This window comes from Stegostoma tigrinum, chromosome 6, assembly GCF_030684315.1.
Source record: "Stegostoma tigrinum isolate sSteTig4 chromosome 6, sSteTig4.hap1, whole genome shotgun sequence".
In the NCBI taxonomy this organism is placed as follows: domain Eukaryota; kingdom Metazoa; phylum Chordata; class Chondrichthyes; order Orectolobiformes; family Stegostomatidae; genus Stegostoma; species Stegostoma tigrinum.
In genome coordinates, this window is record NC_081359.1 from 106,316,294 (window position 1) to 106,460,472 (window position 144,179).

The 144,179-nt window shown below is 45.5% G+C and overlaps 1 protein-coding gene across 2 annotated transcripts; it reads right to left on the minus strand.

Moving 5' to 3' along the window:
* Positions 1-6,100: 6,100 nt before the first annotated feature.
* Positions 6,101-106,311, minus strand: capn5a (calpain 5a). Of its 2 annotated transcripts, none has more exons than XM_048533535.2 (13): positions 106,153-106,311; positions 66,414-66,587; positions 37,385-37,516; positions 34,203-34,411; positions 27,736-27,928; positions 25,939-26,132; positions 24,337-24,414; positions 23,073-23,268; positions 20,002-20,124; positions 15,117-15,313; positions 11,955-12,076; positions 10,405-10,541; positions 6,101-9,014 (listed from the first exon to the last, which is right to left on the minus strand). In XM_048533535.2, the coding sequence occupies exons 2-13, from the start codon at positions 66,576-66,578 to the stop codon at positions 8,832-8,834; spliced, it is 1,929 nt and encodes a 642-aa protein (XP_048389492.1). In that variant the 5' UTR covers positions 66,579-66,587; positions 106,153-106,311; the 3' UTR covers positions 6,101-8,831. The 2 variants fall into 2 exon arrangements, with proteins under 2 accessions (XP_048389492.1, XP_048389493.1); XM_048533536.2 differs by lacking the exon at positions 106,153-106,311 and adding an exon at positions 99,967-100,076.
* Positions 106,312-144,179: the final 37,868 nt, after the last annotated feature.

A 144,179-nucleotide genomic window follows, 5' to 3' on the forward strand; every position in this document is an offset into this window, starting at 1 on the left:
ACACATCCCACAGGATGGATAGGTCCCAATGAAAGGATAGGTCCCAATGAAAGGATAGGTCCCATCGGAAAGTCAGGTCTCATTGAAAGGACAGGTTCCATTGGATGGATAGGTTCCATTGGATGGGCAGGTCCCATTGGATGGGCAGGTCCCATTGGATGGATAGGTTCCATTGGATGGGCAGGTCCCGTTGGATGGATAGGTCCCAATGAAAGGGTGGTCCCATTGGATGGATAGGTCCCAATGAAAGGGCAGATCCCTTTGGACAGACAAGTATTATTGAAAGGGCATAGCCCATTGGATGGATAGGCTCCAATGGAATGAAAACAATTTGAAGACAGGCCTTAGGTGTCTGGACACTGGGCTATACTTCCTCACCCAACACTCGGGCAGAAAGGATTGGGGGAGGGGCGCGGGGGACAGATCAATTCAAAGTCAATTTCCCAAACATTTCGGGATAACTGAGGTTTAATATCAATGACATGCACTGTTCCAACCCATCTTGAACGCTGCTAAACGGGGGACCTTCATTTGCAAATTTGACAATTTATTGACTGATTTTGACATCGCTGGGTGAGAGGAAATGTTGGGCCAGCAAGAGGTGCCCAGCTCACGCTGAGTAGATATTGCTGGGGTCAGTCTTTTTGGATTCTCAAGCAGTCCCCCACCCTCATTGTGGTTCCACCCAATGGATTACCAAACAAATACGAACATTATTATTCGACATGCAATACATCAAACAATACACCAAAACAGTTTCCCGTACAGCCAGGAATACACTTTACAACAAATAAAATTTCAGCCATTACGACTGGTGAGCAAGAGGCACGAAACTCAGAGTTTGACCTGTCTGACCAACCTGTAAAGGGGAATCAAATGGGCATCTGCAGTACTGCCACAGTGCCACCAGGTGTCAGCAATGTCCACCCTTAAGGCTGTCAGCCCTTTGGGCAGGATGCTCCCTGAAGGGTTGCATTGCCATTGGCCCTAGAAATCAGGATCAACTCCCGAAGGCATTCCTGGTCTTTCTGTGTTTGAGTGGAGGTGAGGATGGCATCATCGTCCCGCAACAGTCTGCCCAAAGCCCCCATTTTATTGTCATGTTGAAATGCAGTCCCAAGTAACTGTGGTAATTGCAAACTTTACAAATGCAAGAGCGCGAAGGCAGGGCAGAGCTCAGAGCCAGAGCGAACAAGAAACCAAAACATCTTACTCGTGTCCCTGTGTCTTAAAATATACAGACACGGGCCAAAAGATTTTATTGTCTTTTCAGGCTGTCTTATATCAACCTCAAAACTGAAGCATTCACCACGCCCAGGTCCAACCCATGTGGTGGTACCTGCGAATCCATTTCTCTCACAAGAAATCTTCTGTTTATTCCAGAGCCATGAAGCAAATGTTATCCAAACTTTTTCATCCAATTAAATTTGAGTGTTTTTGCCTGGCACCATCTGAACCTCGACAACTATCATCTGGGGCAAGGGCAGTAGGACCCCAGAGAAACCTTGCGATGATGTCATGAAGTTACCCATCGCTCGGTTTAAATACCACAGTGTGGGTGGAGTTAGGACAAATTAAAAGGAACAATCTGGAAGACACACTAGAGTGTGGAAGGTACACAGAGAGCACATGGACATGAACACATGTAGAAGATAGATAAGTCATTACTTATACAATTATAAATTAGGGTGTAGAATATATATGTCAGATTACCATGCACAATAATATTTAGTATTAATGTGTAACAAATAGTGTTACTTTGAAGGCTAAACCTGAAGACAGTCCTTAAATTAGCCTTAACTCAAGCTCTGACCCCCAGCTCCACCATCCAATTCACTCATTCGGTGCCTACTACTGGAAAGAATGAGATATCATCCCAAGTGTGGCTCCCCCTTCAGGTGGGAGGTGTCTCTATTCTACTTTGCCTTAACAACTAAAAAAAACTCGACAAAATGATGAGACATTAGACTGAGGATCAATCAGGATTTTAAAAATCTGCAGGATATTGCTGTGAACAAAATCATTGGAAGCTATGGGGAGGCAATTTACAAAGAAAAAGTATAATTATTACTTACAAAATCATCGGATGGGGGTGAATGTTATTCGTCCATAACAATAAACCATTCAATTGGCTAATGAAATATTAGGGTGTTTTCCAATAGGCTGTGGGAAGGCGAGTTGCCATGAGGATGATCATCTTGGACAACCAATAGCAGGAGAGTAGTAGCAGTTGGAGGCAGGTTGCAAGGCCGTTCATATGTCCATTTCAGACTTGGTAACCCTTATCGAGGCAAGTGGGCTCTATGGACTACTGATGGGATCCCTGCCTGCAGGCCAAGAGACCTGGATTCAAGTCTCACCTGCTACAATGATGTGTCATAACATGGACAGACCAGGCTGTTGAGAAAAGATCCTCACTGAGGACAGATAGGCCGAGCCCCTACTTGACAGAGGGTTTTGTCCTGCAGTGATAATGTCATAGGCCTAAAAGAGAGTTCCTGGAGAATCTCTAACCATAAAAAGATACGTTCCTCACTCTTGATCAATAATGTGAAAAGGAAGGGCAGATAATTGAGAACATCTAGCACTGTACATGCTGGAAAACTGGGCAGTCATCAGAAATCCAGCACACAACATTATAAAACATAATTGCTCCCAAGTGACACTTGCCATGATTGGTGAATCAGTGTTCCAAGGTCATCAGATATAGGAGCAGAAGGAGGCCATTCAACCCACTGAGTTCACTCCACCATTCAATGAGATCATGGCTGATCTTTCCATCCCAAAGATGGGCTAAAACCCAACTCACAGTGGCACCTGCAGCAATTGGTCAGTTGGAAGAATATTTCCAAAGTGACACATTCTTTTCACTTGACTGAGAACTTGATTTCTTTGTGGTACATTAACAAATGTACAGTTACTAGTTGGAAAAAAGAACAATAAAAGTTGCAAATGGCGTATACTAGTCCAAATGCATACTTCAGAACAACTCTCCAGTGTGACCAGTACATTCATTTCCAAGTATATACTGGCATTTTCCCTCAGGGACATAATGTAGATAGTTGTATATAGGGGGCTGGAAATGCAAATGGACACTGAGAATATTTCTTACTTTTTTGTCAGCTGAAATTTGGATTTTATTTTCTGAATTGGCATCTTACTGGGCATCCAGATTATTCTAAATTGTGTGGGATTCAGCCTTTAAGCCATTTAAACATCAGTCACTAGATGTGGCTTCCCAGTGACCTCCTGTAAGGGCTCCCTCTACTGCTTGGCATTCCTGACTCAATTCGTTGGGTGAGGAGTTGTCAGCAAGCCTGAGGTTGAGCAGAAAGCCACATTTTTCATGGGATGTGGGCATCAAATGGCATGCTTGGGATTGACTGCCCGATCTCCACAGGTGTTTAGCATAACACTCTAAAACAAGGACGTGTGCGGATTCTGGAGATCCGAAATGAAAATGGAAATTGCTGGAGAAGCTCAGCAGGTCTGGCAGCATCTGCAGAGAGGGAAAGCAGCGATAACGTTTCAAGTCCTTCTTCAGAACTGACAGTAGCTTGGAAAAAGTGGTACATACGTTGAAAACAAGGGGTGGAGATGGAGTCCCAAGAGACAGAAAACAACACGATCTCCATTAGAGATACCAAGGTGTGGAGCTGGATGAACACAGCCGGCCAAGCAGCATCAGAGTAGCAGGAAAGCTGAAATTTTGGGTCTAGAGAAGAGTCCAGACCCGAAACGCCTGCTTTCCTGCTCCTCTGATGCTGCTTGGCCGGCTGTGTTCATTCAGCTCCACACCTTGTTATCTCAGATTCTCCAGCATCGGCAGTTTCTACCACCATGGTCTCCATTGGCTTCTTTGCTTTCTCCTTGCCACACTGCCGTCCATCCCTTTCTTTGCCTTACTGTCATTCTCTATCTCTTTGTGCTCCATATCTTCTCATACCTTGCCTCTCACCCCCTTTGCACTCCATCTTCAGATATATACCACCTCATCCAAGCTGCTATCAGTTCTGAAAAATAGTCACTGGATCTGAGACATTGACTCGGCTTTTCTCTCTCCACTGACGCTGCCAGAGCTGCTGAGTTTCTCGAGCAATTTTTGCTTCTGTAAGAATCCTTCGGTAACTTGACGTAACACTGAGTTGCTTGCGATGTACACCCTTTCAAAAAAGATGAGAGGAGATCTAATTGAGAAGATCAAATGAATTTAATTTAAGATGCAAAAGGGGATTGATGAGGAGAGGATGTTTGCTCATGTGGGTAAATCTGGAATAAGAGTTTTAGGATGAGGGACGGCAGATTTGAAGCAGAGATGAGGAGAAATTGCTTCCCTCAAAGGGTCACGAACCCGTGGGAAGTCATTAGCCCAGAGTGCAGTGGATGCTGGGTCACAAAATTCATTTAAGGAGGAGATAAACAGGCTTTTAATTAGTGAAGGGTGAAAGGATTATTGAGAGCAGGGAGGAAAGTGGAGTTGAAGCCGAGATGAGATCAGACATGATCGTATTCAATGGTAGAGCAGGTTCGAGGGGCTGAATGGCCCACTCTTGCTCTTAGATCTTAGGATTAATCTTACTAGTATCTGGGACCAGACTCTACTGCACAGGATAGGTTATTTTTCCCTTCAAGAATTATTGTCAATTTCAAATTCTCCAACAGAACTGGATGGGGTAAAGACAGGAAGGATGTTCCCAATGACTGGGGAATCCAGAACCAGGGGAGTGACACTCTCAGGATACACGGCAGGCCATTTAGGACTGAGATGAGAACATAGAACATAGAAAAGTACAGCACAGTACAGGCCCTTCGGCCCACGATGTTGTGCCTTGGAATAATCCTAATCCAGAAATAAAATAACCTAACCTACATTCCCCTCAATTCACTGCCGTCCATGTGCATGTCCAGCAGTCGCTTAAATGTCACTAATGACTCTGCTTCCACGACTACCGCTGGTAAACTATTCCATGCGCTCACAACTCACTGGGTGAAGAACCTCCCTCTGACGTCTCCTCTATATCTTCCTCCTAACACCTTAAAACTATGACCCCTCATGGCAGTCAATCCTGCCCTGGGGAAAAGTCTCTGGCTATCGAATTATCCATGCGTCCCATTACCTTGTACACCTCGATCAGGTCACCTCTCTTCCTCCCTCGCTCCAGAGAGAAAAGTCGGAGCTCAGTCAACCTCTCCTCGTAAGACAAGCCCAAATGTCTTCACCTGAAGAGTGGTGAGCCTGTGGAATTCTCTGCCACAGTTGAGGCCAAAACATTGAATGTTTTCAAGAAGGATACAGTTCCTCGGGCTAAAGGGATCAGAGGGTATGGGGGAGTAAGCAGGAACAAGGGACTGCCTTGGATGATCAGCCATGATCATGTCGAATGGTGGAGCAGATCTGAAGGGTTGAATGGCCTCCTCCTACTCCTAGTTTCTCTGTTTCTGTCAGACATGTGGAGCTAAAGGGATTAAGTGGAAGCTGAGGTATAGATCATTTGTTTTATACACTTATGGGACATTGATGTGGTTGGCTGGACCAGCATTTATTGTCACTTTTGAGTTGCATTTGAGAAGAGGTGGTGGTGAGCTGCCTTCTTGAACTACTCCCTTGCAATCCAGATCAAGACTCAAGGGTCTACGGCTTTTTCCTCCCAGGCACTGTCCCAACACGGGGAGTAAGCCTCTGTATTGGGCCTGGATCAGAGCAATCTCAACACTTTACACCTGATGTACTGGGCTAGAGGTGGACTACCTGTGCTGCAGTGGGTATTGTCCCTGCCTCTGAGACAGAAGTTCTGGCTCTGAGCCCCACTGGAGGACAGTCATGGAAGTTCATAACATGTCCCACAGGTCAAGCTCATGTGTTCTCATAGCAACCTGAACTCCCTCCACACTATCACCTGACCAGGAAGGCTAGATGCTGCCAATGGACGCAAACAAAGTTAGAAAAACAGTGGTATATAGCAAGAACTGCAGATGCTGGAGTTAGTGATAACAAATTGTGGAGCTGGAGGAACACAGCAGGCCAGGCAGCATCACAGGAGCAGGAAAGCTGACATTTTGGGTCGGGACTTTTCTTCAGAAATGAGGAAGAAGGGTCCCGACCCAAGACATCGACTTTCCTGCTCCTCTGATGCTGCCTGGCCTGCTGTGTTCCCCCAGCTCCACACTGTGTTATAGAAAACAGTGGTGTGGCTCACTGCTTGGGACAGACAACCCAGCTTTGCAAACACGCAGAAAGAAAGATTGGCTTGCAAACTCAAAAGGGGCCTGAATTAAAACGATTTATTGCCATATATCATCATTTTGACACTAAAAATATGTGATGAAAAGATCTTAATCATTGAGATTAGTAGCTCCACATCTAACAGTCTCAAAGTTTAGGGTTGATTTAAATCATTTTCATGAACATTAATGACTTTTTTTTGCAGTTCTTACTGGGATGATCCCTGCAAGTGATAAACAGCACCCAGGTCCCTAACTTTCACAGGTACCTTCTCCTATCATCGAAGACAGTCCTAACTCTTCACAGTTGCTCAGAACTTGTCTTGCACTGTATCAGTGTCTCACCAACACATCACGCACCCAACCCATGCCCTCCTCCACAACAACAACCCTTCACTCCCCCACTCCACTAAGCTCCCCCACCCCTTTTATAAACGGAATGCGTGTGCAGACTCTCCTGTGCTCCTGGATTCCCTTCTGAAGCACTCCCTGCTGATGGCTGCTGGTCATGGGTTGTGGGGATTTGGCCAATCATCATTCTGTCAGCCAAGACTCAGAATGGCAAGCTGTTCAGACTGGGAGCACAGAGCCAAGGCCCCGATTATTCTCAGGGATGGTTTAGAAATAACCCAGCAGCTTCCTCTGGAGATTTTCTGTGGGGATGGAGGAAGAGGAGCTTGTGTGCAGGAACTACAAGTTCACAAGATGTCAAATTTTGAACACTTATTTGGAATATTCCTCCATATATATACACACATTCTTTGCACCAAACCTTTACACCACTGTTTGCTATGAACACAAGCCCATCAATAAGGACATTCCATCATTTCTAAATTGGCACAAAAAAAACTTCCGCGTTTGTAAAAAAAGTTCTTTTTTGAGAAAAAGGTACTAAAAAGATAAGGCAATTTTTTGATTAAAAAGTGTCCTAAAATATTTCTTTCATAAAACAGATTTAAGAAATGCTACAGTATAAATTGCGATCATGTGCTCAAAATGCGCATTCTCAGAGAAGGCCCGTAGGTCACAAAATGGCTTCCCCCTCATCTACTGCCCCAACAAACAGCCCTACCCCAGGGGTTGCTGACATGGTGTCAGGTAGGAGTGTGAGAGTCAAAGCATTGACTCAAGACACCACCAAGCTTGAGAAGAGGGCAAATGGGAACCAATCACCATTTGGCAGTAAGGTCAGCAGGCAGTAGGGTTTATGAAAGCCCAAAGGGATAGTCGGAGTGCCACAGGGAAGGTGGGAGGGAGCGAGGGTGACAGGAATTGATGCCGGGAAGTGCATCATGAAGTGTCCTGAAACTCTGAGGGAAAATAAAATGAAAGAGCAGCTGATGCTCAGAGAGAGAGTTTAATGATTGGTCATCATAGAATTTGAATATTGCTGAAAGGAGACATACTGTTCATCTTGCACTCATCTGGATAAATGCAGGAATGCGAAATTTCAAAAGGTCACCGCAATTTATACTGTAGGAGGAAAGGACGCTGATTGCTTGGGGAGTCAGCAGCGAGTCAATTCCTGACAGAGCAATATCCTTCCCAGCATCCTTTTCTCCTGTGATACAAATTGTTGTGATTGTTTGAAACTTGGCATTCTTGCACATGTCCTGATGAGAGGATGATGAAACTCTTTGTAAACTTGTCCCTCAGCAATGCTACAAAATTAGTATTACAGAACGATAACTAACAAAACCGATCAAATGTTAATCATCTTTACCCCTGATGACCTAGTCATCAGTATAAGTCTCTGGACAGTGATAATTTGCAGGTTAGAAAACTTGTTGCTTGGAGGACGGTGGTGCTGAATGATGCTTAAATAGGAGTAAGAACTGAGCCATACCCTAACTCCAAGAAAGGGAGTCAAGCTATGAACAGTCCACTAGGAGAGAGGGAGTGATACTGGATATTGATGGTGATCAGCTGCTTATGCTCATCAGGATTGAATGCAAGAATGCCAAACTTTCCAGCAGTCACAACTACCGCAGCAGTTTTCTTCCTTCTTGCCCATTCCTTTTGGCCAAGTTGTGCGTGTTGGGGGGGGTGGGTGGTGGGAGGTGGGAGGGGTGCGATGTATCAGGGAGTGGGCAGGAGGAAAAGGTTGGAAGTGTGTGCATCAGGGATGAGACTAATCGTGGAATCCCTGCTTTGTTCCCTTGCTGGGATTGGCACAAAGTGGAGCTTGAGTCTGAAGTGTCAGTTAAGCCCTGCCAATGAGCAAGCAGGTTGGTCTTTGGGAGCGTCCGTTGGGTAGGGCAACGCCGGGGCGCATGGTCTGAGCGGTAACCTTTGTGCGTTGGGAAAGGGTGCTAAGCGAGAAGGGACATCACGCGGAAATTTACCAGAGAAAAGCCTACTGGGGCAGCCCCACTTTATACCCCAGCCCTACACTCCCGAAAGGTTCCTCGCACTGAGAAGCAACTATACAAGGCTCCGTAACAGCGATGGGGCTGAAGGGGGCATTGGTTTTAGGGACAGACCTAGATCCCGAGAGCCTTTTCCTGTTCCTAAAATTTCTTATCCATGGATCCTAGATGACCCCGGTCGAACCCTGACTTGATCGATTGTTCCATTTTTCCGATGGTGATGATTTTTTTTTGCAGCGTTTAGATACCGGCCAGCTCATGGCTGCTACTGATGTTCAGGCTGATAGTCCCAGGGAACTCACTGTCCTGTCGGTTACTCTTGTCCTTCAGGTGAAGGACATGATGTGGCTGGAGGTCACTAGGATCCGTGATCACAGTTACTTGACCAAGGAACTGGTCACTCAGGACGTTGTTATTCCAGACCTGGACAGAAAGTGAAGAAAATAAGCAAATCGGCTGGAATTCCGTGGAAAGCCGTTCCGTTCCATCTCACGGATGTCAGGATTAAATGCAAGAACACTAAATTTCCAATAGTCTCAACGAATTTTGCTACAGGAGAAGAGATCTGAATTGGTCGGCAAGTCTTTATTGATTGGCTAAGACATTACCATGGAGAAAGAACCACGCTCGTGGGCAATTCAGAAAAAAAATAGCAAGGCTTGAATGGGTTCCTTTTCATAGAAACCCTACATTGCGGAAAGATGCCATTTGGCCCAAGAGGTTCAGAGTGCCCCTGTGAAGAGCATCCCACCCAGTCCCATTCCCCCAGCCTTGCATTTCCCTTGTCTATCCCACCTAATCTAAACATCCCTGGGCACTGTGGGTAATTTAGCATGGCCAATCCACCTACCCTAAACATCTTTAGACTGTGGGAGGAAACTGGAGCACCCTGAAGAAGCCCACACAGTCACAGGGAGAATGTGCAGTCACAGACAGTCACCTGAGGGGGGAATCGAACTTGGGTCTCTGGCATTGTGAGGCAGTGATGCTAACCACTGAGCCACCGTGCCACTCCATTAAGTGGCTTTTGGCCTTTACCCCAACCTTTCATCAAGCGTGAGAGAAAATTTCTAAACCTTATGAAAAGTTATTTAAGTCTGCGTCATATTTGAATTAATAATCGGAGCAAAACCCATCCCCTTGTCCAAAATAGTGACATGGATCTTTTACAATGACCTCAGAGGGTGGGACAGGCCTTGATTTAATGTCATCAGAGAGTTGGCACCTCCAGCACAACGGCACTCCCTCAGTACCAGCCCAGGTCTTTGTGCAGAAATCTCTGCAGTGCGACATGCCCACGAAGTTCTGACTCAAGGGCGAGAAAGCTACTTGCCCCAGAACCACACGTGACATGTTGGCAATGGGCACTACACACGGGCATCTCTCTTCTCACACCCACTGTCTAAAGCCCCTGAGCTACGGATGGATCCTGGACATGCCAACCAACACGAAAGAAGATCGTACCTAAACTTTTTCCTTTCTTCCATAATGGAATGTATGGGAAGCTTGGCCAGAGTGAGGTAATGTTCTATGGGTCTCATGGGAGAGGAGTCCCAAGGCTGTCAGCGAGGAATCACCAATCAGGCTGACACAGTGGGTGGCAAGGTGGGTGGGAGGAATTAATCATTTCATCCTTTCAGGGGGCTAGTACAAGCGATGGGCCAAGTGGGCTCTTCATGTGCTATTTGGATTCTGCATAGACCAAAGCCTCAGCTTGGCACGAGATGCCTGTGGCATTCTCAAAGTGATATCTGAAAGAAGAAGAAGAAAGAGAGCATCCTGGACAAAGACTTCACACAGTAGATTCCCTCACCTCAATGCGGATGGGCTGTTTGGGATCTTTCCTGTAGAAGATTCCCTTTACGTCAAATTCCGGATTCACCGTGTTCTTATGGATAGGCGACCGGACCTTCTCTCTTCCGCACCGGATAATGACATATGGATCGGCTCCTGAGTAACAACAGAGTTCTACATCATTCCGAGGGTTCCCAAGCAGGCAATGGAGAGCTGACCATTTTTGAGTAATGGGACTCGTATGAGCCCTTGAACTGGAACCGAGTCCTGTTCACCCACCGTCCTCAGTACCTGCTGATGATTCAACATCAGCACCAATAACATTTACAATTCCCAGGTCCTTTGTGCTGATGTAGCTACTTGTGCATGAACTGGGAGAACAACATGCATAGCACCATTAAACAGGGACTGTTTTTATTAATTGTTCAAGGTGCTGCTTGTCCCTAGTTACCCCTTGAGAAAGTGATGGTGAGCTGCCTTCTTGAATCACTGTAGGTTGACCCACAATGCCCCTACGGAGGAGGCAATGGCCTTGTGGTATCATGGCTGGGCTATTAATCCAGAGACCCAGATAACGTTCTGGGGACCCGGGTTCAAATCCTGCCACGGCAGATGGTGGAATTTGAATTCAATAAATATCTGGAATTAAAAATCTAATGATGACCGTGAATTCATTGCTGGTTGTTAGGGGGGGAGAAAAGAACCCTTCTGGTTCACTAATGCCCTTTAGGGAAAGGAAACTACCATCCCTACCTGGTCTGGCCTACATGTGACTCCAGGCCCGCAGCAATGTGGTTGACACAATGAGCAATTAGGAATGGGCAAATAAATGCTGCCTAGCCAGTGGTGCCCTGAACCAGTTAAAAAAACTGCCCTGGGTGGGGGGGGTATTCCAGGATTTTGGCCCAATAACAGTGAATGGCTTAGAGGGCAACATGCAGGGGCATAGTGTTGCCATGATTTCACTGCCCTTGTCCTTCAAGACGGTTGAGGTCATAGGTTTGGGATGGTGAATTGCTTTTGCAAACCTTGCAGATGGTAAACAATGCTGCAACTGAGCATCAATGATGAGTGTTTAAGGTACCATTCATTGGGGGTGGTGTTTCAGCTTCTTGAGTGCCATCTAAGCCTCCCTGATAGAGTCATGCAACTCATCCAGGAAAGCAGAGAATATTCCATCGCATTATGCTTCATAAATGATGGACAGGATTTGGGGAGTCACAGAATCAACACAGCACAGCCAGGATGACTGTCAGCCCATCATGTCTATATTGGCTTTCCAGCTGAGCATCTCACCTTCAGCAATGTCCACTCTCCCTCCGCCCCCAAACACTGCACAGCGTTCCCTTCCAAACAGCAAATGCCCTTTCAAGTGCCTCCATCAAATCTGTCCCCCAGCACACCCTCAGCCAGGAACTGAGCCCAGAGCAGGCGGGTGGGCTGCAGGCCTGGGTTGTGGTCAGGATAGATAAAGATCTGGTCTCTCTCTCTCTCTCTCTCTCTCTCTCTCTCTCTCTCTCTCTCTATCTGTCTCTCTCTGTCCTTCTCTCTCACATGTGTGCACAGTACCTGTCGCACCATCCTGTTGGGCCAATCCGCTTGCAGCAACAACGTGAACTTGAGTCACCATCTTGGGGTGCCCGCACAGTCCAGACCAGCAGGTCCGAGGTGGCTCATTGAGAGTGAGTTCCCTGTGAAGACGACCACAAAGAGAAAAAGAAAAACACAACAAGGAGCACAGGTTTGTAAGGACGTCAAGTTACGGAACTGACGGCAGCCATCTTGCCAAGCGTCCCTTTAAAAGTCACGTGACTGTCCCTGCGGTCTTGTTTCCAATGTTACCAGGCCACACCAGGGAACTCAATCAGTGGGACTTCACAAAGTGTAACTGGCCAACGTTCTGTCTTCTGAGACCTCACTGTTTCCCTCTTGGCCAAAATAAAATGATTTCAAATGTGTCACCACGAGCAGATGGAATGTTGCACCGATCTTGATCAGAATCAATCAATATTTCAAACTTGCTACCATGTTAGGTTTCCACAGATTAGTGTTTTTGGGGAGTTGGGCTGCAGCACAGTGCACTGAACTGTGACTCCAGACTGACAGAGCAATTGACACAGATACAGGAAAAGAACAAACAAAGGCATTATGGTGGACACAAGGAGAGAGGAAGATGGGAAAAAGAGACCCACGGAGGGTGGAGGGAGACACAGTGAGTGAGAGAGGGGTATGGAGTCAAACACTCAGAGTGCGAGCAGTGAGTTACAAAAAAGACAGAGAGAGACTGAGAGACCAAGATGCACAATTCAGAAACAGTAAGATGCAGTGAGAAAGCAAGGGGAGAGAGAAAATGAGAGGAAAAAGGTGCAGAAAGAGACACAGAAAGATAGAAAAAGGAGTGAGAACAGACAGTTACACACACACACTCACACACACAGACACACACACACACACAGACACACACACACAGACACACACACACACACACACACAGACACACACACTCACACACACTCACACACACTCACACACACACACACAGAGAAACAGAGTGACCTGAATTTTACAAGGCTGAGGCTGGGGAAGAATACTGGGCACCTACATCCTTACCCTGGGCACGAAAATCATTCACAAATGGGCCAAGTCTTCAAAAGTCTGTGCCCACAGCCAACTGCCAGCCAGTGATAATACCCCCCACTCAGTCCACTGCTGAGGAAATGGGAGGGGGATGGCATTGGGCAGAGTTTGTTTTCCTTGAATGGCCATAGCCAGCCATTGGAGACAGGACCACTACATCGCCATCAGCACAGGGTCACCAGCAACACCATGGCACCATCACATTCACCACCATCAATGTCACCATGATACCCATAGCCAGCCTTCACCTCATGCAGGTTAAAATGTGTGATGACAACAGCACAAGTAGCATCCAACACCAAGCAAAGCAGATTCCATAGAATATACAATGCAGGAATGAGTCATTCAGCCTACCAACTAGTCTCTTTCCTCCCTGTTACCTCCTCCGCACTCCTCACTTCGTCCGATACTCCACCCCACTCCTCTGCTTCCGTCTCCTTAACTTCATTCGAGCATCCAGACTCTCCTTAAATACATCATCACTACCGACGTCAAATAATTCCAATGGAAACAAATTCCCTTTCTCCTCATGCTCTTTTTCTGAAAAAAATTCTTTTGAGTCTGTTTAAACTCATTGCAATTGTTGAATGAATTGTCTTCACTGTCTGTGAACAAGAAAGCAAGAAACATGGGCCATTCAGCCCATCGAGCCTGCTACAGCATCCAGTATGGCTGTGGCTGGTCTTAGCCATTGGATTTCCTGACCACTCACCCAGACTTGATTCTGAGAGCATACAACTCAATCCATCACAACCTGTAGCATTTTCAATTATGGAGATTCCATAGTCCTCTGCGGTAGGGAATTCCAAAGATTCCCCACTTTTGAGTGAAGTCATCTCTGCCCTAGATGTTCGGTCCCTTATTCCGAGACTGTATCACTGCTTTTCAGATTCCCCAAACAGTGGAAACACCTCTCTCTCTCAGGCTATAGTCTGTCCAACCCTTCTACAATCTTAAAATCTTTTAAAAGAGATCTCCTCTCATTCTTTTAAACATACTGTCCTAATTTACTCAGCTTCTCATCACAAGACAACCCATATCCTTTCCCAGGAACCAATCTGATGAACCTTCACTGCACCATCTTCATCCTGTGTTTTCTTTGTAATTTGCCCATGGGACATGGGCATCATGGGTCAGCCAAGGATTAATTGCCCATCCCCTAGTTGCCTTAAGATGGCGGTGAGATGCCAATGGAGTGTGTACTCTTCTTTAAATAATTAGACCAAAATGTCACACAGTATTCCAGATGTGTTCCAGCAAAGCCTTCTGCTATTTTAAAAGAATTTGTCTCACACACCCTTAATCGTTTCTGATGCAGAGTCAAGAACCTCAGGCTGTGGAATATATATACCTCCTCAATTCTGACAAAATCCTTATCACAGAAATATAGAAACTAGGAGCAGAAGGACGCCATTTGGCCCTTCAAGTCTGTTCTGCCATTCAACATGATCACAGCTGACCATCTGACTCAGTCCCCTATTCCTGCTTTCTCCCACATATCCTTTGCACCCTCGGAATTAAAATCCAACAACAACCCCTTCTTGAAAACATTCCATGTTTTTGCCTCAATCACTTTCTGTGGCAGAGAATTCCAGAGGCTCACTACTGTCTGGGTGAAGACATTTCTCCTCATCTCAGTCCTCAATGGCCCACCCCGTATATTTAAGCTGTCACCTTGGTACTGGGCTCCCAGGTCACTGGGAACATCCTTCCTGTGTTTACACTAGCTAATCCTTTTAGGATCTTATATGCTTCGATGGGATCTCCCACCTTGTTCTTCTGAACTCTGGAGAATCAATGTTTTCCTCACTTTCTGCAGTACTTCCAAAAGCCTGGTGAATGAACTCAGCAGAGGAGTTAATGGGAGAGAGGAGCAGAGGAGACAGGCTGAGGAGGGAAGGGAGAATGTGATAGTGTGCAGGACCTTTGAGCATGAATGGATGGGCAGAGGGAACGTGGGTGTGCGACATGCAGGGAGCCAGAGGAGAGGACGGTGGCTTCTGCTCCCCAAAAAAAGCTGCATTCTAGCCCTCACCTCCTCCATCACCTCTCGCTCTGCTATTGACAGCTGCTCATTCCCACTCCAGGTCTTACCTGAAGTTTGATGGCACATCGGTGAAGATCCTCAGTAAGAACTCGCCCTGTACGCCCGGCTCGAAGGTGGTCGGGATGATGACATAGCGTCCCTGAGGGAGCTGTTCCCGCAAGAAGATGGTCTTGGAGTTGATGTAGACAGAGCTGGCCACTCTCTGCTGAATGGTGTGCATCCTATAATTACGGTTCAGCTCCACCTGCCAAAGCCAAATCACTTCAAAAGTTAACAGAGTGGTGGGATAAACAGACCGAGAGCAGCAGTTAGCATCATCATCAGCTCCTGCCCTGTGACCCCAAGGTCCTGAGGGCAAGAAACTTGGCTGATGCACCTACTGCAGCACCAAGAGAGTGTAGTGTGTCTTTCAGATGCTATCCCCATTGGTCTCCATTTTGATCATCTCCAGTGTCCTGGGCCAATACCCTCCCTTAATCAATAACCAATGTTCACATTGTTGGGAGGGTTGGAACTAATTTGGGAGGGGAATGGGACACAGCGTAGAAATAAAATCAGGAACAAGGTCCAATCAGGTATAGAAGGAATTCTGGGGCAGTCTGAGGCGTGGATAGGATAAGGCACATGGATAGTCTAGGAAACTAAACTGAATCTATTTTAAACGCAAGGAGCTTGACTGGGAAGGCAGATGAACTTAGAGCATCGATCAGCGCATGGGAATATGATATTGTTACAATTACTAAGACATGGTAAAAAGGCTGGCAGGACTGGCAACTCAATGTTCCAGGGTATAGAAGTTTCAGGCGTCATAGTGGTTGGGATGTAAGAAAGATGGGGACGTTGCACTGTTGATGACGAAGTCATCATTGCTGAAATCAGGGAGGACTCCCTAGAACAGTTTTCAAAGGAGGCCCTCTGGGTACAGCTTAGAAAGGGAGCAATTACTTTTCAGGCCTCCCAACAGTCAGAGGGAAGTACAGGAGCAGATATTATAGAATCCCTACATTGTGGAAACAGGCCCTTCAGCCCAACAAGTACTGCCCCTCAGAGCATGCCATTCAGACCCATCCCTCTACCCTTTCCCTGTGACCCACTTAATCTGCATATCCCTGGACACTATGGGCTATTTAGCACGTCCAATCCGCCCTAACCTGCACATCCCTGTACACTATGGGTTATTTCCTGTGGTCAACCACCCTAACCTGCACACCTCTGGATTCTGGGAGGAAACTGGAGCACCCGGAGGAAACCCACGCAGACACGGGGAGAATGTGCAAACTCCACACAGACAGTTGCCCGAAAGTGGGATCAAACCCAGGTCCCCAGGTCTATGAAACAACAGCATTCCAGATATTTATGTTAGAACAGCTAAAACTCACTGATGGCTTGTGCCGTCTATTATTTAACTGTTTCTTCAGCACAATGTATCTCTTTGCTTCAAGGACATATTTCACTTCAAACATCCAACCTTGCAAATTGGCATCAGCCAACCTCATCACATCATCATTGGTGCTCTGGAACCAAGTCAGACATCAATTAACCAGCATTTACTGCCTGTCTCAAGTAGCAACTGGTATAACTGAGTGCTTGCTAGGCTATTTCAGAGGGCAGCCGGGTCTGGTGTCTCGTGTGGGCCAGACCGGGTGAGGATGGCTGATTTCCTTTCCAGAGGGACATTTGTCGGCCAGATGGGGTTTTACGATGGTCGACAATAGGTTCATGGTCATCAGTAGATTTTGCTTTGTTGAAATTGGATTCCACCATCTGCCTTGGCGGAGTTTGAACCCTGGTCCCCAGGACATTGGCTGACTTTCTGGATTGATAGTCAGATGATAACACAACAAGGTCATTACCCCCACTAACTTGGAAGGGAGCCTCCTATACTTGGAGGCTTCCAGTCTGTGGCTACGTCACATTCATTTATGTGCACATTTTCAGACTTCAGTACTGACTAACAGGCTGCCAGCCCTTGTGTTTTGCACTTCTTTTTAATGCAGGGGGTAACATGACTTCATTGGGAACAGTGCACTTTTTACATTCTTGGGCAGCACGGTGGCTCAGTGGTTAGCACTGCAGCCTCACAGCGCCAAGGCCCCGGGTTCGAATCCAGCCTCGGACGACTGTCTGTGTGGAGTTTGCACATTCTCCCTGTGTCTGCGTGGGTCCCCTCTAGGTGCACCGCTTTCTTCCCACAGTTCAAAGATGTACAGGTTAGGTGGCTTGGCCATGCTAAATTGCCCATAGTGTTCAAGGAGGTGTAGACTCGGTGGGTTATAGGGGGGATGGGTCTGGGTGGGATGCTCTGAGGTTCGGTGTGGACTTGTCGGGCTGAAGGGCCTGTTTCCACACTGTAGGGATTCTATGATCCTATGATTCACTAACCACTGTGCCATTGTGCTGCCATGTAAGCAAGTCACAAAAATGGTGTGAGACAGAGGGTTGCATCTGTAGGGGACTAAAGCTTTGTTAACATTAACTCAGTCCAGCCCACACGAGACACCAGACCCAGCTGCCCTCTGAAATAGCCTAGCAAGCACTCAGTTATACCAGTTGCTACTTGAGACAGGCAGTAAATGCTGGTTAATGATGTCTGACTTGGTTCCAGAGCACCAATGATGATGTGATGAGGTTGGCTGATGCCAATTTGCAAGGTCGGATGGTTGAAGTGAAATATGTCCTTGAAGCAAAGAGATACATTGTGCTGAAGAAACAGTTAAATAATAGTCAGCACAAGCCATCAGTGAGTTTTAGCTGTTCTAACGTAAATATCTGGAATGCTGTTGTTTCATAGACCTGGGGACCTGGGTTTGATCCCAATTTCGGGCGACTGTTAAGGGTGGAATAGTTAAAGTGCATTCAGGAGGGCTTTTTGTGCCATTCCATAGGTATTCCTACTAAAGATGGGCCAGTGCTGGTCCTAATCCTATGGAATGAAGTCTCTCCAGTGGTTTCAGTGAGCGAGCATTTTGGGAATAGTGATCATAACTCCACAAGCTTAAAAGTCATTATGGAAAGGGATAAAAACAACGCAGAAGTTAAGTGTCTAAATAGGAAGAAGCTCAATTTCAATATTATTTCATAGGATCTGGCAAACTGGCAGCATGTAAACCTACATTTGGAAAGTGGGAGTCTTTTAAAAGTAGTATCGTAACAATTCGGGGCCAGAATGTTCCTCTAACAGCGAAGGGCAAGAGCTGCAAGTCCAGGGAACCCTGGATGACAAGGGATATTGAGAGTTTGATGAAGGTAACGATGGAAGCATACGTCAGGGACAGTGCATTACAAACAGGGGTGACCCTTCGAAAGTATAGAGTGTGCAGGAGGTTGCCTAGAAAGGAAATTAGAAAGGCAAAGAGGGTCACAAAGTATCCTTCACAGATGAGATCGAGGAGAGCTCCAAGGCTTTTTGTAAGTGTATTAAGAGTGAGAGGATTACCAGGGAAAGAGTGAGAACTATTATGGACCAAAGGGACAATTTGTACATGGAGACAATTGATGTGGGTGAGGACTGAAATGAATATTTTTCAACTGCATTTGCACAGGAACAACATTGCAGCCAAGGGTTTCAGTCGGGATGGTAAGGTTCTGGAGCGTGTTTAGATGAATAAGGAGGAGGTATTAGATGTTTTAGTGAGCATAAACATGCATAAATCCCAGGGTCTGATAAGATGTGGAGACAAGGGAGGAGATTGCTGGGGACCCGGTGAACATATTTAACTCTTTACTGGCCACAGGCAAAGTGCCAGATTGCTGGAGGATGGCTAAAGTGGCTCCTTTGTTCAAGAAAGGCAACAGCGATAGGCCAGGGAATTATAGACCAGTTCCACTGACATCAGTGGGAGGGAAGATATTGGAAAAAACCTGAAGGTCAGGATTCAACAACACTTGGAAAGCCAGGGATTTATCAGGGATAATCAGCGCAGAATTGTTAAAGGAGATCCTGACTAACTGAATTTTTTGAAGTTGATGTGCTGATTTACTTCAATAAGACCTTTGACAAAGTCCCACGTGGAAGTCTAGAAATGCCAGAAATGCTTACCCCAATTCAAAGGTGACTCTTGTGCGCGAATTTCTTTAGGAGTGTGTTTTTTCTCTCATCACCACTGAACTAACTCCACAGAGCCTGGTATTCCCTCACCAAGACCCACTTTATTTACACAGGGAGAGCCCTTGACACTGATCCAACTCCTTCACAGCCAGCTCTCAGAGTGAACAGAATCCCTGACACTCTTGTTTATTTCTGTCAGCCAGGGCTTTCTAATTGGACCAGGTTAACAGCCCCAATCAGGGAACTCATATTCTATGAGGTCCACCAGGCTGATCTCATTACAATCACTACAGATGACAGATTTCTTTCCCTAAGAGACATGAGTGAACCAGATGGGTTTTTACAACAATTGATTATAGTTTTGTGACTACCATAATTAAGAGTAGCTTTCATTTTCAGATTTGTCTTAATTTAAATTAAATCTGGCACAAACTGATTGAACGGTGGAGCAGAGCCAATGGGCTGAATGGCCTACCTCTCCTCCTACACTTTATGATCTTCTATTCTCTGTCATGGGGGGGATTTGAGCTCCTGGCCCTCAGATCTTTAGTCCAACCTCTGGATTGCTGGTTCAGAATTAACATTTGACTGGTGCCATCACAGAAGTGCCTGTTCAGCCTCCGCAGCTGGCATTTTATGGGTGCTGGTATCTACATTAGGAATAATGCCACATGGCAACTTGACACCACTTAGGGAAGAGCGATGGAGACGTTTCAACACTGAATTTAATCTCTACAGAGAGAGACTGGCTGCTTATTTACATACAACACAACAGAAGTTGCTGGAGAAGCTCAGCAGGTTTGGCAGCACCTGTGAAGGAAAAACTCAGAATTAACGTTTCGGGTCCAGTGACCCTTCCTCAGAACTTGTTTAAATGTTCTTACCTTATAGACCTCAAACCCCATTGAGAGCTTTTCCCCTCTGCCCTGCTTTCGAGTGTAACGAATGTCTTTCTGTTGAAGGCAAATTAACACTTCGTCTGTTTCCTTTTTGACATCGAACACATACTGTGGAGGGAAACCAGAGAGAACGTTGTAAAGCACAAAGCGAGAGGTAAGCAACACTCCACAATCAGTTGGAGTCACACTATTAGAGGTAAGAAACCCTTACAGCTCATACAAGTTGCACATAGTGCAAGGTAACTGCCTATTATAATAATGGCTGGCCATCATCATGGGCATCATGGTGGTTCAGTGGTTGGCACTGCTGCCTTACAGTGCCAGGGACCACCCTTGGATGATGACTGTCTGTGTGGAGTTTGCATGTTCACCCTGTGTCTACATGAGGTTCCTCCTACAATCCAAAATTGTGCAGATTAAGGTGGATTGGCCATGCTAAATTGCTCCATAGTGTCCAGGGATGTGTGGGCTAGGTGGGTTAGCCATAGGCATTACAGGGTTACAGGGATAGAGTAGGGGGAAGGGTCTGGGTGGGATATGTTCAGAGGGTCAGTGTGGACTTGTTGGGCTGAATGGCTTGTTTCCACACTGTAGGGATTCTATGTTAATGTCATTGTGAAGGTTTAAAGGAAATGGCTGGTGAATATTAATCATCTTTGAGCACATCCAAACAACAAGCTATGATATTCAGCTGTGGGGTGAGAGCAATGAAACTGATCAAGCCAATAAACTTGCTCCACAAAGGAATGGTCTGTTTCTTAAGTTCTATCAGAGGAGATCCGATGGATTCTATGTCCATAATGCCAGTCCTTAGGCACCTATCTCCAGATGTCCTCAGGATGATGATTCACCACGGCCTTGAGCTGCTAAAGACAGTATGGTCAGATTGCTTCCAGCCAAGTGTGCAACAGTTTGGTGCAGGAACAGGAATGGGCCATACATCCCCTTGAGTCAGTCCCATCAGTCCAGATTAAGGCTTTCTAGGCCACATTCCCTTCCCTAAATAGCCAAATGGATTCTTAATGACAATCAAACAACTTCATGGCCTGTCTTACTAAAAACTGATCTAGCAACGAAACAACCCTTTGGTCCAAATAATCCATGCCAACCATGTTCCCAAACTAAACCACTTCCACTTGCCTGCATTTGGCCTATATCCCTCCAAACCTTTCCTATTCATCTACTTATCCAAATGTCTATTAAATGTCGTAACTGTATCTGCGTTAACCACTTCTCTGGAAACTCATTCCACATATTAACCACTCCTTCTGTTAAAAAGTTGCCCCTCTTTTAAATCTTCCTCCTCTCACCTTAAAAATATGCCCCCTAGTCATGAAACCTGCCAGCCTAAGGAAAAGGCCTTTGCCACTCACCTTACCTATAACCCTCATGATTTTATAAGCTTCTATAAGGTCACCCCTCCACCTCCTATGCTCCAGTGAACAAAGTCCCATCCTATCCAGCCTCTCCTTATAACTGAAGCCCTTCATTCAATGCAACACACTGGTAAGTCTTTTCTGAACCCTCTCCAGTTTAATAATATCTTTCCTATAACAGGGCGACCAGAACTGCATGTAGTACTCCAGAAGAGGCCTCACCAATGTTCAGTACAACCTCAACATGAGGTCCCAACTCCTACACTCAGGTCTGAGCAATGAAGGCAAGCATGCTAAATGCCTTCTTAACCACCCTATCTACCTGTGACATAAATTTCAAAGAATTATGTATCTGAACCCCTTTCTGTTCTACAACATTACCCAGGTCCTTACTTTTAATTGTATAAGTCCTGTCCTCGTTTGTTTTACCAAAATGCCACACTCACATTTATCTGAATTGAACTCCACCTGCCATTCTTCAGCCCATTGAACCAATTGATCAATATCCCTTTGTAATCTTAGATAACCTTCATTGTCGACAATACCGCCAATTTGGGTATGATCCACAGACTTACTAACCATGCCTTCCATATTCTCATCTAAATCATTTATGTATTAATGTCAGCAACTTCCCAATGTTCATAAATTACCATCTGTACTCACCTTGGAACTTTGCATTGTCATTTCTGATAGCATTCAACGACTGAGACTCCAAAAATACAGCAATGTGGTTGGCTCTTAACTGCCCTCTGGGCAATTCGGGATCGGCCAAAAGGGCTAGCCTGGCTGGTGAACATACATATCCCACAAATGAATAAAAAAATTGCTGTGGATCTGATGATCACATACAGGCCAGACTGGTAAAGACAGCAGATTTCCTGAATGAACCAGACAGGGTGTTACAACGGCGATGAGTTCAGGTCACTATCAATGAAACTAACCCTATTTTATTGACTTGTTGATATGAATTTAAACTCCACTAGTCACGTTCTTTATTTGATTCATTCGCGGGATGAGGGCATCATTGGCTAGGACAGTATTTATTGTCCCCTCCCTAATTGCCCAGAGGGCAGTTAACAGTCACATACATTGCTGTGGATCTGGAGTCACATGCAGGCCAGACCAGGTAAGGATGGCAGTTTCCTTCCCTAAAGGACATTAGTGAACCAGATGTTTTTTCCCTGACAACTGACAATGGTCTTTAGACTCTTAATTTCAAAGTTTTACTGAATTCATTTTCCACCATATGCCATGGCAGGATTCAAAGCTGGCTCCCCAGAGAATCATATGAGTCACTGGATTAACAGTCCAGTGATAACATTACTGGGCCATCATCTCCCTCTGCTGTGGTGGGATTTGAGCATCAGCCATCTGAACATCAGCTTTGGCCTCTAGATTAAGCGTGCAGTGTCATTTCCAATACCCGACTCAGGCAAGCTGAACATAAAGCCTTATGGAGGCCTTCGAGGTGAGCTTAGTCATTCACAGATCCTTTGAAATAGTGATAGCAAATCAATAGATTATATTGTCTCCATTAAGGTTAGTATCATCACATTGCCTCTTGTTCCACCTCACACTGATTCGCCTCACCTTCCCACCTCCTGTTCTCAACCCTCGGAGCTTCGTCCACATCAGAAAGATACCTGAAATATCGAAGAGCTCAACGTCAATAGTCCTTACCTGTGGGTTCTGCAGAAAGGTGTCGCGGTTATTGATGCAGCCTCCAGCACGATTTTTCAGAGGGTCCTCGTGCCTGGTCCATGAGCCCTTTATCATGGCTTCCTCCCAGGTCTTGTGGAAGCTGAAGAAGGAGGTGTTGATGATACGGCAGACAACGAGGTCTGTGAAGTTCGCACAGAAATCGTCAAACGACATCCTGGAATCCAAACAAGCACTGTGCTCAGGCAGAGATAGTAAGAATCACCAATGCTTGAGAATCTGAGATAACGAGGTGTAGAGCTGGATGAACACAGCAGGCCAAGCAGCATCAGAGGAGCAGGAAGGCTGACATTTCGGATTGGGACCCGTCTTCAGAAATGGGGGAGGAGGGAGGGAGCACTGAGGTAAATAGAGAGAGAGGAGGGGTAGAGCTGAGGAAGGTAGGTGGGACGGTGATAGGCCAGGCAGCACTGCAGGTGAATACACACAACTCTTTACTGAACGCAGGTTAGGGGAGTCTATCTACAGGGAGCTAGTTATTACTGAAGTTTCCACCAACATCACCAAAAAACAACTGGCCATTGCTGTCTATGGGATCTTGTTGTGTACAGTTTCTTGCAATGGCTATACTTCACTGGATGAACAGAGCGTTCGGTTGCCCTGGGGCTGCTCGAAAGCAAAATCTTTATTAACATTTTTGGCGCATGTTATTCCCAACAAAATGACACCTAACAAAACCCTTTTTCTTTATTTCGCCTCCCAGGGCCTGGACATTGGTGGCTTAACTGTCCACCTTGAGTGCCCTGCAGTAAGTGGTGGTGAGCCACCTCCTTAAGCTTTTAGCCCTAAGAACTATGTCCAATTCAGTATTTTGGCCTCGACTACTTTCTGTGGCAAAGAATTCCACAGGCTCCTCACTCTCTGGGTGAAGACATTTCTCCTCATCTCAGTCCTAAATGGCTTAGCCAATATGCATAGACTATGACCTCTGGTTCTGGGCTTCCCAGCATCAGGGACATCCTTCCTGCATCTACCCTGATAAGGGAGGGTCATGGCCCATTCTTGTACTCATTAGCCCTCCCAGCAAACGCAAAACTTTCTGTCCCTTCAATGTTTTCCTAAATTCTTCTCCATTCGAGGTGTATACTCAAGGTTAGGAGTCCTTGACTGCAGGAACTCAGAAGCCAGCATTGTTTAACTCTGGAACAATCCAGATTCCTAAAAGCTAGACCGTCTGAAATATCTGATCCATCATCAAAGAAAAAAGACTGTCTGGAAGACTTACCAGAATTCCCCATCATCCCGCACGGTGACACCCATAGACTCGCGCTCTCCTTTGCTGACCTTCTGCCACTCCTGGGAGCTGTGAAGACAGTTATTCCAGTCTCAATTGACACTGTGTGGAAGAAGTCCAATAACACTGTACTGAAACAGGGTAAACAGTGAGACAATGTGTAGCCAACGAAGGTGATTCACTTTGGAAGTGTTGACCATTTCTGGTCAATAAAAAAAATAGTTAAAAATAAAGCTAAAGAGGAAAGTCAAGCAGAATGTTTTCACTCGCAGACGTGAAAATCTTAAGTTTTGTTTGTCATTTAAGAACACTGAAGGACAATTGGCGTAAATGGTTATGCCACTGTTTAAGCCTGACACCTTCAACATATCCATCTTTTCCCTTCTCTCCCATGTGCTTAGCTAGATTTCCCTTAGCCAGATCCATTCTATTTTCTCCACGGCAGTGATTTCCACATTCTGATATTCAGCTGATGACCGTCATGGTTTAATTGAATGGTGCAGTGAGGGCCAACTGGCCTCCTTCTATACAGCCATACCAGTTAGGAGCAGGACACTCAGCCCCTCAAGAACCCCTCCAGGAAAGATCTTGTTACATCATCCTCCCAACAAAAGTTGGCAAACCCTGTTGCAGCGATATAAAACCCTTGCTAGGCTACATTTGGAGTATAGTCTGCAGTTGATTGTCATGTTACCAGAAGATTGTGGAAGCTTTGGAGAGAGTGCAGAGAAGGTTCACCAGGATGGTGCCTGGTCTCCAGGGCATTGACTATGATGAAAGGTTAAAAAGACTAGGATTGTTTCCACAGATGAGAGGAGACCTGATAGAGGTCTACAAAATAATGAGAGGCATAGATGGGGTGGATAGTCAGAGGTTTTTTCCCAGGATTGAAGTTTCAGTTACAAGGGGGAACAGGTTCAAGGTGAGAGGGGGCGAGTTTAAGGGAGATGTGCGAGGGAAGTTTTTCACACAGAGAGTGGTAGCAGCCTGGAATGCACAACTGGAAGAGGTGGTGGAAGTGGGCACATTGAAGACATGTAAGGGGCACTTGGATGGGTACATGAATAGGGAAGGAATAAAGGGATATAGATCGAAAAATGGCAGGTTTCTTTTTAGGTTAATTAGGGCATGATGGTCAGCACAGGCTTGGAGGGCCGAAGGGCCTGTTTGTGCATTGTATTTTTTCTATTGTTCAATACCACTAGGCGTCAACTCCCCATAAGACTAGGTGGGTCTTGGAGGTATGGGGGGATATAGAAACAAAGAGGAATAGAAAAGATGAGCACGTGTAGGCCATTCAACGTGATCATGGAAGATCATCTAATTCTGGACCCTGTTTACACTTTCTCCATTTGATTCCTTTGGCCCAAAGAACTACTTCCTAAAAACATTCACAGTGTTTTTGCTTCAGTTGTTTTCCGTGGTAGAGAATTCGACAGGGTTTCGACTCTCTGGTTGAAGACATCTCTCTTCATTGTCCCAATGACCACCTCACCCAAAGCCAACATGGTGAAGCTGAGTGCTGTATGGCAGACCTCCCAGCATGAAGCTGCCCCTCTAACAAGCTATGGAAGTGGGGGGAGGGGGGCTCACCTGTCACTCCATGGCCCGTTCCATTCCTTCTGACCCCACGGATTCCTCATCCTGATCATGAAGAGCTTTTCTGCCTTGAAGAAAGCTAAGAGGCCATGGCCCAGCCGTACCTTCCGGACATCAGTCACAGCGTACGCATGGCCTTTCACCAGGCCAGTGGTCAGGCGAGTTTCCATCTCAGCAGCTGATGATACCTGCAGCAAGCAAAACAAGCCCGGGATTAGCTCAACATCGCCTGGAGGTCATGGGACTACAGCCCCGGGGAAAAGGGACAGGCTCGGACTGAGCAGAGCTGTTCAGGGAAGATTCAAATGACCAAATGGGTGAGATGGTTTGGGGAGGAAGGGTCAGCGGGGCAGCCACTACTGATCCCATCTGTGGGCTCAGCCTTGGATTTGCTGGTCAGCAACTGACCTTGCTCAGAGAACCCACAGACCCCCCGCTCAAACATGAAGACTGGCTCTGACTGGGCATCTAGTCTTGTGGCCTCCAGCTGGAGAATCATAGCTAGACTAATGGGAGGCTGGAAGAATACAGCAGGCAAAGCAGCATCTGGAGGAAAGGAGCAGTCAACATTTAAGGTATGCTGAAGCAGGGTAATACCCGAAACATTGACTGCTTCTCTCCTCCAAACGCGGCCTGGCTTGCCGCATTCTTCCAGCACCCTGTCAGTCTACCATGGAGAATTATAGAGATGGCCATTCGGCCCCTCAAATCAGCTGTAACATTCAGCAAGACCCTCTACCTCCACCTCCAAATATCCCTTATTTCCCTCAGAGCTAACAAACATTGACATCAATTTTGAATGCAATCAATGACTGAGATGAGTAGAGATACCATACAATGATACCTATTCTGACACTGTGACCCACTCTGCTCTATCAGGTCAGAGTGTGGAGCTGGAAGAGCTGACTATCCTTAAAGAGTTCTTTCACTGGTTATAAAACCTTCCAGAGGCAGTAAAAAGGTTCATACAAGCCTTTCCCAGTTTAGCAAGTCAACTGAAAGACAGCACTCCTGACGCTGCTGCACTGGCTCAGGGCTGCACTGGCTCAGGGCTGCACTGGGGACCTGCAGAGATCTTGCACTAGTGTAGTTGAGTTCACAACATAATGACAGGCTAATGTCCCAGGGTCATGGGTTCAAACCCCACCATGGCAGATGGTGAAATCCAAACTCAATTTAAAAAAGTATTCAATGAACAGCGAGCCTAGTGTTGATCATGTAAACACCTTCAATTGTTGGAAAAGCTCATCTGGTTCACTCAAGCCCTTCAAAGGGAGGGAAAGCTGCTGTCCTTACGTAGACTGACCTACATGTGACTACAGACCCATAAAAATGGGGTTGACTCTTAACTGCCCTCTGAGCCATCAGGGATGAGCAAGGAATGCTGGTCTAGCCAGCAAAGGCAAAGAGATCCCTGGGGTGAAATGTGAACCCACAAGAGAGGAGATTATCGCCCACTGAGTCCTGGTTGTGACTACCATAGGAAATAGGAGCAGGAGGCGGCCATTCGGCCCTTCAGGCCTGCTCCACCATTCAGTATGATGATGGCTGATCATCCAACTCAGTCTCCTGTCCCCACTTTCTCCCTATACTCTTCAATCCCTTTGGTTCCAAGAATTATATCTAACTCCTTCTGGAAATCATTTAGTATTTTGCCCTCGTCCGCCTTCTGTGACAGCGAGTTTGAAACTTTCTGGGTGAAGAAATTTCTCTGCCTTCATCAAGTGCAACTTTCTGTTGTTTATTATTAGCTCCTGGGTCAACTGCACCGAGTGGTGAGGTGAAGGTTACCCTGATCGAGCAGCTGATGAGGCCCTCACGGCTGAACACCTTCAGGAGCTTCTCAAACAGTTGCAGCCTCTGATCCTCCAAGGTGCTGAAGTTCCCCTGAACCAGGTCGATCGGTTCTGAGACCCCACCAGTAAAATCCACCAAGGCATCTGCAGTGTTCCCTCCATCCAGAGATTCATAGCAGCCAGCTAGCCTGAAAGAGAAGCAGTGAGATGATTTCTACAGCAGTAACATGTATTCAAATAAGATAACAAAGTGTGAAGCTGGATGAACACAGCAGGCCAAGCAGCATCTTAGGAGCACAAAAGCTGATGTTTTGGGCCTTGACCCTTTATCAGAAAAGGGGGGTGGGGACAGGATTCTGAAATAAATAGGGAGAGAGGGGGAGGCAGACTGAAGATGGATAGAGGAGAAGATAGGTGCAGAGGAGAGGATGGGTGGAGAGGTAGGGAGGTGATAGGTCAGTCCAGGGAGGACGGACAGGTCAAGGAGGCGGGATGAGGTTGGTAGGTAGGAAATGGAGGTGTGGCTTGAGGTGGGAGGAGGGGATAGGTGAGAGGAAGAACAGGTTAGGGAGGCGGGGACAAGCTGGGCTGGTTTAGGGATGTGGTGGAAGAAGGGGAGATTTTGAAGCTGGCGAAATCCACATTGATACCATTGGGCTGCAAGTTTCCCAAGCGGAATATGAGTTGCTGTTCCTGCTACCTACGGGTGGCACCATCATGGCACTGTGGGAGGCCCAGAATGAACATGTCATCGAAGGAATGAGAGGGGCAGTTGAAATGGCTCATGACTGGGTGGTGCAGTTGTTACTGCGAACCGAGCATAGGTGTTCTGCAAAGCGGTCCCCAAGCCTCCGCTTGGTTTTCACATCGTGTCTTTAACTCAGCAAGATTCACCAGAATATTACCAGACAATCAAAACACAAGGAAATACAGAACCTTTAAAATATTTTTAAGGCAGAAATAGATTCTTGATGACCAAGGGGCTGAACAGACTGTCTGGGGATATATAGGAAAGCACAGCTGAGGTTAAAATCATGATGTTACTGAATGGTGTAGCAGAATGGACTTTGTCTTACATGTTCTTTTTTTAAAACTTCTTTTTCTTTATTATGTCACGGTGGAAGCACTGTTGCTTTGGGCATTTTATTTCTTTACTGAATTCGTGAACAAAATACTCAGCCATAATGGGTGAATCTTTAGGGGAGTGGCTTTATGAACTAGAGTGCTAGGGAGGAGGAGGAGAGGGGAGTAGTGAGGGATTCCCAGAGTTTAAGTTCAAGGGGCCTAAGGAATTGTGCAGAGGTGCAGCAATTAAAATGGTGCATGGTTGACAGCTCAGAATTGGAGCAGTACAGATACTCTCACAGGAAATGTGGAACTGGAAGGGGTTTCAAAGGTGGGGAGCTCCACATTGGGATTTGAGAACAAGGATGGGAATTCTTAAAACAGAAGAATTCCAGATCAAGCATCAACATAGTTAGTGATCGGGGTTTGCTGTGACTAAGGGATTGTGATGCAGAACTTTGAACAACGTTGAGTTTTATGGAGGGTGTGAGATTAGTCAGAAGTGTTTTAGAATAGTTGAGTCTAGTGGCATTGAAGACAGGAGTGAAACAAGAAGGTGAGACAGGGCGAAAGTCAGACTCTAAAGAATGAAAACAAAATACTATGGAAACCTGAAAGAAAAAACAGAAAGTGCTGGGGAAACTCAGCAGGTCAGAGAGAAACAGAGTTAAAGCTTCGGATTTCTGAAGGGCAGACATGCCAGGCTCAGAACGTGAATGTTTCGGCCAGCTCATCCCTAATTGCTCTTAAACTGAGAGGCTTGCTTGGGTCGTTGCACAGGAAAGTTAAGAATCAACTGTATTGCTGTGGGTCTGGAGTCACAGGGACATGAGATCGAGTCAGGTATTCCTCGATGTGCCTTGTTGCCTCCACAGGTTAATTTCTATTTTTGATCCCTTCTGTATCCTGTCCATCCCTTTAAATCCCAGTGTAATGCTTATAACTGGGAATTTAATTAAATCAATTACCGTGACCATTGTTACAAGGTTGTTTTATAACTGGTGCCATTATCAGCCAAAAATTTTACTCAGTATTGGAGTCAAATGCCTAATTTTTGTTTAGCTTGAAACAAACAATTACTTTTGTATCATTCCCTCACAGGATATGGGCCGGGTCAGAATTTATTGCCCATCCCTGACTTTCCTCAATGTGGTGGGCGTTCAGCTGCCACGTTTATGCGATCCCTTTTTTATTGAAGACGGCTATTGCAGAATTATTCCAAATTTTGCACGAAATAAGGTCAATAATACCAGCTGAACATGATAGTATCGCAGTCGCTTTCCTTCTGAAGGAGAGTTGTGCTGGGCTTGAAACGTGAGCTCTGTTTTCTCTCTCCACAGATACAGCCAGGCCTGCTGAGTTTCTCCAGCACTTTATCTGTCTTTCAGATCTGCAGCACCTGCAGTTTCTCACTGCACTTTCTTTCCACAGCCCTCGTCTCTCGAATCATCCTGTAACTTTTTACAAACTTGCAATAGGTAAAACAAACAGAATCTCTCGGAATCTGAAAAGGGTTTAAGTGGACTTTGTCTTAAGTTCTCTTCTTGTAAATTCCTTTTTCTTTACTATATCGTGGCAGAAGTACTGTTACTTTGAACATTTTATTTCTTTACTTATCTAATTTTTTTTCCTATGAATTTGGGCTCAAGATCCTGCACCTAGGTACCTTTACAAGTAAACTTTTTACTGCGCTCATGTGAGTACCTGTGACAATAAAAAGTTAATTCAATTCAATTCAATTTAATCCCCTGCGCTTCATTACAATTTAACCAGTTAAAAAGAACTGAGCTCTCAGAACTGGTGCAACTAGAGTGAGGGTAAATGCTCTGAAATGTAAGCACTGATGTCACTCTTATCCCTAATTCCCAAATACCTTTGTACTTGTTCACCTCAGCACCTTTTTCTTACGGAGTCCCTTGGGATCATGGATGGCACCTAAGCACCACACCACATTTTTCTCTCTCTCTCCCTTCACATCATCCAGCCTCAAAACTCCATCTCTGGCCACACTCCAACAAAGATGCAGAAATCTGAGATAACACGGTGTGGAGCTGGATGAACACAGCAGGCCAGGCAGCATCATAGGAGCAGGAGAGCTGACGTTTCGGGCCTAGACCCTTCATCAGATTTTGTTTTTCCTCTTTATTCATTCATGGGATGAAGGCATTGCTGGCCAGGCAGCATTTATTGCCCCATCCCTAATTGCCCAGAGGGCAGTTCAGAGCCAACCACATTGCTGTCGGCCTGGAGTCACATGTCGGCCAGACTGGTTAAGGATGGCAGTTTTTTTCCCCCTCAAGGGCATTGGTGAACCAGGTGGGTTTTCCCGATAATCGGCAATGGATTCACAGTCATCATCAGACTCTTAAGTCCAGATATTGCATTGAATTCAAATTCTACCATCTGCCATGGTGGGATTCGAAACCAGGTCCCCAGAACATTATCTGGGCCTCTGGATTAACAGCCCAGCGATAATACCATGAGGCCATTGCCTCCCCCTTGCACAAAAGAAAATAGAAAGCCATTTGGGCATAGTTGGAAATTGTATCCCCTTAGTGCCTGGACCCCCTCCAGAGTCCCAGTCTAATGCTCTTGGGGACATGCTCTCAAATCACATCACGGTGAAAAATTCAAACTAAGTTAATAATTTGGAGAGATAAAACATATGACTGTGGCCATAACACAGTTGTTAATGCTCATAAAAATTCATCTGGTTCGCTAATGTCCTCTGGGGAAGGAAATCTGCCATCCTTACCTGGCCCGGCCTACGTGTGACTCCAGAGGCATCGTAATGTGGCTGACTCTTACCCACCAAGGAGGCCTATCAGTTCAGGGGCAGTTAGAGTTGAACAAAGAAGGTTGGCTTTGCCAGCAATTCCTACATTCCCATGAACAAATAATGTTGTCTAAAAAAAGATTGTTCCTATTCACCTCAGCAACTGCTCAAACATACTTTAATATTTACTCTGGCTCCAGATACATAACTCAACTGTTGTGAGTCATCATTGTGTCATCGGTGCCGCTGGTGTGAATTCCATTCAAACTCGTTTCTCTGGGCAGTGTTCAATGCTCCCTCTAAGTTATGAGGCTGCGTATGTGTGTAATTGCTCTGATGTTGTGCACACGGTGATTATGAACCAGTACGTTGCTTGTGGCAACGACCTCCAGTTCCAGAGGTTTTTACATTGCATGAGCCTCAGAGGGCCCCAAGAAAACTAAAGGGAATGTGAAGACTGATCCCTATGACATTATCACTTTCTGACTTGGGTTACCCACTTTTATGTGATTTAGAAACATAGAAGCATTGAAAATGGGAGCAGGAGGAGGCCATTCAGCCCTTTGTGTCTTTCCCACCATTCAACAGGATCATGGCTGATCATCCAACTCAGTCCCTTGTTCCCACTTTCTTCCCCATACTGTTTCATCCCTTCGGCCGTAAGAACTGTGTCTAGCTCCTTCTTGAAGCCATTGAATGTTTTGGTCTCAAACATTTTCTGTGGCAGAGAATTTCACAGGCTCACCTCACACCAAGGGCGACCAATACTTCCTTCCTCAGCAAGACTCCTGCCTACTGATCCGGTTCGTTTCCAATCTCAGTGGGCTATATGTCACTGAACTGCTCATCTGCCTCCACAGGATTGTTGCATCTCTGCTTCAGCTCTATGGCTACAGAAGCCCTCACCCAGGCCTCTCTCACATCCTTCTGTCCCCTATGCCTTCAGCAAGCATGTCTGGAAAACCCTGTGCCTCTCCATCCTTCCCTCATCTCGCGCTTTCTTCAAAACTCAATTCAGGGGCCACAACTTCGTTTCATCCTCTGAGTCTTGCTCCTGGAACAACACTTGAAGTACTGGAAGACCTATTTCTATGCTGGAAGGGGATGTTATAAAATTGTTATTGTAAGCACCATTTCTTCACTTCTGCTTGTCACCACTTATTAAAACTCAATCACAGAAAAATAAAGTTACCCCATTAGGTATTTTTTCAGGGCTTAAGGGGAGGTTCGGGTATGTATTTCACTAACTTTCCCTCATGCTATGCCAAAATTGTAAGATTGAGAGGAGGATTTCAGTGTAGAATTGGTTTACTAATTCGTGGGATGAGGGCATCACTGGCCAGGCCAGCATTTATTGCCCATCCTTTAATGCCCAGGGAGCAGTTAAGAGTCAGCCACAGTGAAGGTCTGGAGTCACGCGTAGGCCAGACCAGGTAAGGATGAGTTTCCTTTCCTCAAGGGAATTAGTGAACCAGATAGGTTTTTCTCCAACAATCGATAATGGATTCATGGTCATCATTAGATTCTTAATTCCAGATTTTTTTTATTGAATTTATATTCCACCATCTGCCATGGCAGGATTTGAACCTAGGGCCTTAGGACATGATCTGGGTCTCTGTATTAACAGACCACCAAGCCATCGTCACCTGCTATATTTTGTATTCTGCTTGCAGCGCTTGAAGGTGCCACACCAGGACCCCAATATTCTCCTCAACTGAGACCAAGGATGAACACATTCAATGACGTGGAGGGAGTGTGACCTTGTACTGTCTAGGCAGAGGAGGTTAAGAGGAGATTAATGGCATGATACAGTGGATACTGGAAATCAGAAACGAACACCCGGAAATGCTGGAGAAATGTCTGACAGCATCTGTGGAAAGTAATCAGTTACAGTTTCTCGTGTGACAATGGCTCTAGGAGGAAAACCTTCTTAAAACGCATAAAGGACTTGCGAGGGTAGATGTGGAAACGTGGCTTCCCCTTGTGGGAGAGTCTAGGACTAGAGGCCATCATCTCAGAGCAAGGGGGTTGTACATTTAAGACAGAATTGAAGAGGAATTTCTTCCCTCAGTGGGTCGTGAATCAGTGAAATTCTTTGCTGCAGAGAGCTGACGAGGCTGGGTCATTCGGGATAATCTTAAGAGTTATGCGGACAAGGCAGGAAAGTGGAGTTGAGGATAATCAGATTCGATAGGACTCACGCAAAGGCGGAGCAGACATGATGGGCCAAATGCTTCTTCGGCTAATGTTAATAGAGAGGAGTACAATTAAGAGGCGTGGGTAAAAAGGAACTGTTTCTTTTGGCAGCAGCGTCATTAGCTGTAGGGTTTAATGTAACCTGCCAAAATCACCAGCAGGATTGTCGAAACAAAAATGAAACACAGTGCCTGAAAGGGCTTTGGAAGCAGATTCGATGGGAATTTTCAGGAGGGAATTGCACTATTAAGTGTTAAAGAGGAAGAATGTCAGGGTGGGGTCTGGGGGAGAGCAGGGACTAATTGGATAGCTCCTCCAGAGAGGTATGATGGGCTGAATGGCCTCTGCCCGCGCTGCAAGATTGTAGGTCCACACAATTGAACGGCGCAGTAACACAGTGAAATTCTGGTCCATGGTCTACTCACTTGGCATAAGCTTTCTCCACCAGCGCGCTCCAGAATTCATTCTTGGAATTGGAGTGACAGTAGATCAGCTGACCATTGACTGTAGGCAGGCGATCATCAACCACAACATCAATCCATTCTCCGAAACGCCAGAAGCGGAAGTGAAAAATCCCAGCATAGTTGTTGGGTCTGTCCACTGCCCATTCCTGTTCCTTCCAGTTCGGGATGACCTGTTCCCCACAAGGAGAGACAATGAAAAGGGGTTGGCAGATCAGCTCTTCCCAAAGCTTTGCCTGCTGACCATGCAAGTGATTTGTATGACATCATATCCTTGCTGTTCCCGCTTCTCGCCAGGTGCCACCGGTGCCCATTGACACCGTGGAGACCTCTGGCAGACATTGGCAACCACCTCCTCCCCCCACCCCTCCAGCAACACAGGCAAACTCATTCAATGCAAGGGAACTGAGCTCATTTAGTCAAGTTTGTGGATGGCGCAGAAATAGGTGGGAAGGCAAGTGATGAGGATGACTCAGAGTCAAGCAAGTGGGCAAAAAACTTGGCAGATGGTATATAATGTAGGTAATTGAGAGATTCTGCACTTTAACAATAAAGGCTAGAAAGATGAATGGTGCTTCAAAGGAGAAAGCGACAGTACAGAGGGGTTTGTGGGTCTGGTTGCATAAACCACAAGAGAGGGGAAAAATATAAAAGGGACCCAAGGGGAAGCTTTTTCATGCACAGGGTGGAATGAGCTGCCAGTGGGGATGGTGGGGCCTGGCTCAATTACAACACTTAAAAGACATCTGGTACATAATAGAATTATTGAATCCTACACTGTGGAACCAGGCTATTCAGCCCATTAAGCCCACTGAGCCCACATCAACACTCTGAAGAGCATCCCACCACTCCCTACCCCCATCCCCATCCCTGTAACCCTGCTTTCCACAGCTAACCCTCTGACCTGCACATCTCTGGACACTATGGGGTTTATAGCAAGGCCAATGCACCTAACCTGCACACCTTTGGACTGTGGGAGGAAACAGGAGCACTCAGAGGAAACCCACACAGACACAGGGACAATGTGCAAACTGAGAGTGGAATTGAACCTGTGTCCCTGGGGCTGTGAAGTAGCAGTGCTAACCACTGAGCCACTGTGCTGCCCATAATAAGAAAGGTTTAGAAGGATATGGGCCAAATTCTGGAAAATCAGACTTGATTAAGTTAGGATATCTGGTCAGCATGGACGTGTTAGACAATAATGTCTGTTTCTGTGCTGTGTACAACTCTATGACTGTATGCTTTAGATTAGATTAGATTCCCTACAGTGTGGAAACAGGCCCTTTGGCCCAACAAGTCCACACCACCCCTTGGAGCATCCCACCCAGACCCATCCCCCCATAACCCACACACCCCTGAACACTATGGGTAATTTCACATGGCCGACCCATCTAGCCTGCACATCTTTGGACTGTGGGAGGAAACCAGAGCACCCGGAGAAAACCCACGCAGACACGGGGAAAATGTGAAAACTCCACACAGACAGTCACCCGAGGCAGGAATCGAACCTGGGTCCCTGGCGCTGTGAGGCTGCAGTGCTAACCACTGAGCCACCGTGCCGCCCAATAGCATACATGTTTAGCAGGCAAATAGGAAAGGAAAATGTTGGCCTTCAAGCGGCATGGAATATGAAATAAGGAGGTCATGTCAAAACTATACAGTATATAAAACTATACTATACGAGTCAGACCACATAAGGAATGCTGTTAATAGTTTGTGAGCCCTTGTCCAATGAAAGATATGCTGGCATTGAAGGCAGTCCAGAAAAGATTCCCAGGGTTGATCCCAAGTTTGGAGGGACTGCCCTATGAGGACAGGCTGAGTAAATTGGGCCAGTCTTGATTTTTAAGTGCTCTAGATACTTAATTAAATAACGCTTCACCAGTGCATCTTAGCCAAATAATTCAGATGCTACTGCTGGTAGCACTGTTGGGTAACAAAAAAACTTATCAATCTCAGTCTTCAACATTTCAGTTAACTACAGGCCTTTAGGAAGGGGGATGGTATGACATCATATCCTTGTTGATCTAAAAGTTATAGCCATAGAGTCGTAAAGCAGAGAAACAGACCCTTCGGTCCAACCAATCCATGCTGACCATAATCCCAAGATAAACTAGTTCCACCTGCCTGTGCTTGGCCTGTATCCCTCCAAACATTACTTATCTAAATATCTTTTAAATGTTGCAACTGTGCCCACATCCACCACTTCCTCTGACAGTTTATTCCACATACGAACCACTCTGTGTAAAAAATTGCCCCCATGTCCTTTTTAAATCTTTCGTTTCTCACCTTAAAAATATCCTCTGCCCGGGGAAAAGACACCTACTGATCGCCTTATCTATGGCCCTCATGATTTCATAAATCTTTATAACGTCACCCCTCCACCTCCTACGCTCCAGAGAAAAAAGTCCCAGCTTATTCGGCCTATCTTTATAACTCAAACCCTCCATTCCCAACAACATCCTGGTAAATCTCTTCTGAACTCTTCCCAGTTAGTAATATCCTTTCTATAGCAGACTGACCAGAACGGGACACAGTATTCCAGAAAAGGCCTCGCGAATGTCCTGTACACCATGAACGTGACGCTCCAACTCCTGTGTGCAAAGGCCTGAACAATGAAGGCGAGCATTAATCTTGCTAACAAGTCCTGATGAAGGGTCCAGGCCCGAAACGTCAGCTTTTGTGCTCCTGAGATGCTGCTTGGCCTGCTGTGTTCATCCAGCCTCACATTTTATTATCTTGGAATCTCCAGCATCTGCAGTTCCCATTATCTCTGTTGCTAACAAGTCCGTTCTCTTAAGAGATTGTAGGAAGTGCTGATGCTGGAGAATCTGAGATAACAAGATGTAGAGCTGGATGAACACAGCATCACAGGAGCAGGAAAGCTTTGCCAAGCAGCCCCTGTGATGCTGCTTCGCCTGCTGTGTTCATCCAGCTCTACACCTGGTTATCTCCCTTCTCTTAAGCTCAGTTCCTTTCACTATCAACTTCTTTGTTTTGCTATGTGCAGAGGTGGTAGCCCATGAGAGGAATGCTGCAATACAGGAAAGGTAGGCCTCATTGTGAGCTGTTCAAAGCTTTGAGCTCGTTGCACAATCACTGCTGTTGTATTAAGGAGGCCCGGGGAGATTTAAAGAGCCAATTACCTTCTGCCACAAAGCGTCTCTGGAGGCTAAGCAGGAACAAGCAGCAACAAACCAGCAGTTACCCAACTGGCCCTGGTTCAGGTCATGGGCACTCATCCCATCCACAAAGAGGTGAGGGCTGTTGCAGATTTCCTGTAGAGAAAAGAGAGAGAAAGTAAAACATCACCTCAAGGAGATGCACAAGGAGAGTCTCCATTTTAGCACCCTAATTCGTTAAAATTACAGGGTATTCCTCCGTGACTTGTAATTCTTGTCTTCGAGGCCATATTTTCCATTTCCTTACCTGACGAGGAATGGACTTGAAGTGCAAGTTATTCAGAAAAAAATTCCCCAGTTGCGTTCTCAGCATGAAGGAGCGTGCCTGACGAGGAAAGGCTGAGCTCATACTCAGAGGTTTAACAGAGGGAGTTTGTCGTGATTGGAATGAGGTCAACCAGGTGGACCTCATAGAATAAGACTTCCATGGTTAAATCTGGTCCAAGGTCGTGAACAGACGGCAGAGTGAGATAAATGGAGGACTCACCAAAAACTCTTAACTTATTCCTTTATTTTTCTAGCTTAAACTATGAAAGACATCAAATGTAAACTATTACCAATTTCCTTATTTTTCTACTATTCTATGAAGTAATACGAAACTTTTAACTCATTTCTGTTACTACTTTGTACTGAGGTGCCATGGTACCTAAAATGGCGCTATGTGTGGAGATGTACACTGTACTCATGTACATCTACACTTGAGTAATCGTGACAATAAAATGTAAACTCTAAAACCTAATAAGGGAGCCCTGGCTGACAGATATAAACAGGAGAGTCAGAGGTTCTGTTCAGTCTAGATGCCCACTCTGTGCTGGTTGGACCAGAGCCAAGTACTATGCATTTGTAAATAAGGGGCGATTTGGTGATGGGATACTGGTCTCTGTGGAGTTATTCCAGAGGAGATCTTATTGGTTGATATTAGAGTTGCAGGGAGCTTGACAAGGTGGATGCAAAGATCACACTTCCTTGTTGTGGGAAAGTCTGGATCTAGGAGGCGCTGTTGAAAGATAAATGGTGTCCTATTTGAAATGGAGAGAAGAAGGAGGAATCTCTACTCTCTGAGGGGTATTGTCATTGACTATATTGAAGGCTGAGTTAGGCAATATTTAGATCAGGAAGAGTAAACCCAATGGAGGAAAAGCAAGAAAATGGATTTCAAGCCACAGCTGTGGTTGTATTGAGGGGAAGAGCAGGCTCGATGGGCTCAATAGCCTACTCCTGTCCCTACTTCCTACAATCAGTATTTTTGTCGCTGTATCACTCACATACAGCTGATGGGCGAGTGTTACGTTGGAAGGATGGACTCCAGAAAATCCATGCAGCACTTGTAATCAACAGTGAGAATTATTTTCAAAACAACCTGTTCGGTTCAGGCTAAATAAAAACCGAAAGAACTGCGGATGCTGTAAATCAGGAACAATAACAAATTTGCTGGAAAAGCTTAGCAGGTGTGGCAGCATCTGTGAAGGAAGAAACAGTTAACATTTTGGGCCTAGTGGCCCTTCCTCAGAAGATACCGGTTCAGTTCTGAGGAAGGGTCACTGGACCCGAAACGTTAACTCTGTTTTTTAATTCGTAGATGCTGTCAGACCGTCTGAGCTTTTCCAGCAACTTTGTTTTTGTTCAGTTCAGAGATGGTACGACACACCTCTACAGCAGGTAGGACTGCTGTCCCATAGATAGGGACACTACCACTATGTTGCAATGAGACTGAAGTGCAGTTAATTTATTTCTCCTGCATTTAATTCATTTCCATAATCACAATTTCCAGAAGTTCATTTCAACCAGGTAATCTCTGCAGTCAATTATCAGAGAATCATAGGAACATACAGCATGGAAGCAGGCCCTTTGGTCCAACTTGTCAATACCAACCAAACATCTTAAATAAACCGAACCCCATTTGCTAGCATTTGGCCCATATCCCTCTAAACCCTTTTCTATTCATGTACCCATCCAGATGCCTTTTAAATGTTGTAATTGTACCAGCCTCCACCACTTCCCTCTGGCAGCTCATTCCATACCCACACCAAACTCTACGTGAAAAAGTTGCCTGTTAGGTCACTTTTAAATCTTTCCGCTCTCACATTAAACTTATGGTTTCCAGTTTTGAACCCTCCCACTCTGGGGAAAAGACCTTGTCCATTTATACTATCCATGCTCCTCATGATTTTACAATCTGCTATAAGGTCACCCCTCAGCCTCTGACGGTCCAGGGAAAATAGCCCCAGCCTATTCAGTCTTTCACTGAAGCTCAAACCCTCTAGCCCTGGCAACATCCTTGTAAATCTTTTCTGAATCCTTTCAAGCTTCACAACATCTTTCCTATAGCAGGGAGACCAGAATTTCATGAAGTCTTCCAAAAGTGGCCCTAACCAATGTCCTGTACAGCTGCAACATTATCTCCTAAGTCCTACACTCAGTGCACTGACCTTGAACAATAAAGGGTAACCCAGTGAGCTGTAACAAAAGAATAAGTGAATCCCCAACCAGTTGACAGAGACTAAGTCTATTGTCAATTAACTATCAGTTACTCATTAAGTTTCATTTCAAAACTCAGACCCAACTGCCCCACACCTCAGGAAGGACATACTAGTCCTGGAGTGTGTCCAGCAGAGATTCACACAGATGATCCCTGGAATGGTAGGTTTAACGTATGATGAATGGCTAAGGATCCTGGGATTGTACTCATTAGAGTTTAGAAGGTTGAGGGGAGATCTAATAGACACTTAGAAGATAATGTATGGTTTAGAAGGGGGGTGGACGCTGGGCAGTTGTTTCCGTTAGGCAGGGAGACTAGGACACATGGGCACAGCCTTAGAATTAGAGGGGGTAAACTTACAACGGAAATGAGGAGATATTTCTTCAGCCAGAGAGTGGTGGGCTTGTGGAATTCATTGCCACGGAGTGCAGTGGAGGCTGGGACATTGGATGCCTTCAAGGCAGAGATCGACAAATTCTTGATCCCACAAGGAATCAAGGGCTACGGGGAGAGTGCAGGGAAGTGGAGTTGAAATGCCCATCAGCCATGATTTAAATGGTGGAGTGGCCTTGATAGGCCGAATGGCCCTACTTCCACTCCTACGTCTTATGGTCTTATGGTCTCCCTGCGCCATGGAAAAACAATGCGTACAAGAACAGGATATGCTGAAAGGACACAGTACGCAGGGTGGCACGGTGGCTCAGTGGTTTGCACTGCTGCCTCACAGCACCAGGGACCCAGGTTTGATTCCACCTTCTGGCGACTGTCTGTGTGGAGTTTGAACATTCTCCCCGTGTCTGTGTGGGTTTCCTCCAGGTGCTCTACTTTCCTCCCATGATCCAAAGGCGTGCAGGGTAGGTGGATTGGCCATGCTAAATTGCCCATTGTGTTCAGGGATGTGTAGAATAGGTGGGTTAGAGGGATGGGTCTGGGTGGGATGCTTTGAGGTTCAGTGTGGGCTTGTTGGGCCGAAGGGCCTGTTTCTACACTATAGGGATTCTATGACTCTAAGCCAAAGCAGCTAACAACTGTAATGAGGGGGGTGGGGGGAAATTAATTACAAGGTGTGCACATTATCTGAGCAACAGACAGAGGAAAGAAACAGAGAGAGAATTCAAAGTACTGCAGATGCTGAAATTCTGAAGGAAAGCAAATAAAAATAGATCAGAGCAAATTACTGCAGATGCTGGAATCTGTACTGAAAACAAAAAATGCTGTAAATCACAGCAGTCAGGCAGTATCCATGGAGCGGGAGAGCAAGACAACATTTCAAGTCTGTCTCCTCTCCACCTATCTTCTCCTCTATCCATCTTCGAACAGCCTTCCCCTCTCTCCCAATTTATTTCAGAACTGTCTCCCCATCCCCTTTTCTGATGAAGGGTCAGGGTTGGAACGTCAGCTTTTGTGCTCCTGAGATGCTGCTTGGCCTGCTGTGTTCATCCAGCCCCACGCTTTGTTATCTCGGATTCTCCAGCGTCTGCTGTTCCCGTTATCTCAGCCTATCTAGTCTCTCTTCATAGCTGAGACACACCAGCCCAGGCAACATCCTGGTGAACAAAAACAGAAGTTACTGGTAAAGCTGAGCAGATCCGGCAACATCTGTGGAGAGCAAGCAAAGTTAATATTTTAGGTTTGGCCACCCTTCTTCAGAATGGGTGGTTGTCTTCTACGCCCTCTTTGGTTCAATCACACCCTTCCTACAGCGTGGTGACCAAAATTGCACACAATACTCCAGCTGTGACCTAACTAACATTACAGACAGCTCCTTCAGAACCTCCTTGTTCTTGTATTCGATGCCTTGACTAATTAGACTAGATTCCCTATAGTTTGAAACAGGCCCTTTGGCCCAACAAGTTCACACTACCCCTTGGAGAATCCCACCCAGACCCATCCCCCTATAACCCACACACCCCTGAACACTACGGGCAATTTAGCATGGCCAATCCACCTAACCTGCACATCTTTGGACTGTGGGAGGAAACCGGAGCACCCGGAGGAATCCCATGGGGAGAATGTGCAAACTCCACACAGACAGTCGCCCAAGGCTGGAATTGAACCTGGGTCCCTGGCACTGTGCGGCTGCAGTGCTAACCACTGAGCCACCGTGCCGTATGTCTTCTTAACCACCTTCATCTGCCTGTTCCACTGCCTTTACAGATCCATGGCATGCACATCAAGAGCCCCTGATCCTGTTCAATTCCCGGGATCCTACCATTCAATGTGTACTCTCTTGCTTTGTTCATCCTCCCAATGTGCATCACCTCATACTCATTCAGGATTAAATTCCAATTACCACTACTCAGCCCCTCTGACCAGTCTGTCTATGTTGTCCTGTAGTCTACAGCTTTCACCCTCATTATTTACACAGAATTATTGTGTTGTCTGTGAACTTACTGGCCATTCCATGTATACTCATGTCTAGATCATTATTATACACATACAACAAACAAGGACCCAGCACTGAAGCCTGTGGCATACACTGAGTACAATCTTTCAGTCACAGAAAAACACCCTTCAATCATCTACCTCTGCTTCCTGCTATGAAGTCAGTTTTGGAGCCAAATTGCTGTGGATCTCATTGACTCTTAACCACCTAGCCAAGCTGCTATGCAAGACTTTGTCAAAGGCCTCACTAAAGTCCACGTAGACTGCATCAGCTGCGTTACTATTGTATCTGCACCTAATCACCTCCTCAAAAAATTCAATCAACTTTGTTGGACCTAAGCTATTTTTATTTGAGGACAAAAAATGCTGGAAATCATATATCAGGCAATTTACAATGTACTGGACTTGATATTGAGTTCAACACCTTTCAGACTGCAAACTCTCTCCCATTTCTTCCCTATCTTTTAGTTTTACCTGTTACATTCTCTGTCACCATGTCCTCTCTCCCCTCTCCCCACTCCAGTATGGCTATCCAAGATTACAAAGTGTGGGGCTGGAGGAACACAGCAGGCCAAGCAGTATCTTAGGGGCACAAAAGCTGATGTTTCAGGCCTAGACCCTTCATCAGAAAAGGGGGTTGGGGAAAGGATTCTGAAATTCCCATTATCTCTGACCAGTGTGGCTATCTGTTCATTCCAGTCTGGTAGTTAGACATACCATTCCAAGATCGTAAGAACTGCATATGCTGGAGTCAGTGGGAACACAGTGTGGAGCTGGAGGAACACAGGAGGCCAGGCAGCATCAGAGGAGGAGGAAAGTTGACATTTCGGGTCGGGACCCTTCTTTAGAAGAAACGTCAACTCTCCTGCTCCTCTGATGCTGTCTGGCCTGCTGTGTTCCTCCAAACACACCATTCTGATCACTTAATCTTTCTCCCCCAGCACTCCAACCCCTACCAATGCATAAATATTGCCCCCTGCACACTTCATGTCTGCTCCGATGAAAAGTCATCTCGACTTGAAAAGATGTATCAGAGATAATGGGAACTGCAGATGCTGGAGAATCCAAGATAACAAAGTATGGAGTTGGATGAACACAGTAGGCCAAGCAGCTACTCAGGAGCACAAAAGCTAAAGGCCGTGGGCTGAGAGCTAAAATATGGGTATATAATAACTTGATGTTGGACGACTGGCACGGGCGCAATGGGCTGAAGGGCCTCTTTCCATGCTGTAAAAGCTCTATTATTATGGAAGAGTTGGAGAAATTCAGCAGGTCAGACAGATTCTATGGAGAGAGAAACAGAGTTAACAATTCACAGTTAAATATTATTCAATTTGGAACTTGAAGAAACGGGGAGGACGCGCGCACACACACACACACACGCGCACGCGCACACAAAAACGCATACACACACACAAACACACACGCACACATTCACATACACACACATATTCACACACACACACACACACACAAACAAACACACAAACACACGCACACATTCACATACACACACATATTCACACACACACACAAACACACACGCACACATTCACATACACACACATATTCACACACACACAAACACACACGCACACATTCACATACACACACGTATTCACACACACATGCACACACACACACACACCCACCACCCACAGTAAAACAGATTCCATGGAAGGCAACAAGCTAATCAGTTTCAGTCATATGTTTTGTGATAACAAGCAGCCAGGCCAACAGAGAGAACAATGCCCTCCTCAAAGAGTGGCAAAGGATTCTCTTTGAAATAAACCTTCCTCAAGAAGAGTCTGAGCACAGAATTAGCTCAGTATTATGGAATGGAAGAGATGCCCAGGTCAGTCAGTATCTGGAAACAGAGACAACAGTGCGGAGCTGGATGAACACAGCACAGCAGGCCAGGTAGCTGTGTTGCTCCAGCTCCACACTTTGTTATTGCTGACTCCGGCATTGGCAACACTTGCTACATCAGAAAACAGAGGATATGCTTTGGTGGTGATGTCATGTCAGAACAATGCCATGCGGGATAGTTTGAACTGCCTTGAGGTTGTGGCTTAGCTTTCTATTCTGCATATTGAAGAGATGACCACCTCGCTCAATGCCAGAAGCTATTGTAAAAGACTGTATGACGGGGCCCTTCAAGATAATCAGCCAGATACAATATGGTTTTGTGAAAGAGAAATTAGGTTTATTCAACTTTCTGATGTCCTTTGATCAAGCACCGTAAAACTATAAGATGTAGCTGCAGAAATAGACCATTCAGCCCATGGAGTCTGCTTTGCCTATCAGATCATGGTTGACCTGATAATCCTTAGCTCAACTTTCCTGCCTTTGCCCAATAGCCCTTGATTCTCCTTCCTGATTAAAACTCTATCTCAGGCTTGAATGACTCAGTATCAACAGCCCTGTGCATTCAAGAATTCCACAGATTCACCACCCTCGTAAAGAAGAATTTTTGCTTCATCTTTGTGTTAAATGTCGCATCCCTTATTGTGAGTTGTTACTCTCTGGTCCTAGACGCTCCCACAAAGGGAAATAACCTCTCCACATCTACGCTGTCATGTCCCAAACCACTCAACCTTTTCTCATTAGACAGTCCCTCCATACCCTGTATCTGTCTTGTGAACCTTCTCTGGATTGTCTCTAACGTTATTACACCTTTCCTTCACTAAAGGGCCAGGAACTGTTCACAGTACTCCAGCTATGGTCCCATTAGTACCTTGTACAGTTTTAGCAAAACCTCCCCAACCTTTATACTTCATTCCCTTTGTAATAAAGGTCGACATTCCATTTGCCTTCCCTGTTGCCCGCTAAGGAGGATTAGATAGGGTGGTCAGTGAGAGTCTTTTTCTGAGGATGATGATGTCAGCTTGCACGAGGGGGCCTAGCTACAAATTGAGGGGTGATAGATTTAAGACAGATGTCAGAGGCAGGTTCTTTACTCAGAGAGCGGTATGGGCATGGAACACCCTGCCTGCCAATGTCGTGAACACAGCCACATTAGGGGTATTTAAACAGTCCTTGGATAAGCATATGGAAGATGATTGGATAGTGTAGGGGGATGGGCTTAGATTAGTTCACAGGCTGGTGCAACATCGAGGGCCGAAGGGCCTGTTCTGTGCTGTATTGTTCTATGTTCTATGTTCTATAAACGTGGATGCTAGCTTTTTGGAATTCATGCACCAGGACTCCCAGATCCATCTGTTCTGTAGCTCCCTGCAGCTCCCTTCTCCATTTAAACAATATTTGGCTCCTCTATTCTTCCTGCCAAGGTACATAACCTCAGACTATTCCATCCTTTACCCACAGTCTCTTGAACACAATTACTGATATAACAGTTACATTATGTTAAAGATCACCACCTTCCTATCATATCCATTAACATTGAACTACACAACAGACTGAAATTACCAGATCAGTTATCCTGCCTGCCTTAATGCCCTGCAAACTCACTGTATCTCTCCCACGTCTCCTGGTTAAACATTAGATTCTACCACCTCTGACAAACTCTTGAGAGTCAGGTGAAAGCTGGAACCTTTACACGCTTCAGTTTGAAAGAGACACCCATTACACATCAAGCACTGCTGACCTCTCAATCTATTCTCAACAGAGGTAAATCCCAGCTTAATGTTCACTTCCTGAAAATAATTAACACCCAATGAAGAAGATGCAATTTGGACATGTTGGACCCCATGTGATACAGTGGTAGTGTCCCAGCCTCTAAGCCAAAAGCCTGGGTTCAAGTCCAATTTGCCCCAGAGGTGTGTAACAAGATGTTTGAACAAGTTGATTAAAAATATCTACACGATTTAGGGATTGTCGTGATTGCAATGAGGTTGGCCAGGTGAATCTTGTAGAGTATGAGTTCCCTGATTGGGGCTGTTAACCTGGGCCAATCAGGGAGCCCTGGCTGGCATGGTGGTTCAGTGGCTAACACTGCTGTCTCACAGTGCCAGGAACCCGGTTCGATTCCACCCTCTAGTGACTGTCTGTGTGGAGTTTGCACATTCTCCCCGTGTCTGGACTGTGGGAGGAAACTGGAGCACCCAGAGAAAACCAATGCAACGTTGTGCAGGCCAGGTGTATTGCCCTCATGTTCAGGCATGTGTAGCTTAGGTGGATAATAAGGGAAGGATCTGAGTGGGATTCTCTGAGGGTCAGTGTGGTGTTGTTGGGCTGTAGGGCCTGTTTCCATACTGTAGGGATTCTATGATATAAACAGGGGGTGTAGAGAATCATCCTCAATCTAAGGACTGGCTATGAACTGATTTGTCAGAGTCCACATACTGTGCACCCACAAATTGGTGAGGGGATACTGGCCCCTGTGGAGTTATTACAAGAATTTTAGGCCCTAGTGGTGCAGTGGCAGTGTCCCTACCTCTGGGACAGTAGGTCCGGGTTCAAACTCCATCCACTCCCAAAGTGTGTAAAATCATCTCTGAATGGGTTAATTTGAAAATATACAATTAACACCGTCCTCTTTCAAATAGCACCTTTGAATCATTGCTCTATATCCACAATAGTTGCATTCACAAAATTCACAAAATGAGGCCACTTGGCTCATCATGTCTGCACCATCTGAAAATGGATTCCCCACATTCCAACATTTGCTCCAGCGGTCTGGCACTGGAGAGACTCTTCTACACACCTATGAGTGTAGCGTTTCAGGTGATGAGTCCCAATCACCAACTACCTTCCTTTCTAATCCCTCCACTGGTCACTGTAACTTTTAGTCCACCTCTTCCCAGTCACAGATCTCTCTGCTAAGATGAATGGGCCCTTCCCTTCCATTCTAACCAGGCCCCTCACATTATTGCCCCATGCAACCAAACCTCCCATCAGCCTCCTCTTTTCTAAGCAAAGCAACTTCAGCCTCTCCAATCCCTCCTCAGTTTTCCAGTCCTTTACAAAACAACGGTTTTGAAAAACATCTCATTCGATCACATAAACTGACAAAATAAAGATAAAAGGCTCCAACTCAAGGTGGCTGTAGCTATGATAATAAAATGTGAGGCTGGATGAACACAGCAGGCCCAGCAGCATCTCAGGAGCACAAAAGCTGTAGCTATGTTTTGTTTTATTTAACCTATCTTTCCCAATCAACCTGTGCAGAGATGTTTTCACACTTCTCTGGAGCAGGTGGGACCTGAAGCTGGGTCTGTCTGTCCAGGGGATAGAGACAATACCACTGCACCACAGGAGGACTCCCAGAAGCACTTTATTTAAGTCTCAGCTAGAAGCCAGCAAGCTCGTTAGAATGGGGATCTGAATGCGTGACTTGGCATTATGAGCACAACGCTCTGCCCATTTCAGGCGACACAGTGGCTCAGTGGTTAGTAGGTACTCCAGCATTCTGCACTATATAATTTCCACTTTGGTTTAAATACACCAATTAGGCAACACAGGGGTCCATGGAGGCACAAGAAAAATGAGGGGGAAATAGGGCTTGAGCCCTAGCATTCCTTTATCTGATGAGAGCTTTACTTATCTGAACTAGCATTGTGCAGCTATGCTTATTGATATCTCAGGAATCCCCAGGTTAGTGGGGTTTAATTCTGTGTAACTTTCATCAGCAATTTCACATTGTTGGGAAGGGAGTAGTTGGTGTCATGCTTGGTCATTTATTTATTCAAAGCCACTTCTCAGTAAATTTCTTGTATCCACCCTAAACATTTCAGCCCTTCCCGTCATGTTCATTTTCTAAATTAAATTAATTTTAATTTTAAATTCAAGTTCTTCCACTTTGCCCAGAGTGTGCAGAATCACAGAATTGTTACAGCGCAGGAAAAGGCCATTCAGCCCATCATGCCTGTACTGGATCTTCATATGAGCATCTTTACGTGGTGCCAATACCCAACCTTTCTCCCCACACCCTGGATATTATTGCTTTCCAAATAATTATTCAACGCCCTCTTGAATGCCTCATTTGAACCTGCCTGCACCACATTTCCAGGCAGTGCATTCCAGATCCTGGCCACCCGCTGCGTGGAGATGTTTTCTCTCTTGTTCCCCTTTGCTTCTTTTGCTGATTGCTTTAAATCAAATGAAGTCACTGTCAGCTCGCTGTGACAGCTAAAACTCTCAGTCGATGTTGGCACTTTCCTTCAACCCTATGTGCAATCGTTTTTACCCAGATCATTTCGGCTCCGTCTCCCCTTCATGGTTCTCCATTTATCCCCAACTGTTTATTGCCTGTTTCCTGCAATACAGTTAACACTGTAAACACTGGGAGTATGGGCACCGCATTCAGTACCAACAGAGCCGGGGACGGGGTGTTGGGGGGGGGTCATGTGGTGCAGTGGGAGGTGCTCCTACAGTTTAACAACTTGTTCATAATAGAAGGACTGTTCATGTCACCGAATGAAGGGACAATGGGACCATGCCTTTTTTATTTTATGTTTTTAAAAACTGGTGTCCAAAATTAAAGAGAGTTGTTTCCAACGCAGTGTTTGAAAAGTGGCTACAGTTTTGATGCCTGATACCTACTGTGGGCATCATGTAAAACAATTGTTTGAATGAGTATAATTGCGGACAATTTGTTGCTAAGGCGGTATACAGATGCAGCTTTTACTGGCAACAAGAAATTGACTGATCTATGGACTACTAACCAGTTATCAATGACACAGATCTTTTTTCCTGCCAGAAATTGCATGATTCGTTCTCAGGTAACTGAACAGTTTGAAGCTGGAAATAAATCACAGAGAAGGAGAGTGATAAGTCAAATAAGGGGAAGTGAAAAGCGGGGGAAGAGAAAGAGGTGTTCATTTCGTCATCAGCTCAGCAGCAGCCTTGCTATTCTCTTCAGTCAAAACTCACTCTACACCTGAAGGAAACCAATTTATCTTTACTGCTATATGCTGTGACTTTTTAAACTGCTAAGTCAGAGAACTTTTATGGGGGAACCAGTCACCTTGTGTCTCTCAGGAACCAGTGGAAGCATCTGGAGGAAGACAACTGAGCAACATTCTGGCCAGCAGGAGGGTCATAAGGATCATCTCAACAACGCAACCTGGGAACAAAGCCCACTGAACCATCTTTCCAGTTTATCCCCTCTGTGACTAACCTAGTCTCCACACACCCCCACAACCCCTCACCAACACCCCCCCCACTACCACCCCCGCCCCTCCACCGTTTCTGTGAGACTGTGTGTAAGGGGACTATATAGAAATATAGGAAATAAGAGCAGGATTTGGCCATTCAGACCCTTGAACCTGCTCCACCATTTAATATGATCATGGCTTATCATCTAATTCAATACCCCGTTCCCCCTTCTCCTTACACCCTTAAATTCCTTTAGACCTAAGAACTATATCTAACTCCTTGCAAACATCAAATGTTGTTTTCAGAGATAGGAGGAACTGCAGATGCTGGAGAATCAAAGATAACAAGGTGTAGAGCTGGATAAACACAGCAGGCCAAGCAGCATTAGAAGAGCAAGAAAGCTGACATTTTGGGCCAAGACCCTTCTCCAGAAATAACTCTTCTGTGGCAGAGAATTCCAAAGGCTCACCACTCTCTGGGTGAAGACATTTCTCCTCACCTCAGTCCCAAATGGCCCACCCTGTATCCTTAGACTGTGAGCCCTGGTCTTAGACTCCCCAGGCATGAAGAACATCACTCTTGTGTTTGCCCGGTGTAGTCCTGTCAGGGGTTTATAGGTTTCTCTGAAATTTCCCCTCTTAAACAAACAAGGGGATTAGAGTTTTAACTAGTATTAGAAGCCATTTACTTGTAGCTACAGGCTAATTACTTGCAATAAGTATTTATTCCTACTCAGTATAGAAACTCAGTTAATGCTTTGTGTCAACTGAGATGTGAAACTCAGGCTAATTGGAGAGCATTTGAGTACTTTTAAAATTTTCAACTTTTGTGGTGACTCTAGGATTAACTTGCTCCCATTAGGTTGAAGCTACAGTTCTGCAGTGAGTTCTGATCCCGCACTTTAGGAAGGATGAAAGTGTCAGGAAGAAATTAGGATGGTGCCATGGATGAGGGATTTGGGTTCCCAGGTTGGGTTGAAGAATTTGGGCTTGTATTCCTTGGAACAAAACAGATGACGGAGCTGAACAAGATGCTGATAGGTTTAGAAGAGACAAACAAGGAGATACTGTTCCCATTAATAGATGATACAAAGCCAGGACCTCAGGGTAACAAAGTGCAGGGCTGGATGAGCACAGCAGACCAAGCAGCATCTTAGGAGCACAAAAGATGACATTTTGGGCCTAGACCCTTCATGAGAGACGGGGATGGGGAGAGGATTCTGAAATAAATAGGGAGAGAGGGGAAGGCAGACTGAAGATAGATAGAGGAGAAGATAGGTGCAGAGGAGAGTATGGGTGGGGAGGTAGCAGTTCGGGGAGGATGGACAGGTCAAGGGGGCGGGATGAGGTTAGTAAGTAGGAAATGGAGGTGCGGCTTGAGGTGGGAGGAGGAGATAGGTGAGAGGAAGAACAGGTTAGGCAGGCTGGGACGAGCTGGACTGGTTTTGGGATGCAGTGGGGGAGGGGAAATTTTGAAGCTTGTGAAATCCACATTGGTACCATTGGGCTGCAGGGTTCCCAAGCGGAATATGAGTTGCTGTTCCTGCAACCTACGGGTGGCATCATTATGGCACTGCAGGAGGCCCAGGATAGACATGACATCTAAGGAATGGGAGGGGGAGTGGAAATGGTTTGCGACTGGGAGGTGCAGTTGTTTATTGCGAACTGAGCGGAGGTGTTCTGCAAAGCAGTCCCCAAGCCTCGACTTGGTTTCCCCAATGTAGAGGAAGCCACACCGGGTACAGTGGATACAGTATACCACATTGGTAGATGTGCAGGTGAACATCTGCTTGATGTGGAAAGTCATCTTGGGGCCTGGGATAGGGGTGAGGGAGGAGGTGTGGGGACAGGTGTAGCTCTTCCTGCGGTTGCAGGGGAAGGTGCCGGGTGTGGTCGGGTTGGAGGGCAGTGTGGACTGGACAAGGGAGTCATGGAGAGAGTGGTCTCTCCGGAAGGCAGACAAGGGTGGGGGATGGAAAAATGCCTTTAGTGGTGGGGTTGGATTGTAGATGGTGGAAGTGTCAGAGTATGATGCGTTGTATCCGGAGGTTTGTGGGGTGGTAGGTGAGGACGAGGGGTATTCTCTTTTGGCGGTTATTGCGGGGGTGGGGTGTGAGGGATGAGTTGCAGGAAGTGTAGGAGACACGGTCGAGGGTGTACTCGACCACTGTGGCAGGGGGAAGTTGCGGCACTTGAAGAATGGGGACATGTGGGATGTAGGGGAGTGAATTGCCTCATCCTGGGAGCAGATGCGGCGGAGGCGAAGGAATTGGGAATAGGGGATGGAATTTTTGCGGGAAGGTGGGTGGTAAGGGGTGTATTCCAGGTAGCTGTGGGAGTCGGTGGGCTTGAAATGGTCATCGGTTTGTAGGTGGTTGTCTGAGATGGAGACAGAAAGGTCCAGGAAGACGAGGGATGTGTTGGAGACGGTCCAGGTGAACTGAAGGTTGGGGTGGAAGGTGTTGGTGAAATGGATGAACTGTTTACGTTCCTCTTGGGAGCATGAGGTGGTGCCAATACAGTCATCAACGTAACGGAGGAAGAGGTGGGGTTTTGGGCCAGTGTTTTCGTGCAGTTCATCCCTCACACCCTGCCCCCACAATAACCGCCAAAAGAGAATCCCCCTAGTCGTCACAAACCACCCTACCAACCTCTGGATACAACGCATCATCCTCCGACACTTCCGACATCTACAATCCGACCCCACCACCAAAGACATTTTTCCATCCCACCCTTGTCTGCCTTCCAGAGAGACCACTCTCTCCGTGACTCCCTTGTCCGCTCCACACTCCCCTCCAAACCCACTACACCCGGCACTTTCCCCTGCAACTGCAGGAAGTGCTACACCTGCCCCCACACCTCCTCCCTCACCCCATCCCAGGCCCCAAGATGACTTTCCACATCAAGCAGATGTTCACCTGCACATCTGCCAATGTGGTATACTGTATCCGCTGTACACGGTGTGGCTTCCTCTACATTGGGAAAACCAAGCGAAGGCTTGGGGACGGCTTTGCAGAACACCTCCGCTCGGTTCGCAATAAACAACTGCACCTCCCAGTTGTGAACCATTTCAACCCCACCGCCAGCATTCCTTAGACAACATGTCCATCCTGGGCCTCGTGCAGTGCCACAATGATGCCACCAGTAGGTTGCAGGAACAGCAACTCATATTCCGCTTGGGAACCCTGCAGCCCAATGGTATCGATGTGGATTTCACAAGCTTCAAAATCTCCCCTTCCCCACTGCATCCCAAAACCAGCCCAGCTCGTCCCTGCCTGCCTAACCTGTTCTTCCTCTCACCTATCCCCTCCTCCCACCTCAAGCCGCACCTCCATTTCCTACTTACGAACCTCATCCCGCCCCCTTGACCTGTCCGTCCTCCCCGGACTGACCTATCCCCTCCTTACCTGCCCACTCATACTCTCCTCTGCACCTATTTTCTTCTCTATCTACCTTCAGTCCGCCTCCCCCATCCGCCTTTTCTGATGTAGGGTCTAGGCCCGAAACGTCAGCTTTTGTGCTCCTAAGATGCTGCTTGGCCTGCTGTGTTCATCCAGCTCCACACTTCGTTATCTTGGATTCTCCAGCATCTGCAGTTCCCATTATCCCAGGACCTCAGGGATTGAGTGGTGGAGTTGGACTCACTGGATTACTGTATGGAGATTCAAAATGGACTGATATAGACTGAATAGCCTCTGTCTGTGCTGTAAATGACTTGGTATGTCATCTTTGATGTAGCATAATATCTCGAGGGCTGCTACTCTGTAAAATTTGAATCAGCCCATTCTCCCCAAATACTTTCAATCACCACAGCCCTTCAAACCATCCAGTCCAAGTGATCTAATTGCTCACAGATACATCCAATAACATATCTTGCTCCTATTAGATAGTGACTTTTATCCTAAGTCACATAAGAAGATATTAGGTCCGGTGACCATACCTTAATCTTAAAGGCATATTTTAAGGAGTGTGTTAAAGGGGAAGAGCAACGCGGCAGAGACTTAAAGGGATTAGTTTCAAGTGGGAGGCCTGCTATTGGAATGGTCAAGTCCTAAGGTGACAAAGGCCCCGATAACTATTTCAGCAATGGACGAGGTATGGAAGGGAGATGGGAAGCGCCAATAGTAGACATTGAGGATCTTTGTGACTGCGATCAGTAGCTTACGTTCATTATCAAATGGAAAGATGTGGGGAAACCTTGGGCAAGCTCGGCAGTGTTTCAGGGACAAGCTCAGATTCAATGGCTGCTTAAGAGAATTTGTTGCCTTATGGTCAAGGGACAGCAGGGCATTCACAAATGTTAGCAGGACAGAGGGGTTAGAAATAAACCCATTTGGATGAATACATGGACTGGAAAATTTTAGAAGGATATGGGCCAAGTGCAGGGAAATGGGATTAGCTTGGCTGGACACTTTGATCAGCACTGACCCATTTGGGACGAAGAACCTGTCTCCTTGCTGTAGGACACAATGACTCCATGGGAACAAATCTATAATTAGGAAAGAAGGCATTGGCAAGTATTTGTACAAGGGGCCCAGAAAAGCAGTGAATAAAGATCACCACTTGAACCTTTTGTATGTCCATTAACAGCAACACAGAGTACCCAATTCCATGATGAGAACCATTACCAATTGGTCCCCGTTGGCAAGGTTGCACACATTTTATTTACTAATCTACTCTGCTTGCACTTATTCTTGTTCACTTGTTGCCCATCCCTCTCTTTTACTTTTATTCATTTGTGAAACATGGCTGTCTCTGACTGGCTAGCACTTATTGCCCATCCCTAGTTGCCCTTTGAGAAAGCAGTGGTAAGCTGCCTTCTTGAACCGCTGCAGTTCATATGCTGTAGGTTGACCCACAATGTGGCTAGGGAAGGAATTCATGAAACTGACTGATTTGCAAGGGCCATTTCAAAGGACAGTTAAGAATCAGTCACATTGCTGTGGGTCTGGAGTCACACGTAGTCAAGACCCAGCAAGAATGGCAGATTTCCCTGAAGCGAATGGCTGAACCAAATTGTTTTAATTTGTTTATATTATTTAACCTATTTTTCTGATCAGCCTGTTTAGGGATGTTATTACACACCTGTGGAGGACCTGGGACTTTAACCCAGGTGTTCCAGTCCATGGGTAGGGACACTGCCACAGAGACACTGAAGTCTATAGCATTGAAACAGGCCCTTCGGCCCAAACTATCCATACTGCCCAGTTTTCACAAACCACCACTGTGTCACAGGAGGGCCCAGATTTTTTAATACACCTATGTGTGTGTATATCCAATCAATGGTAATTTAAAGGTCACCATTATTGTCAATCCAATTATTAATTGATTTCAAATTCCACCAGACCCCTTGGCTGGGTTTGAACCCACACATCTCAGGCATCAGCCTGAAGTCTCTGGATTACTGATCCAGTAGCAGTACACTACACCACCACAATCTTAGAGAACAAGGGAGGGAGTGGGAAAGGAGGAATAATGGAGGAAAGAAAAGCGGGAAATGACCTTTTAACGGAAGTAAAGTGAAGGATTTATGTTACAGACAGCTTACGCTGTTAAGTTGGAATCTGTGACTGTGCTATGGGAGTGCCATAGTTTACCATATATTCTTGGGTATACATTGCAGCTCAGATTCTTATCCGTCTGATTTTGAAAAAAATATGCTGCTTTGTTTCAGAGAATGCCTACAGTGTGGAAGCAGGTCCTTTGGCCCAACAACTCCACACTGACTCTCAGAGCATCCCACCCAGACCCATCCTCTTATAAACTCAACTAATCTACACTCCCCTCAACACTACAGGCAACCCACCTAGCCTGCATGTCTATGGACTGTGGGAGGAAACTCATGCAGACACAGGGAGAATGTGCAAACTCCACACAGATAGTTGCCCGAGGCTGGAATTGAACCCAGGAACCTGGTGCTGTGAGGCTGCAGTGCTAACCACTGAGCTGCCGTGCCATGTTTGATTAGATACCGTATTTGATTTTTAAGTCTGGAGGATCCACAGCAAAGTGGGTGACTCTTAACTACCCTGCTGGGGTAATTAGGAATGGTCAATAAATGCTGCTGTTAACAAGCGGCACCCATATTCCATGAAGAAAAATAACAAAACGAACTGCTGTTTGGCATGAGTTTATCGAGGGAATATCAGCACAAGCTTTGGCATGTTCAATATTGTGTGTGTATCTGCTCCTATTGGCAGTCGTTTTCTCTCTAAAACTCAGTAGTCAACATGAAGTGTACAAGATATGAATTTTTCTTTAGGCCAAAACAAGGGTTGACTTTTACATGAGGTCGAATGCTACTTGAGTAATTACGGCATTTTTTCTTCCTTGAATGTGTTCTCAAAGCTTCAGTTGCTTTGGTTAAAAGATATGACATCAAAACTACCATGAGGTTACCACATCAATAAGATATAGGAACAGAATCGGGCCATTCAGCCCATTGGGTCTGCTCTGCCATTCGATCATGGTTGATAGGTTTCTCAACCCCATTCTCCTGCCTTCTCCCGATACCCTTGATCCCCTTACTCATCAAGACCCTATCCATCTCCGTCTTAAATACACTCAGTGACTTGGCATACAATCGGTTAAGCAAGACTTTGAAACGCTCATATTTTCCAACAATTGTTTTCCACTAAATCACTAAAATGTGAAGGCTCCTCCCTCCAGCTTTCACCAGATGTTGGCAGGCACACGCTACAGTGAATGTTAAGTGATGTGAGAACAGGTCCTCCTACTCCGTGGAGGAGCGCAGCAGTCCAGTTCCTGCTTCGAATTTCACTCCCCCACGCCCATGCCCCCACAATCCAAGGTCACTGACAGGGTTATGTTTATTCTTGAAATCAACAGAACACAGACACCAGCAAAAACAGAGAGACAGCGATACAAGAAACGACATTGTGACCAACAGACAGGGAGAGGGGAAAGAAGAGAGAGAAAGAGAGAGAGAAACATGAGAGAGAGAGAGAAAGAATAATATGTATAGGCGACATGTTGTGGCTCATAGCATCAGGAGTCCAGATTCGATTCCAGCTGTGGGTGACTGGGTGGAGTTTACATGTTCTCCCCATGTCTGTGTGGGTTTTCTCCAGTTTCCTCCTGCACTCCAAAGATATGCAGGTTAGGGTGGATTGGCCATGGGCTAAATTGCTCATAGTGTGCAGGCATGTGCAGGCTAGGTGGGTTATCCATGGAAGATGCAGGGTCACAGGGATAGAGTAGGCGGGAGTGGGTCTGGGTGGGACACTCTTCAGAGGGTCAGTGTGGACTCGATGCACCGAATGGCTTGCTTCCACACTGTAGGGATTCTATGTTCCCAATATATCGTGTACAGGGGGAAATAAGCAGGCAGGGAACAAAGACGAGAGAGGGACATGAATGCAGCCAATAAATAAATGTAAAGAGTTTGCATTTTTGGAGCACCTTTCATGACCTTTTGGCTCCAAAGCCCTCGGTGCTATAAAGCGTATGATTGGAATTTAACAAAGAGATGGGTGAAGTGAGATGTAAAATCGAGTTCTAGGTTAAGAGGCCAAGGTGAAATGAAGAAGGGACAGATCCTTCACTTGTTGCTTATAAATATATCACACCATTTAAAAAGTATTTAGATGTGCAGCTGCAATGCCAAGGCATGCAAGGAAAGTGCTGGAAATCGGGATTAGAATAGTTACAAAAATAGAAGCTACCGGAAAAACTCAGCAGGTCTGGCAGCATCTGCGAAGAGAAAATCAAAGTTAAAGTTTCGGGTCCGGTGACCCTTCCTCACAACCCGAATCCAAATGTTAATAGTCACTGGACACAAAAAGGGTGGAGGTTGGTCCCCATCCACTCGGTTTTAAAGGAGTGAGTAAAGGCTGAGCAAAGCTTTAAGATAGTCAGTGAGATGAATCTCTCTTTCCTGGCTGGATGCCAATCACTGAGCAGTACAGAACAGCAATGTGAGATCGGCCCATCATCAGGGATTTGTCCATTTTGGCTTAGACAGGGCAGCTCAAAGGAGTTTCACTCAAATCTGCTTGGGTCTGAAACTTTAACTCCGATTTTTTTCTTCACAGATGCTGCCAGGCCTACTGAGCTATTCCAGCAACTTCTGTTTTTGATCCTGATTTACAGCATCCGCAGTACTTTTGGTTTTTATTTAGAATTGTTAGGTGGCTTTGTTTTTTACCAGCGCAGAGACCTGGGCTGAAGGGCCTATTTCTGTGCTGTAGATCTGTATGACCCTATGAAATGGGCCAGTGGGCAAACTTGTTTGAATCAGAATCAGCTGCGTCAAAGAAATTAACGCCTCAGTCCCCAGTGACTGTCTTCAATTTACAAAACACAGTCAGGAGTGTCCAAGATAATAAAATGTGAGGCTGGATGAACACAGCAGGCCCAGCAGCATCTCAGGAGCACAAAAGCTGACGTTTCGGGCCTAGACCCTGATGAAGGGTCTAGGCCCGAAACGTCAGCTTTTGTGCTCCTGAGATGCTGCTGGGCCTGCTGTGTTCATCCAGCCTCACATTTTATTATCTTGGATTTTCCAGCATCTGCAGTTCCCATTATCAATCAGGAGTGTGATGGAATACTCCCCATTTGCCTGGATGAATGCAGCTCCAACAACAGTCAAAAAACTTGACACCATCCAGCTCAGTGCAGCCCGTTTGATTGGCATGACAATCACAAGCATCCACTCCCTCTATCACTGACACTCAGTAGCGGCAGTGTGTACTGTCTACAAGATGCACTGCAGAAATTCACCAAAGATCCTCAGACGGTACCTTCCAAACCCACAACCATTTCCATCTGGAAGGACAAGGGCAGCAAATACATGGGAATACCATCCCCTGTAAATTCACCTTCAAGCCACTCACCATCCTGTCTTGGAAACGTACCGCTGTTCCTTCACTGTCGCTGGGTCAGAATCCTGGAATTCCCTTCCTCAGGGCATTGTGGGTCATCCTACAGTACATGGGAGTGCAGTGGTTCAAGAAGGCAGCTCCCCACCACCTTCTCCAGGGGCAACTAGGGACGGGCAACAAATGCTGGGCCAGCCAACGATGCCCATGCCTCATGAACGGGTTTTGTTAAAAATTAGCATTTAATGAAGAGGCTGCAGGATCCACGGCTGGAAGTGAAATGGCAGGGCTCTGCAATGACAGACATGTCAGGATGGACCCTCCGGCAACCCACAATGCTAAATGCTTGACCTGACTGATCCCCAAGGAAAAGGGGCACATTTAAACTCTGCTCCCTGGCAAAACTTTAGCAATGTTATTATCATTGCAGCAACTCTGTTGGAAGGATTTGTACCCCAACGGCTTTATGGATCTCCCTTACAGACATTTGGCTATATCTTTTATACTTTGCTCAGGGATGAATTAAAGCCAAAGAATATTTTGCCTGGTTACTTGGCAGCAATGCAATGAGGCACTTGTGGGTCAGGTTTGCTTTGTAAACGTGTCACAAAAAAGCCAACTTCTTTCCCTTTCACACCCCCTCCTCTCTGAAGCTGATGATTTCTTGGGGAGGCTGTCTTCCTCAGCACTCCTTCCTGATACCAAGGGAGTCTCCTCCATGACGTGGACGATGGTCAACAGCGAGGGGCAACGGCCTATTGGTTGCTCAAGGCACCTAGGCGGGGTTTGCCCCTGTTCACCATTAAGAAAGTGACTTACATTTTTATAGCACCTTCCACCACTGCAGAGCACTCGGTAACCAGCCAAGTGTTTGTGAAGAATGGTCGCTGTTATCCCAGAGAGATGGTGCTGCCCCATTTTTATTCAGCAATGGCAGGGTGACAAACACGGCAACTGTATCCCCATTGGCTTCACTTGGAAGAGTATGGTGATCCCCAGATGTAACAGAGGAGGGCGGGGAGGGGTTATGCTGATCAGGGGGTTCCCAAAATTTCTGACCTTATGTCCAAGCAGCAAAATAAACAAACAATAGGTTTCAAACAGTGCCACGTCCAGGGACTGCTACTACTGAGCAAAACCCCCACAGGACCTTCTCCTTCACATCCAGCCTTTTAGATTGACCCTGTTGGGCGTCTCCTTCAATTTATTATTCTGAAAACTGCTTGTGGTTGTGTTACCATGGACATACCACAATACTTCTTTGGTGTTTGACTGTGGGCAAAGTCACAAGGACTGGCATCTGGTCTGGTCATTACTGCTGCTAGTTTCTGGATTTAGACCATTCCCTGAACAGAAAGAACACATCACATCACCCTCGAATGGAAACTGTCAAGAAAACACCCAAGAGTGGAGTGTGAAAAAGCAAAACAATTCCGTTTCCGGGCCCCCCATATGAATTGGCCCATCCCCGTGCAGGAGTCCATCACTGGGAAAGCTGAGAAAAAGCAACAAGACTAATCAATACTGTCTTTCCATAGGCAATTCCTTACTTTCCTCCTCCTTGGTAAAAAAAAATCCACATCTAAGATCAGCCAGTGGGGTAGGATTTCACTCCGTACAGGGATTTAGTGGGGTACTTGGCATGACAATGTTGTGAGCTGAAGTCTCAATCCAAAATATTGAGCACATAGTCTAGTTGACATAACAGTACTGACTGACCGATACAAAAAACATTCGAATTGTTAACAGGAGGAGGTCATTCGGCCCCTTAAGCCGAGACTACGGTTTTTTATTCACTCATGGGGCATGGGTGGGCCAGCCTTTATTACCTGTCCCAAGTTGCCCCTTCACAAGGTGGGGGTGAGCTGTCTCCTTAAGACCATGTGCTGTGCATTGATACAAAATGCCATTAATGAGGGAAATCCAGGATCTTGACCCAACGACACTGAAGGAGTGGTAGTATATTTCAGTTTGAGGTGAGAGGAGGAAGACTTAAAAGGGACCTGAGGAGCAGTGTTTGCACACAGAGCATAGTATGTGTGCAGAATGAACTGCCAGAGGAAGTGGTAGGTGGAGGTTCAGTTACGACATTTGAAATAAATTTGGACAGGTACATGAATAGGAAAGGTTTATGGGGATATGGTCCAAAAGCAGGGAAATTGGACTCGTTTAATCTGGGAAATCTATGTGGCTTGGACTGAAGGGACTATTTCCATGCTGCATGATTCTATGCCTCTAAGTGTAAGTGGAACTTCAAAGTGATGGCGTTTCTCTACATCTACTGCCCTTGTGCTTCATAGTCCCTCATATTTCATAGTTAAACGTTGTCTTAGTAACAATGAACATACCGAGAATATAGTTCATCACTTGATCAGGTGCCAAGCCATTCTGTGCTATTCCCATGCTAGCCCACACAACATTATCAGATTGGGTATTGTTACTCCTTCCAGAATCATCACCTTCTGCAACATCTCCACACCCACAGCAACATGACCGACTCCTAATCACCTCCTAAAATGGCCGAGTGACACTCAGTTCAAGGGTAATTAGGGATGGGCAACAAAGGCCAGTCTGACCAGCAACAAACACACCCCACAAAACATCACAGTTGAACCTTTGCGACAGAAGGTAACTTTGCCGTGAACCTGTGCTTCACTCTTGGTGAGACTTCTGCTCCTACACCTTATGGCAACACCCGACACCCCCAAAATCCAATCCACCTGTTTCTGCAGAGATGAGAGGTACATGCCTATAGACAATTCAACAAAAACAAAAAGCACAAATCCACACGTACGCAGACACACAAATTTAAAATCAGGCCAGTCGGCTTGTGAATTGCAAATTCCCATGGATTGGATTTGTGCCAAATGTTACAAATTGTAGAAGCGTAGAAGGGGGAAAAACAATTCCAGTGGCCAACACTCAGCTGGAATACTCAAGATATTCCATTATTAGCTGAACACACTTGGAGAGACTCTGCTGAGAATCTCCGTAATTCTCTGTGTTTGCTTCTGATTTCCAGCACATCCGTAGTACTTTGCTTTGTGACGGCGTGTAATCTCATTGAAACACACAGTCTCTTTCGATTCCTCCCACTTCCTACAGACTAAGGGGGTGGCCATGGGCACCCGCATGGGCCCCAGCTATGCCAGCCTCTTTGTAGGTTACGTGGAACAGTCCCTCTTCCGCACCTACACAGGTCCCAAACCCTACATCTTCCTCCGGTACATTGATGACTGTATCGGCACCGCCTCTTGCTCCCCAGAGGAGCTCGAACAGTTCATCCACTTCACCAACACCTTCCACCCCACCCATCAGTTCACCTGGGCCATCTCCAGCACATCCCTCACCTTCCTGGGCCTCTCAGTCTCCATCTCAGGCAACCAGCTTGTAACTGATGTCCATTTCAAGCCCACCGACTCCCACAGCTACCTAGAATACACCTCCTCCCACCCACCCTCCTACAAAAATTCCATCCCCTATTCCCAATTCCTCTGCCTCCGCCGCATCTGCTCCCAGGATGAGGCATTCTACTCCCGCACATCCCAGATGTCCAAGTTCTTCAAGGACCGCAACCTTCCCCCCACAGTGGTCGAGAACGTCCTTGACCGCATCACCCGCATTTCCCGCAACACATCCCTCACACCCCGCCCCCACCACAACCGCCCAAAGAGGATCCCCCTCGTTCTCACACACCAGCCCACCAACCTCCGGATACAACGCATCATCCTCCGACACTTCTGCCATCTACAATCCGACCCCACCACCCAAGACATTTTTCCATCCCCACCCCTGTCTGCTTTCCGGAGAGACCACTCTCTCCGTGACTCCCTTGTTCGCTCCACACTGCCCTCCAACCCCACCACACCCGGCACCTTCCCCTGCAACCGTAGGAAATGCTACACTTGCCCCTACACTTCCTCCCTCACCCCTATCCCAGGCCCCTACACCTCCTCCCTCACCCCTATCCCAGGCCCCAAGATGACTTTCCGTATTAAGCAGAGGTTCACCTGCACATCTGCCAATGTGGTATACTGTATCCACTGTACCCGGTGTGGCTTCCTCTACATCAGGAAAACCAAGCGGAGACTTGGGGACCGCTTGGCAGAACACCTCCGCTCGGTTCGCAATAAACAACTGCACCTCCCAGTCACGAACCATTATAATTCCCCCTCCCATTCCTCAGACGACATGTCCATCATGGGCCTCCTGCAGTGCCATAATGATGCCACCCGAAGGTTGCAGGAACAGCAACTCATATTCCGCTTGGGAACCCTGCAGCCCAATGCTATCAATGTGGACTTCACCAGCTTCAAAATCACCCCTTCCCCCACTGCATCCCAAAACCAGCCCAGTTCGTCCCCTCCCCCCACTGCATCACACAACCAGCCCAGCCTGTCTCTGCCTCCCTAACCTGTTCTTCCTCTCACCCATCCCTTCCTCCTACCCCAAGTCGCACCTCCATCTCCTACCTACTAACCTCATCCCACCTCCTTGACCTGTCTGTCTTCCCTGGACTGACCTATCCCCTCCCTACCTCCCCACCTATTCTCTCCTCTCCACCTATCTTCTTTTCTCTCCATCTTCGGTCTGCCTCCCCCTCTCTCCCTATTTATTCCAGAACCCTCACCCCATCCCCCTCTCTGATGAAGGGTCTAGGCCTGAAACGTCAGCTTTTGTGCTCCTGAGATGCTGCTGGGCCTGCTGTGTTCATCCAGCCTCACATTTCATTATCTTGGATTCTCCAGCATCTGCAGTTCCCATTCTCACTGACCAAGACAGTGTTTGACAGGGTGGATGCTGACAGGCCATTTTCCCCTTGTGGAGGGTGTAGAGTGGCAGATACAGTTTCACCACAAGGGTCTGAGGAGGAATTCCTTCACTCAGTGCCATTGGCTTGTAGAACCGTCTTCTGCAGATCGCACTGGATGCTGGATGGTCACTGAATTTAGTCAAGTCTGAGTTCGACGGATTTTTGACTGTTGAGGAATTTGGGGAACAGGCAACAAAGTGGTGTTATGATCACGATCAGATCAGCAACGAAGTTAGAGAATAGAGGATGAAGCTCAACAGTACGCCCCTATTCCTTATGCTCTAATGGATCACTAATGCCTTCCCCTTTTCAGCAAATTAATAAGTAGGAGCAAGAGCCCATCAAACCTGAATTGACATTCCATAAGACCATGGCTGGTCTTCTACATCAGCTCTATTTTCCTGTGCTTCACCTTTAGCCATTTGTGTTCCACAATCTCTTAACCAAGTTTCAAACATACGCAGAAATCAAATAAATATACTTCTCCCCACCTCTGTCTCAAATAACTGACCCTTTCTCTCAAGACGTGCATCCCTAGTTCTAGACTTTCCAATCAGAGATAGCAGCCTCTCGCTGAGTACCCTGGCCTGTTCTTTAAGAGTTGTTTTATTTTACGTTTTAATAAAGAGACCACCTTCTCATTCTTCTGAACTCCAGGGAGCATAAAATGGTAGAATGGAACTATCCAGCACAGGAACAGATCGTTTGGCCCATCAGTTCAGTGTTAACTCTTTCAAACAGTAATCCACTTCCCTGCTCTTTATCCAGATCTTATTTACTACACCACAGGAAGTAGGTGATGCCAAAACATTGAATGCATTCAAGAGATGACTAGATACAGCACTCGGATCAAAGGTTAGGGGTGAAAGGGTAGGAATCCGCCAACATTACCTGGTTCAGCCTACATGTGACTCCAGGGCCAGAGCAACAGTATGCTGAAAACTCAGTGGGAGGGCAATTAAAGATATGCAACTAATTCTGACCTTACCAGCGATGCCCACATCTTTAAAAAAATTCTTTTGTGGGCATTGCTAACAAGACTAATACTTAAACCAATTACACTTGAACCAAATGCTACGTATGGCCATTTCGGGGGGGAAATTAAGGGTCAGCCACATTACTGTGGGTCTGGAGTCACATGCAGCCCAAACCGGGTAAGGACAAATTTCTTTTGCTAAAAGGAATTTGTGAGCAAAGATGGGTTTTTGCCGGAATCAATAACAGTTTTACTGCCACCATTGCTGATTGTAGCTTTCAATCACAGATTTATGAAAGTAATTTAAATCCCATTGGCACATTAGCCTAAACATCTGGATTACTAACCACTGTGTCTCCATCTTAAAACCTCTTCTGGCTGTAAAACAGCCAGTTAACATAAATCTGTCAACTATCCCACAGTCACTTTTGCATGTTATTTTATTCCATGGGGTTTATATTTTGCTAACCAGACTAATGTACTACCTTAATGAAACTTTTTTACCAGTCAAAGCACATTACCCAGACCTAGAGGGCTTGTGGTGAAGTGGTAGTATCTTTACCTCTAGATCGGAAGATCTGGGTTCAACACCCACCTGTGACAAAGATGTGTCCATTCGACATAGAAGCACAAAGAAGCCATTCAGCCCATTGAGTCTCCTATGCCTGTCAATGAGATCATGGCTAAGATAACAAAGTGTAGAGCTGGACGAACACAGCAGGCCAAGCAGCATCTTAGGAGCACAAAAGCTGACGTTTCGGGCCTAGAACCTTCATCAGTTCTGATAATCCTCAACTCCAATTTAATGCCTTTTCCCCATAACCCTTGATTCCCTTACTTAATAAAAAAACTCTATCCCAGACTTGACATTCCTCTGTGGTAAAGAATTCCACAGATTCACTACCTGAGAGAAGAAATTCCTTGGCATCTCTGTCTTAAAGATGTGACCCTTTATTCTGAGATTATACCCTCTTTTCCCAGACTTTCCCACAAGGGGGGATAACCTTTCTGCACCTACTCCGTCAAGTCCCTGAAGAATCTTGAATGTTTCAATAAGGTCTGCTCTCATTCTTCAATATTCTAATGAGTACAGGCCAATCTCTCCTCCTAATAGGAGGCAAGGGCTTAGTGATATTACTGTTAATGCAGAGGCCCAGATAATGTTCTGGGGACCTGGGTTTGAATCCTGCCACGGGAATTTGAATAAGCTTTCTGGAATTAAGAATCTAATGATGACCATGAATCCATTGACGATGTCAGAAGAAACCCACCTGGTTCACCAAGATCAGAGATAATGGGAACGGCAGATGCTGGAGAATCCAAGATAATAAAGTGTGGGGCTGGATGAACACAGCAGGCCAAGCAGCATCTCAGGAGCACAAAAGCTGATGTTTCGGCCCGAAACGTCAGCTTTTATGCTCCTAAGATGCTGCTTGGCCTGCTGTGTTCATCCAGCCCCACACTTCATTATCTTGGTTCACCAAGATCCTTTGGGGAGGCAAACTGCCATCCTTACCTGGTCTGGCCTACATGTGACTCCAGACCCACAGCAATATGGTTGACTCTGTTGCCCTCTGGGCAGTTAGGGATGGGCAATAAATGCTGCCTAGCCAGAGATGCCCTCATCTCATTAATGATTTTTTTAAAAAGACAATCCCTCCATACCTCCTATCAGCCTTCTGTGGAGTACCTCCGATGCCAATACATCGTTCCTTATATACTGTCCGGGTGCATAACGGCCTGGTATGGTAAATGCTCTGCCCAGGACCGTAAGAAACTACAGAAGGTGATGTGCACAGCCCAGACCATCATGGAAGCCAACATTTCATCCGTGGACTCTATTTACATGGCTCACTACCGCAGAAAGGCCGCCAATATCATCAAAGGCCCATCACTCCCTGGTAATGTTCTGCTACAACCTCTTCCATCAGGCAGAAGATACAGAAGCCTGAACACATGCACCAACAGGCTCAGGAACCACTTCTTCCTGGCTGCTATTAGACAGATGAATGGACTCCAGCCTCAAATAATGCTGATCTTGCTAATGTTGATCTTACCTAGTGCCTGTCCTGCGCAATGTAACCTGTATGCTTCATCTAAGTCTTTTTGATCTGTACATCCTTTGCTTACTGTGATCTGCCTATACTGCTCATAAACAAAGCTTTTCACTGTATTTTGGTACGTGTGACAATAAATCAGTCAGTATTCCAGTATAACACATTCAAACAGGTTGGTCAAACATTATAGATTTACCCAACAAAAACTGTTCTGCTTTGAAGGAGACCACTCAAGATAGTCAAAAATAATTAGTCCTTAACACGCCTCATTGCCCCAGGCTCAGTAGTTTCCACAAATTAGCCCATTGGTTTTAGTCAAGTCAGCAACTAATCTTTGCCAGATTCTTGAGCGACAGCCTCTAGTACAATACAGAAAATGACTTACAGTTGGGCGTTTCCAGCGAACATTGGACAGCAGCGCTGTCGTACAGAACAGGGATTCATCGTCGGCAAGGAACAAGGGGTCTTCGAAAAGCTGGTTGCGTCGTTGGCACTCCCTCTTCAGGGCATAGAAATCCTGGTTTCCGTAAGGCTTCACTGAGTCAAACATCCTTCAAACCTGCAACAAGCAAAGGCGCAAGGTAGAGCATGTAGTGCAAGCCTAGCCCTTTCTCAAATCATCGTCTGAACCATAGAACCCCTACAGTGTGGGAGCAGGCCATTTGGACCATCAAGTCCACACCGACCCTCTGAACTGCATCTCATCCAGACCCGCCCCCAAATCCAAACCCTGTACTTCCTGCGGGCCTATCCACTTAGCCTGCACATTCCTGGACACTGTGGGTAATTTCCCACAGCCAATCCACCTAAACTGTACATCTTTGGACTGTGGGAGGAAACCTGAGCACACGGACGAAACCCACACAGACACGGAGAGAATGTGCAAACTCCACACAGACAGTCACCCGAAGCTGGAATCAAACCCAGGTCCCTGGCACTGAGAGTCTGCAGTGCTAACCACTGAGCCACCGTGCCACCCACTAAGGTCATTAAACTGAATGAGTGTAATTGAACACCCCCACGGGAAGGAGGTGCTTAATGACTTCAAGACGTGCAATCAATAAGTGATGGTGACTTTAAACCCACATGCTCATATTCTAACTGGAACTGAGTCTCCTTCATCCATGATCTCTGCCGTCACTGGGTAGAAATGAAGGTTGCAAGAGGGATACAAACAGTTCACAGAGAGATATTGATAGGTTAGATAAGCTGATGAAATGTTGGCATATAGAATATAATGTGAGAACGTGTGAAGGTGTTCATTTTGAAGGGAAGAACGAAAAGGACAGAGCATTATTTAAATGGAGAAAAACTGCAGAAAACTGCAGCAGAAAGGGACTTGTGCACAAAACACAGAAAGCTAGCACACAGGGGCACCATTGAACAGTATCATTGAAGGGTAATAGAATGTTGGCCCTTATTTCAATGGGGTTGGAGTGTGAGGCTAGAGAAGTCTTACTGTCACTGTACAATGTGCTGGGGAGACCACATCTGGAATACTGTCTGCAGTTTTGATTCACTTGTTTATTGGAGGCAGTTCAGAGAAGGTTCACTAGGATGATCTCTGGACTATCCAGAATTTAGAAGAATGAGAGGTGATCTCGGCGAAGCATATAGAATTTTTATTGGGCTTGACAGGATTTTTTTTATTCATTTACAGGGTGGCTAGGATCGCTGGCTAGGCAAACATTTATTGCCCATCCCTTACTGCCCAGAGAGGGGTCACAACATTTAGTCAACCACATTTCTGTAGGCCTGGAGTTACAAGCAGACCAGACCAGGTAAAATTGTGATCAGAGAACCAGGTAAAGATGGCAGTTTCCCTCCCTAAACAGCAAAGTGAGCCAAATGGGTTTTTCCCAATAGAAATGGAGGCATGGTGATCATTAGATTCTTAATTCCAGATTTATGTTGAATTCAAATTCCACCATCTGCCATGGCAGGATTCAAACTCAGGTCCTCACAGCATTCCCTGGGTCTCTGAGATCACTTAATAGTCCAGTGATAACGCACTAGGACATTGCGGCTCCCACCCCCAACAACAACCCCCCCCAATGCTGTAAGGATGTTTCCCCTCATGGGAGGGTCAAGGACCAGAGGGCATAGTCTCAGAGTAAAGGGGCGCCAATTTAAGACTGAGATGAGGAGGAATTTTTTCTCCTAGAGGGCTGTGAGTCTTTGGAACTCGTTGCCACAGAGAGCTGTGGGGACAGAGTCCTTGTGTACACTTAAGGCTGAGATAGATAGATTCTTGGTCAGTCAGGGAATCGAGAGTTATGGCGAAAGGGGAGGAGAGTGGATGTGGGGAATGTTAGATCACCCCTGATCCTGCTGAATGGTGGAACAGGTTCAAGAGGCTTAATGACCTACTCCTGTTCTTATGGTCTTACTTCATCAAATCCTGGTTAAAATCAACACTCAGTTATAAAATTTTCATCCTCATTTTAAAATTCCTTTCTAGCCTCACCCAGCTCCATCACTGCAACCTGGAATTCTCTCCTGAAACCTCTTCACCTCCCTCTCGTCCACCTTTACAAAAAGGCAACATTTGGCCACGTAGGAAATTTGATCAACAGACAGGCTTGGAATGCCCTACTGTTGCTGCTAATATCCTCCGTTAATGACTTAAACGGTGGGGCAGAAAGACACTTAACCATGTTAGTTGGTGACACAAAACTGTGTGAAATGTAGCAAGTGTAAATCTGAGCATGACACCGCAACATCGAATTAACAGATGAAGTGAAGGGCTAAACGTGTGGCTGATGGATTTCAAATGTAAAGCAATCCACTTCGGCTCCAAAAGGATAGAAGTGGATACGTTCTCAGTGATGAAAAACTAGAAACAGTGAAGATCCAAAGAGGAACGGGAAAGCTGACGCTTCTGGTCGGGACCCTTCTGAATTTCTGTAACCCTTTTCCGAAGAAGGGTCCCGACCCGCAATGTCGATTTTCCTGCTCCTTTGATGCTGCCCAGCCTACTGTGTTTCTCCAGCTCCACACTGTTATCTCTGACTCTAGCATTAGCAATTCTTAGTATTTCCAAGGTCCAAAGAGATTTGTGTGCGCAGCTAGATAGAATATTAAAACATCAGTCAACTGCTTCAGAAAATAATAATCAGATATGCTAAATGAGTGCTGATACTTTAATGAATTCAGGTGCAGTGTTATGATTAAAAATGAATGAATGGATGATGCTAATATTTGTTTTCCAAAGATTCCCCCATGGCTTCAGCCCTCCCTATTTCTGCAACCTGCACCAACTCCAGAGATATCACTGTTCCTCTAATTCTGGTTTCTTCAGCATCCCTGATTTTAATAGTCCCACTCAGGGTGGCCAATCACTTGGCTATCTGGCTGTTAAGCAGTTGCTAAAATGCTGAAGCAATCCATACCCAAATGCAGTGATAATGGGAACTGCAGATGTTAGAGAATCCAAGATAACAAAGTGTGGAGCTGGATGAACACAGCAGGCCAAGCAGCATCTCAGGAGCACAAAAGCTGATGTTTCGGGCCTAGACCCGTCATCAGAGAGGGGTTCTCTGATGAAGGGTCTAGGCACAAAACATCAGCTTTTGTGCTCCGGAGATGCTGCTTGGCCTGCTGTGTTCATCCAGCTCCACACTTTGTTATCATACCCAAATGCAGGTTTGGGCAGACAAGTGGCAAGTGACATTCATGCCATGCAAGTGCCACCTCCAAGTAGAGACAATCTAACCATCACCCTTTGATATTCAATGTCATTATTGAATTCCCCCCTCACCAGGGCAGCATGGTGGCTCAGTAGTTAGCAATGCTGCTTCACAGCGCTAGGGACCCAGGTTCAATCCCACCCTCGGACAACAGTCCGTGTAGAATTTGCGCATTCTCCCTGTGTCTGCATCAGTTCCCTCCCACAGTCCAAAGACGTGCAGGCTAGGTGGATAGGCCATGCTAAATTGAACGTACTGTTTCAGGGATGTGTACATTTGGTGTGTTATAGGAGGATGAGTCTGGGTGGGATGCTCCAAGAGTCGGTGTGGATTTGTTGGGCCAAAGGGCCTGTTTCCACACTGTACGGTTTCTATGATGAGCCAGGGGAGTTATCATTGGCCAGAAACTGAACCGAAGTGAACTAGACCATCCATATAAACACAGTGGCTACAACAACAGGTCAGAGACTCAGAGTCCTGCTGTGAGTAACTCATCCCCTGACACCTGTTCACCATCTACAGGGCACAAGTCAGGAGTGTGATGGAATACTCCCCACTTACCTGGATGGGTGCAGCTCCAACAATGTTCCACCATCTTCTCAAGGGTTACTAGAGACAGGTAATAAATACTAACCCAGCCAGTGACCCTACATCCCACTTCTGAAGGAGAAACAAAGAGACACTCTGGAATTTCCTCTGTATGTGGCTATACCACCCAACGCCCACCTGCACATTCTTCCTTCACAGTGTTCCACAAGACCTCCTCTTCTGGGCGTCAGTCTTTACATCTGCTTAGTGTCAAGTTTTAATTGTATGACGACTCTGCAGGCGCTATATAAATGCAAGCTGCAGTTGTTGATGATTACGGGGTAAATGCAGGCAGGTGGAATTAGGTTGCAGGTCAACCACGCTTTAACTGAATATTGGAACAGGATCGGGGACTGAATGGCTTCATTTCCAATCAGAATGGGTGGAGCTGTATCCCATTTGGATGGGTTTTCTCTCAAAGCACTTTACATTTGAAGTGTGCCCATAGAGAATTATACGATACTCGCAATAACATTAGCGTTTAGCTGAAAAGAGATTTTATCAGACTGACTTGGCAGCATCAGTGAATAAATAAATCTCTCACCTCCTGAGAACAGACACTCTAATAGCCTGACTGATTTACTGATGAGCGATGTTTTTTTTGCTGCTGCTGTGGCAGTGGGGGTAGAGGGAGAGACAGATACAGGGAAAGCGATCAAGGGACGAGTTTTTCTTATTTGGTATTCTTCATGAGTCCAGAATCACCCAAAATACATTACAGCCAGTGAGGTACCTACTGAGTCACTGTTATGTCACAGGGAATCACTGCGGCCAATTTTCACACAGCAAGCTCCTACAAGCAATGGAGATAAAGACCAGGAAATTACCCTTTCACGTCAGAGGAATACCCCTGTGTTGAAAATTGGGGTCCCCTTTGAAACAGTGTTGCTTAAGTGTTCCATGTTGGGCATTTCCTGCGTAGCGTGAGACCTCATTTAACTCTGTTACAGCAAGAACTAATCTCCAAACAAGCATCAACAAAACTGACGCATCAACTTTCCTGCTCCCCTGATGCTTCCTGGCCTGCTGTGTTCCTCCAGCTCCACCCTGTGTTGTCTCAACAAAAGACTTAATGGGCAGCACACTACACTGTTGTGAGTGGGTGCTTCTGTAAAAAAGAAAGTTTTGACCTTAGGAAAAAAATTAAATGTAATCTTCTAGCAGTGATGGGAAGGTGTACAATGGTCATCTTGATGTCACGAGTAGCTGTGCTATAGTCATTGGTCAAAAGGATTCAGGCAATTCATTGACATAGCATCAGCTACTAGCCCCTAGAACTAGGGACTAGGGCCAAGTGGTCAGGAGCAGAGGGTAGACCTCACCAGCCTGACCTTGGAGGCAGCAGTTCTCACAGGGTGGTCCGCACTGGGCAGCCTTCAAAGAGCTGTCTTCTTCAGATGGAAGACAGAGCAGAAGAGGAGGAAGATGACCCAGGGAAGAGTGCCCAAACACTTGGTTGGATAGCAGGCTGCTACCTCACAAGCGCAATGAGACTGGCACGCTCTGTGCCAACAGTCTGTCCGTTCTTTAGAATCGGGGAATCATCCTCAATTGTCACAGTTATACAATTTATCTAAAATATAGTGAAATAGTTCCACCAAGGCCGGTATCCTGTCACCAAGTCATGTTTTATTTGCACGTGCACACGGTACAGCCAGCTCAGCGCCAGTGCCCAGAGGTCCCTCTCAGCTACACTCCTGGGCAGTCTATTCCAGACCCCCACCAGCACCCTCTGAGGGGAGGCCATGGTACAGTGGTGAGGTCATTGGACTAGCAATCCAGACCTCCAGATTAATATTCTAGGGACATGGGTTCAAATCTCACTATGGATGCTTGAAAGTTGAATTGAATGCAAATCTGAATTTTAGGGTGGCTCAGTGGTTAGCACTTCTGCCTCACAGCAGAGATGCCTCTCTGCCTCTCTTCACCCAGAGAGTGGTGGATATATGGAATGCTCTGCCCCAGAAGGCAGTGGAGGCCAACTCTCTGGATACTTTCAAGAAAGAGCTGTATAGAGCTCTTAAAGATAGTGGAACCAAGGGTTATGGGGATAAGGCAGGAACAGGATACTGATTGTGGATGATCAGCCATGATCATAAAGAATGGTGGTTCTGGCTCAAAGGTCCAAATGGCCTTCTTCAGCACCTATTGTCTATTGGGCCTGGGTTCAATTCCAGCCTTGGGCACCTGCCTGTGTGGGGTTTGCACATTCACCCCGTGTCTGAGTGAGTTTCCCCTGGGTGCTCCAGTTTCCTCCCACAGTCCAAAGATATGCAGGCCACGTGGATTGGCCATGGGAAATGCAGGGTTACAGGGGTATGGTAGGTAGGTCAGTCTGGATGCTCTGAGAGTCAGTGTGGATGTGTTGGGCCAAATGGCCTATTTCCACACTGTCATGATTCTAGATTATTTGGGTGAAAAGGCTTTCCCCCATATCCTCTCTAAACTCCCGACTTTTCACTTTGAAATTACGCCCCTTAGTTTACCACCATTCAACGGAGGGGAACAGCTGCTTCCTAGCCATCCTGTCAATGACCTTCATCATCTTATACACCTCTATCAGGTTCCCCCCTCAACCTTCTCTGCTCCAAAGAAAACAACCCGAGCTTATCCAGCCTCTCTTCAACGCTGAAATGCTCCATCCCAGGCAACACCCTGGTAAATCTCCACTGCACCCTCTCCAGTGCAATCACATCCTTCCCATAGTGTGGGGACCAGAATCGCACATAGGACTTCAGCTGTGGCCTCACAAAAGTCCTGTTCAGCTCCAAAAAAATCCCCCTGGACTTATCATCTATGCCATGACTGATAAATGCAAGCGTCCTATATATCTTCCCAACTCCCCTATTAACCTGTCGTGCCTTCTCAGGGATCTGTAGACTGGCGTCCCAAGATCTCTCTGTTCCTCTGAGCTTCCTAGTGTCCTGCCATTCACTGAGTGTTCCCTTGTCTTGTTCCTTCTTGTGATTAATGCTCAATAAATCAAGTGACAGAACAGTTGGAGAAGATCCAGTATTGGATCAAATCTCCTGGCTTTATTGTAAAATAATAAAATAATGGGAGGAAGGAAGAGGTGTGCATGTGTGAGGAACAACTTCTAAAATAAAATAAAATTTTAATGTGACTTTTTGTGCAAAATAAAGATAATATATTTGTTTCAAAAACTGAACTCACAGGAAATCAACATCCAAGTCAAATGAAACATTCTGGTAGTTTTGCTTCCAGTTTAAAGCAGTATTTATTATCTGTGTTCAGTGTTCAATTAAAGAACACAAGCGTTCTGCCTCATGTCCTGACCAATGCTTAGCCTCAGCAAACATAACTTGAAGAAAATAAAGTACAACTGGATCACATACGAGCTTATTGTGGGAGTTTCTTCCATAGGAACTAGCAGCTACATTTCCTCACTTGTTTTAGAGTTCAAAAGCTAAAGCACTCCTTTGGCTAGGAATTGCTTGCAGACATCCCGAGTAGACAGAATCATGGGACTGTTTGTCCATGATCCACAATACGCCTCATTTGCCTGGATGGCTGCAGCTCCAACAACACTCAAGAAGACTGACACCTCTCCACGACCAAATCTCCCACTGGATTGGCACCAAATTGACATTCATCCACTCCCTCTGCCACCAGTGCTCAGTAGCAGCAGTGTGTACCATCTACAAGATGCACTGCAGAAATTCACCAAGGGTTCTCAGACAGCAATTTCCAAACCTATAACCACATCAATCTAGGAAGGCAAGGACAGCAGACATATGGGAACGCCACCACCTCTAACATACCACTCAAGCCACTCACCATCCTGTCTTGGAAATATATCGCCATTCCTTCACTCTCACTGGGTGAAAATTGTGGAATTCCCTCCCTAATGGTATTGTCAGTCAACCTACAGCTGGCGGACTGCAGCAGATCAAGAAGGCAGCTCAACAGCTCCAAATTCTGCCCAATGACACTTTACATCCTGTGAAAGAATTAAATAAAAATCTTCTAAGATGGTGGTGTTGGCAAGATAGGCTGCATATGGGATCCTGAGCCTGGCTGTTCCAGGCCAGCCACTTCCTTCCTCCTTCCTTACCCTTCTTGTCTCTTTTTTTCTCCTTTTCTTCATCCTCTTCGTTGTTGGAGAAGGTGACATCTCGGAGGAGGGTGGATGGAGCGGGACTAGCGGCAAGACAGCGGCGGTGCACAGCCTGGCAGTGGAGCCAGGGACACCAGGTCGCAGTGGACCCAGAGCGAAGACTCCTGGGTGTTGATGAGGTGGTGGTGGCAGTGAGCCTACCCAAAGGGGGGACTTTCGGCACCAGTGAGGTGGCACTGGTGCCAGGGAGCCTTGGCAGTGATCATGGTAGGCCTGGAGTGGGGACTCCTATTTCATCAACGAGGAGGTGGTCACATTTCCTATTTGCCTTAGTTTCGGAACTGGGGCCTCCAGTGGCAGCTGCAGAGGTAGGGACCCCTGTGTGTACGGCAAGTGTGGTTTCAGCTTGGGACTTGGCAGAGTCGGTGAAGTGGGCCCACCAGTGAAGGAACGATGCCCAAACATTAGTGACTCCTGACTCCTATGTTGGTGTGTCCAATGCAGGCAGCAGTGAGGTGACGGAGAAAGGGGTGCCAGCTCAGGTGTCGTTGGTGAACCCACTCAGGGCTCATGGTGGAGTCAGCGGTACAGAGGTAGACTCTATTTCAGTTATAGGTTTCATTCTTTTTAGTCTTAAACTATTCAAATTGGCACCAGATTGTGGTAATAGTCGGAGATTTTGACTGTATCTTACTGTATAGTTCACTGCAAAATACACGTGATAATAAACCATCCAATTCAATTTAAAATAATTGTACCTGTCCTAGAAGCTAGAGTAGAACAAATGGCCCAGCTCACCTGTACACACCTTGGGCAAACATTGTACTGTGTACTGAAATAACTCCACAGAAGCTGGTATCCAGACACCAAGACACCCTTTATTCACCCCTGGAGAGTCTTTGACACAGATCTCCCTCAGAGCGAGATCTCAGAGTGGACAGAACCTCTGACACTCCTGTTTATATCTGTCAGCCAGGGCTCCCTAACTGGACCAGATTAACAGCCCCAATCGGGGAACTCATTTCTGTGAGGACCACCTGGCTGACCTCATTACAATCACTATAAGTACAACCTAAGCACAAGCGAAGCAATCTTTTCATTGAATGTAGGAGTTGGGAGGTCATGTCGCACCCGTACAGGACGTTGGTTAGGCCACTTTTGGAATACTGCGCACAATTCTGGTCTCCCTACCACAGAAACTACATTGTTAAACCTAAAAGGGTGCAGAATAGATTTACAAGGATGTTGCTGAGGTTGGAGGGCTTGAGCTATAGGAAGAAGCTGAATAGGCTGGGGCTATTTTCCTCAGACCATCGGAGGCTGAGGGGTGACTTAACAGAGGTTTACAAAATCATGACAGGCATGGGTAGGGTGAATAGCCAGGGTTTTTACTCAAGGATAATGGGAACTGCAGATGCTGGAGAATCCAAGATAACAAAGTATGGAGCTGGATGAACACAGCAGGCCAAGCAGCATCTCAGGAGCACAAAAGCTGACGTTTCGGGCCTAGGAACTTCATGAAAAGCCTGAAACGTCAACTTTTGTGCTCCTGAGATGCTGCTTGGCGTGCTGTGTTCATCCAGCTCCACACTTTGCTATCTTTGCTCGAGGGTAGGGGAGTCCAAAACTGGAGGGCATAGGCTTAAGGTGGGAGGGGAAAGATTGAAAAATGGACCTAAGGGGCAACTTTTTCATGTAGAGGGTGGTTTGGGTGGGAATGAGCTGCCAGAGGAAGTGGTGGAAACTGGTACAGTTACAATATTTAAAAGGCATCTGGACAGGTGCATGAATAGGAAGAGTCAGCATGGAAGAGTTGGAGCAAAGAGTCTGTTTTCACACTGTACAACCCTATGACCCTATCATTGCAAGATCAACATATTTGAGCCCAGGTAGGTGGGGCACTTAACAATAAAACCAAATTATGTTTAAAAAAAATCAAAGGGTAAGCCAAAGGTACACATACTAAGGGGTAACAGTGAGTGGGAGTAGTTACAGGTCAGTTCTGTTATATTACATGAGGATTAATTCCAATTATTCTCCCACCTGCAGCTTCTCAAGTCCCTCATGCTTTTGCCAATGGTCTTTATTTTCAGCTGAATCAACACATCCTGTTATCTCAAGAGAGTTGAGATAATGTAACTGCAGACGCTGGAGAATCCGAGGTAACAAAGTGTGAAGCTGGATGAACACAGCAGGCCAAGCAGCATCTCAGGAGCACAAAAGCTGACGTTTCAGGCCTAGACCCTTAATCAACTTTCAGCTTTTGTGCTCCTGAGATGCTACTTGGCCTGTTGTGTTCATCCAGCTTCACACTTTGTTATCTCAACTCTCTTGCACATCTTCTGCTCTTTTCCAATTCTCTCCACATAATCATGTGACACTCATATTATCACTATATCCTCAAAATCCTGCAGATTTCTCAATAACCTACAAACTGAAAACATATCACCTCAGGAATTTGATGCAAGCTGACCAAATGCTCACTCCTTCCCCCCCTCCCCCCAAAAAAAATTTGTAAAGCGTATGTAGGCCTAAACATAGGTCCTTGTACAGATCCAAAAACAGAAATTGCTGGATAATCTCAGTAGGTCTGTCAGCATCTGTGGAGAGAAATCAGAGTCAATATTTTGGGTCCGGAGACCCTTCTTCAGTTTTGGGAACATTAATTCTGATTTCTCTCCACAGATGCTGCTGAGTTTTTCCAGGAATTGCTGTTTTTGCATCCACAGTTCTTTCATTTGTTTTATTTAGGAGTTATATACAGTTCTTGGGGCTAAAGTGAATGGGGAGAAAGCGGGAACACAGGACTGAGGTGGATGATCAGCCGTGACCATATTGAATGGTGGAGCAGGCTTGAAGGGCTGAATGGCCTCCTCCTGCTCCTATTTCCTATGTTTTGCAATAGATGTTTGACTGAAATACAAATGCAACTAATTAGCTAGCATGTGAAACATGACACTGAAGTGCTAAAGCCCATTGTAAGGTGTGATATGAGAATACAGTGAGGTTGGTTGGTGCCTGATGCCAACGTCAGTGAACAGGAGGGTAGGTGAGGGTCCAGCTACTGCCCATGGAGTGCGCCCTGAGACATGGCTGCCTGGTGTCAATATTGGAGATATGAACGAGGAAGTGACAAGCTGAAGCTTGGACCGGTATTATCACCTGCTGTCCGAGGAGTGGGAGAATGGGAGGCTACATACCAATGAGATAAGGATGAAGGGTCCAGGCCCAAAACATCAGCTTTCCTGCTCCTCTGATGCTGCTTGGCCTGCTGTGTTCATCCAGCTCCACACCTTGTTATCTCTAACATGAAATGCTGATGGTTTTCATCCATGGGTGTTAAAGAAGATCAGAGAGCACAATTACATAATCTTTCAGAGCTTGCAGGATTCAGTTGCTGTTCAAAATAAAAACCAAAAAGAACTGCAGATGATGTCAATCAGGAACAAAAGGTTCTGAGGAAGGATCACGAAACAATAACTCTGTTTTCTCCTTCATGGATGCTGCCAGACCTGCTGAGCTTTTCCAGCAACTTTGTCTTTGTTCAGAACCTGTTCCTTTGAATTGGATACTCGCTCATGTCATTTGCTCTTTAAGAAGTATGACAGAGGAAAACCAGGCTGGTTAGCCTGAGGAAGGGTCACCAGCCCCGAAACGTTAACTTTGATTCTTTTCTTTACATATGCTGCCAGACCAGCTGAGATTTTCCAGTAACTTCTGTTTTTTTTGTTCCAAAGATGTGCACGCTAGGGAGGATTGGACATGCTAAATTGTCCATAATGCACAGGCTGTAGGTGGGTTAGCCATGGGAAATGCACGGGTGAGGTAGGCCTGAGTGGGATGCTGTTTGGAGGGTTGGTCTGGGCTGAATGGCCTGCTTCCACACTGGGGGCTTTCTATGAAGACATGGTAACCGACCTCCTCTAAAAAATTCAGTTAATCAGAGACAGCACAGATTCATGCAGATTAAGTCATGCCCGACAATCTGCACAGAGATTTTTTGAAGAGTTAAGTCAATGAATGTTGTTTTTTACGTTTTTTCCAAGAAGCTCTTGATTAAGGCCTATACATGAGACTGTTAGCTCAGGTGAAAGCATATGAAGTGAGGGCAATTTACCGACATGACTAGGAAATTGGTCGAGTGGCAGGAAACAGAGTTGAAATACTAGGTGACTACTCAAATTGGCAGTCTGTGGCTAGTGGTATTCCACAGGGATCTGTGTTGGGGCTTCAGTTATTAACGACTTGGATACTGGTATAAAAAGTCAAATGGCCAACTTTGCTGTTGACACAGAACTGCACTGCAATGTCGACAACAGCATAAAATTCCTACTGGATATTGGCAGATTAGGTGAATGAACAGGGTTGAGGCAGATGGGTTTTAACATAAGCAAGTGTGAGGTTACCTATTTCAGAATGAAAAAGGATGGACCAGGGTATTTTTTAGTAGATACAAAGTTAAATACGGTGGATGTCCAATGGGATTTGGGGGTTCAGGTGCATAGGTCTTAAAAATGCCACAAATGGCTACAGAAAACAGTCAAGAAGGCCAATGGAAAGCCGGCCTTCATTTCTAAAGGGCTGGCTTTTAGGGATGCAGATAATATGAGCTAACAAGGTGTAGAGCTGGATGAACACAGCAGGCCAACCAGCATCATAGGAGCAGGAAAACTGATGTTTCTTGTCAGCTCTCCTGCTCCTATGATGCTGCTTGACCTGCTGTGTTCATCCGGCTCTACACCTTGTTATCTCAGATTCTCAAGCATCTGCCGTTTCTACTATCTCAGATGCAGATAATATGCTGCAGTTATACAAAACCCTAGTCAGACCCCATTTCGAGCACTGTAAGCAGATCTGGGCATCACACCGTAGGAAGGATGGTTGGCCCTAGTCAATGCAGATTTCCAGGGATAGTACCTGGACTTCAGCAGTTAGGCTATAAGGAGAGAATAGACAGATTAGCTTTTTAAATTCTCAAGAATAAAAGCCTAAAGGTGATCTAAGTGAGATCTTCAGGATATCAACAGGGAAAGTCAGCATTGATAAAAACAAACTATTTCCACTGTTTGAAGATTGTAGAACCAGGGGTCTAAGAATTAGGCCAGTCTATTCAAGACAGATGTTAGAAAGCACTTCAATGCTTAATAAGATTTGGAGCTGCCTTCCTCAAATGGCAGTCAATGTTAATTCACTTGTTAGATTGAAATCAGAGATAGACCTTTTTTTAATTAAACAAGAGTATCAAGGGATATGGGCCCAAGGCAGCCACATGGGGTTAAACCACAGATCAGTCATGATCTTATTGAATTGTGAGCAGGCTCAAGGGGCTGAATGGACTAGTCTTGTTTCTATCTTCATAATCCATGTAAATAGGTCTCTCTCTCTCTCTCTCTCTCTCTCTCTGTTTATGAGTAAGAGTTTCAATTTACCATTCAATACTTAGTTGAAAAATTGGATCATTTTGTGACAACTTTATGAAGGTCCTCACTGGCCATCTCATGTGATTCACATATATTGTTTTTGCCAACGTCCATGTCATTCAGGAACTGGGAAGGCTACCCATCCCTAATTGCCCAGAGGGCAATTTAGAGTCAAACACATTGCTGTAGGTCTGGAGTCACACCTAGGCCAGGCCAGATAAGGATAGCAGATTCCCTTCCCTGAAGAACACTAGTGACCAGATGAAATTTCACCGACCATCAGCAACAGGTTCCATGGCCGTCTTCATTCCATATTTTTATTGAATTCAGATTTTACCAGCTGCCCTGGCAGGTTTCATAACCTGGAACATTATCCAGGTTTCTGGATTAGCAGTCCATCAATAATACCACTAGGCCATCACCTCCAACTTGCACTCAAGACTTTGAACGCTGCTGTTCAGATTGACGTTGCTGCCAAAAACATCTACAAAGTCCTGGATAATAAAATGTGAGGCTGGATGAACACAGCAGGCCAAGCAGCATCTCAGGAGCACAAAAGCTGACGTTTCGGGCCTAGACCCTTCATCAGAGAGGGGGATGGGGGGAGGGAACTGGAATAAATAGGGAGAGAGGGGGAGGCGGACCGAAGATGGAGAGTAAAGAAGATATTACAAGAGAGTTGCAATGGGAGAGAGATTCCCTGAGGTTGGTCCGGAGGGAGGAGGGTAACTTCTTCAGGTTAGGCACCCCTGGAAGAGGCTTCGCAGTGAGGTTAAAATAGTATCAGAGATAATGGGAACTGCAGATGCTGGAGATTCCAAGATAATAAAATGTGAGGCTGGATGAACACAGCAGGCCAAGCAGCATCTCAGGAGCACAAAGTCCTGGGCTCTGTTTGCACTCTAAAGGTTGAATGTTTTCAGGAAGGGGGTAGATGTACCTCTTATGGCAGGCAGAAGGGGTCAAAGGGTACTGGGAGAAAACAGGAATAGGGTTTTGTGTTGGATGATCAGCCATGATTGTGCTGGAGCAGGTTCGAAGGGCTAAATGGTCTACTCCTGCACTTAGTTTCTACATTTCACAGATGCCTCAAGAACCAACAATCAGGAAGCTATGTCAAACTTTTATTCAATACTAGTTAAGCCTCATGTGTTCAAGCAGAGATGGAACATTTTATTCCAAGATAAGAGCAGTAATCACATTGTGATGAGGAGTGTACTGTCAGTAAGGGTGACAGATATAGATTCAGAGGCAACTTTCAAAAGAGAATTGGATAAATAAATCAAATTCATGGGCCCATAGGGAGAAGGGGACAGGGAAATGGATTAATGGAACAGAGAAGTAGTACCAGCAGGATGAATTAAGTGGCTTATTTCTGTATTGATTATTACACAATCACAAATGTTATCTCTTTAAGTCCTTTAACTCCAGAAGGATTCACCAAAAGCTCCCTACCAAGCCATACACCACCTGACCTGGAACTAAGTCACTGTTCTTTCAGTGTCACTGGATCAAAATTCTCGAACTCCTTCCCTAACAGCATTGTTGGTACACTGATACAAACACTGCAGTGGTTCAAGGCTCCTCAGGCAGCACCTTCCAAACCCATGACCTCTTCCATCTAGAAGGACAGGGCAGCGGATACATGGGAACACCACCTGCTACAAGTTCCCCTGCAAGGCCCCACACCATCCTGATTTGGAAATACATTGCCGTTCCCTCACTATCGCTGGGTCAATCTACACCACATGGGACTGCAGTGGTTCAAAAAGGCAGCTCACTCCCACCTTCTCAAGGGCAACTAGGGACGTGTAATAAAGACTGGCCCGGGCAATGAAGCTCATATCGCATGCTGGCCAGCTAGCGACATCCACATCCTACGAATGAACAAGTTATTGATACCAAATGAGGAAAGATGCCCACACAACTTTAGCAGAAGAGAGACCCAACCCCGATAAACATTAGATGTGCTAATTAGTTAGCACCATGCTGTTAACACCATTAATAATAATTGAAGCACTGGTTAAGATATTCTACATAACTCTTGGAGACTTGCCACCTCCTCCTAGAATCAGTCCTTTGTACCCTGAAGGGTGGAGCTTATCTTGTGATGTGCTTCTGGGTACAAAGTGGTCCATAATAATGAAGATGATCTTTAATGCAGAAAAGGTTAAGCTTTGCAACAAATGAAATGCAGTCAAAGGTAGCCTTTGCTGACGATTTTGCATGATGGAAATCATCCACAACTGAATAGCTGATGCTGCAAGGCCTTTAGTTGTTTCATGGTTTTCTCTGACCATGCTCCGTGACTTATAAGGAAAGACATCACTGGGCTAAGCCAGGACAAAGTGACAATTTGCCGGTCACACTTCCACCCCTGAATCCAGAGTTCGAGTCCCACCTGCGAGATCTGAGCCCACACTTCAGCCTGGTGCCTCTTGTCTAGCATTGAGGGAGTCGTTCGTGTCTCTGTTCTTTAAGGTGAGATGTTAAACTGAGGCTCCCTCTGTCACAACATTCACATTTGATTGACTTGTCACAGGAAGTGGACAGTCAATCAGTTAGGTGCTGGAAGGAATGGGAAAATATGGCAGACGTGCTGTGGAGGGACGGCAGAGGGTGCGTGTTTTTAAGGAAGAAAGAAATTTAAAGAGATGTTTAAAGTGCAGTACGGTCAATTTGTGGAAGTTCCCAGAAACAATTTATAGGAACACAAGAGCAGAAGTGGTCCATTCAGCCCTTTGAGTCTATTCTGTCATTCAATAAGCTTCTGCCTGATTTGGTTGTTGTCTCACCTTCAGTTTCCTGCCTGCCTCCTACAATGACAATATAATGTGCGTTTTATTGGAGATGATTGAGGCATAAATACTATGCAGATCACCAGTGAGTTGTCCCCCGCTTGCCACTGAAACAGTGCTATACAGGACCTCTTACTACCTCTGGAGGGCAACTGCAGCCTTGGTTTTATGTCTCAGCTGCAAGAAGGCACGTGCAGCTCTCCCTCAGTTACTTGCACTGGATTGTCAATCTAGATCAGAACCTGACCTTGGTCACGTGGACCCACAATCTTCTGACTCAGAGACAAGGCAGCCCCCCACAATGACCCAAGAGATGCAGTGACCGAAGTGTCAACACACCTCCAACTCCCATGAATTAAAACTAGCAAGCATACACAAGCTGACTTGTTTTAACTTCCAACAACGTACCAAAATTCCATCCTGCAATAATGTAGATGCGTGGGATGTCTGCTATACTTATCCTGACCACTTCAATGGCACAAAATGCTACATTGTCGGATCTTAACATGTGAACTCAAGCCTATTACAAGCTAGTAAATTATACAGAGGCAGGAAGACATAGCCAGCAATTAACAGCGCAGTACATTACTTCCCATAAAAGCTGATTCAGAAACAACCATTGGATTAAGTATTTCATGAAATTTTACTGAAATTATTTTAGCAATGATGAAGACCCCTGCCAGTTTGATATCTGTTTCTAGGGCAAAAGATCCCCTTCTAATCAACACTAACTCTTAGTTAGCTCTCATAACCATCATTTCTAACTCTTCTTTTGCTCTTGTTTGTAGAGAATTTGCTTATAATCTAGCAGGTAGAAAGAGAATCAAAGCTGTGTCTGCTTAATAAAAAAAAGTGCCAAACTTTTGACAGATGGGAGTGTTCAAATCAGAAAATAAACAGATTTACCGGATTATCCATGATTTTATTGAGTAGTGGAGCAGACTTTAAGAGCCAAATTACCTACATCTGTGCCTAATTCATATTTTCTTATGTTTGCACATTTATATATGGCGCCTTCAATGGAATAAAATATCCCAGCTCTTTTCAAAGTGGCACAGTGTACAGGTGGTTAGCACTGCTGCCTCACAGTGCCAGGGACTTGGGTTCGGTTCCACCCTTAGGTGGCTGTCAGAGCGGAATTTGCACATTCTCCCTGTGTCTGTGCGGGGTTTCCTCTGGGCGCTCTGGTTTCCTCCCACAGTCCAAAGATGTGCAGGTTAGATGGATTGGCCATGAGCAATTGCCCCATAGTGTCCAGGGATGTACAGGCTAGGTGAGTAAGCCAGGGGAAATGCAGGGTTACAGGCATTCGGTGGGTATGGGTGGAGATGTTCTTTGGAAGGTCAGTGTGGACCTGATGGAGTGAATGGCCTGCTTCCACGCTGTAGGGATTCTATGATTATAAAACAAGAGACACTAAGTCACGTCAAGATAAAAAAAATTGAATGATCCAGTTTCAACAGCCCTTTGTTGTAAAGAATTCCATGGATTCACTACCCTCCGAGATTAGAAATTCCTCATTATCCCTTCTTAAACATGTAGGCTTCTCATTCTACAATGGTGGCCTCTCGTCCTAGTCTCTCCACCAACCCCCCCATCCCAAGTAGGGGTATCAACCTTCCTGTCAAGCCCTCTAAAGATCTATTGTTGTCTGTAAGGTCAGAGAGCAATTGCCATGCATTTCAGGGGTAGGGGCTCAGGTAAACCCTAGGCTTTGCAACTTCAAGAAAGGAAAGCGACCCAAGCGAGTTTATTAATCTACCAGGGTTGCACTGGATTAGAAATGGAAAGAAATCTTCAAGCCTGAAATGTTAGATGTTAGATGTTAGATAAGTACAAGTGTTTAATATCCATTTGGACTGTAATCCATGGAAGTTTGCATTAGGAACTGCTTATAAAACAGTTTGGAGATTTACTGAAAAGTTTTTTTTAATTTCTTCATGGAATGAGGGCGTTGCTGGCTGTACAAACGTTTATTAACCTAAGTCCCTGAATTAACATTCCAGCAATAATACCACTAGGCTATCACCTCCCCTAGACTTCCTATGTTAAGGAAGCTGGATGCTCCAAGGCAAGTTCCTGCAAAGGCTATTTTGCTATTTGTTGGGATTGTCCGGTCTTACATTTGCAGTTTATTTGACATTGAATAGTGCAGCTTCACAATCGCAATGGGATGTCACTTACTTCATTGCATTTGAAGCATCACATACAAAAGAAAGATTTGAATTTACCTCATGCCTTCATGACTTCAAGCCATTCCCAGCAAAACAGGTCTTAGACCATAAGACCATAAGACATAGGAGTTGAAGTAAGGCCATTCGGCCCATCGAGTCCACTCCGCCATTTAAATCATGGCTGATGGGCATTTCAACACCACTTCCCTGCACTCTCCCCCCCCCCACCCCACCGTAGCCCTTGATTCCTTTTGAGATCAAGAATCTGTCGATCTCTGCCTTGAAGGCATCCAACGTCCCGGCCTCCACTGCACTCCGTGGCAATGAATTCCACAAGCCCACCACTCTCTGGCTGAAGAAATGTCGTCTCATTTCCGTTTTAAATTTACCCCTCTAATTTTAAGGCTGTGCCCACGGGTCCTAGTCTCCCTGCCTAACGGAAACAACTGCCCAGCGTCCACCCCTTCTAAACCAGACATTATCTTGTAAGTTTCTATTAGATCTCCCCTCAAACGAGTACAATCCCAATGAAACACTTCCTCTGAGGTCACTGTTTGGAAACTCAGTTTGCACACAGCAAGTGCCAAACAACAACAACACAATAACAGTAACAAATCCATCTGGTCACTACAGATGGGGGCTACAAAAATGAGAAACTTTACAAAACTACAGCTGCACATCGCCCTGAAAAGTGGGCACTAAAGGTAAAAATCACTATAGTCTTACTAGACCATAGGTGTGCTCTCTCATTACAGAGAGATGATTGGTGGCACTTTAACTCAAGGGTCAGCATGCCTCATGAGGGAAGAGATTGTGAAGGACGGTCCTTCATGATAACATGCAAAATAAATCATTATGTTGGTGCTATTCTGTATCGCAAATCAGCTGTCCCCAACTGATCTAACCAACTCCTAAAGGGGGAGCAGGTCACTGCACGCTGTAATTAAAACAAATCAAAGCTTTCAGCAGTCCATCTGCTTAAATTAAAAAGCCCTTGATATACTCTCTTATCCTCATAAAATGCCATTGATTCCTTCAATTTCCTGACTTCCTGCATTAAAATAGATACTTTCATTGGAAAATTACCTCAGAGACGAGTCGAAAATGCTTCACTGCCTCTCAAAATTAAAGAATAGGATTCTTTAATTACAGGAATGCATAAAAGTATTTTTTTGGATTCAAATTAAAAGTTAGATATTCTGAGACAAGACTTTATTCAGGATATACTTTGATGTTAACAGGGGGCTGGTTACCTGGTTAGTTTTTTGCTTTAACATTGTGTAATGATACATCAATTTGTTAATTGGAAGACATTCCCTCACCACAGCATGACGCCGATTCAATGCTCCAATTAAGCAATTGGCTAAAAGCAGAATAAAGCCTGAAGGACAAAGTTTGTCAATGCATATGAACATTTTGAAATCTTTGCAGGAAGGGTTGTTTTAATCTGGAAATGAATGACCAATTTGGATGCACATTGCAGACTCGCAGCCTCCAGCACAAATTGGGCAAGGACTACAGTTTTGCAGGAACAACTCCATCTCCAAGCCACTCACCATCTAAACTGGGAACTTTAATTGCTGTTCTTTCAGTGTCACTGGTCAAAATCCTGCGACTCCTTCCTTAACAGCATTGTGGGTCTGTATGTAGCACGTGGAATGCAACGGTTCAAGAAGGCAGCTCACCCCCACCACCTTCTCAAGGAGCAGTAAGAGACGGACAATAAATGCTGACCCATCCAGCGACAGTCACATTGGCTGGGATCAAATCTCTCCACCCCTCATAATTCTATGTCGTATTGACCACGCTGTTGAGGTTTTAGTGCAGATAACCAGCAAACAATCCAACCCTCATTCCTCACAGACACACCTCCCTCTTGAATTACTGAACAAGTATCAGAAGTAGGCATTCCAATTGATTACCCTAACTAAGAAAGTAATGTTTGTTATTTACACCCTCTATCCCTACTAAAGCAGAGTCCAACTCACTCAGTGTGAGGCAAGGTTTGAACTTGGGATCGAGCTGTGTCATTCACTGAAAGCCAACAGCACTTAGTCTGCAAAACAAGGAAGCATCCATATTTGAATAAATAACTATCATGTTCATGGCACAGTGGCAGTGTGGTAACTGGACTAGTAATCCAGCATTCTGTTTTCTTATTATACATAGCAATGCAGAGGCTCAGGCTAATGCTGTGGGGACAGGAGTTCAAATCCCACCATGGAAGATGGTAACATTTAAACACATCTGGGATGTAAAAGCTAGTATCGATGATCATAGATGTCAAAGTTACCATCAAACATTGTTAAAAACTCTATAAGGTTCATTAACGTCCTTTAGAGAAGGAAATTTGGCATTCTTACCTGATCTGGCCTACATGTGACTCCAGACCCACACAATGTGGTTAGCTCTGAGATTGCCTTACAAAGACTCTCCATTCAAGGACAATTGGGGATGGGCATAAATTCTGAGAGGAGGGGACATTTCTTTGCCCAGAGAGTAGTGAGCCTGTGGAATTCTCCGTCACAGAAAGTAGTTGAGGCCAAAACATGGAAGGTTTCTACTAAAGAGCGAGTAATAGTTCTGAGGGTGAACAGGATCAAAGGGCATGAGGGATATAGCAGGAACAAGCTACAGAATTGGGTCATATTTAATGGTAAAGCAGGCTTGAAAGGCTGAATGGCCTACTCCTGCTCCTATTTTCAACACTGAAATTGCCAGCAATGGACACATCTGATTTAATGTGTTTTTTTAAAAAAAATCTTTCATGAGAAATGTAACAAAACTAAACCATATAGTCATTAACAAAAACACTTCAGGCGTTACTGAGGGAGTGCTACAATGCCTGAAAAGCTGTCATTTATAGAGTTTCTTAAGCCAATGTCAAATCTGTTACACAAAGTAGACATTACTATTTTTCACAGCAAGATGTTTTGTGTTCCAGCCACATTTAGAACATAAAACATAGAACATTACAGCGCAGTACAGGCCCTTCGGCCCTCGATGTTGTGCCAACCTGTCATACCAATCTCAAGCCCATCTAACCTACACTATTCCATGTATGTCCATATGCTTGTCCAATGACGGCTTAAATGTACCTAAAGTTGGCGAATCTACTACCGTTGCAGGCAAAGCGTTCCATTCCCTTACTACTTTCTGAGTAAAGAAACTACCTCTGACATCTGTCCTATATCTTTCACCCCTCAAGTTAAAGCTATGCCCCCTCGTGCTCGCCGTCACCATCCTAGGAAAAAGGCTCTCCTATCCACCCTATCTAACCCTATGATTATCTTATATGTCTCAATTAAGTCACCTCTCAACCTTCTTCTCTCTAATGAAAACAGCCTCAAGTCCCTCAGCCTTTCCTCGTAAGACCTTCCCTCCATACCAGGCAACATCCTAGTAAATCTCCTCTGCACCCTTTCCAAAGCTTCCACATCCTTCTTATAATGCGGTGACCAGAACTGTACGCAATACTCCAAGTGCGGCCGCACCAGAGTTTTGTACAGCTTCACCATAACCTCACAGTTCCGGAACTTGATCTCTCTATTAATTAAAGCTAAAACACTGTATGCCTTCTTAACAGTCCTGTCAACCTGGGTGGCAACTTTCAAGGATCTGTGTACATGGACACCGAGATCTCTCTGCTCATCTACACTACCAAGAATCTTACCATTAGCCCAGTACTTTGCCTTCTGGTTACTCCTACCAAAGTGCATCACCTCACACTTGTCTGCATTAAACTCCATTTGCCACCTCTCAGCCCAGCTCTGCAGCTTATCTATGTCTCTCTCTAACCTACAGCATCCTTCGTCACTATCCACAACTCCACCGACCTTAGTGTCGTCTGCAAATTTACTAACTCATCCTTCTACGCCCTCATCCAGGTCACTTATAAAAATGACAAACAGCAGTAGACCCAACACCGACCCTTGCGGTACACCACTAGTAACTGGTCTCCAGGATGAACATTTCCTATCATCTACCACCCTCTGTCTTCTTTCAGCAAGCCAATTTCCAATCCAAACTGCTATATCTCCCACAATTCCATTCCTCCGCATTTTGTACAATAGCCTATTGTGGGGAACCTTATCGAACGCCTTGCTGAAATCCTTATACACCACATCAACCGGTTTACTCTCATCTACCTGTTTGGTCACCTTCTCAAAGAACTCAATAAGGTTTGTGAGGCACGGCCTTCCCTTCACAAAACCGTGCTGACTATCCCTAATCAATTTATTCTTTTCTAGATGATTATAAATCCTATCCCGTATAACCTTTTCCAACACTTTACCAACAACTGAGGTAAGGCTCTCTGGTCTATAATTACCAGGGTTGTCTCTACTCCCCTTCTTGAACAGGGGAACCACATTTGCTATCCTTCAGTCATCTGGCACTATTCCTGTAGACAATGACAAGTTAAAGATCAATGCCAAAGGCTCGGCAATCTCCTCCCTGGCTTCCCAGAGGATCCGAGGATAAATCCCATCCGGCCCAGGGGACTTATCTATCTTCACCCTCTGAAGGATTTCTAATACCTCTTCCTTGTGAACCTCAATCCCACCTAGTCTAGCTTTTGTGCTCCTGAGATGCTGCTTGGCCTGCTGTGTTCATCCAGCCTCACATTTTATTATCTTGGATTCTCCAGCATCTGCAGTTCCCATTATCTCTAGTCTAGTAGCCTGTATCTCAGTATTCTCCTCGACAACATTGTCATTTTCTAGAGTGAATACTGTTGAAAAATATTCATTTAGCGCTTCCCCTGTCTCATCTGACTCCACACGCAACTTACCACTACTATCCTTGATTGGCCCTAATCTTACTTTCTTCATTCTTTTATACTTTAAATACCTATAGAAAGCCTTAGGGTTTACCCTGATCCTATCCGCCAACAACTTCTCATGTCTCCTCCTGGCTCTTCTGAGCTCTCTCTTTAGGTCTTTCCTGGCTACCTTGTAACCCTCAAGCGCCCTAACTGAGCCTTCACATCTCATCCTACCACAAGCCTTCTTCTTCCTCTTGACCAGAGATTCCACCTCCTTTGTAAACCACGGCTCCCACACTCTACAGCTTCCTCCCTGCCTGACAGGTACATACTTATCTAGGACACACAGGAGCTTTTCCTTGAATAAGCTCCACATTTCTAATGTGCCCATCCCCTGCAGTTTTCTTCCCCATTCTATGCTCCCTAAATCTTGCCTAATCTCATCGTAATTGCCTTTTCCCCAGCTATAACTCTTGCCCAGTGGTATACACCTATCCCTTTCCATCACTAAAGTAAACATAACAGAATTGTGATCGCTATCACCAAAGTGCTCACCTACTTCCAAATCTAACACCTGGCCAGGCTCATTACCCAGTACCAAATCTAATGTGGCTTCGCCCCTTGTTGGCCTGTCTACATACTGTGTCGGGAAGCCCTCCTGCACACACTGGACAAAAACTGACCCATCTATAGTACTCGAACTATAGTGTTCCCAGTCAATATTTGGAAAGTTGAAGTCCCCCATGACAACTACCCTGTCTCTCTCACTCCTATCAAGAATCATCTTTGCTATCCTTTCCTCTACATCTCTGGAACTATTCGGAAGCCTATAGAAAACTCCCAACAGGGTGACCTCTCCTTTCCTGTTTCTAACCTCAGCCCATACTACCTCCGTTGACGAGTCCCCAAACATCCTTTCTGCAACTGTAATACTGTTCTTGACCAAGAATGCCACACCTCCGCCCCTTTTACCATCTTCTCTGTTCTTACTGAAACATCTAAATCCCGGAACCTGCAACAACCATTCCAGTCCCTGCTCTATCCATGTCTCCGAAATGGCCACAACATCGAAGTCCCAGGTACTAACCCATGCTGCAAGTTCACCCACCTTATTCCGGACGCTCCTGACATTGAAGTAGACACACTTCAAACCAACTTCTTGCTTGCCAGTGCCATCTTGCTTCCCTGAAACTTTATTTTGGACCACCCTACTCTCAACCTTTTCTATCGTCAAACTACAATTTTGGAGCCCATCCCCCTGCTGAATCAGTTTAAACCCACCCGAAAAGCCTTAGCAAATTTCCCCCCCAGGATGTCGGTACCCCTCTGGTTCAGGTGAAGACCATCTTGCTTGTAGAGGTCCCACCTACCCCAGAAAGAGCCCCAATTATCCAAGAATCCAAAACTCTCCCTCCTCCACCATCCCTGTAGCCACGTGTTCAACTCCTCTCTCTCCCTATTCCTCGCCTCACTAGCACGTGGCACGGGCAACAAACCAGAGACAACAACTCTGTTCGTCCTAGCTCTAAGCTTCCATCCTAGCTCCCTGAATTTCTGCCTTAAATCCCCATCTCTCTTCCTACCTATGTCATTGGTGCCAATGTGGACCACGACTTGGGGCTGCTCCCCCTCCCCCTTAAGGATCCCAAAAACACGATCAGAGACATTTGTTTCTCAATTGTCAGTCCCCAAAAATTAGATCAACTGTCCATTTGCTGTTTTGGGGAACTTGCCGTGCACAATTAGGTTTCTGTATTTACAAAAACATCAACTCCATTTTGAATGAATTTAATTGGAAATTAAAAACTGCCAGAATGTGAACAGTCATTTTGAAGTTATACAAGAGACATAGAGATGGCAAGATCACTCTTCTGTTCAAAATCAAAATGCTATTGATGTAAGAGATCTGTACACAAAACGTTGGAAATACTCAGCAGGTCAGACAAGATCTGTGAAAAGAAACAAGAGTTGATCAGAAATTTTCAACTGAAGTGTCATTTTGACCTGAAATGTTGATGCTGTGTTCTCTACAGATATCGCCTGATACTGAGTGTTACCAGAATTTTGTGTTTTAACTTCAATCTTCCACAGGATTCAATGATATTAGCAGTGGCTATGTACAAAAGAGCAAGCAAAGGGCCAGGGAGAGATTTGTTTTCATACAGTGAGCTCTTTGTGAGTACAATCCAAGGCACACAGTTTTACTTTGTGGAGAGAGTTTTGCTCAGGCTCACTGCTCTCCTCTATATCCAGCATCACAGCTAATCTCTTTCACATTGTGGCTATTTTCCTCACCAACCTAATGTTATTACAAACCTCCAAAGTAGATGGGATGTGAACCTAGGTTTCCTGGCTCTGAGACAGGGACACTACCACTGTGCCACAACAGCATTCGAGAACAAGTAATGTCCACTGTTTGTTTCTTTTAACCTTAACAATATGGTTGACCGACCCTTAACATTGTTGACACAATGCAGTGTTGGGCAATCAGATTTCACAAAGATTTTCGGAAGTAACTGGACACTCATGAAAAACCTGGAGTTTGGGACTAATGTGGATAAGGCAAGACTGACCTGCCTCCTTCTGTATTGCAAAATTGTTTTCTGTGAAACTTTCTAAAAATAACATCAACAAAAATAGCTGTATTTACATAGCACCTGCCACAATCAATCTTGAGTTGTTGTAACACAGGAAACTAAAACTTAGCCTCCTTTGGATGACACTTTTCACAGAATAGAATCCCTACAGTGTGGTAGCAGGCCACTTGGCTCTACAGGTCCACACCAACCCTGTGAATAGAATCTCACCCAGAGTCAAACCCCACCCGCTACCCTATCCCTGTAACCTTGCAGTTCCCATGGCTTTAAACCACAGCCCATTGGCCCTTTCAGGTGCAAGACACTGCACTTTTGAAATTCTGCCTTTTACAGCAGCAAATTTATTCATAGCAAGCTTCTGCAAGAAATAATGTGGTACGGACCAGATCATTTTTCTTGTCTTATTGATTTAGGGGCAGATATTGTCCAGGACACCAGAGGTAACTACTGCACTTCTTTGAAATATAGTAAAAATAAAAGGCAGAATTTTTAAAAAGGTGGTGTTTTACACCTGAGAGAGTGGCTGGGACATTGGTTTAAAGTCTCATTTGTAAGAGAGCACCTTATTGTGACACATCTGCTAGATTTTTATCTCGGATATCTGGAGCGGGACATGAACTTTCATCAACAATCAGGCTCAGGGGGTGAGGGGGCTAACCGCTGAGCCATAGCTGATGTTGTCAAGTGGTCTCTATCAATGCAGAATATTTTAGTGCATCTGTTGCACAACAGATAATTAACTCCTAAATGAGTGAACAGAACGAATCACCATGCCAGTAACTTCCGCCTCAAACTGAGCAAGGTTCCAAACAACTTGACATAGTATTCCTGTTTGATAGCAATTCCTAATTCCTAATATTGGTCTCAGGTATTAATATTACAAATGAGATGGAAAGTAGACAATAACAAGCCAATCCTGTAGGGAAGGCTACATAGGTCTAGGGAAACCAATATCCAAAACGGCTTAAAGTGGCAATGACCTTGTGATATTATCATTAACCTATTAATCCAGAGACCTGGGGAATGTTCTGGGGACTACTGCAGCAAATGACGGAATTTGAATTCAGTAAAAATCTTGAAATAAGAGTTTAATGGAGACCGTTAGGAAAAGCCCCATCAGGTTCATTAATGTCCTTACCTGGTCTGGCTTACATATAACTCCAAATTGCTCTCCAGGCAAATCATAGAACTGTGGGGTCCCTACAGCATAGAAGCAGGCCATTCGGCCCACACCAACCTTCTGAAGAGCATCTCACCTAGACCCACCCCTCTAACCCTGCATTTCCCATGGCTAATCCACCTAACCTGTACCTCTTTGGACTGTGGGAGGAAACCTGAGCAAACCCATATGGACATGCGAATGTGCACATTCCACACAGACAGTTGTCTAAGGGTAGAATTGAACCCATGTCCATAGCAGTGCTAACCACTGAGCCACCCTAAGGAATAGGGACAGATGATAAATGCTGGTCTATACAGCCACACTAACATCCAATGAATGATTTTTTTAACAAAGGGCAGATGATACGTAGCTTGGTTTCTTCCCATAGATGTTGCCTGAACTGTTATGAAATGTAGCATTTGCTGTTTTCAGTATTCCAGCATCAGCCGTCATTTGCTCCTCTATATTGGAGAAGGTGCAGGTTCAAAACTGGTCCTGAAGGTATCCCTCAGTGTGCTTCTCCATCATTGGCCAACGCTGCTATCATTTGCCCTTTTGGCCTTTAACCTCCTCTCTTCGACTCTTTGTGTTCCTTTGGTTGTAAGGGTGTACATCCTACAGACACAGTTTAAACCATTACTGTTCCTGTGTCAGCCACGCTGCCTCTCTGCTTTCCTCACAGGGTTCTTGTCTGTTCCCAATGTTGGCTTCAATGCTCCTGGGATTTCTCTGGACCTCACAAACATGATTCTGTACTGAACTACACCTCAAAGCTGTTGCAGCAACCCAATCTGAAAGTAACTTTGGGTATCTCACATCTGCTGCATCCCCAGAAAGGATCCACAGAAGGAGGTTTATACATGACTGAACCTATCGTCCAGCCCTGATCTTTCTGTGAATGCAATGCTGATTCTGCAGGCTTTTCAGCTTCCGCTACAGAGAGACAGTAAGAACTGCAGATGCTAGAGTCAGAGATAACATAGTGCGGAGCTGTAGCCTCTGCTACAGTCTGGTTCCAGATTGAAGAATTGTGCTCTGAACTTAAGTACATTTTCTGACTCTTTTGAATTTTACAATGAACTGCAGCTGTTTTGTCTGTCAGTTTCTAGATACCTCCTAGATTTCCATTCTCACGGAAAATCTTCATTGTGTATTCCAGGCACGGCCCTTCAAACTGCTGCTGGACATCTCTCATTGTACTCCATTTATCAGATCTCCGTCCAATGAATTAACTTATATGTATTCCTTTACGTCTTCCTAAGTCCACTTCACAAGTCACTTTTCCACCCATTTTTATATCATCACAGTTAATCACTGTGCCATCCTAGCTTCTGGGCAATGCTTGAAAATGTGCACTGAATGTTGAACACGAGAGCATTTGGGCTTAATTTTCTGAGTAAGAAATGGAGAACAGCCATATTTGTGAGGTACCAGCCACGTAATAAACAGTAATTACTTTCAGGGCAGGGGTAGGAAGGGGTTTCAGAGTTCCCCAAGCCTGCTCTACAATCTGCCAGAGCCACTTCAGAGAAATGAAAACTACAACAACACGGTGTAGGCCTGAAACGTCAGCTTTCCTGCTCCTCTGAGGCTGCTGGGCCTGCCGTGTTCACCCAGCTCCACACCTTGTTATACTCTGTACCTCATACTGTTTTGTCACTGTCCTGTGACTGTTTGATGGGCATAGTGTAGAGGGACCTTTGCCATGTATTTAACCTGAAACATCAGCTTTCCTGCTCCTCTGAGGCTGCTGGGCCTGCTGTGTTCCTCCAGCTCTACACCTTGTTAACACACATTTATATAGCTGCTTTCATACAGCAAAATATCTTGGCTTGCTTCAGAAGAGTTTTTTCGAACAATGTCTGGCTGCAAATGACATAAGGGCATATTGAATAGCTGACCAAAAAGGTAGGCTTTTAAAAGGACCACCTTAAAAGGAAGAAAAGGGAGGCAGAGAGCTTTAGCAAGCAAATTCTGGAACTCAGGGCCCCTGTAGTTGAAGGCAGTCAACTGTGTGCCTGCAGGGACTATTTAAAGTTACAAAACACTCACTTAACCTGGCTTATTGAAACAGGCACAAATGTTAGTCATATCATTCCTTGTCCTCAGGCCTATAAGAGGGTGACAGGCACGGTGTATGGTGCAGGATGTGAAAGTTATCACTTGGTTGAATAGTATCTTGTGGAAGCTGGACGGCAAATACACTGCAGAATAGCACTGCCACGGTAGCAGTTTAACAGTCTGTTCCTTCATTTCACATCAACACTGGGATTTAACAGCACCATCATATCACAGAAAGAAAGAACAAAGGTTTCAATAGTTTTTGCTGATCTTCACATCAATTAAGTATTTTTGCAGTCGCAATGAAGGAAATGTAGCTGCAATTTTGCACACAGCAAACGCCTACAAATAGCACACTAGCCAGATTGTTTTTCTGATGACAGTCGAGGAAGAAGTATTGGCCAGGAAACCAGGAAGAACTACTCTGCTCTTTTTGGAACCAGTGCAGTGGAATGCTCAACATCTTCACAACAATGTGGATGGGGCCTTAATTTAGTGCCTTGTCTGAAAGACACGTGACTGTGCACCACTCCCACAGTATGAGTACTTGGAGGATCAGCCGTAATTTTTGTGCTCATGTTTCTGGCATCGAATCTGCAATCTCTGACTCAGAGTCAAGAGGGCTAACCACTTAACCACAGTCAAGGACTGGCAAATAAATCAGCAAGAAAACCTCCAGGAAATAAGGAAACAAAAGCACTATTCCAAAATCATTGGCGTCCATCTTCTGCACTCCTTTCCATTCTCAATCTTGCAAACCCAAGTTACGTCAGGAGGCTTTGAGGGTCTTTGTTGGTCCAGAGTAACTTGCCAATATTAACATTTATGATACTTCAAATGTAATTTATCATAAAAAAATCATTGAGTCCCTAGAGTGTGGGAACAGGCCACTTAGCCCATCAAATCCACACCAACCTTCTGAATAGAATCCCAATCAGACCGAATATCCCTACCCTATCCCTGTGACCTGGCATTTCCCATGGCTAATACATCTAGCCTGCACATCCCTGAACACAACAGGCAATTTAGCCTGGCCAATCCACCCTAACCCGCACATCTTTGGACTGTGGGAGGAAACTGGAGCACCCGGAGGAAACCCACGCAGACACAGGGAGAATGTGCAAACTCCACACAGACAGTCACCCGAGGTTGGAATCAAACCCAGGTCCCTGGCGCTGTGAGGCAGAAGTGTTAACCACTTAATCGTGTTAAACAAAATCAGAAAGTGCAGGAGAAAGACAGCAGAGAAAAACTGAGCAAATATTTCGTGTCCATGCACTGATGAAGGATTGCTGGATTCAAAACTTTAACACTGTTTTTCTTTCCACAGATGCTGCCAGACCTGCTGAGTTTCTCCAGCAATTTCTGATCCACAGTACTTTGTTTTAATCAATCATGTGAAGTGAATTGCAACATTGCTATCCACATTGGTCATTTATAAATAGCACTGTTATGTGTGGTCATTGAATCCTTACAATGCGGAAAGAGGCTATTTGGCTCATCACGTCTGCACTGAACCTCTGAAGAACATCCTGACCTATGCCTGTAACCCAAGCATTTATCATGGCTAGCCTGCATATCCCTGGATGCTACATAGCAGTTTAGCATTGGCCAGTCCATATGTTTGAACTGCAGGAGGAAACCCTTCCAAACACAGGGAAAATGTGCAAACTTTACAAAGGCAGCCACCTAAGGCTGGAATTGAATCCAGGTCCCTGGCACTGTGACGCCGGAGTGCTAACCACTGAACCACCTTCAGGTCACTGGAAACCCAGGCACAGTTGCACAGGGACCATAATTACAAAACATGTCAACTACAATCTGTCTGTGGCCCTTGTCAACTATTTGATATTGCATAGAAAAAATTGCAAAGGTTATGCAACACTCTGCAAATACGTGACACCAGCTGAACGACAAGGTAAACAGATTGGAACCACAAAATAGTTTCAGATCAGAAGGAGACTGTTCAGCCCATCATGCACATATGGGTTTTCTGCAAGACTAATTTAACCCATTCCACTTCTGTACTTTTTCCTTGTAGCGCTGGGATTTTTATTTTCTCTTCAGGTGCTTACCCAATTCCTTTATGAATGCTTCGATTGACCCTTTCACATGCTCTCTGACTGTACATTGCAGACCCTAACTGCAAGAAGCTTTCCTCACATCACCTTTGATTCTTTTACCAATAACCTTAAACCTCTCTACCAACAGGGAATAGTTTAGTTCTACCTAATCTGGATAGACCCCTTATGGATTGTGAACACCAATTTACCAGATCTTCTGGGTTAGCTATTAATATTCTGTCTCTCTAATTTGACTCTGGTCAACAATGGCAAGAATGCTGCTAGTAATTGGTTTAACACTGATAGAAGGTCTCCCGCCACGCGTGGCCCATAAATTGCACAGTTCTCTTGCTATTTTGCTCAATGTGTTGTGGTTGTGAGCCCATCCCAGAGCAAACTAGGCTGGCATTCTGCAGCCGTTGGCATGGGGGTCGCATTGACCAAAATCTCATAGAAACTCAAGCTGGTTGGATTGCCATGAGAATCCAATGCAGGCGGCCCAAGGGGTTATGGGATGGATTTTATGGAGCACTGCAGAGCCTTCCCTGGCTGAATAAGAAGTAGATGAGAACAGCATGATTGCTTTACGGAGAGACTTCCTCCCCAATCTTGGGTAGATGTCCTGTGTTCTTGAGATAATTGGCTAAGCAGACACTCTGGTATCTTCCCAAATAACCACTTCTCAAATAACCTTGTGATAATTACTATCTCTACCAGGATGTGGCACCAGAGGAGTGTTTGAGGTAATTTGCTGGCAGCAAAGTTCCTTTACCTTGGGCCTATCCAGTGATTTAGAGGATACACTATGATACAGAGTATCTACTGTTCTTAGATAAGAAGAAGGTTCAATGCACGGAAGCAATAGGTTCAACTACATTTGGCCAGGCATCATGACATGTGTCTTGGGAATCTCGTAAAGATACACCTACACCGCTCGAAAGCTAGAGTAGAACTCGATGGGTGAAGTCAATGTAAAGGTATTTCTGCTACAACGCATGTTTCGTTAACGTGAATTGGCTGTAACACGATTGATGAATAGTGGATGCTGTTTGGATAACACAAACTTTCTGCTGTACAGGTATGGTGACTTCCCTATAATGTGCTTTTCTATAGCGTGAGGTCACATAAGAACGCAACTATTGCGTTACGGGAGAGCCACCTGTAATGTGAATGTGTACTCCCTTCAGAAACATGATTTGATACAACAGGCTCTAGCTCTGTACTCCAAATAGGGAGGCCGCAGTTGTAACTACAGATAGTACCACTATACTGAACAACCCGAGTATGTAAAGGGTGGGGGCGCCGAGGTAGGAAGGGGTGATGTGGAGAGTGTGGTTGTGGACGGGGCACAAATATTTGGAGGGGTGGGTGGCTGTATTAACTGAGGAAGAGCGTTCCTATGTCCAGGGGCCTGCGCTCCCAGCATGACACCAGACCTCACAGCTCTGGGCTTTCGACATAGTATAGGCCTTCCCTGCCAACTAGGCAGCAGCTTCAGTCACCACTAGTTTCTTTTTCATTCATTCATGGATGAGGGCTTCACTGGCCAGGCAGCATTTATTGTCCCATCCCTAATTGTTAAGAGTCAACCACATTGCTGTGGGTCTGGAGTCACATGTAGGCCAGACCGGGTAAGGATGGCAGCTTCCTTCCCGAAAAGACATTAGCGAACTAGATGGGTTTTGCTGACAATCAACAATGGATTCATCATTAGATTTTTGATTCCAGATATTTATTGAATTAAGCATTTGGGTCCCCAGAATGTTATCTGGGTCCCTGTATTAACAGTCCAGTGATAATACCATTAGGCCATTTCCTCCCTTTAGTTGGTCACTAAGGGCCTGCAGATGGATAAACTATTGAGCATCTTCCTGGCCTAATTTCATTTTGGTTGGGGGGATGAGTGGGGAGGTGGGGAAAGAGGGTGGGGAGAGAGAGAGAGACAGAGAGAGAAACAGAGAGAGGCAGAGAGAGAGAGAGAGAGAGAGAGAGAGAGAGAGAGAGAGAGAGAGAGAGAGAGAGAGAGAGAGAGAGAAAAAAAAACAGGTATGCTGGTATGAGGAATTGTTGTAATTGTCAGGAAGGCCACCCTATAGATTTAACATGATCCTCACCTTCCTACCTTAGATGCATAAAATCCAGCCCAAAATTCCCAAGAATGAGAAAGCAGAGTCAACGTTTCAGGTCCATTCCGAAGGGACACTGGGCTGGAAACACTAACTCGGTTTCTCTCTCCACTGATGCTGCCAGATCTGCTGAGTATTCTCCAGCTCTCTCTGTGTGTGTTTTTGATTTCCAGCATCTGTGGTTTTATTATCGCGTTCCCAGGACGAAATGCCTCCACAAAGGCAGACAGGGCCTTAGGGTAGCGACGTGCAGCCAGGTGGCACTCCCTCACGGCTGTGCTGTTGGTGCCAGCCTAGAACTTGGGCCCTAATCGGGGCAGTCTATACTTCAGGGATGTGGGATTGCTTGGGATCAACCGAGTCTGGGAACCACAGGCTTTGAAAAGCCACATCTGAACATGCTCCATAATGACCCACCTGCATACTTAGCAGTTAATCTGCAATTGGAAAATCTTCTGGTTATAATGACATGACATTTATTGCCTCGCCATCTTCCTCGAGCTGTTCTTGAAGTGTGCAGTATGGCGAGGACATGCATAATGACAGGCCATTGACAAGGAAGACCAGAGGAACTGCAAGTGGTCATTACCTCATCTTGTGATTTTGGTTATCCCATAATCTCAGACCTGGAACACAGAAGGGAAATCACAAAGACGAGATTTGCAAATACTCTTAACAATTTTGCCTCCTCAAGCAGAGGCTGAGATGGGCCGGATGCCTCTAATTACAGCAAATCTATTCACTGATCCTTCTTTCTCTTCAACTGCGCAGCATCCCAAAGGAATTTCTGGAGACACTCCCAAGGATCAGGGACTGGAGTTACATGGAAATGCTAGAGGCAACAAAAACAGAAGTTGCTGGAAAAGCTCAGCTAGTCAGGTCTGAGGAAGGGTCACTGGACCTGAAACGCTACTAATGGACAAAAAGTGCTTTCTAATCTAATTCTAAGGAAGGGTCACTGGACGTGAAACATTAACTCTGATTTCCCTTCACAGATGCTGCCAGATCTCCTGAGTTTTTCTAGCAATTTCTGGTTTTTGTTTCTGCTTTCTAATCCATCCTGTCTCTGTCCCTCTAGAAAACTAGGGAACCCCTCCAACTTCTCTTAAAACTAAAAGAACCGCAGATGATGGAAATCAGAAACAAAAAACAAAAATTGCAGGAAAAGCTCAGCAGGTCTGGCAGCATCGAAGGAGGGAAATCAGAGTTAGCATTTCAGGTCCAGTGACCCTTCCTCAGACCTGACGAGCTGAGCTAGGAAGGGTCACTGGACCTGAAATGCTAACTCTGATTTCCCTCCTTCGATGCTGCCAGACCTGCTGAGCTTTTCCTGCAATTTTTGTTTTTTGTTTCTGATTTCCATCATCTGCGGTTCTTTTAGTTTTAAGAGAAGCTGGAGGGGTTCCCTAGTTTTCTAGAGGGACAGAGACAGGATGGATTAGAAAGCAGAAACAAAAACCAGAAATTGCTGGAAAAACTCAGGAGATCTGGCAGCATCTGTGAAGGGAAATCAGAGTTAATGTTTCACGTCCAGTGACCCTTCCTTAGAATTAGATTAGAAAGCACTTTTTGTCCATTAGTAGTGGGGTCAATAACCAGGGACATAGATTTAGGGAAAGAGGTAGAAAGCTAAGATTTGATTTATTATTGTCACATATACCTAGGTACAGTGAAAAGTTTTATTTTATTTTGTGTGCAGTACAGGCAGATCATGCCATAGAAAGGGCAGAACAGTAATAGAACAAAGTGAAGAATACAATATTATGGCTGTCCAGGAAATGCTCAAAGAGTGAGATCAACATTAAATTTGAAATCTGAGAAGTCCATTCAGAAGTCCAAAAGCATTGGGGAAGAAGCTGTTCTTGAACCTGTTGATACATGTGTTTAAATTTTTGTATATTCTGTCTGACAGAAGAGGTTGTAAGAGACTATAACTGGCATGGGAGGGGTCTTTGATGATGTTGGCTGCCTTCCCGAGGCAGCGGAAGTATAGATGGAGAGTCAGTGGATGGAAGGTTGGCTTGTGTGATGGACTGTGTTGCATTCGCAACGCTCTATAGTTTCTTACGGTCCTGAGCAGAGCAGTTGCTGTACCAAGCCATGATGCATCCAGATAGAATGTTGGTGAGGGCCCTTACAGACATTTCAAAACTCCACCGGTGAAGAGGTTAGTAGACAAAAGACACAGATTTTATGGTAATTGCCAAACCAACTAATGAAGGCAAATGAAAAAGAAAAGCAAAACTCTACAGATGCTGGAAATCTGAAATAAAAACAAATTGGAAACACTCAGCAGCTTAGGCAGCATTTTTTGCTGCAGAACAGAATTCATTGTTTTGATTCAACGCGAAGCCTTAATCTCAGAACGTGAGAGGAATTGTGACCAGGAACACGCTGCCTGAGGACGGCAAGGGCAGATTGATTGGGGTCTTTCAAAGGGAATGGTGTTAATATTTGGAAGGGTGAAGTCTGTAGGGATTTCGTTGGTGAGAAAGGAAGTGGGACTAATTGTATAACTCTTGCTGGTACAGGAATAATGGGCTGAATGGTCTATCTCTATACTGCAAGAGTTTATGTTATCGACCGCAGCCTACTCAGCAGACCAACAATATTGTGAAAGCCCATTTAATCTTGGCTATGCTCCAAATTGTTTCATAATTGGATGATGAGTAAAGCAATTTGACTCATGACACAGGCCCGATTGGAATACTAGAAGCCAGGAGACAGGTATGGCTTAGGGCTACTATTCTGTCCATTGATTTTTACCTCTCCATGGACTAACTATTAGATTAGATTTCCTACAGTGTGGAAACAGGCCCTTCGGCCCAACAAGTCCACACTGTCCCTTGGCGCATCCCACCCATACCCATCCCCCTATAACCCACACACCCCTGAACACTACGGGCAATTTAGCATGGCCAATCCACCTAGCCTGCACACCTTTGGACTGTGGAAGGAAACCAGAGCACCCAGAGGAAATCCACGCAGACACAGGGAGAATGTGCAAATTCCACACAGACAGTTATCCGAGGCTGGAATCGAACCTGGGTCCCTGGCCCTGTGAGGCTGCAGTGCTAACCACTGAGCCACCGTGCCACCCCAACTATCAAACCACTCTCCCTCCAAACCTTGCTAACTATACACAGCAGCTAAAGAAATCTCACATCTCCAGCTAAACTACCCAGTTTTTAAACATGGAAGAGTATGGTGGCCTTTATTGCAAGAGGATTCTAAGGAAAGGAGGAAAGATATCTTGTTGTAATGGTATTCAAATATGAAGTTACATGTAGAGTATGGTGTACTGTTTCAGTCTCTTTATGCAGGGAAGGATCAACTTCAGGGTAAGTGTAATGAAGGTCCATTAGATAGCTTCTTTGGATGGTGAGATTGTCCTATGGGGAGAAATTGAGGAGACTGGACCTGTTTTTTATGCAGTGACGAATAATATGAGGTGGATCTCATTCAAGTGTGCAAAATTCTTACAGGGCTCATCAGGGTGGCTTCAGGAAGGACATTCCTCTATGGGGTCTAGAAGCAGAGCCACAATCTCAGAATAAAAGAAGTAGGTCTTTTAGAGTGAGGTGAAGAGGAATTTCTTCAGATGAGGAGCAGAGGAGAAATGAGGAGCAAAAGTTGAACATTCAGCCCATCAAGCCTGTTCCACCATTCAATCAGATCATGACTGATATAATTTGTGTTTCGAATTCTACATCTTCATTTGCCACAATAACCTTCAATTCTTTGGCTAAAAAGAGCCAGTTCACCTCTGACATAAAAAGAAATGTTAAGAAACACTAGAAATTGGGGATCCTATCAACATTTTCTGTGCAGCTAAGTGCATTGGATCAGGAGGGGCACAATTAGCCCCTTGAGGCTCTATGTACTCAAGAAAAGTCAACAATAAGAAATAGCAGCTGGAGTAGGCCATTCAGCCCATTGAGCCTGTGCTGCCCTCCAATACAGGAAGTCCCCAGGTTACAGCCATAGAGACATATAGCACAGAAACAGACCCTTCATCCAACTCATCCATGCTGACCAGATATCCTCAATTATCCCAGCCTTATTTGTTAGCAATTGCCCCATATCCCTCTAAACCCTTCCTATTCATATACCCATCAAGATGCCTTTTAAAAGTTGTTATTTTACCAGCCTCCACCACTTCCTCTGACAGGTCATTCCATACATTCACCTCTCTGTGCATGAACATGTTTGCCACTTAGGTCCCTCTTAAATATTTCCCCTCTCACCTTAAACCTATGCCCTCTAGTTTTGGACTCCCTAACCCTGGGGAAAAGACCTTGACTATCACCCTACCCTTGCCCCTCATGATTTTATAAACTTCTGGATGTGAGTTTGCTCACTGAGCTGGAAGGTTAGTTTTCAGACGTTTCGTCACCATTCTAGGTAACATCATCAGTGAGCGTCCGACGAAGCGCTGGTGTTATGTCCAGCTTTCTATTTATCTGTTTAGGTTTCCTTGGGTTGGTGATGTCACTTCCTGTTCTTTTTCTCGGAGGATGGTAGATTGGGTTTACCATCCTCCGAGAAAAAGAACAGGAAGTGACATCACCAACCTAAGGAAACCTAAACAGATAAATAGAAAGCGGGACATAACACCAGCGCTTCATCGGAGGCTCACTGATGATGTTACCTAGAATGGTGACGAAGCGTCTGAAAACTAACCTTCCAGCTCAGTGAGCAAACTCACATCCAGAACCTCAACCTGAGCTACAAATCTTCTCATTTTATAAACTTCTATAAGGTCACCCCTCAGCCTCCAATGCTCCAGAGAGAATAGCCCTAGTTGGTTATGAAGTAGAGCCCATTTGTAAGTCAATTTGTGTGCAGGTTGGAACACCATGCAAGATAATATAAAAAGCCAGTAAGTACAGGAAATTTTCAGATTTAAAATGACACCCCTGTACGTGATCACGTTTGTAAGTATCAGTATTGGTAAGTCAGATATTCAGAACTTGGGGACCCCCATATGATGATGCCTTCAACTCCACCTTTCCACCTGCTCCCCATTCCTCGAGGCCAGAAATCTGTGTCGAACATGTCTCCGATAATTGGGAGAATAATGTTCAGAACAACAAAAAGAGTCCAATTCAAATTTCACAGAATGAGCTGCACCACCTTCAAGCCACTGCTCCTGCCACTTGCATGTGCCGGGGGAAACAGAACAGCATCCATGACACTATAGCCCAGAAAGGGGTCAGCTATACTATTCATCTTCATCCTTGTTCCAGAAGCAAAACACTTGAAATCTAAAATAACAACAGAAAATGCTAGAAACATCAGAACGGGGCTGATGAAATGACATCAACTTGAAAAGAAGCTCTGCTTCTGTCTGTCTCTCTCGCTTGTTCACAGATTATTGCTAGCTCTGCTAATGTTTCCAGCATGTAGCATCCCTGTATCCAGGGGTCAGTCAGCTGGATGGCTGCATTACAATACAGAGTGACAGCAACAGGGTGGGTTCAATTCCTACACCAGCTGAGGTTACCATGAAGGACTCTCCTTCTCAACCTCTCCCTCACCTGAAGCATGGAGACCCTCAGTTTAAACACCAGCAGTCATCTCACTCTCTCTAATGAGAAGGGCCCCAGTGTCTTCCTCGCTTACTACAGTTTGAAGTGAAGAGGGATAAGAGTAAATAAGGAACATCAGTTGATACTGCCATTGATCGGGGACAGAAGTTTTACAAAACAAGATTGAGTGCATTTATATGGGGGATAACAAAGTGTAGAGCTGGATGAACTCAGCAGGCCAGCAGCATCTCAGGAGCACATTTGCATTGATATGACCCCAGTGTACTGGCTGAAAGGAGACACGGGAATAAGTTGCGACAGGAAATTGTAGATACAGTTCTAGAAGGGTAAAATGTTAAACAGATCTGGTAAATAGGGCTTTCTTCAAGGTGTACGAATTAGTAGCAACTTCTCCCTTTCTTAAACTTTCACCACAAGCGATGCAAACAGGATACATTACAAAGCCAAAGGGCAGGTCTATCACATTTACATTACAAGGATATCAGTGTACAACAAGGGAGGACGAAGCATTTCTCTAAATGACACCGAAAAGTACACATCCCTCGCACGGATGGCATTAAAGAGCCGGTGAGTCACCAAGAAATATTGATTTAATGAGCAATTTGAGCTTCAGGTTCTAAAATCAGCCTGATTTAGAAAATCCTGCGCTGTGTATACACCCTGAATTACGACAACCTACTATCTTCCTTGAAATGAACAGAAGTGCACCCCCCCGATCGTTACCACAGCAGACGTCGCCTTAAAAGTTACCATCTCGCAAAAACACACCAACATAGAAAGATGTGCCAACGAGAGGTCCGAGTCTTAACACTTTCGGAAAGCAGAAACAATCTTAAAAAAAAAACTCGCCGTGAGCAATAAAAAGACATCTTTCCGCCGTATCGTCCGCAAGAGTCTCGGAATCTGAATGAAAAACTGACTCACGCCGCACTTTGTTACATTTCAACAGCAACAACAACAATGTACGCGATCAGGCAGTAGGGGATCCCCCAGTTAGAACTAACAGATTTGTATCCGATTATTGTGGGGGATTCGCTTGCTCACGCCTCACCTCCCAGGAGAGCGAAGTGTCCTGCAGGGCTGCAGATTGCTGGTCTCTCTGGGCTGTCGAAGCGCTGTCTGGGCTGGGGAACTGAGCCAGACTGGCCACTCGCTTTCACCCACAAATACTCCTCATACCCTGTGTGGGAGGCGTGCGGAAGCGCCGCTGCGCATGTATCCTGGCTTTATTATAATACAGACCCACGTATGTTAGATAAAGGCTGGAAACTGTAGTTCTGAATAGGGGCGGGGAGAGAGCGCTGCACAATGAAACGGAAATTGCTAGAGGAACTCAGCAAAGTGGCAGCACGCGTGGGGAGAGAATTGATACTTTACCAAACTGATTCCTCGGGTGTCCTATGATTGATTAGGTTAGGACTGTATTCACTGGGAGTTTAGAAGGGGGGGGGGTGCGTTGCGGGAATTACACAGAAACCTCTTAAATGATTGTAAACAGGCTAGATGCAGGGGCGGCACGGTGGCTAGCACTGGTGCTTCACAGCGCCAGCAACTTAGGTTCGGTGTTACCCTGTCTGTGTGGAGCTCGCACATTCTCCCCGTTTCCTCCACAGTTCAAAGATGTGCGGGTTAGGTGGATTGGCCACGCTAAATTGCCTATAGTGCCCAGGGATGTGTAGATTAGGTGGGTTACAGAGGAATGGGTCTGGGTGCGATGGTTTGAGATTCGGTGTGGACTTGTTGGGCCAAAAGACCTGTTTTCACAGTGTGGGGGATTCTATGAAAGTATTGCAGATGCTGTAATCTGCACTGAAAACAACAAAAAGAAAGCTGGAAACCATTGCTGGTGCAGGAAGGATGCTCCCGGTGGTGGGGGGAGTTCAGAACCAGAGGGTCAGGGTTGAAGGATAAGGGGTAAACCTTTTAGGACTAAGGTGAGAAATTTCGTCAGCCAGAGAGAGAGAGAGAGGAGAGCCTGTGACATTCTTTGCCATAGAAAGCAGTTGAGGCCAAAACGTTTTCCAGAAGGGGGTAGATATAGGTCTTGTGGATAAAGGGATATTGGAGTGGGGCAGTGGAGGAGGTGTGCGGCTGAGTGAGAGGGATGGGTGAGTATGCAAGAGAGTGGGATTAGCTGGAGGGACAGGAGAGTGGGATTCAGCTTAATGATCAACCAGGATCCGAATGAATGGTAAAGCAGGCTCGAAAGGGTGAATGGCCTATTCCTGCTGCTACCTTCTATGTTTCTATGAGCCCAGTGACCCTTAAAAAGCTGAATTGCATTTGAGTAGCCCCTGTCAGCACCACCTTAAGCCAATGAAACTCTTTTTGAATAAACTGGCAAGGGGATCAAGGGTTATGAGGAGCAAGCAAGAGGATGGGGGTGAGAAATGTATCAGCTATGATAGAATGACTGCACAGGCTCAGTGGGCTGAATGGCCTATTCCTGCTCCTATATCTTGTGGCCTTGATGTGGACACTCCACTGAATGCAACAATGAGCATGGATTCTGAAGAGGAGTCATTCACCATTGGAAACATTAACTCTGGTTCTCTCTCCACAGGTGCTAAGACCAGCTAAGTTTTTCCAGCTGCCCCTGTATTTATAAGATAACTGGAACCTTCCACTGAACCCCATACCCCAGTCCTGAGTCTCCCTGTTCTTGCAAACATCACTCCCCCTTCCCCCCCCCCCCAAACTTTCCGCTGGTGCTATTTTCCCTGGAGCTTGGAGGCTGAACGCCATCCTTCTAGACGCTTGTAAAATCCTGAGGGGCATGGATAGGATAAATAGACAAGGTCTTTATCCCAGGGTGGGGGGGTCCAAAGCTAGTGGGCATAGGCTTAATGTGAGAGGGAACAGATTTAAAAGGGATCTGAGGGGGAACTTTTTCACGCAGAGGATGGTGCCAATTGAAAGGCATCTGGATGGGTACCTGAATAGGACGAGGTTTATTTAGCATATCTGGTTGGCATGGACATGTTGGACCAAAAGATCTGCAGTATATCTCCCCTGACTCTTTAACTCTGCATCTGATTACAGCTCACAAACTGCTTGGAATTGCCCACACTGCCTCTCACATACCCACTCCATAGTTACCTGCTGGACCATTCTGCCCACCTCAATTCCCCAATGTGGAGTAAGCTTCCCAAGCAAGATCCATCAGTAAAGCCTCCTTTGTATCACAGAATGGCAAAGACAAAAATGCACAAAAATGTTTCTACTGACAAGGGCCATCTATTGAAAGGCAGACCCTGAACAACCACAGCGTGAGTGGCCCTTGCTAACTATCTCCAATGAAACAATTAAAACAGGAACAGAGTGAGGCCATTCGGCCCTTCAAGCCTATTCAAAATCATATTGGCCGATCATTCAACTCAGTCCCTTGTTCCCGCTTTGTCTCCTTTCATTCCTTTCGCCCTAAGAACTGCATCCAACTCCTTCATGAAAACATTCAATATTTTGGCCCCAACTGCACTCTGTGACAGAGAATTCCAGAGGCTCACCATGCTCTGAGTGAAGGGATTTCTCTTCATCACAATCCTACCCTGTATCCAACGGACTATGACAGGCAAGCCAAGCCCCCTGTTCTACTGCATGTAGTACTGGCGCCTCAGCACAAACCTTTCCTCTGTTGTGTAGAAACACAAACGATGCTTCACATTATTGAGGTATATTGACCTCTGCGGACTGAGGGTTGGAAATAATCACCTTAAACTGAACAAACGAGGAGGCTCTGGGAATTTGATTCACTATGTAAATAAAATATTGTTATAATGTTGGAAGTAGATAACTAGATTACACATAGCAAGCTCTCACAAACAACATTGAAATAATGACCAACAATGAGTGTGTTATGGTGGCTCAGTGGTTAGTACAGCTGCCTCACAGAAGCAGAGACCTGGGTTCAAGCCCAGCTTTGGGTTTGACTCCAGCCTTTGGTAACTAACTCTGTTGAATTTGCATGTTCTCCCTGTGTGGGTGTGAGGTTCCTCCAACAGTGTACAGGTTATATGGATTGGCCATGCTAAATTGCCCTGCAGTGACAGGGGATGTGCTGGCTATGTGGATTAGCTACAGTAAATGTGGGAACAGAGTGGAAGTGCTGGGTATGGGTGAGATGCTCTTCAGAGAGTTGGTGAAGACTGGATGGACCAGATGGCCTCTTTCCACATGATAGGGCTCAATGAGATTTTGTAATGCTCAGTGGGCGACAAATATTTACCAGGAAGCTGAAGACCTCCTTAACTGTTCATTAAATTCACACCGTGACAGCTTACTACATCAATGTATGAAGTCTAGCAAGAACAGCTCATTCAAAAATAGCAGTTCCAACAAGGAAACACTTCCTCTGTATCACAATCACCCTTGATTTTACACTCAAGCCCTTGTCTAGTGACCTGAAATTTGTGCTTTCGATACCAGACTGCTAAAAGCTGCCCCACAGCTGAATTCTTAAAGTTTCTGGGTGTTTCAACTTATCCGTCTGCCTGCCCTCTTCCTTGGAAAGAGGCAACAGCTACCACTGACCAGCGACTGAGCTAGACCGGTCATATAGATTCTGTGATTACAACAGCAGGTCAGAGGTTAGGAAACCCAAAAGCATGGCAGATGCTGTAGGTGCAAAAACAAAGTTGCTGGAAGAGCTCAGCAGGTCCGGCAGCATCTGTGAAGGAAGAAACAGAGTTAACCTTTCAGGTCAGAACAGTTCTGAGGAAGGGTCACTGGGTTCGAAACATTAACTCTGTTTCTTCCTTCTCAGAGGCTAGGAATCCTGTAGTGACTCACTCACCTCTTGACTCCCAGATCCTGTTACTCCCCACTTGTCTGAATGAGTGCATCTCCAACAAACACTCAAGAAGCTTGATGCCATCCAGAACAAAATGCACCTTACTGCCATCTTCAGTATTCACTCCCTTCACCACTAGCACAAAGCGGTAGCAGCGTATACCATCTACAAGATGATCTGCAGCACGACTCCATCAACAGCATCTTCCAAAACCTGTGACCTATACCATTCAGAAGGACAAGAGCAGCAGATGCATGGGAACAATGCTACCTTCAAATTTCCCTTCAAGCCACACACCTTCCTGACTTGGATATATATTGCTGTTCTCGCAGGATCACTATACTGAAGTGCCTGGATCTCCCTTCCTAACAGCAAGGCCCCTACTCCCCAAGGACTGCAGTGATTCAACAAGGGGGCTCACATTCTCCTTCTCTAAATGGAAGCAAATAGGGCAAATGCAGATGGGCAATAAATGGTTAGCCAACCAGCAACTCCAACATCTCATGAAGGAAAATGTTTAAAAAGAAAGAAGCTGATCTCAGTTGGCTTAGAGTGCAATAATTAGGATGTTGGAAATCTGAAATTCAAAACTGAAGATGCTGTAAGGTCCCAAGTCTGCTTGCTGGTGGCTCTGTCTTTGACTCATGTCTGGTGATGCTGATGTGGAGAGTTTTACTGTAATGAAGGTGGATTAAAATTCTAATATGAGGCACAATGAGTAGCATCTGTGTCCCTGAATCAGAAACTTGGGGTTTGATGGTTTCTCCCATGAGTCTATCACTTTCAGATGGAAAGATGTAAGGTGTGCCAGAGGGACCAGTGCTGAGTCATCAATGTTTTACAATTTACATAAATGACTAGATGATGGGACTGAAGATACAGTTGCTAAACCTGATGAAGATACAAAGGTAGAGAGAAAAGCAAGCTGCAAAGGGATACAGATACGTACAGATATGAGGAGGCAATGGCCCAGTGGTATTATCACTGGATTGTAAATCCAGAGACATAGGAAACATGCTGGGTCAAATCCCACCAGGGCAGATGGTGGAGTTTGAATTCAATTAAAAAAAATCTGGAATTGAGAATCTAGTGAAAACCTTGAATCCATAAAACCCCACCTGGGTCACCAACGTCATTTCAGGAAGGAAACTGCCATCCTTACCTGATCTGGCCTACACATGACTCTAGACCTACAGCAAATGTGAATGACTCTCAGCTGCCCTCTGGGCAGTTAAGGATGGGCAATAAATGCTGTCTCCATCCTGTGAATGAGTGAAGAAGACCAAGATAGATTATGTGACCATTTTAAGGTCTGGCAAATGTGGCATAATTTGGAAAAATGTGAATTTGCTCATTTGGCAGAAGAAATGAAGAAAGAACATATTGCCTAAATGGTAATGACACTATTCATAGTTTCAGACTACAACACGCTGCCATGGTATCTCAGATTCCCTGACTGCCTACGTACGTTACAAGCGTGGACATGTTAGACTATAGTCTGCTGCGTAATATATATATGGGGACTTCAGCCCCATTTATGGTGTAGTTAAACTTAACCTCAACAGTTCTCTGCCAGTTTTTCCACCCCCTCCTTGAGTAACAAGGTAATAGAGTGGCATAATAATAATTTATAAAATATGGGCACCTGGGTGATGTAGGGGTAATGTCACTGAGTCCATAATCCAGACAAGGGTTTGAATCCCACTGTGATAGATGGTGAAATTTTCATTCGGTAAAAGTCTGGAATCAAAAGCTGTGACTGTTGATCATTGTAAAAACCCATCTGGTTCACTAATGACCCTTTGGGAAGAAACACTGTTTACGTGTGAATCCAGGCCCCCGTTAATGTGGTTGACTCTCAACTGTCCTCTGAAATGCCTTCATAAGCCACTCAATTTAAGGACATTTAGGGGTAGGTAACAAATGCGGGCCATTCCAATGACACTCAAGTCCTCTGAATGAACATTAAGAAAGAGCATGGTTTGAGTATGTGTGCACGCATGTTTAGGTGTATACATTGTTTGAACGTGTGTCACAAATTCAAAGGCATTTAAGTACACAAAGCTGAATGTTATTTGCTAACATGGCAATGTTCAAGTTCCTGCACTATCACTGCCACATTGTAACCAAATGGGGAGCCAGATACAGCTGCCACCTCAGAGAACAGGTTACAATATGACCTCTTCTAACCATCCCACTGCTCAATGCCTCAACAATGTTGCACAAGAGTGGTTGCAAAGTACTGTCTGCTACCTCAACAGATGCCTTGCTGACATGGTGATTCTGAGCAATAGGCAAGAGATTATTGGAGAAACGAGAAAAAGAGGAACCACAAAATATCAGAAAAGGTGAGAAAGAAGAGTTGCCGGCATGCTAAGTCACTATCAATTCCTATATTAAAAATGTGAAATCTCCAAGCGTTTGAATTTAGAAACAAACAAAAAGCTAAGCAAAGTGACAATTTCGAACCAAATAATCTGAATAAAGTGAGCCTGAATTAAGATTAGATCTTGTCACCATTATTTTATGCATGATTCTATGATTCCATGATTTTTGTTTCGTTTACTTGCATTAAGTGTTCTTCCCGGTATGGCTCAACTATAGCAGTTCCAGTTTTGAGTCAGTAGGTTCCTGATTCAATACAAACTCTGGGTCTCAGGGATAACAATCATGCCGGCACCTTAGTGTAGGGTTGAGGAAACACTGCACTATTGTAGATGTTGTCATTTAGGTGAGGCATTAAACCAAGAGCCTGTCTCTCCTTTCAGGTGGCTGTATCAGATCGTGTTGAACGATTTTGAACAATGTTAGGGGGGTTCTCCTCTGGTGTCCTGGCCAATATTTAATTCATGCTGTATGTTACAAAATGAGATTATCTTGTAAATATTACATTGTAGAAGGTTGCTGTGTGTGTGAATTGGTCACTGTGCTCCCTACTTTATAACTGTGACTGCACTTCTATAGAGTTTAATTGCCTGTAAAGTGCTGTGAGATCTCTTATGGTCAGGGAATGTGCTTTACAAATGCAAGTCTTTATTTATTGCCCTGAATTGGAAATGGTAAACCTGCTTCTAGCATGGAAACAAACCCTTCAGTTCAACTAGTCCATACCCACAATGTTCCCAAACAAACATGGCCCCACTTGCCTGAAATTGGTCCGTATCCCCCTAAACCTATCCTATTCGTGTACTTATGCAAATGTTTTTTAAATATTGTAACTGTGGTGAAGGTGAATTGGCCCAGCAGCTAAATATGGTGCCTGAGGATCAGCGAACTTGACATTATTTGGGTCTGGTGAGGTGGAGATGGTGGTTCTGAGAACTTGCACATCGATAGACTTCTCTTTAAGCTAAAGATGTTTCATTATGTTTTATTCTTAAACAATCAAAAGGGCAGAAGATTATGGCAACAAATGAAAGATTTTCATCATATTTTATTGTATTTCGTAAAATACACGAGACAATAAATCTTTCATCATTATTAAATCTTTCATTCATTCATTCAGAAGGAGGCCATTCAGGCCATCAATTCTATTACCCTGTGCCGAATTTCCTGTCTTTTCACCATATTCCTGCAACAATTTCCATCCAAATAATCATCTAAAACCTCTTTTGCTTCAATTCAATTGAACATTGCGAAGCAGAAAGTCTACCAGGTAGACTTGGTTCTTCTGTGATGCCTCTTGCAGAAAAAATGCTTCTGGAGTTTCCTTCTTCCATTCTGTTTTGCTCCTACATCTCCCTGCTAATTCTTTAGAACAGCATCTCTCTTATATTCCCTGTCCCACACAGGTTAGCTCAAGACCCATCAACAGCTGAATTTTTAAAAACTCCTCCTGGAGTTTGAATAATCCATGAACCAATCCCACCCCCGCATTCACCCCTAACTCCCGTACACACAGACACACACATGCACTCACACACACACACTCTTGCACACGCACACAGACACACAAACACTCACACATACACCCATACACAGACCCACGCACATGTTCTCATGCACATACACACACGCACACACTTACACATCAGTGCACACAGACACACACATGCACACATGTACATGCAGACATCTCCTGAGCACTGCAACTCCCTCAAAATATGTGTTCCTCCAAATCAGTTTTCAGTACATCTCCCAGCCTTCCTCCATTTAGTAGTTTTAGCTCCAATGCTCGACTCTAGAATTCCCACCATTAATACCTCCAGTTCCTTCTTTTCCTTTTAATCATTCCTTAAAGCTTACCTCTCTGTACTAATCACATCCTACATGCCGTCTTTGTACCCGACACAGCTCCTGTGGAAAGTTGGACTCTGTTAATGGCGCAATATAAATCTAAGATGTTGCTATTTAGCTGCAGAGTTCTTGTTCCATGAAACCTCTGGCTATTGTCATAAACCCCAGTCAGTTTAGGTGTTTATCCCATTCTGTGAGAAGAGCCTGTTGTGTGGAGATTGGCTATTGAGCAAAGCAGAAAAGGCCAACAAAAGAAGCCATACTCAGCTGTGGAAATCTGTTGTCTCCTGTGCCAGCCCCTGTTGGCATCCTGTCAACCTGACAAACCATAGTCACTGCCAGGGTAATGGTGCAGTCCTTCAGGCTGCCCCTTCCAGTGGCTGTACCACTGGCTCACACTCTGCCATGTGCAGCTAGTTGGCCGGGCGACCAAGCGATCTGGGGGAGGCTTTTCAAAGGCACAAGAGCAGGGAATGTCTCCCATCTACGTTTCGTAATAACTTCAAACACTTGGGACTCCAATGAAAACTAAGTAATTCAGGCTGGTAGCCTGATAATAGAAGGCTGTATCGTAGAACCCCTACTGTATGGAGGCAGGCCATTTAGCCCATACCAACCCTCTGGAGAACCAAACTCACCCCCTTACATTATCCCTGTAACTCTACATTTCCCATGTCTAATCCAGCTGGCCTGCACATCCCTGGACACTATACTATGGCCAATACACCTAGCTTGCACATCTTTGGACTGTGGGAGGAAACTGGAGCACCTGATTGAAACCCACACAGTCCCAGGGAGAAGGTGCAAACTCCACACAGACAGTTGCCTGAGGGTGGAATTGAATTCAGGTTCCTGGTGCTGTGAGGCTGCAGTGCCAACCACTGAGCCACTGTGCCAGTCTGCGTCCTGGGTGCAAATTAGACAAGATATTGAACCAATTCCCTGTTACTCCAGCTGTTGGGTGTAAAGCCCCATAGACACTATTATGAAAAAGAATAACGGAGGTCTCCCTGATGTTCTGGACGATATGGATCCCTCAACTAACATCCCTGAAACAAAAGCAGCAATTGCTGGGGAAATGCAGCTGATCTGGTGGGATCTGTGGAGAGAAAGCAGTGTTGATGTTTCGAATTCAGTGACCCTTCTTCAGTTCAGTTTCACGTCAGTTCTTTGTTTTAGGTCATTAAAACAAATTAGCTCATCATTATCATTTTTTAACAGTGTGTTTGTTTGTGTGATACGGACACCTCTGACTAATACAGCACGCATTGCCCATTCCTAATTGACCTTGGGAAAGTGATGGTGAGCAGATTTTTTTGATGCCCCTCAGTCCAAGCGGTCATGGGACACCCCAAAGTGCAGGTGGGAAGAGAGTTTCCCAGCATTTTAACCCCGCAACATCAAAGGGATGATGATATATTTTCAAGCCAGGATGGTGAAATGCCTGGAGGGGAACTTGTTGGTGGCAATGTTCCCATGTATCTGCTGCCCTTGTCCTCCTGGATGGCTGTGGTTCTGGATTTGGAAGGTGTTTTCTAAGAAGCTTTGTCAGGTTTCTGTCTGTGGGAGCTTGCTGTGTGCAAATTTCTCTTCAGAGAAGAGTTAAAGATCTGTAACATTTGAAAATGAAAGTGCCTGTTCTACTGCTATGTGGGTTTTACTGTCATTTTCTTCTGGGTTATATTATAGTAGTGTTTACAGTTCAAAAATAACTTCATTGGCTGTAAAGCTCTTTAGGATGTCTTCAAAGGCTGTGAAAGGTGCTACATAAATGAAAAGCATGCATGGATCAACAGCCCAAAGGATCGGTCAATGCAAAATAATGACTCTAAGCCTGTAAAAAGAAATTTCTCACTGGAAGTATACATTCACTTCAGTTATACGTTAATTTTGAGATACAGTCACAATATTGCTGCTAGCAAAATAGGACTGTCAATCTGTGCACAGCAGGACCCTACAAATGGTGAATGCTTTATATATTTAGTTAGTCTACTCTTTGCTTGATGAAAGAATTAAAGCCAGGTCTTGGGAAGCTCCTCACTCTTACTGTCTCCCATCTTTACCACTGAACAGACAGACCTCATATAGTTTAAGATTTATTTGTTCAGTGGTTCTCTCTAATCCGGTCTTCATTAGCACTGATTCCAGTGCTTACTCAATCAGAGATAAGAGTGCTAGGAAGAAGATGGCACAGTGGCTCAGTGCTTAGCACTGCAACCTCACAGCACCAGGGACCTGGGTTTGATTCCACCCTCGGGCAACTGTCTGTGTGGAGTTTGCACATTCTCTCCGCGTCTGTGTGGGTTTCCTTCCAAATTTTTTAGATGTGTTGGTCAGGCAGATTGGCCATGCTAAAATGCTCACAGTGTCCAGGAATGTGTTGGTTAGGTGGATTAGCCATGGGATGTGTAGGGTATGGGGTGGGTCTGGCTCTCTGGGGGGTTGGTGTGGACTCGATGGGCTGAATGGCCTGCTCCCACACTGCAGGGATTCTATGAAGTGCCTAAAGGAAGAAAGTAAGCGACTTGCAGAATCAATGCTGTCTCTTACTCATTCAAAATACTCTCAGGATGAAACAGAGAATTACATGTGCCTCAAACTAAAGCAAATATTGCTGGAGGAAACATAGCAGTATCTGTGGAGAGAAAGCAGAGTTAACATTTCGAATCCAATGTACATTCTTCGGAACTGTATGTGTGTGTTGAGAAGTAGCAGTGTTTCATCCAGCTGTCACATAACCATTACCCATTCTCAAAATCACATGTGTGCTGTAGCAATTCAGCCCATCATGATTGCACTAGGTTCTGAATAAACATTTTAACTCAGTGCTATTTCGTGTCCATAACATGGCCCATCATTGGAACAGAAACAGTCATCTAACTGTGTCTTAAATGCTTTTATTGAACACTAAATGCTCCATTGCTAACAATTTCCTGCCCATTCAATATCTTGTTCACTTTCTGCCCCGTCTATTAAGTGTCCTGACACTCAAATAAGTGATAATGGGAACTGCAGATGCTGGAGAATCCAAGATAATAAAGTGTGAGTCTGGATGAACACAGCAGGCCAAGCAGCATCTCAGGAGCACAAAAGCTGACGTTTCAGGCCTAGACCCTTCATCAGAGAGTCATGCTTTTAGAATAATGACAGTAATACTTACCTAGAATTAAAAGTCATTGACATAACTCATGTCAGCTGAGTTTCAATCATGCTTCATGCTCTCATGCTAACACTTCTATCCTGTGCCTGACGTAACCTTCCAATGAAGCACAAGACAAGTTAAAAAAAACAACTCTTTTTCCACTCAGATAACAAGGTGTGGAGCTGGATGAAAACAGCAGACCAAGCAGCATCAGAGGAGCAGGAAAGCTGACTTTTCGGGCCTAGACGCTTCTTCAGAAATGGGGGAGGAGAAGGCATTCTGAAATAAATAGGGAGAGAGGGGGAGGCAGATAGAAGATGGATAAAGGAGAAGATAGGTGGAGAGGAGACAGACAGGTCAAAGAGGCAGGATGGAGCCAGTAAAGGTAAGGGTAGGCAGGGAGTTAGGAGGGAATAGATCAGTCCAGGGAGGACGGACTGGTCAAGGGGGTGGGATGAGGCTGGTAGGTAGGAGGACTCATTTCCACTCAGGCACTTTGCAATTCCAAGGTCTCAGTATTACATACCATAACTTCGGAAACTGACCGATTAATGCCTGTCCTCCATTTTCTAACATTCTCTGCCTCTCCTACAGCCTTGTTTTATTGCTTTTCTAATAGTGCTCTGCCGGTTTTAAAGGCTTCCCACTAACCTAGACCACAGTGTGTGCTTTTTCTTTTGCTTTTAGGCTGTCCCTGATTTTCCCTCTCCTTATAACAAAGTGTGGGGATGGATGAACACAGCAGGCCAAGCAGCATCTCAGGAGCACAAATGCTGACGTTTCGGGCCTAGAACTTTCATCAGAGAGGGGGATGGGGAGAGGGAACTGGAATAAATAGGGAGAGAGGGGGAGGTGGACCGAAGAAAAGAAGATAGGTGGAGAGGAGAGTATGAGTGGGGAGGTAGGGAGGGGATAGGTCAGTCCGGGGAGGACAGACAGGTCAAGGGGGCGGAATGACGTTAGTAGGCAGGAAATGGAGGTGCGGCTTGAGGTGGGAGGAGGGAATAGGTGAGAGGAAGAACAGGTTAGGGAGGCAGGGACGAGCTGGGCTGGTTTTGGGATGCAGTGGGGGCAGTGGAGAGTTTGAAGCTTGTGAAATCCACATTGATACCATTGGGCTGCAGGGTTCCCAGGCGGAATATGAGTTGCTGTTCCTGCAACCTTCGGGTGGCATCATTGTGGCAGTGCAGGAGGCCCATGATGGACATGTCATCTAAAGAATGGGAGGGGGAGTGGAAATGGTTTGCGACTGGGAGGTGCAGTTGTTTATTGCGAACCAAGCGTAGGTGTTCTGCAAAGTGGTCCCCAAGCCTCCGCTTAGTTTCCCCAATGTAGAGGAAGCCACAACGGGTACAGTGGATACAGTATACCACATTGGCAGATGTGCAGGTGAACATCTGCTTGATGTGGAAAGTCATCTTGGGGCCTGGATAGGGTTGAGGGAGGAGGTGTGGGGGCAGTTGTAGCACTTCCTGCGGTTGCAGGGGAAGGTGCCGGGTGTGGTGGGGTTGGAGGGGAGTGTGGAGCAGACAAGGGAGTCGTGGAGAGAGTGGTCTTTCCGGAAGGCAGACATGGGTGGGGGATGGGAAAATATCTTTGGTGGTGGGGTCGGATTGTGGATGGCAGAAGTGTTAGAGGATGATGCGTTGTATCCGGAGGTTGGTGGGGTGGTATGTGAGGACGAGGGGGATTCTCTTTTGGCGGTTATTGTGGGGACAGGGTGTGAGGGATGAGTTGCAGGAAATGCGGGAGACTCAGTCAAGAGCGTTCTCGACCACTGCAGGGGGGAATATTGCGGTCCTTGAAGAACGAGGACATCTGGGATGTACAGGAGTACATCCTGGGAGCAGATGCGGCGGAGGTGAAGGAATTGGGAATAGGGGGTGGAATTTTTGTAGGAAGGTGGGTGGGAGGAGGTGTATTCTATGTAGCTGCGGGAGTCGGTGGGCTTGAAATGAACGTTGGTTTCTGGATGGTTGCCTGAGATGGAGACAGAGATGCCCAGGAAGGGGAGGGATGTGTTGGAGATGGTCTAGGTGAACTTGAGTTTGGGTGGAGGATGTTGGTGAAGTGGATGAACTGTTCGAGCTCCTCTTGGGAGCATGAGGCAGCGCCGATACAGTCATCGATGTAACAGAGGAAGAGATGGGGTTTGGGGCCAGTGTAGGTGCGGAAGAGGGATTGTTCCACATAACCTACAAAGACGCAGGCATAGCTTGGGCCCATGTGGGTACCCATGGCCACTCCCTTTGTCTGTAGAGAAAGAGAATCGAAAGAGAATTTGTTGAGAGTGAGGATGAGTTCAAATAGGTGGATGAGGGTGCTGGTGGTGGGGAACTGGTCGGGCCTGTGGGACAGGAAGAAGCGGAGGGCCTTTAGGCCATCCGCAAGGGGAATGCAGGTGTATAGGAACTGGATGTCCATCGTGAAAAAGAGGTGTTGGGGACTGGGGTATTGAAAGTTCTGGAGGAGGTGGAGGACATGGGTGGCGTCATGGACGTGGGTAGGGAGCTCCTGGACCAAGGGGGAGAAAATGGAGTCCAGATAGGTGGAGATGAGTTTGGTGGGGCTGGAGCAGTTACAGGCGCCATCCCTGCCCCTTAACAGGATGTGGCCTGGTTTGGAGCGATGACCTTATGTAGAAAGGCTGAGGGACTCGAGTCTGTTCTCATTGGAGAGAAGGAGGCTAAGAGAGGATTTAATAGAGACATACAAGATGATCAGAGGATTAGATGGAGTGGACAGTGAGAGTCTTTTTCTGAGGATGATGACGTCAGCTTGTATAAGGGGGCTTAGCTACAAATTGAGGGGTGATAGATTTAAAACAGATGTCAGAGGCAGACTCTTTACTCAGAGAGTGGTAAAGGGCGTGGAACGCCCTGCCTGCCAATGTAGTTAACTCAGCCACATTAGGGGCATTTAAACAGTCCTTAGATAAGCATATGGATAATGATGGGATAGTGTAGGCGGATGGGCTTAGATTAGCTCACAGGTCGGTGCAACATCGAGGGCCGAATGGCCTGTTCTGCTCTGTATTGTTCTATGTTCTGTGTTCTTTAACTTGTCTGTCTCCTCTCCACCTATCTTCTCCTCTATCCACCTTCGATCCGCCTCCCTCCTCTCCCCATCCCCCTTTTCTGATGAAGGGTCTAGAACTGAAACGTCAGCTTTTGAGCTCCCGAGATGCTGCTTGCCCTGCTGTGTTCATCCAGCTCTACACTTTGTTATCTCGGATTCTCCAGCATCTGCAGTTCCCATTATCTCTTTCCCTCCCCTTAGTATGGTTCTTCTTCCGTGGGATGAATTTCTGCTGTGCCTCCCAGATTACCCCCAGAAACCCCTGCCATTGCTGCTCCACTGTCTTCCCAACTAGGATTCCCTTCCAATTAACTCCAGCCGGCTTCTCACTCATGTCTTTGCTGGTACCTTTACTCCATTTCAGCACTGATTACATCTGATTCCAGCTTCTCCCTCTCAAAGGAGGCAATGGCCCAGTGGTATTATCACTGGACTATTAATCCTAGATTAATGGGACCCTGGTAATGCTCTGGGGACCCTGGTTCAAATCCTGCGATGGCGGATGGTGGAATTTGAATTCAATAAAACTATGAATTGATTTTTGGTAGGGGGAATCCCATCTGCTTCACTTATGCACTTTAGGGAAGGAAACTGCCACCTGTGCCTGGTCTGGCCTACATGTGACTCAATGGGCCGAATGGCCTTACTTCCACTCCTATGTCTTATGGTCTACATTCTATAGAGTTTCAAAGGGTGAAAGTTGATCTTACTGCAATATGCTAAATACTGAAAGAGGTCGACAGGGCAGATGCAGGTTGGATGTAATCCCTGGTTGGGGATTCAAGATCCAGGGGGCCACAGTTTAAAAGTAAGGGGCCTGCCACTTGGGTCTGAGATGAGGAAAATATATTTCATTCAGAAGGTTGTGAACCTTTGTAATTCTTTACCGCAGAGGGCTGACTTTGAGTACGTTTAAGGGGGAGATTGATAGGTTCTGGCATACAAGGTTATGAGGAAGGGGTGTTGGGGGGAACAGTAAAAGGCACTGAAGTGATCGATCAGTGATGATTGTATTGAATGGCAGGACAGGCTTGATGGGTTGAATGGCTTACTCCTGTACTAATGTTTGTTAGGTGGCAGTCTTGGATTGCCTTCCTCAGAGGGGAGATGAACCAGGAATAAGTTCCCTAAAATTTCAGCTGGAAAGTAGAACATAAAGAGTATTGAGATTAGAGATAGTAGGACCTGCAGATGTTGGAGAAACTGCGATAACAAGGTGTAGAGCTGGATGAACACAGCAGGCCAAGCAGCATCAGAGGAGCAGGAAGGCTGATGTTTCGGCTCTAGACCCTTCTAGTTCGCTCTGTGTCAGCTGTCTGTTTGACTTCTGCTATCAAGAGCACTCAGCTGTGATGGGTGGTAGAACATTCCTGACCATTTAGCTAAAGTATCATATTTAAACTATTGCTTCTGAACAAACCAGCTTAAAACTGTGTACAAATGCAGCTATCCATTTTCCATCTCCGTCACTTCCAAATGCAAAACCTTAGACTGCTCTCTCAAAGCCAAGCCTTGCCTCTGTTATCAACAAGATTCCACAGTCAACAATGAGGTGAAGGACCAGGCAATTGTTTAAAGTAGTCAAGTGAAGCATGCATATTGATCAGGGACACAGGGGAGAGTATCCTCACTGTTCCTTGAAAAAGGGGGAGTGGGATATTTTCAGTCGAGTAGAATGAGCAGGCAGGGCTCAAGGTCCAAAGTAAACCCTTAAACTATAATAATCAGGGTGTGCTATAATATATGGTGACATTAATAGTTCAGACAAGTGAAATAACAGAGTCCTTTTGCAAACTCGTATTTAAAATTTCAAAAGTAGCTTCAATATGTCAAATCTCTAATTTTTAACTTCTCCATTCAGTCTTTTGAAGTCATATTTTCAGTCTTGATATTTAAATATGCTGCAGTTGACTAAAGTAGTTAAATAGATTAAGTAATTCACATCATTTATAGCAAAGAAAACAAATCACAGTCTCTGAAGGTCCAAATACTGCTCAGTGATTATCGGTCAAACAACAGGAATCAGTTCTTTAATCCCTGGATCAAAATATATGTTTGGCTTCTTAATTACAAATCTACACATTTCTAACAGTCTCACTCTTCTGAGTAGTTTGCACAGAAGTATCAAAATACAAGCCAAAGGAAAACGTTTGAGCTTAAAATAGAAGTATTTGTTCTTCTTCACGGACTTCCTTGTTTTATGGTAAGGTGGTCTTCATTATTCCTGACTTCTTTTTCTGTAGCCATGACTGCCGATGTACATTTAATACTTTAATGTGGGCTAGTGTGAGCTGCCTTGGCCACATGGAGCGTCTTTAGGGTTAGGGGCTACGTGGTGGGGTGTAGGAGAGAATGAAAGCCTAATTCAACCCAGCCCTCACACGCTATTCACACATGGGCACTCCCAGAGGGTTTGTCGAAGGGTCGAAGGGCCGAATGGCCTACTCCTTCACCTATTGTCTATTGAAAACTATTCTTGGCTTGTGGGCATTGCTGGCCTGACTGGTAATTGTTACCATTGTGAAGATAGCTGGGCAATCTCCTGTTCAATCTGATATGTAGCTGCTCTTCTCATGTGATCTGCTGTTCTTTATCTGTCACATTCATCTGCCAGTGATGGAAGGGAATAGCACTAGACTAGTGTGGCACGGTGGCTCAGTGGTTAACACTGCAGTCTCACAGCTCCAGGGACTCGGGTTCAATTCCAGCCTCGGGTGACTGTCTGTGTGGAGTTTGCGCATTCTCCCCGTGTCTGTGAGGGTTTCCTCCGGGTGCTCTGGTTTCCTCCAACAGTCACAAAGCTGTGCAGGCTAGATGGATTAGCCATGGGAAATAGCCCCATTGTGTCCAGGGATGTGTGGGCTAGCCAAGGGAAATGTTGGGTTACAAGTAGGGGAGTATCTCGGGGAGAGGTTGCTTCAAAGGTTCAGGATGGACTGAAGGGAGACCAAAAGAACTGCAGATGCTGTAAATCAGGAACACAAACAAGGTTGCTTGAAAAGCACAGCAGGCCTGGCAGGATCTGTGAAGGAGAAAACGGAGTAATATTTTGGGTCTGGTGACCCTTCCTCAGAATGGTTTTTAGTTCTGGGACACTTGGTAGGATTTAAACATTCAACAACTGAATAAAAATTAAGAATTGAAAGCTAGTATTGATGATGGTGAGCATGAAATCACCATCTGTTATTGGAAAAACTGAAGTCTCACTAATTTTTTTTAGGGAAGGGGACCTGCTGCCCACCCCTGGCCACACCTCCTGGTGACTCCAAACCCACAGCAAATGTGGTTGACTTTTACCTGCCATCTGAAAAGGCTAAGTTTTTCCACTCAATTTGAGGTCAGTGGGGGACAGGGAATGGATGCCAGTCTTGCCAGTGATGTCTACATCCAATGAAAGGAATAAAGATTACTGTACATCCAACATACCTTGGAACATAGGAATAGGAGCAGGCCATTTAGCTCCTTGGGCCTGTCCCAACATTCAGTGAAATCATGGCTGATCTGTAGCCTATGATTCCAAATAGAGTCATAGAGGTTTACAGCATGAAAAGAGGCCCTTCTGCCCAACTTTTCCATACTACCCAGCTTTTACAATTGAATTAGCCCCATTTGCCAGTGTTTGATCCATATCCCTCCATACCCATCCCACTCATGTATCTGTCTAAATGCTTCTTAAGGTACAAAATTGTAGTCACCTCCACCATTACCTCTTTCAGCTCATTCCAGGCCTCACCACGCTTCATGTGAAAAAAGTGGCCTATCTGGACCCTTTTGTATCTCTCCCTTCTCACCTTAAACTATAACCTCTAGTTTTAGACTCTGGTACCATGAGGAAAACCTGTTGGCTATTTACCTTATCTACGTCACTCATGACTATGTAGATCTTGAAAAGGTCACCCCTCTATGTCCTACTCCCCAGGGAAAAAAAAGTCCCAGCCTATCCAGCCTCTCTTTATAACTCAAATGCACCTGTTTTTAGCCCATTTCCCTTACGACCTGTAGCTTATCTCCAACAGCTATATATTGCCTGTCATGAAATTGCAACAGTTGGCCCCCTCTTTCTGCTGCCCTCCACTTTTGTCCGTCAGATCTCTGCAGCTGGATGGTACTTGTTGGTCAAATCTGTTCCCATATGACTGCTTTCTTTCGGCAAATCAAAATCCAGACAATGGCAAGATTGGCTGCATTTATTTTCTTACAGTATGACCCACCCGAAAGCTATCACTGGCTGTGAAACACTAAGGACATTCCGAGGTTAAAGCAGACGCAATGTAAAGGCAAGTTTGCCCTTTGTCTTCTGATGGTGCGCTCTTAACTTCCCAGAACCCTGCACTGTGCTGTCATTTGCTCCAGGGATATGGAAGTTCAGGAATTGAGTGGTTATTATATCACTTGCTATTTTGCTCCAATTGCAAAATTGATAGAATAAATATTTTGCAATTTTATGACTGATGCTACAAGTTGAAAGAGTAGAGTGTTCTAACTCCAAGTAATAGTTTAGGGACCAAGTGTAAAGTCTCCATAATCTGGGGGGGGGGGGCTCTGTAAAATAATTGGTTATGTTAAGGTCAAGTGACGTCACTATAGTCTTACCAGGCCATAGGACTGTCTCCAGTTGGAACGAGACAGCTGATGGTGGTTTAACGGGAGGGTAAGCATGACTCAGGCAGGGGGAGAGATTGAGGAGAGTTCCCCACAGTAAGGTCAGCCAGTGCAGGAATTGAACGCATGTTGTTGTCATCACTGCATCAAATACTAGCCATCCAGCCATTAGTGACACTTGGGTGTTGCCAATGAGACTAGAACACAGTTGCGTTTTCTTTACTACTTCAGTCACAAGATGTGGGCATCACTGCACCTTTCTAGCCAGCCAATGTGGTGGATCCATTGTGTACTGCATCGATAACTTGTTACTGCCAGGCAAACCTGCTAAGCTACCACCCAGAGAAACAGAACCAGCAGAGGCACGGTGCTGAAGGTTTTGAGAACAATCAAGCCTTGGTGACAATTGTAGCTGTTTGAAACAAAAACAGTGCCTCAGGTCCTGAAAATAGTTGGAGGATTGCTGGTGGATGCCAGATTTTCCTGGACATGTAGCCAATAAAACATTCTCAGAGAGTCCCCTTGCTTTGGAAATCAAAAGTCAGGAGAAGAAGAGCATCTCACCCTGCTGCTGAATCTTCAAGTGAACAAGGAGCCTCGTGAAGCTGACATTGACACCCGGATGGGCCAACATTTATTGCCGGTCCCTTTAGAAGAAGGTGGTATGCTGACTTTTTGAATCCCATACCCCTTGTAGTGCAGATGCACCCACAGCGTTATTCAGGGGCAAGCTTCAGGACTTTGGACCCAGTATGATTCAATAAGGTTGCCTCTCATTGTTTTATATTCAAAGAACAAGACCATAGAAAATTACAGCACAGGAAAAGGCTCTTCAGCCCTCCAAGCCTGCACCATGCTGTCCGTCACAACTAAAATCCCCTACCATTCCAGGGACTGTATCCCTCTATTCCCATCCTATTCCTATATCTGTCAAGACCCTCTTTAAAAGTCACTGTCATAGAACATAGAACATAGAACAGTACAGCACAGAACAGGCCCTTCAGCCCACAATGTTGTGCCGACCATTGATCCTCATGGATGCACCCTCAAATTTCTGTGGCCATATACATGTCCAGCAGTCTCTTAAATGACCCCAATGACCTTGCTTCCACAACTGCTGCTGGCAACGCATTCCATGCTCTCACAACTCTCTGCGTAAAGAACCTGCCTCTGACATCCCCTCTATACTTTCCACCAACCAGCTTGAAACTATGACCCCTCATGCTAGCCATTTCTGCCCTGGGAAATAGTCTCTGGCTATCAACTCTATCTATGCCTCTCATTATCTTGTATACCTCAATTAGGTCCCCTCTCCTCCTCCTTTTCTCCAATGAAAAGAGACCGAGCTCAGTCAACCTCTCTTCATAAGATAAGCCCTCCAGTCCAGGCAGCATCCTGGTAAACCTCCTCTGAACCCTCTCCAAAGCATCCACATCTTTCCTATAATTGGGCGCCCAGAACTGGACGCAGTATTCCAAGTGCGGTCTAACCAAAGTTTTATAGAGCTGCAACAAGATCTCACGACTCTTAAACTCAATCCCCCTGTTAATGAAAGCCAAAACACCATATGCTTTCTTAACAACCCTGTCCACTTGGGTGGCCATTTTAAGGGATCTATGTATCTGCACACCAAGATCCCTCTGTTCCTCCACGCTGCCAAGAATCCTATCCTTAATCCTGTACTCAGCTTTCAAATTCGACCTTCCAAAATGCAACACCTCGCATTTATCCAGGTTGAACTCCATCTGCCACCTCTCAGCCCATCTCTGCATCCTGTCAATAGATCGTATCTGCTTTCACTACCTCCCCTGGCAGTGAGTTCCAGTCTCCCACCACCTCCTGCGCAAAAAACTATGAGTAAAGGCCCAAGCGACTCAACTCTCCAGAGTGGAATATTTCCATTTCAGGATGGCATGTGTCTTGGAGCAGATCTTACAGGGACTGGTGCTGTCATACATCCGCTGTCTGAGTGGAAATGTTCGTGGATTTGGGAGCTGCTGCTGAAAGTGAATTATTGCAATATGTGTGCGACTCCAGACTTAACATGGTTATCTTTGAAGTATCTTCAAGATTGGCTTCAAACGCTGACCTTGCCAGCACCACCTGAGTCCCATGAATGAGTAGAATAGATGCTCATTTGTAACTCAACACAACTGTGCAAAGTGCAGATTCGAATGAAAACCAAAAGAACTGCGGATGCTGTAAATCAGGAAGAGAAACAGAAGTTGCTGGAAAAGCTCAGCAGGTCTGTGAAGAAAAAAATCGGAGTTAAAGTTTCGGACCCAAGTAGTTTTGAGTGAAACTCCTTTGAGCTGCCCTGTTTAAACCAAAATGGACAAATCCCTGATGATGGGCCGATCTCACATTGCTGTTCTGTACTGCTCAGTGATTGGCATCCAGCCAGGAAAGAGAGATTCATCTCACTGACTAACTTAAAGCTTTGCTCAGACTTTACTCACTCCTTTAAAACCAAGTTAATGGGGACCACCCTCCACATGAACTAGATGTTCTGCTTCAACTTTTTTGGCTCAGGGCTGCTCCTCCTGCCTTTCCATTTTAATTCTGACCTTTCTTCTTCATCTGCCACTTTTTATTTCCGAGTGAACGTTTTGATTTTGGGGGCCATGATTAAAGGCCACAATGATAAGTATAGGCAGGAGGCTCCTTTTAATATGAGAGCAATGGCGTTGGGCCAGACACTGGGCTGTCTGAGTGTCAGCGATGTATCAGTCGCTTTATAGATACTGATGGGTCAAGGGCAGTGTGAGAATGTGGAACAGCGAAGTGCGGTAGGCTCAAAGCCCCCTTCTTAACATTCAAGGAAAAACACAGGGTGTCCATGACCATATCAGCCTGCTTACCCATCATCCACATTCCCTCACCACCCCCCAAAACCGATCACTCCCTTCCCGTTGACTGTGATAAGGTTATTAACGATTTGAGGAAGGAGAGTATTAATGGCCATGCTGTGGTTGAATATTTTTCGTCATGAGGTATTGCAGGGCTTCAGAGGTGGCGAAGAGGCGAGGGTAGGCTTTTTAAAAAATTTATTGACAGGATGGAGACATCGCTAGCTGGGCCAGCAATTACCATTCACCCATAACTGCCCCGAGAGCAGACAAGAGCCAACCATATTGCCATAGGCCAGACTGGATAAGGATGACAGATTTCCTTCCCTTAGGGCATTAGTGAACCATGTACAGCTTTTAACAACAATCGGGAATGGCTATATGGTCTCCATTAGGCCATCTGTTTACACCAGACTTTTATTGAATTCAAATTTCACCGTCTGCCATGGTGGGATTCAAACCATGCCCCCCGGACATTAGGCTGGAGCTCTGGATTGCTAGTCCAGCGACGTTATCGCTACACCTCCACTTTGTCACTAGCGTGTGTGGGAGAAAGGGAAAACTGAAGGAGGGAAGAGAAGCTGGGGAGGAAAGAGATGAAGCTGGGTGGGGGAGGGAAGGGGGGCTGTGGAGGAATGGGAAACCGCGGAGGACAGGGGGGAAGATGAGGGGGGAAGGGAAACCGTTGGAGGAGGGAAGGGGAGCTGAGAGGGTTGGGGGAATCTGAGGGGGAGAGAGGTGAAACTGAGAGCTGGGGGAAGGGGAACTGGGGTGGGAAACAGAAGCTGAGGGGATAGGGGTTAGCAAATGGGGTGAAACTGAGTGGGGAAGGGAGACTGAGGGGTTTAAAGGGGTGAGTGGGGGGGGGAGAAGAGGAGCTGTAGGGGATACAAGAAAACAGGAATGGGACAGGGGAAACTGAGGAATGGGGAGAAGGAAAACAGTTAGTGTGAAAGAGGGAAAGCCTAGTGATGATTTCCATTTCCTCCCCTCCCCCTGCACCGTTTCACCTCTTTCACCAACCCCAACCCCCCTCAGGTTCCCTTCCCCACTCAGAGGGGAAACCCAATGGTAGGGAAAAGAGGAAAATGAGGGGTTGAAGTGAAACCCAAGGTGGGAGGGAACACGAAAGTGAGAAAAAGATGTAACAGCAAGACTTGTGCGAGGTGAAGATTTTAAACAACAGCTGAAGCTAGCTGTCTCTTCCTGCTACTTTACAGTAAATGCAGGGCTGCTAAGAAAACGCTGTGGTCCAGCCACATTTGTGCTTACCTCACAAATGAGTGAATGTGACGTATGAATTTCACTGCCAGTACGATGCCCAGTTTGTTGGCTGTGTCGCCCAATGACTGGCAGACCATTCCAAAAAATACAATAACCATTTGCAGTGGACAGTGTGCCAAGCATACTCCATCAGGTTTTGTTCAAAAACCTCGGAGCACCATTTATTTTTGTCCAATGTTAGAAGCGAATCAGTTATTGTGAAGTGATTTAATTCTTATTCAGAGCTAAATCAGACCAGGAATATTTCCCTGATATAATAAGGCGTACAGCTGGATGAACGCAGCAGGCCAAGCAGCATCAGAGGAGCAGGAAGGCGGACATTTCGGGACTAGACCCTTCTTCAGAAATGGAATATTTCCCTGATAGCTACTCTACGCTGAGTTTAAGTTTGTCAATAACAATTGGTTAGTTTTGGGGATGTAAGAAATACATAACCATCCACCAGGAAATGTTGGCTTCCTCCAAATAGCCTGATTAATTTAATTAACCTTGGGTATGGTGGAAGCATTCCAGATATTTTAAGGGTTCAGGATTCCTTTCTTCATAAAATACGCTTGACCACTTTAAAAAAGTTTACAAGATATTAAAATTTGTTTTAGTTGTAACAAAAAATTTTAAATCAGACAATTAACTAATTCTATAATTTTATTAACAGTAATTAACATTCATTTTAAATGGACAAATAAACTGCTATGACAAAAGCTTTCAAAAAATGTAATGCCAAATCAAATCAAATTCAGTTTGATGTTATTTATAACTAATCAAGATTTTGTAAGATAATGTAGGTATATCTAAGAACAACTAAGAATAAAATATCCAATAATACCTTAAAATGGAATATCCATCAACATTTAAAGTAAAATTTTACCTAAAACCTCAAGAGAGTTAGAAATCCCTTTGTTGGGAGAAAATACTTTCTGAAAACCATTATTTGGCAGTTACTAATATTTCTGAAATTTCAGTAAAAGGAGCTTTTTGAAGTATTATTTGGACCTTTACTGTTTTGAAAATGTTTGTATTAACCTGTTGTAAAAGTTTCTTCCACTTTCATGTAATGCTGCATTTTTTTAACATTATTCCTTAACTATCCAGTGAAGATTCCTGAAGTTTGAGCTTTCATCTCATCAACAATACTTCATAAAATCTGAAAGAACTGCGGACGCTGTAAATCAGAAACAAAAACAGAAGTTGCTGGAAAAGCTCAGCAAGTCTGGCAGCATCAGTGGAGAGAGATCAGAGTTAACGTTTCGGGTCAAGCGACTCGGATCTGGAACAATTATACTTTATATTCCTATCATCTCTCCCTTATTTGTTCAATGTTTATCAGTATGGATGTTTCACTTCTCTGTCTCTATGAGTGTTGTTTTATCCTGGTTTCATGTGAAAACAATCTTTGTCATGTTTATCAATAGGATGGTTTCACTATTTCTCCTGGAATTAATGATGAACCGTTGCAAGATTACACAGTGTGGAGCTGGAGGAACACAGCAGGCCAGACAGCATCAGAAGAGCAGGAAAGCTGACATTTTGGGCCGGGGCCCTTCTTCAGGAATGGGGAGGGGAAGGGGACTCTGAAATAAATAGGGGGTTGGGCTGGAGAAGGTAGGTGGGATGGTGATGGTGTAGGTAGTGGTGGGGATTGGTCAGTGAAGTGGGACGAGCAGAAAGGTGGGAGAGAAGATGGACAGGTCAAAGAGGTGGGGATGAGAGGGAGGGTTGGTCTTGGGATGAGCCAGGAGTGGGGAGAATTTAAAGCTAGTAAAGGTGGAATGGCGATAGGTGAGCGCAAGTAGGTGGTGGTAGGGATTGGTTAGTGAGGTGGGAGGAGGGGATAGGTGGGAAAGAAGGCAGACAGATCAATGTGTCATCTCGGACTCCAGCATTGGCAGTTCTTACTATCTCAGAATGAATGTTGCACCTATGTGTCATGTTGCAATGTGCTTTTCCAAAGATTTTATTTTATTTAACTGAACATTTTCTTGCCTGTCCTGAGTACTAAATTAATATCTTGGTGTGTCTTACCTAGTTAGTTACGTTTTTTTTCTTGAGCAAACCAATGCATCTAACCAGATATTGCGACAATTCGATATCATTTGCTAAATAATCCAGCTAATAATTACACCAGAAACCCAGTTAAGACCATAAGACCATAAGACATAGGAGTGGAAGAAAGGCCATTCAGCCCATCATGTCCACTCCGCCATTTAAATCATGGCTGGTGGGCATTTCAACTCCACTTCCCTGCACTCTCCCCGTAGCCCTTGATTCCTTGTGAGATCAAGAATTTGTCAATCTCTGCCTTGAAGGCATCCAACGTCCTGGCCTCCACTGCACTCCGTGGCAATGAATTCCACAAGCCCACCACTCTCTGGCTGAAGAAATGTCATCTCATTTCCGTTTTAAATTTAGCCCCTCTAATTCTAAGGCTGTGCCCACAGGTCCTAGTCTCCCCACCTAATGGAAACAACTTCCTAGCGTCCACCCCTTCTAAGCCATACATTATTTATGTAAGTTTCTATTAGATCTCCCCTCAACCTCTAAACTCTAATGAGTACAATCCCAGGATCCTTAGCCATTCATTATACGTTAAACCTACCATTCCAGTGGTCATCCGTGTGAATCACCCGCTGGACACACTCCAGGGTTAGTATGTCCTTTCTGCGGTGTGGGGCCCAAAATTGGACACAGTATTCTAAATGGGGCCTAACTAGAGCTTTATAAAGCCTCAGAAGCACATCGCTGCCTTTATATTCCAACCCTCTTGAGATAAATGACAACATTACATTCACTTTCTTAATCACGGACTCTACCGGCAAGTTAACTTTTAGAGAATCCTGGACCAACACTCCCAGATCCCTTTGTACTTCTGCTTCACTAATTTTCTCACCATTTAGAAAATAGTCCATGCCTGTATTCTTTTTTCCAAAGTGCAAAACCTCACATTTACTCACGTTGAATTTCATCAGCCATTTCCTGGACCACTCTCCTAAACTGTCTAAATCATTCTGCAGCTTCCCCACCTCTTCAGTACTACCTGCCTGTCCACCTATCTTCATATCATCAATCAGGCTTGCTGTGTGATAAATTTCTGTATGCTAGAAGCCACAATTGTTAACACACAAGAGCCTGCTTTATGAAGATAAAAGGAATTCATACATATATTATTGGCCTGAACCACGGGCATGTGGTTGATTCTTAATTGCCATCTTAAAATGCTTGCACTCAAGGACAACGAGGAATGAGCAATAAATTCTGGCCCAACCTACAAAGCTTATATTTCTTGAGTGATTTAACATAAAACAACAGTCCATCTGTGCACAGCAAGATCCCACAAATAGCAATGTGATAATCACCATGTCATCTGTGTCGGTGCTGTTAGTTGATGTACACCCTCGGGGAGCTCATACCCTCTTCTTGAAAATTCGCCATCAGTCCAACAACTGTCCCCCGTCTGCTCCATGCCTTCACCCACTCCACTCCAGTGCGCCAGCTTTCTCTGCTCCGGGGCTCCAGTCCATTCTGCTCCGGGCCTCCAGCCCGCTCCACTCCAGGGCATTCCCACTCTGCTCCGGGACTCCAGCCCACTCTGCTCCAGGACTCTAGCCTTCTCCACTCTGGGACTCCAGCCTACTCCACTCCGGGGCTCCAGCCTACTCCACTCCGGGGCTCCAACTCACTCCACTCCGGGACTCCAGCCCACTTCACTCTGGGCCTCCAGCCCACTCCACTCCAGTGCACCAGCTTTCTCTGCTCCGGGGCTCCAGTTCACTCTGCTCCGGGCCTCCAGCCCGCTCCACTCCAGGGCATTCCTACTCTGCTCCGGGACTCCAGCCCACTCTGCTCCAGGACTCCAGCCTTCTCCACTCCGGGACTCCAGCCCACTTCGCTCTGGGCCTCCAGCCTACTCCACTCCAGGGCACCAGCCTGCTCCACTCCAGGGCACCAGCTTGCTCTGCTCCGGGACTCCGGACTCCAGTGCAGCCCGCTCCGGAACTCCAGCGCAGATCACTCCGGGACTCCAACCTACTCCACTCCGGAGCTCCAGCCCACTGTACTCCGGGCCTCCAGCCCGCTCCACTCCAGGGCACGCCTACTCTGCTCCGGGACTCCAGCCTACTCCACTCTGGGGCACCAGCCCACTCCGTTCCAGGACACCAGCCACTCCGCTCCTGGGCTCCAGCCTACTCCACTCTGGGACTCCAGCCAACTCCACGTCGGGGCTCCAGCCCACTCCACTCTGGGCTCCAGTGCACTCCGCTCCTGGGCTCCAGCTTACTCCACTTCAGGGCACCAGCCCACTCCGCTCCGGGACTCCAGACAACCCTACTCCGGGACTCCAGCCAACTCCATGTCGGGGCTCCAGCCCACTCCACTCTGGGCTCCAGCCCACTCCGCTCCGGTACACCAGCCTACTCCACTCCATTACACCAGCTCACTCCACTCCGGGGCTCCAGCCCACTCCACTCCATTACACCAGCCTACTCCACTCCAGGGCACCAGCCTACTCTGCTCCAGGGCTCCAGCCTACTCCTCTCTGGTGCACCAGCCGCTCTGCTCCAGGGCACAAGCCTACTCCACTCCGGTGCACAAGTCCACTCCACACTGGTACACCAGCCCACTCCGCTCCAGGGCACGAGCCCATTCCACTGTGGTACACCAGCCCACTCCGCTCCAGGGCACAAGCCCATTCCACTCCGGTACACCAGCCCACTCCACTCCGGTGCACAAGCCCACTCCACTCCGGTACACCAGCCTACTCCACTCCGGTGCACAAGCCTATTCCATTCCAGTACTCCAGCCTACTCCACTCCAGGGCACCAGCCCACTCCACTCCGGTGCACAAGCCCACTCCACTCCGGTACACCAGCCCACTCCGCTCCGGGGCTCCAGCCTTTCAGGGTCCCCGGACCCGAAACGTTAACTCTTGTTTTATTCCTTCACAGATGCTGCCAGACCTGCTGGGCTTGACCAGCAACTTCTGTTTTTGTTCTTCGTTTACAGCATCGCAGGTCTTTTGGTTTTTGTCCAGCCTATAAATGTTTTGAAGGTGATTCAGAGGAGGTTTACTGGATCGATACCTGGAATGAACAGGATGTGTAATGAAAGAGGTTGGGGTTGTTCCAATAGAGTTAAAAGAATAAGGGATGACTTGAAAGTGTTTAAGATCTTTGACACGGTGGATGTAGAAAGGATACTTCTTGTGGGTGAGCCCAGTACCAGGGAGCACTGTTTTGCAATTAGGGAACACCCTTTTAAAACAGAGACAAAGGGAAATATTTTCTCTCAGAAGGTTATGTGACTTGAATCATTGACTATTTTTAAGGTGCATGTAGATTCTTGGTAGGCAGGAATCAGAAGTTATCTGGGGAAGATGGGAATGTGCAATTTGAAACACAAAGGTCCACAATGACTCTTAACAAGTTTTATTGAAAAAAGCATCGTACCCGGAAGCGTCACAGCTTGGTACAGCAACTGCCCTGCCCAAAACCGCAAGAAATTACAGACAGCAGTGAACACAGCCCAGTCCATCACACACACCGTCCATTGACTCCATCTATACTTCCTGCAGTGTAGAAAGCAAATGGTATTATGGATAATAAAATGTGAGGCTGGATGAACACAGCAGGCCCAGCAGCATCTCAGGAGCACAAAAGCTGATGTTTCGGGCCGAGACCCTTCATCAAATGGTATTATGGTCTTCATTGCGAGAGGTTTCGAGTACAGGAGAGGGGATGTGTTGTTGTATTGATACTGGACCTTAGTGAGATCACATCTAGATTATTGTGTAGAGTTTTAGTCTCTTTTTCTGAGGAAGGATGCAGTGAAGGTTTATCAAGCTGTTTCCAGGGATGGCGGGACTGACGTATGAGGAGAGATTGACAAAGTTGGGTTGTTTTTTGTTGGAATTCAGACGAATGTGTGGGAATCTCATGGAGACTAATAAAATTCTAACAGGGCTGAACAGGGAGATGCAGGGAGGATGTTCCTGATGTTGGGTGTGTCCAGAACCGGGGGTCACAGTGTGAGGATTCTGTGTAGACCATTTAGGACGGAGATGAGGAGACATTTCTTCACCCAAAGAGTGGTGAGCCTGTGGGATTCATTACTACAGAAAGTAGTTGACGCCAAAACAGTGAGTGTATTCAAGAAGGGACTAGATATAGCCCTTGGGGTGAATGGGATTGAAGGTTATGGGGAGAAATCACGATTAGGCTATTGAGTTGGATGATCAGCCATGATTGTGAAGAATGGTGGAGCAGGCTTGAAGGGCCGAATAACCTCCTCCTGCTCCTATCTTCTATGTTTCTGTGCTGCTTCGGGAAAGCAACCAACATAATCACAGACCATTCCCACCCCAGTTATACTCTCTTCCACTCTCTTACATTGTGCAGAAAGTGTAAAAGTTTGAAAACACGTACCAAGAGCTTCATCCCTGCTGTTATCAGACTTCAGAATGGCCCTCTCATATATTAGAGTCACGCTTTCGCTGCACCTTCTCTGTAAATGTCACACTACATTCTGCATTCTATTCCATTACCCTGATGTACTTATGTATTTGTCTGGATAGCATGTAAAATAATACTTTTCACTGTATCTTGGTACACATGACAAAAATAAATCAAATTTATCAGCTATGCCATTACTGAATAGTGGAGTGGACCTGAGGGGCTGAGTAGCTGACATATCCCCCGGGGCACATTTTAAAATTTTCATTTGCAGAAACAGTGATGTATTTCCCAGGCAGGATTTTGAGTGGCTTAGACGGGAGCTTGCAGGAGGTGGTGTTCCCATGTATCTGCTGCCTTGTCCTTCCAGATGAATAGCCTGTGTCACCGGGATGGAAAATAGAAACTTGGTAACGGGTGGTTCCTTTGACCAATGGAAGCATACTCTTGCAGCAAGGCTCCCTTTTTTGAAGAAGAGGTGGAAAAGTCAGAAATTACCTGTGCCAGAATATACCCACACAATACTGCCATCTACAGGCTGTGAATGGTTATGAAATCCAGTCATGTGACTCAGAGTTGGGGCCGCCTACTGCTAGACTATAGAATTTCTCCACAACCAAAGGTTTCTGAGCTTCATTTTATCAACTGCCCCACTCACTTCTCCACTTCAAAGTTCTGTTTTCCCTTCAGCCTTCCCTCCAGAGTTGGCAATAATGTTCCATGTTCTATTGTCCACAAATATATGTTAAATCAGAACTCTGCTGCCTGTGTCTAAATTCATACCAAGTCCCACTCCCCTGTCACCCTGTATTCACCAACTCTCATCGTCTCCCACTTGAACGACAAGTTGCTTTTAAAACTCTTATCCAAGTTTCCAACTCCCTGCCATGCCCTCATCCCTCCCTAACTTGGGTAATTTCCTCCAGCCCCACAATCTCCAAGGTATCTGTATGCCTCTAATTCTGACCCCTTGACTATCCCTAATTTTGATCACACAACTATTTGTGGTTGGCAAGGTCACAAACTCCCGCCTGTCACTTCTCCATCTCTCTCTACCCTACTTTCCTCCTTTAAGACACACTCACTCTTTTGACTAAGATTTTGGTCTTCTGATCTAATGTCTCCCTGTATTGCATCTCAGTGCATTTTATTACATCAAAGGGACTAGGGAAATCCAAGTGGTTGTTGTTGTAGGAAACAGTATTTATCTTGGGCGAAGATTTATCCTTGAAGCAACATCATTAAAACATCACTTCATATTGCTGCTGTGGGAGCTTGCTATGCCCTAATTGGCTATAGCGTTTCCTACATTGTAGGTCCTCAAAAAGTACTTCATTAACTGTAATATGCTTTAGAATGTCTTGAGATTTTAAAAGCACAATGGATATATAAGCTTTCCTTTCGGAATGTGTCTCTCAATTTGTACGCACTTGGCATTAATTTATTCATTTTCATTTTCTTAATAAATTTTCTGTGCCTGTTTTCAAACCATCTCAACATGTTTCTCCTTCACAGTTGTTAGACTCTTTTTCTTTTCTTCATTGATGAGATGTCGCTGCATTTATTGCCTGTTCCTAATTGCCCAGAGGGCAGTCAGAGTCAACCACATTGCAGTGGGCCTGGAGTCACATGTAGGCCAGACCCGGTAAGGATGGCAGTTTCCTTCTCTAAAGGACGTTAGTGAATCAGCTGGGTTTTCCCCAATAATCAATTCACGTTAGATTCCTAATTTCAGATATTCATTGAATTCAAGTTCCGCAGGATCCTAGAACATTATCCGGGTCTCTGGAATAACAGTCAAGCGATAATACCACTGGGCCAGCACCTCTTATCTCCATTCATAAAAGAGAATGCTAGAAAAAAATCTAGAGGCAGCAATGGAAGTTGGGGTATCCCAGAATGCAGTGTGGTAATGTTAGTCCTCTATTAAAATTGACAATTGATTGGGAGCTTTCAGTGCTGCTATGGATGCTGGGATATCTTTGCATCCATTTAGGTTGGTTGCTTTTTAGCTCTTGTTCTGCAGGGTCAGATTTAAACTGGAGCAGGGTTCAAATGGGTTTGCAGAGGTGGTTTAAGATGAGGAGAACAGATACTTTCAGAGTTTATTGTCAGACCAGGCTTGGACTCCAAGGCATCCTTTAAATGGGAATGGTCAACTCCCACCTAGGACAATTGGGAAAAGGACTCAAGATGGCCACTCAACAGTGTGCGGAGAAATGGATGTGTTGGATCAGTTTAAGAAGGGTGTGAAGTCAGTAGTCTCTGAGGGAAGGTGAGTGTGAATGATCTTGAATGTCCTTGTAAGGACAGGCCTCCTCATCGCATTAAACCAATGCTTTCTTCTTATCATTTGTGGGATGCAGGCATCGCTGACAAGATCAGCAATTAATACCCAATCCTAGTCACCCAGAGGAAAGAGTTAACCCCATTGCTTTGGGTCTGGAGTCACCTGTAGGCCAGACTAGGTAAGGGCTACAGATTGCTTTCTGTAAAGGACATTAGTGAAAAAGGTGGGTTTTTACAGCAATCAACAATGGTTATATGGTCACCATTAATATCAAATTTCACCATCTCAGAGACAGTAAGAACTGCAAATACTGGAGTCAGAGACAACAAAATGTGGAGCTGTTGGAACACAGCAGGCCAAGCAGCTTCAGAGGAGCAGGGCAACTGATATTTCAGGATGTTGAGGAGGGGGAGGGGAGCTCAGAAATAAATAGAGAGGAGGGGTGGGGCTGGGGAATGTAGGCGAGAGAGAGATGGACAGGTTGTGTCAGGGATGGTCATGGGTGGGGAGATTTTGAAACTGGTGAACTCCATATTTAGGCTATTGGGCTGTAGGCTCATGAGGTAGAATCTGGGGTGCTGGTCCTGCAGTTTGTGGGTGGTGTCATTTGGTCACATTTTCTGCTGTGGTGGGATTTGAACCCAGGTCCCCAGGAGCATTAACCTGAGATGTGGATTAGTAGTGCAGTCAAATTTCCACTATGCCACCAGCTCCCCAACTTGGCCCTCTTGAAGCTAATTTTATCTCTGAGGGTTGGCTACCAAGATGCTTCTGTCCTCATAGGAAACATGACAAATTGGAGCAGGAGGAATTTCCTCCAGTAAATGTTGGGATTGATTTCAGTCACTGTTTTAAACTACATTTCCTACTTAATGACTCCATCCCTCTCCCCGTCCCTCCACTGTGAATTAGCCAGTATGCTCACAACCTGGGTAGCATATTTAACCTCAGGAAGAACTTCCGAACATGCAGTCATGCGAGGTAACTGTGTGGCATTACCCAACTGTGTCTCTGCCTTAACTCCTCAGCTGCTGAAGTCCTGGGTCATGCCTTTGTTATCTCGACACCAGACTATCGTTATAAAGGCTCCTATGATTTATTGAGAAACTGGATTGTGAGTGGAGACAGAATGGGTTTCAGTCTTCTGTTGTGTGAAGATCTGACTCGTTTTTTTCTCCCTCAAAACTCAGAAAGTTCACGCACAACCTCCTTTGAATATGTCCAATGACTGACCTCCAGTGCAAAAAGAAAGACAAATAAAACTTACGATCAGTCAAGCCAGCTTTCCCTCTGTGATGCCACAAATCCAGTGTTAACATCAGCGGTTATGCTTTAGTTGTATAGAACAGACCACACCTTGAATACTTTGTGCAGTTTCAGTCTCCTTATTTAAGGAAAGATGTGAATGTGTTGGAGGTGATTAAGAGAAGGTTTTGACTGGATTGGTATTTGAAATGAGCAGAACGTGTTATGGAAAGAGGTTGGACATATTGGGTTTGTCCCAATAGGGTTTAGATGGGTGAGGTATAACTAGATCGAAGTATTTGAGATCCTTAACTGTCCTGACAGGGTGGATGTGAAAAGGATGTTTCTTCATGTGGGTAAGTCCCACATTTCTCCACAATCTAACCATTACTCCTTGGTGTTACTGTCACTGAATACCAACTATCAATATCCCAGGGGTTACCATTGGCCAGAAAGTCAACAGGACTTACCACATAAACAAAACAGCTACAAGAGCAGGTCAGAGGCTGGGAATACTGTGGCGAGTAACTCATCTTCTGACTCCCCAAAGCCTGTCCACCACCTAGGGGCCACTGTTTTACAATCACCTGGGATCCCAATGCTCTCTTGGCTGGACTCTCATGTTCTCCCCTCCACAGATATGAGGTCATTTAAAACTCTGCCTGCCCATGGCTTCTCTTCCACCAAATACACAATCACCTCCCACCCCCCCGCCCAATTGTTTTTCTTTAATCACTCATGGGGTGAGGACATTGCTGACTGGGCCAAAATTTTATTGCTAGTCCCTAGATGCCCCACGAGAAGGTAGTGGTGAGCTGCGTTCTTGAACTGCTGCAGTCCGTGCTGTACATAAATTCACAATGTCCTTAGGGAGGGAATTCCGGCATTGTGACCCAGTGACACATTTCCAATTAAGATGGTGAGTGGCTTGAAGGGGAACTTCAAGGTGGTAGTGTTCCCATGTATCTGCTGCCTTTCTCCTTCTAAATAGAAGGGCTTGTAGATTTGAAAGGTGCTGTCTGAGGATCTTTGGTGAATTTCTGCAGTGCATGTTGTAGATAGTACGCACTGCTGCTGCTGGGTATCGATGGTGAAGGGAGCGGATGTGGTGCCAGTCAGGCTTTATGCTGGGTAATCCAATGCTGGGCAAGCTTCTTGAGTGTTCTTGGGGCTGCACTCATCCAGGCAAGTGGGGAGTATTCCATCACATTTCTGACTTGTGCCTTATAGATGGTGGGCAGACTTCAGGAAACAAGGAAGAGGACATGACCCTATCTACGCCAATGGAGCTGAGGTGGAGAGGGTCAGGAGTGTCAAGTTCCCTGGCAGTGCTGATCACCAGCAATCTCTCCTGGACAACCCACACTAATGCAACGATCAAGAAGGCACAACAACACCTCTTCTTTCTCACAAGACTAAAGAAATTTGGCATGTCCATAAGGACCCTCGCCAACTTTTATAGATGGACCATAGAAAGCATTCTATCTGGGTGCTTGGTATGGCAACTGCTCTGTCCAGGACTGTAAGAAATTACAGAGAATTGTGAACACAGCACAGTCCATCACACAAACCAACCTTCCATCCACTGACAACATCTACACTCCCCTCTGCCTCGGGAAGGCAGATGACATCATCAAAGACCTCTCCCACCCCAGTTATACTTTCTTCTAACCTCTTATGTCAGGCAAGAGATACAAAAGTTTAAACACGCATACCAAAAAGTTCAAGAACAGCTTCTCCCACACCATTATTAGATTTCTGGATGGAACTCTCCAATTTTAAATTTAACGTTGATCTTGCTTTTTGTGCATCTTCTCTGCAGCTGTAACGTTGAACCGAGCGAGGAATACAATACCCTATGATCTTTTCATGGCATGATCTGCCTGTACTGCACACAGAACAAAACTTTTCACTGTACCTAGGTACATGTGACAATAATAAATCAAATCAAATCAAATAGAAACAAAAACAGAAGCTGCTGGAAAAACTCAGCAACATCTGTGAAGAAAAATCGGAGTTAACATTTTGGGTCTAGTGAATCTTCATCAGAACACAGGGTTCGGATTTTGTTAGCGAGTTTTGGATTCCATTTTTTAGTTTGTGGGAGGCATCCTTGGCTGAGAGAGACGTTTAGTTTTGCTTTGATTTTGGGCAGTGTTAGTCCTGTGTTGATCTTAGAACAGCATGGCAATATGGATCAAGGCTCCCAAGAAGGGAATGTTAGAGATAGTGAATTCAGTTGCCTTGGAGTGAAAGGTTAGTGTTAGTCTCAGACCAGAAGTATTGGGATAAGGCCCAGGAAGTGATTATTTATGGCGCATACAGTGAAAGTCAAGTGCATGGTATGTCCAGGAAGAAGCTATCTGCAGCCCCAGTTCAAAATTTGAAGTCACAAGCGATTTAAACTTACTTTTGTTTCTTTTACATTTTATACAAGAATATTTTGGAATGAATGAAAGGATATCTTTACTGGGTAGTTAAAAAGATTGAATTTGCATGATAAGTAGATAGTTTTAGATCATTCTGTTTTATCCTTGTTCCTTTCGTAATAAACCTCTGTTTAATTCCTAAAGCAAACTCTGCAACATTATTTGCTTATGAGACTCCTTTATTAAAATGAAAACAAATTAAAATGTGATCTATCAAGCCAGGTTCCTGAATGAGATCTCACCAATGCTCCCTCAAAGCTACATTGCTCCGAGGTTCTGCATATGCTGTTTGGCAATGTATTGACTTCCAGGTTCAGAAGCTGATGCCATGCATGAAACTCAGAATTCCATGCACTGAAAAAAATTATAAAAGAGGAAGAATTGGATCTGAGCTGGCCAGTACAATTATAACATTGCCCCATCAGTCTACTCTGGATCATCAGTGAAGTGATGGAGGGTGTTAGTAACAGTGCTATCAAGTAGCAGCTGCTAAGCAAAACCTGCTCAGTGACGCCCAGTTTGGGTTCCACCAGGGCCACTCAGTTCCTGACCTCATTAGTGCCATAATAAAGGTCAAAATTCAATCGTTGCCTTCTGTCAGTTGATTTTCATTCCTGGCACCTTTGTGGACTGAAATGACCACTGAACTCTGTCAATGCGGAGATCCTCCCTCCAGTTCTCAATCGTGCCACAAGATGGAGGACTTGCTCCACAGTTCATTGGATTGGATTTTGAGGAACGTAATTCGTGTTTTTAGGAGTTCTCTCATCATTTGAATCATAGAATCCCTACAGTGTGGGAACAGACCCTTCGGCCCAACCCTCAGAGCATCCCACCCAGACCCATCCCCCTATAACCCACCTAATCTACACATCCCTGAACACTACGGACAATTTAGCACGGCCAATCCATTTAGTCTGCACATCTTTTGGTCTGTGGGAGGAAACTGGAGCACCCGGAGGAAACACACGCAGACACAGGGAGAACATGCAAACTCCACACAGACAGTCACCTGAGGATGGAATTGAACCGGGCCCCTGGCACTGTGAGGCAGCAGTGCTAACCACTGAGCCACCGTTCCATTTTCTGCTGTGAACATCACATCGAACAGAAAGACATTTTGTCACTGTCCTTTATCATGATGGCGCTCTTGTCTTGAAATGATTAGATTGTGACTTTCTGAACAAAATTCAAGTATAAACCCAGAAATGCATTACACTGGGTAATGGTACAGAGTACGTGCGTGGGTGTGGGTGTGGGTGTGTGGCCTCCAGACTTACAACACTGTGCAATGTACAAGCATGAACCCGCACCAACACAGTTCCTGGAGCAGACAAGATGCTACCAGTCACAATGTGAACATGAGATAACAAGGTGTAGAGCTGGATGAACACGGAGGCCAAGCAGCATCAGAGGAGCAGGAAGGCTGACGTTTTGGGCCTCGACCCTTCTTCAGAAATGTGAACATGTCTGGTTGCCATTTTTCAAGAAGGATATTTCAAGAACACAGAGTGTAGTTAGGTCAAAATCCAAAATTGCTAGTAAAACTCAGCAGGTCTGGCAGCACGTGTGGAGGGAAAGCAGAGTTAACATTTCAGGTCCAGTGGCCTTCCTTCTGGACTGTTGACTCATTTGGCTGAAAGTCTAGACTGAAATTCAGAATTAACGCCTACAATGCAAGTTCCCATTCCTGTTTGGGCTGAGGCTCACTTGGACCCTTGCCACCTCACCCTGCCTGAGAAGGCAGGGCAACAGCAAATTACCAGAAGTGACTTAGGATGAAACAGAGGCAGATGATGAGCCAAGAATCACCCTTCAGTCAGAGCACTCGAAGTGAGGCTAGAGAAGATGCAATTGTGAGTCACAAGGAAGGAAAACAGAACTGAGAAGTCATGATTCATCATGCTCAGAGATAATGGGAACTGCAGACGCTGGAGAATCCAAGACAACAAAGTGTGGAGCTGGATGAACACAGCAGGCCAAGCAGCATCTTAGGAGCCTAAAAGCTGACGTTTCGAGCCCAAACCCTTCAGACCTATCATGATGTGGCCTTTACATTACAAACAGGGGGACTTATAGATGGTCTTTAAGATTATGAAGGAACTCAGGGGTATAAACGGAGAGGAGCTGTTCCAACTTTTGAGAAGTTAAAAACCAGGAACCATAAATATAAGGTTATCACGAATAAGTTCAGGAAGGAACTGAGGGTGTACATTTCACCACACCCCCCCCCCCCCCCCCACCCCCAGCCCGTTCTCACATGGAGCATTAAGGTAAACACAGATACAATTAAGGGGAAGCCAAATAAACAAATTATTTGTGAAGAACTTTGAGGTGTGAAGAAGATTAAAAGGGTCATATAAATATTTTTTTAAAAGGTCATGTGGCACCTTTAAGAAGTAAGAAACTAAAAGTGGTAGTAAATAATAAGCCTGTTGACTCATCGTGAACAGGGTTTGCTGGTGCCATTTATGACTTTGTGATAAGCAGTGATTACACTGGTGTTTACACTTTGTCAGTTTTATTCCATGCATTACAATGTCTGCACTCTTCTGATTCCAGCTGTTTCTTTACTCTTCAGATTCTCTTTCTCAGTAATCACGCTTTCAGAAAGTACAACATGAGAATACAGCAAGATCTTCTACAACATTCCTCCGATGTGCCTTGCAAAGGGTGGACAGGGAGTCA

Coding starts and splice junctions, on each gene's coding strand:
- capn5a (XM_048533535.2), bottom strand. CDS start 66,578: ATGTTTGACTCAGTGAAGCCTTACGGAAACCAGGATTTCTATGCCCTG. Junction 34,412..37,384: donor GAGACGCTTTGTGGCAGAAG/GTAATTGGCTCT, acceptor TGTGGGGAACAG/GTCATCCCGAACTGGAAGGA. Junction 24,415..25,938: donor AACGGGCCATGGAGTGACAG/GTGAGCCCCCCT, acceptor CTGTCTTCACAG/CTCCCAGGAGTGGCAGAAGG.